This window comes from Callorhinchus milii, unplaced genomic scaffold (genome assembly GCF_018977255.1).
Source record: "Callorhinchus milii isolate IMCB2004 unplaced genomic scaffold, IMCB_Cmil_1.0 Scaffold4, whole genome shotgun sequence".
Classification (NCBI taxonomy): domain Eukaryota; kingdom Metazoa; phylum Chordata; class Chondrichthyes; order Chimaeriformes; family Callorhinchidae; genus Callorhinchus; species Callorhinchus milii.
The window spans coordinates 12,305,372-12,449,550 of NW_024704745.1; the positions used below are offsets into that span (position 1 = coordinate 12,305,372).

Consider the following 144,179-nt stretch of genomic DNA (forward strand, 5'->3'; position numbering starts at 1 on the left):
GGAAAGAGGAGGGGAAATGGCATTAGAGAAGAAATGCCATTTTTCAGTAGGGACTGAGCAAACCACAGACACGATGGACCAAATGGCCTCTTTTGTGCTAAACATGATTGAGTTTGAAACTATAATTCCAGCTTGCAGCCATCGGTACAGCTGTACCATAGCTTGCGCCTTTTTTTCTTGGTTGTTAGCACCCAGAGACCTAAAATAAGATTGGCTCTTCATTAAGGAGTTCAAGTGGAAAATTTCACACAGTCTTTTTTTTTTGCAAAGTGTGCAGTAGGAAATAAAGGGCTTGACGAATACTATGCCGGAACCATTGTTACCACGTAAGAATAAATAGTTGCAAAAGTTGTTTGAATCGCAAAATCGCAGCCAGAAAGTTGACTCCCAGTTTTCAAATGGTTAAGAATCAGAATAATTGAACTTAAAATCTATTTAGGCATATCCATTTCAGAGTTTAGAATTGATATAGATGACAGTGTCGCCTGTGCACATTCCAATGCAACATAATTCAGTGTATTTGGGCAAATCATTTATGGATACAGGAAGAGTAGTGAACTGACTATCAGGCCCCAAGGAAAAAACAACTGGAACAGGCAAAGGGTTGGAACACACAGAGTTTGTTTTAACAACTATTTGCCTGAAGGATAAATAAGAACAAAACCAATTTGTCACCACTGGAGGGAAAGCTGAAGAGATCAATCGTATCTTTAATATATGATGATTAATAGTCTGAAAGACTTTAATATTGTTGTATTAAAAACAAAACCGTTTATAAAAAGACTTTAAAGAGATCAGAAAATATGACACAAATGTCTTGATGATATTGGTGGCTTTCCAATGGTGAATATAACTGTTGCCATCTTTACTGTAAACTAAGCTTCTCTACCTTCCGAAAAACCTGCAAATTTGTGAATTTATATTTACCCATAAATATTTCCTTTTTTTTTCATTGCATCTGTAAAGGATTCAAATTTGATGAATGGGCTAGGAATGGAATTTGACTAAGCGCCTTGGGGAAAGATAAATGATGTCTGCTTGGAGATGAGCTGGCTCCAAGGTGATGAGCTTGTCAACTGAATGTCGGAATTGAGTCAATTCACTGTGGCAATCTTGGTAGTTCAGTTCTGAGCTAAGCGGATATGCAGTACTCCAGGATATTGCTGATGAAAGTCCAGCCAGTTCATCAACAAGACTTCCAAAGGAGACCAGTCAATGCCAGGAGGGACTCTTCCCATTCAGCTCCTGTTAACACTGCAAACCCAAACCCTAATGGGTGGGATAGTCCTAAATGGACAAGCAGTGGAAGCTTGCCAGACATTGCTCTCAATGGCAAACTATATGGTTTTAGCAGGTTACACTCCAGCAGTAGCCCCAACATGCATTCTGGGGTCCCCAATTTGGATTCTTTTGCCAACCTGCCCTTAGTATCCACAGAATTAGGTAAATAGGGTGCATCATTCGGGTGGGGGGTGGAGAGTGCACATTCCATTCTAGACACAGGGGAATTTCCTGTATTTGGAACTATAATTATATTGCTATTATGGTAATGCAGGTGACCAAAACAAAAGACTAACAAATGCGGAACTGGAGTGCTTAGTGTTCAATTTCATAGTTATTTCTGATTTAAAGTAATAGATAAATGCAGGTCCCTTTAAGGAAGTTGCAGTTTTATTTGACATAATCCAGCTTTTAAACTTTGTTCATTCACGCATATAAGCCCCTGTGGACTTTGATCACAAAGACCTTTTGACGCAATCTACAAAGCTCCAACCTGCTGCCATCAAAACCAACTGTTTTTTTTTCTCTCTTCATAAAAGGTGTGCTGCTTTTAGGAATGTTTCAGAGAGGCTCATGGTCTTTGCCTCGTACATTACTGGCCTTTGTGGTGCTTGATGACCCCCTAATTCCCTCTCTGTGCACCAGACTATTAAAGTAGTTGGGTACATATTTAGCTCTGAATAGTGACCAGAACCATTTGTACACTTTTGAAAAAGCATCTCTCAGAGGAGTTTAGCAAATGGTCGAAAGACCTTATCCAAATTGATAATCTTGAGCTTGCAATAGAAAGGGACAGCTGCCACAAACAAAATACAGATGCTGGAAATCATTTTAAGAAAAAAGGTTCTATTGATGGTTCTTTCCAGCTCTTTTTGAATCATTCAAATGGAAAGTGATCTTTGCTTTGTCTTTTACTGTGCGTAATTGTTAGAATTGAACTTATTGTCTTTTTTTTACCCGCTTATTGCAATATATAAAAGAAAAATCAATAAAAATCATCAAATCATCCTGACCTACTCTTAATGTAGTTTTGAGGTGGATCTAGTATGCATGCTTGGTATAGTCTTCTATTGACAATGGCAATGGATTTACAAATATTGTGCTTGACACTCAGGGAGAATTTCCACTGGGTCCAGGTCTATTCTATTTATGTCATATTTCAGAGAGTCCAGAATTTGGCAAATTCTTATATACAGCCTTAATTTTGATGCTGGCTTTCTCTTAAGTTCTTTTAAGAACTGCAGAAAACCAACTAACCAACTTCAAAATTAAGATAGGATTTAATAATTTGCCAATTTCTGGATACTCTGGAATGCTGCATAAACAGAATAAATCTGGACCCAGGAACACTCTTTCCTCAGGAGTCCAGAATGTCACGGCCATAGATGAAGGATAAATAAATGTCATACAGTTTTAAAGAAGCCTAAAATACACATTCCCCCAAATGTAGAACGTGTGATTTAAAAACTTTTCTTGCCAAATGTACATTATCATAAGCATTACGGTTGCGAACCACAGGAAAAAGGATTCACATTCACTCCTAAAAGTTTCCATCGACAGTAGTATTCCCTTGTTGAAATCACGCATAATCTTCATAGCTCAATGCCAGTCCTGTGCATTTGTTATTTTCACCCTCGCATTTGAAAAAGTGGATCTCATTGAGCTGCACATCAGGAAGCAATCAACTGCTTTTATAGTGGTTGGAAAGCAAAATCTTATTTATAGGTGCATCTGCTAGAATTTTTTGATCAGAAAACATTCAGTTCTGCTTTCTGATCAGATGCCCACAGTCACAAGCAGAGGAAGGCCAGTCCAGGTCTTAATCCCCTCCATTTTCATGTTCTGGCACAGTAATAAGTAATAGCTCACTGTTCTGATTGATGAATCTTCAGCAAAGCCTGCAATGACTCACTATTCAACAGGACATCATTTAATGAGAAAAGGTAGTTCAACCCACGAAACTCACTTGTTTCACAGTCAGGCAATATACCCGATCATAGACTGTACACAATTTATTTAGTTCTTTGATATCAATTTTCGCATAAACACTCATTTTCAAAGGCAATGCAGAAAACTACCAGTATGTCTGACACATCATCCACCTGAGAGACCCACGCACCTCCTGTGGTGTATGTATCACTTTCTGTACCATCATTTCATATAACAACTCCATTAAGCTGAGGATTAAGCATTAGGTTGTTCATAAATCCAGAAAAATTCCCATCACCATGAGCTAATTGTGTTTGTTCAGTTCAGTTCAATGCAATGTTATGCTGAAGTGAACATTAATATTACGGTAATTTCTAATATCACCAATATCAGTGGTTTTATTAGTCTGAGGCTAATCCTATACTGGTAAAATATACACTTGAAACACAATTTTCAAGCTATCAAAACACTGTAAATAATTAAATTTTCCTTGCCCTAAGGTCCCATGTTTCCCTATTCATTTCTATTATCTTGTTTTCCTTTTTTTCATATCAACGTTTACCTTGTTGACCTTTCCCGCTGAAAACAATTGGACAGGTATCACTGCATTGGTATCACACTGCATTAGATAGTCTGATTGTGGTGAAATTAAATAGATTAGAGTCAAAATGTCTTTTTAATATGTAAATACAGCTATAGCAAATGATTAAACTGTAGCTCAGTGGAGTCCTGTAGCTCAGTGATTAGAGTACTCGCCTTGGAAGCGAGAGAACTGGGTTTGATTCCCGGCAAGCCGAAATCTTGGGCAAGTTTCCTTACTCCACATGCATGATAATAATCCCTCAAGAATAAAACGCAATAATAAATTGGTCACTTCAATCCACGACTGTTTGTGGGACGCTGCTGTGCGCAATTGGCTGGTGCGTTTTACCCACAAATATGCAGTCAATTCACTTTACTGCATATTCTGTGAAGCGCTTTGAAGACACCTTGAAGACGTGATAAAGTGCTATATCGGTAGCTGAGCCTTCAGTTCCTACATCCCTAACCACTGCAATTCCCTCCCTCTATTACTTTATCTCAGCCCCTCTCTTTCTATCTTTAAATCCTGTCTTGAATCCAACTTCTTTGAATGCACCTATAACCGTCGTTTACTGGCCTCTTCTCTTTCCCTTGCTTGGCATCCTACCCTTTAAAGATGTTACCCAACATGAAGGCGCTATTTGCCTACAAGTACAGAGTTACTATTTTTCACAGTAAAATCCTGTGAAGTGCTTTGAGATGTCTCGATGGCATGATAAGGTGCTATACCAAATGAAGGATCATTTATTCATTATTGTTGTTCCCACATGCCACGGCACTTTTAGTATTCCAAAGGGACCTCAAGCGCCGTGTGAATTTATACTCACCTTAATAGAATTTGACTGAATTCACGCTAGGTGCTAGGTAGATTAAATTCAAAGCAAAACACTGCGTGAAATTTTGGATTAGAATTAAATATTCTATTATGTATCTAATCCTAAATCAATAGATGGCTCTCGGTAAATCATATTTAGAAAGTCCTCTTCACAGTGAATGAATTCAATCAAGGAAAATCAGACTTCAAAGATTATTGTTTAATTAAATAAATACTTTGCTTAAGAACATTGAAATCAACATGCTGAAAGGTCTGATTAAGTTGAAAGTCACTTTTTTTTAATAATTTCAGATATTAAACTCTCAACAAAATGAATGTAAATGGTTGTTTAACATTGGCAGCTTTGGAGCCCCTCCACAAAACTGATTTATCAATGATTCATTTATATTGAAATAAAACATCCCCGTACCAGAGGGACAGAAGTGAGGGCTACCTGATCTGGTTTACTTTTCAATGACTTCAGCTGTAATAGAAGTCCAGAGCTACACAAAGCCGAGGTCTGTCTCATAGCCTATCCAGTGTTCTCTTGATTTACGTCTATTCTGATCTGTTCCAGGAAATGCCATGTTGTGTCCCCATGTGTTGCTAAGCAACTGCAAAAAAGTAATTAAACACAGCCTTGCTGTGTCACATGAGACTGTTATAAAATAACTGGGCTAAAAAGAATACCCTCTTCCCCCCCCCCGTCTTCCACCCTCCGCGATCCCGACACCCAGCTCAGGTCCGAAACACTGATTGTCCAGCGCCTTGGGACGTCCTCCCGACATGAAAAGCGCGATACAAATGTAATTTTGTTGTTGTTGTTGTTGATCAAGAGTGACAGAAGCCAGTGTTTCCTAACCTTTTTTTAAACTAGAGACCAACTCGGTTTTTCCTTAAAATGTGGCAGGCCAGTCACGAATTAGCCTGTCAAGACAATCTAAAACCTGTTCACTCAAAGTAAAGGGATCCCCAGTGTAAGAGGGAAAAGCTATCAGCAACGATTAGACAAGCTTGGGCTCTTCAGTCTTGAGAGAAGATGTCTCAGAGGGGACCTGAGAGAGGTGCATAAAATTTTAAATGGGTTTGAAAATGTAAACCCAGGACAGTACTTTAGAATGTGCTATGATAGTGGAACAAAAGGACACAGGTCTAGAATTGCAAACAAAGGGCAATTTCAGGACAGAAAGCAGGATGTTTTTCTTTACCCGGAGAGTAACTGACAACTGGAATTGCAACAGGAAAGAAGGTTGAAGCCAAGACACTGGACTTGTTTAAAAATAAACTTGATGCTGTGATGGGAGGATGGTAGGGTGGGTATTCTGGAAGGATAAGATGAGACGGGCCGAAAGGCCTTCATCATCAGATCTAATCTTGTGATCTCCGGCAATGAAGTTACCACAGACTGGCACCGATCCACAGACCGGTCATGAAGAAATATTGGCTTATGTAACAGAGAAACGCTAGGTTACAGCAGTGCCCAATAATAAAATAATCACCAGAGCTTCAAACTGACCAGCTGATTAGATTGATCTTAAGTTTCAGAAGTAGATCTTAGCCAAGTGGGCTCTTCTGCAAGTGGTAATGAAAAACACCTGCGGAGCAGTCAGTAAAATAAACATACCAACTTCCTGTGTGTTTCAATGAGGTGTTAAATTAAAACACCGCTGGTTGTAATTTTTACCCCATTATCACTGTATCAGTTAATTGGTACATGCACAAAGCACCAGTGCGCCCCTTGATGGGCGAGGAAAAAGAGAAAGTTGGTGGTGCTCAGAATGCATTATTGAACTGCTAGTGCCTCCACTTTGGTCTTGCAGTCTGCGCCACAGGATGGATAATAAAATAATATAAGGCCAGGTATATTAGAGGCCTTTTGGAGCAAACCTCTCAGTTACATTGAATGCAACAGAGTGATATAATCCTAGCTCCCCAATGTGAATCTATTTCTCATTTCAGCTGCCTTGTAGCGCATCTGTGCGATACTGCCCCATCAGTGCTAAATTACAGAGATTTTTCTGCTGTGCATTTGCTTGCCCAAGGAACTGGGTTGAGGTGGCCTAACCTTGTTGCATTTAAAATCAGTTACGAAGGAGAAGGAGTAGGAGTTCATCCTATCAGTCTGAGCTGGATGATGACCCAGAGGAAAAATGTTAGTTCTAACTCACTATATCAACCAGTCCTTGAGAACTCTAAACTATATTACCACTCGTTAAGCCTAGGCTATAAGTACACGATGGTTCTGTGATTGCCTACAAATACACAGTCTCTACACTTTACAGTGAATCCTGTGATGTTTTGATGATGCAATAAGGCTCTGTATTGACAGCGAGGAATGTTGGTATTATTATTTGGTATAAAACAGGAAGCAGTTGATTTCACCAGCAGTGGAATCTCGTTTTGAAAAGCACGGAAATTCATATGTGCAAAAGAATCAGCAATCCTGTTAATGTAACAATTTATTTTCTGACAAAACTGCTTAGATTAATGGAGCGTAACTACTACTGATGTGAATATCTTGTATCCAATTGTCTCTGCCTTCAGTTAGAAGCAATTGGTAATAGGTCAGTAATCATCTTCAGTTTTTTTCCCCACTTAGTCTTCAGCAACTTGCTTCTAAATCTATGATTTGGAAGTTGACAGTTTCAAAGATATTATTTCTTTCCAGATTTTCAAAAAAGGCGTTTGGCCATTCATGAATAATCAGTAAAAGCGATGGATAAATGCGTGCAATGAGTGAAGTGTATATTGTCTAAATACATTTAGCGCCGTGTAAACGGAATCCGAGCTTACGATAAATTATTTCCCAAACATTTCTTACAACCAGCTTCCTTTCTGCTTTCCTCTGTTTGGTCTGAGTTCTCATTGTGCTTGGGGCTCACATCCTGCTTCATATCCAGCTTTTCTTTATTCGGCACAGTGTGCATAGTAAATTGGACAGCAACCAGAGGCAAGCTGAAGTAGCTTTAAACTTAAAGGAACTGTACACCAAAATAGCATGTACAAAATGCCCTGACTCTGCTAACAACTCTGGAACGTCTTTCAGTCACACAGCACAAATGTGGCCAGAATTTTACTGCAAATTGAACAGGTCTAGTTTAATTCACTCTCGATCCATGGGTGGCTGATATTGTCAGAAATATGATCAATACTAGATATGTCGCAAATTATATGCTGCCTGGTGTTAACCATCTAACAACACACAAGATTTCTGACCATCCCAAACTATTTGACAACTCTGTCTTGCCATTCTGCTCTTTCAGACTGATTCCCCTCTCCCTGAAGTGTCTTCTTCAATGGAATTCTTGAAACATGGTTACACTCTTCTTGGGCTTCCACTGTAAACCCTTCCATATTTTTCAGATGGCATTCCTTCATGTTTACTGGGTGATAGGTGGAAAGTGGGTGATAGGTGGAAAGTCTTCCTAATTATTCCCCTCTCCTTTTCTTTTCCCTTAGCTATTTGGCTTATGTTGGGAAACAGTTTCATTCATTGACGTCAAACTATCTACTTAATCTATTTTAATTCCCAGTTGAAAAGGTATATCATCAGCTTTGCTGCTGAATGTTGCTTTTTGGGATGTCCTCCCAACCTGAAATGTAATTTTGTAATTATACAAATGTGATTTTGTAATGCTGTTTTGTTGTTTTTATTTTGCGCTATTCATTTGCGATTTGTGTAGGCTAAAATCTGAAAAAAAGGATGAGTAGGGCCTATTATAAGTCAATCATTGAAAATCACAGGGTAGACCTTGCAATATTTCTTAATGGATTTCTTACTGAAGAAATCAGAATGGGACTCCTTCCTAGAACTAAAGTACAGCACTTAACTTGTGGAAACCTCACTCCACAAATGGACTGAGTTGGGCAACAGGCATCTGGATTTCTTAATCAAGAAACCTGTTAAAAAATACTGGAAAATCAACCTCAGCTATATTTCCATTGAAGCTTTGTAATGGGATTTCCAATCTAAAAGCCACAATGAAAGCTCCCTACTTTTAATGATTATCATATGTGAGCTTCTGGTTCAGAGGGTGTAGTCGCAGTTACATTATTAGTGAGGTTTGAAAAATAAGTCAAGAAACAGTTCAAAGAACCAAGCCCATGATTTCATGTTTGAGTTTCAATTGAAAACATCTGCTGAACCCAAATGCCAATTAAATAGGATTTATTTTCATTATTGTGCTGTTTTAATTTGTATGTTTAATCATACTGGCAGTGTATAATGTCATGCTATTCATGATGCATTAAAAATGTCCAATTCCAGTAATTAATTCTGAAATGGAATGAAAAGGTGCAATTAAGGAATAAAAATTAATCAGCTGAATGGTAGGTGTGCTATCAATAAAACTGCAGAACCTCAGCTTGACAATTTAAAACGCAGCTAAGACATTTCATTTTTTGCTAAATTGGGTGTTACTTGGGACTATAGACTTCAAAGCAACATGTGTGTAGGTACATTAGATAATGTCCAACTCTCTGAGAATGTTTGCTTTTACTCTTTGAAGCAATATCAAAATTATCTTAAATTACTCTTCCCAAGCTTTTTGTCTGCTAAAATCTTGTAAATTATGTTTCTTACATGTGACCCCATCACACCCACCCTCGCCCGGCTCCACTGTCTCCCATCCCTCAGAGGATCAAGTTCAAAATTCTTGTCGTTACCTTCAAGGCTCTCCGTGGCCTTGCCCTCTCCTACCTCTCCGACCTGCTAACCCCTTATTAACCTAACCACTTCCTCCCTTAGCAGGCTCCTGTCTGCTCCATGTGTCCCGCCTGACCCGCCCCACCATCAATGTTTTGTGCCTCTCTGACTCCATCATCTGGAACTGCATCCCACATTCCCTTTGCCTCGCTCCCTCCCTTGCCTCCTTCAAGACAAGCCTCAAGACCCTCCTCTTCTACCGTGCCTTTGGCCACCCTCCTACCCTCTTTGCCCTACCCCCACCCCAATCCTACCAGCCCCCCCCAACCCCACCACTCTTAAGTCCTAATCCCTGACTGTTCAGCACCTTTGGACGTCCGCCCGACGTGAAAGTTGCTTTACCACTTTTGTATTGTATTGTACATATGAATCATCACAGATTGCAGAACAGGCCCAGGCCTTTAGATCTGATTACCACTGTAGCAGAGCTGGCTTTTTGAGCCCTGTGTGAATTGAACTTGAGGTACTTCCGAAACAAGTGTCTCAGCCTCAGATTGGATCACTCCAGCTTGCTTGATCATGTGCAGTATACAGTAATAAACGTATCAGTAATTCTAATATTAAGCATATCTAAAGTAGAAATAGAGAAATATAAGAACATAAGAAATTCTAGAGGGAAAAAGAGCAAGTTCACCTTCCACCTTCCTGGCGGTCACATGCACATATGTCCCAAACTACCTATGTACTATATCCCATAATGTTATAATAATAATAATAATTCTTGCATTTGATATAGCGCTTTTCATGTCTTCTCGACATCTCAAAGTGCTTCACAGAATAGACTGTAAAGTGAATATTTTTTTGGGCGATGTCCTCACTTTCAAGGCCCTCCGTGGCCTTGCCCTCTCCTACCTCTCCGACCTGCTAACCCCTTATCAACCTGTTCGCTTCCTCCCCTTAGCAGGCTCCGGTCTGCTCCATGTGCATGCACATGTTATTTCCTAAAAGAAAGCTATCTAATCTGTGTTTGAAAGAATCAACACTTCTGGCTTCCACCATCTCCCTTGGGAGACTGTTCCACAAGTTTATTATTCGCTCACTGAAATAGTGTTTGTGTAGGTTCGTTCTGAATTTACCCCCCTTCAATCGCAGACTGTGTCCTCTGTTTTTACTATTCAGGACAAGTTGAAACAGCCTCTCATGATCTATATTGTCTTGCCCCTTTAGAATCTTAAAGACAGCAATCATGTTGCCTCTCAATCTTCTCTTTTCCAGCGTGAACAAGCCCAATTTATTTAGTCAGTCCTCATAATCCAGTCCTTCTATTCCCTCAATCATTTTGGTTGCCCTCCTATGTATCTTCTCGATTTCTCCAATATCGTTTTTGTACTGCGGAGACCAGAATTGTACACAGTACTCTAAGTGTAGTCTTACCAATGATTTATACAGTAGCAGGATTACCCCACTATTTCTGCTTTCTCTTGATCTTTTGATACATGCCAACATCTGGTTTGTTTTACTCACAGCCACAGAGCATTGTTGGGAGAGCTTCAATTTATTGTCAATCAAGACCCCCAGATCCTTTTCATTTTCTATACATATTATTTTCCTTCCGTTCAAATACTAGTCCCTTCCAGGATTTTGTGTCCCCATGTGAAGGACTTTACATTTCTCCACATTGAATTTCATCTGCCAGCGATCTGCCCAATTCCCAAATATGTTCAAATCCTCCTGTAACCTATCTTGTTCAGCTTCGCAATCTACCACCTTCATTAGCTAGGTGTCATCTTAGCCACTGTGCTTGCGACTCCTAGTTCCAGATCATTTATAAAAATATTAAAAAATAGAGGTCCCAAAACATACATTTGTGCAACTCCACTGATAACATTTTTCCAGTCTGATGTCATTCCCTGTACCACCATCCTCTGGGTTCTTCCTGTCAACCAATTGCGTATCTGTTGTAATATACCTCCATTGATTCCCGCTTTCTTTACTTTCAGTACCAGCCTCTCAAGAGGAACTGTATCAAAGGCCTTACTGAAATCCAGATATACAATATCCACAGCCTTACCCTTATCAAGCTCCCTTGTCACATCGTCAAAGAAAACCAGTAAATTAGATTAGCAAGACGTTCCCTTTACCAACCCATATTAGCTATCATTTATGATTTTATTTCTGTCCAGATGCTCCCTAATTTTATCCTTAATAAGTCTCCATAATTTTACCCACAATGGATGTCAAACTTGTGGTCTGTAGTTTCCTGGGTCACTTTTGTTATCTTTCTTAAGAATGGGAGTAACATCTGCCTTTTTCCAGTCCCACGGCATGCTCCAGTATTCGGATACTGAATAGATAATTTGAAAGATAATTTCACGAATCAAATATAACTGTCAAATGGGAATAACTGTAGATCAATCCCACTATATAATAAATAATAATAATTACTTGCATTTGATTTAACATCTTATTACGCCATGAAAATGTCTCAGAGTGCTTCACAGAAATTACTGTAAAGTACAGTGACTGGGTAGTTGTAGGTGAATATGGCAGCCAATTTGCATTTAGTAATGCTCCATAAACAGCCACGAAGAGAGTGACTAATTATATCTGTCAGGATACCAGGTGAAACTCCGGACAGGACTTCAGTTTAACGTTTAATCTGAAGAATGACACTGCCAACAATATGGTGCTCCCCCAGCAATGCATTTACGTTTAAGCCTAGACTGTGAACTCAAAATCCAATCTCTAAGTACCGTATAGAATTTTAAAATGTCTAACCTGGTGGAAAATATTTAATCCAAGAAACTTTTGCCTTTGGATTCAACCGTCTCACGATTTCTTGTAAATAGAAAGTCTTTCTTCCCTTAACATTACTGTTAAAATATAATTAATAAAAGTGCATTTATTTAAATATTCCGTTGAGATTCTAGGTCCTGATTTATATGTTAGCATTAATAAGGTAAGGATAATTAGAATTTCTCTGCTACTTTATACTTGGTCTGGTATGTGAAATTTATAATCATCTGATACGTGTCTCTTTGCTAGTCATTCTTTCTAGTGAACATTGTATAGTGCTCTCTAACTGTCTACAATATTAATAACAAACAGTCCATTCCTGCTTCTCGTACCTCATTGCATAGCGTTAAATGTTCTTGTGTAAAGGACATTAAATATGATCACAGAGGTATCAGAATTTGGTAGCCCACAAAATATGAAGTCAATTCACTTTATACTATTATCTGTGAAGCTCTTTGAGATGTCGCAATGACCTGATAATTTGCTATATCAAATGCAAGGATCATAATAATATAATATTCCTTGCATTTGATATAGCGCTTTTCATGTCTTCTCGACATCTCAAAGCGCTTCACAGAATAGACTGTAAAGTGAATTGACCGTATATTTGTGGGCGAAACGCGGCAGCCAATTGCGCATAGTAGTGTCCCACAAACAGTCGTGGATTGAAGTGACCAATTTATTATTGTTTTTTGTTTTAGAGGGATTATTATTAGGCGTGTGGAGTAAGGAAACTTGCCCATGGTTTCGCCCTGCCTGGAATTGAACCCAGGTGTCTCGCTTGCAAGGCTAGTGCTCTAACCACTGAGCTACATAATATTACTATTATCAATTATTAATTTGGGTTCTTTAATGCCTATTTCATTGATAAATTGTTAATAACAACAATAATAAATCTTGCTTTTGATATAGCGGCTTATCAATAGTCTCAAGGCATTTCAGACGATTTCTACCGTGGAGGGCAGTCACTGTATTTCGTATCCTTTTTTATTCTTTCTTGCTGCAGATTTTTTACTTTTGTACACACAGAAATGCTGCTATCTTCTATAAATCACACTGAACCAATTCTATATTTAAGGTTCTTAGAGAGTTATGATTTCCCGCTGGCTGTTGGCAGCTCATTATTTCGGAAAGTTTTAAAAAATAATTGCAATATTTGTTTTATTGTAAAAAGAAAAACACAGTCTTCTCATAATATTACTGTTAATACACAATTAAAATGTGTGTATTATTTTAAATAGCTGGACGAGACTCTATATCCTTAGTTATCCATTAATAGCATAAACACAAGTAGAATTTCTCTTTTTGATCCAGTGTGTGACAAATTCATAATGTTAATAATTAATTGGACTTAGATTTCACAGACATTATTTGGCCCAAAACATTCAAATTGCTAGTAAGTGATGACGCTTTAGATAGGACTGGCAGGATAGCCCTCTGGGCAATTATTTGATCATCATTGTATTTAATGTCAAAGATTAGTAATGTTGTCACCACAAGAGCAGATTTATTGAGAATTTTTAAAGAATTATCACCACTGGCCCTTACAAAGCAAATTGCTGGAATTCTTTATGGAATTTTGCCATGAATTTGCACCAATGCGTTATCTTCCACTCCAAGATGACTTGCTTTTAGAATTGTGTTTGTTTGAAAGAGAATGAGGACGCTTGGGAAATATGTGCCGTGACCTCTGTACCAACTTATATTGTTGGATCATATATTAGTGATTTACAGTTGGTGTGATTTCCCTAGAAATCTCAAGGGTCAAATTCATAAACACGTGTCCTGGGGTTTGCTGGGGTCCATTTTAGTCATATCCCATTGATTTTCCATGTAATATAAAGAAAGGAAAGATTTAGCTGCTCAGTTTTAGGTAAATTATATGAGATTCCTTCAGTAATTCTGGTACTAATGTTGATCGTAATGATCAGATCACACACCCACAAAAAATGTCACCCCAAGAAACGATGAAGCAAAATAAAGAGGGTTGAGTAGCATTCAAGGGTGCTTTTTATTGCTGACTTACAAACATTTGTGTGATTCAAGAGAGCTGGTGCGGAATCCCCTCATTCCAAATCAATGGGAAAAATACTAACCTCCCTCCCCCCTCTTTCCAGATTAAAATGGAAACGGATTGTGCCTGCACAGTTACCACAGAAACTCTTTCTCAGTTTCCTGCAGTTACTGTACGTCAATTTCCATTCACAGCCTAAATTATTCATAATGGCTTTGGGCCAGTAAGGATCATTCACAATGTTTGAGTCTGTGGGGGAGAGATTGCTAGCGATCCCATAGGTACTGATCAAGACGACATGGAGCACCATAGAGGGTATAAACTGACAATCATGAGAATATAACTTATAGAAGCTATAAACAGACAAACACAAGAATAGAGCTTGTGAACACTCAAGTAACTGAGGAAAATGCTAATAATTTAATAATAGTTTGAGGATTTTAATGTAAAATGTAGCCACTGTGTATTTTGTAGGTGAAATGCAGCAGCGAATTTGCATTCAGCATCGTCCCACAAACAGCTGCGAAGTGAACAACCTAAAAAAGTGAGTTGCAAAGGATTTAAGTCAAATAATGAATGAGATCAAATGTGTTATCTGACTGATATCCCACATTGTATTTTGCTCTCTAACACCTGTGTGGGGAAATTTGTCTGAAAACAAAAATCGGATTTGTACAAGCTTGAGAGCTCCATAGCAAAACATCATAAAACAGGCTCCAATTTTTTTGAACTGTAAAACAGCAAAGCTGCAGTTATACAATACATCATGAGGCTCATGAGTGAGATATGATAAATGACTCCACACATGAGGCTAGCCATTATCCTCTTACAGAGCCATTTATCATGCAAGAACATAGAAGGCATGGAATGAAAAAAAGATCGTTTTCGCCATCATAATGATCCCACCAAGAAATCATTTATGATTTACGCCATCACGACTCTTCCTAATTTATTGCCCCTGACAAAAAGCCCAAGATAAAGTTGAACATTTTCATTCAGTCTTTGCTTCCAAAAGGGGAACCTATATGCTATATTTCCCTTTACCTTCTCTGATTGAGCCTGGTGGTTTTTTTTAAATTGAGGAACCTCAATGAAGGGGCGAGGGCTCAGGCTAGGCCCACACTGCAGGAGACTGTCAGGTTTGAAAAGAGATGGTGAGAAAAAAGAACAAGTCAAGAAACACTGTTTAAGTCATGCTAGGTTTAGAAGTCTTTGTTTCAGTACAGTGAAGGTGCACGCGAACAAAAACAATTGTAATTAAATTGTATTTCATTTAACAATAAAATTGTAGTCAACATTAAAATTGTATTTTATCTATAACAAATCTATATTTCTCTTTGTAAATCTCTCCAATGACTGCTACTTTCCTTCAACTAATAAGACATTAAGCCTCAGCATATGCTGTTCCCTCTCCAGTACCATGTGATGGGAGGCAAAATCCTTTGGGCTAGGACTTGTTTAGCGAATTGTTTCTTCTCCCCTCCCCCTCTTCCAGTAATAGAGAATGCTCTTCTAACATGAGATGCTCTCCGGTCCCCAGCACTTGTGTCTTGCCATCTTTCGCCTACTACTTCACGGAATTAGGTAAGCAGGATGCATCCCTCCACAGAGAGAGCGCATATTCTATCCAACAATCTACCTCTGGAATTTCTGGAATGTGTAGGTGGGATGCATCTCCCAGTTCGGTTTGGATACTCTTAAGCATGATGGTGGGTTTCCTTCTGCGCATGTCAGACACCCGGCTAACCCAAAAAATCAAGAGATGCTCCATGAAATAATCTGCCAACTGGTGGAAGTTATCCACTTTAAACAGGTGCATTCAGATGTTCAACCCGCTGCAAAACATTGGTTTATCAATCCTTGAGCCACCAGACCATATACATTCTTAGAAGATTACAAGTTGAATCCTATTAGTTCAGTTGTTTTATAATACAAGATAGGCAATATAAAATGACAAGTTACAGTTAGTATTCAGCATACTAATGAGCAGAATAAAGTTACTGACTTTAACACTGGGGGAAAATCCTATTAATGTCACATGGAAATTTGAAGACAAGAAGAACTCAACTCCAGAATTAAACTATTCCCCACCACAACATGTAAAGGTGTAATATATTCTTATGACTAGAACATAACATTGTTTATGCTAAAAGCAACAAAGAATGATATGCAATAAAGATTTAACAGAAGCTATTATCATTTTTAATACAGTATTTTTATTTTGAGTATGAGACAGAGGAATTTGCAAGTCACTGCACTTTACAATGTATTCTGAGAAGTGCTTTGAGATGTTCCTCTGAGGTGAAAGGCACAATATGAAATGCAAGAATTATTATTATTATATGCATTTATGTGTGCGTGTCACAAAGAAACTGGAGTTTGTGGGTAAAATGTCACTCTCTGACCCTATTTACGTTACACTTTTTGCATTAAATCATGCAAAAATCACATTGATGAGTCGCAAAAATCTAGAAGATAGGAGTAGAAAGTTAGAGTTTTGGCTATTGTCCTTGGTAAAGTAAAATTCAAAACAATTTAACTTCTAAAACTAGTTGAATGGAAAGTAACATTGAGAAAGGGAAAAAAATGCCCCTGTTCATATTCTTATAGTCTTTAATTATAGTTTGAGATTGTATTTCATGATGAGATGTTTGATGGTATTCTCTAAAGATGCCTCTAACAGGAGTCCCAGTGGGGTATTCTTATTCCTTTTGTAGTGATCATAGGTAATATTTAATTAAAACTGTGTATGTAAAAGCTTTTTGTTTTCTACAGTTCAATTGAACTTGCAAACCTAATTTCATATCAAGTAGAGCATGTTTTACATAATTTCATTCAGCTCAAGATTCCCTCCAATTATTTATCTATAATCTGTGATATCTTGGAGTATAATGAACACGCTGAAAACTAACTGTATCTCTTCTCACAGTTGCCTGAATAAAATAAAAAAGCAATTATTTTCTTCGTTTCACATGTCCATTCGGAGAGGATGGTGCGCCTAAAGGGTGATAATTTGCTGAGATTGGATTTGGAAAGTTCAGTTAAAATGGTCATCCATTATATTAGTTGCTAAATTATTGTCGCTTTTATTACAATTAAGTGTCATATATCCCTGCATTAACATTGCTTCTGCATATGCCACTGGTTAGAATGCTCTGCTCCAACTGCAATATTATTTAATGCTTTAATGCTTTTGTCCCTAATGGAAAATGTCAGCCTTTTTTATTGTGGTGAGTGGACACACAATGTAGAGTGTATGCCGGACGCTGAGTAGGAAGGATAGGGAAGGGAGGAGATGACTGTACGCATAATCAAAGAGGTCATTTTTCAGGAAGTTTTTAAAGACAGGTAAATAATAATAATAATAATTCTTGCATTTGATATAATGCCTTATCATGTTTTCGAGATATCTCAAAGTACTTCATTGAATATAATGTAAAGTGAATTGACTGTATATTTTATGGGCGAAACATTCTTAAAGAAGGAATGAGTTGGAAGAATATAAGGAATGACTTCCTTAATAAGGAATCATGCTATAATTCCTGTCAACCAGTGGACATCCCAATCCAGAGATTCTAATAGAGAAGAATTCTAATGGAGTTGTCAGTCTGAGGAACAGAAAGAGACCAGATTTGTGTGACTTGGATTCCTAATAGGGAATCTTGTTAAGAAATATTGCAAATTAGACCTTGATGAATGCAAACTCAAAACACACACAAGGCACTTCACCTGAAGCGATAACGGTTATGAAAAACAATAGCAAAACGTCCTCAAATATTTTATTTATAATTTCCCCAAACCTTTAACAGAATTCAGCCCAGAACACCTTTTCACACTGAAATAATTCTTGTCGCTTTAGTTGTACCAAATGCAGCTAGGAATTATTTGGACTTAGGTTTGTACTTGGATTTCTTCATCGTGTAGTCAATACAATTTTGGTGGATAAAGATCGCAAGAAACAGATCACTGTTCAGTTTAAGTCTTCCTCCAGCAAATGCTTTTCCAGCCTAGCTCACTCAATACCCAGAAAATCCAGTGAATTTCTTGTAGTCTTACATCATTGTCAACATAAACTTCATGAACACCTCAATGTTTACTTTTAAAAGCAGGAACTAAACTGCACTTTACAATGATGTAGAATTGAAAGTACAAGAAATCTGGCTGTTAAAATTTACACTGTTAGCGTGACTGCTCAAAGTGACCCATAACTGCTTTAGGGAAATTACTTTATCACAATTGCTGAGTCTGAAAATGTTAGAGGGCCCTTCCTTCACAGTAGCTTGAGATCGATTTATTAGACCAGCACATTCCAACTAAATAGAAGTTAATTCTCAAATGATGATTAGTCACACAATACTTGCTGTGTGTTATCATTAGACTGAAATTATAAACCATAAAATTTGAGTCTTACTCAGGTTTCGCCTGAAGTAATTCTATCTGAGCGGATGTCCCGAATCTAGTAGAATTTTTGTAAATTTGTTGATGATTCCAGAGGAAACATCAACAATTTATTGTTGTGACTCACAAATTCAATAAAACCTAATGGTTGACTGCAGTAAAATGAATTATACACAAGCACCCTTTACAAAATTGTATTAGTGAGTTATTAAAACATGGATTGCTTTTACATGAGTGGCTTCTCAGAGCAACATTTAAAAAGGAATCGGATGAATATTTGAAAAGGAAAGATATGGAGAAAGAGCAGGGAAATTGGGGATTAGAGCAGCTGGCTCCACTTGAGGAGCAAGCACTGACACGGGCTTGAATTGGTAAATGGCCTTCTCCTAAGACGTAACTCAATTAAATTTACGAAGAACTAAGCTTTGGGTTTTCCTTGAATGTTTTGGCACAAACACAAAGGGAAAGGTTAGTTTTAAATAAAAGTCTCACTGCTATTTAGGATTATTTAAAGAATGTATTTTGTTGGTTTCGCGAATCCAGGGTTATCTTTAAAAATAATGACTGTGGGGGGGGGAAGGGGGCCGGGGGTGGGTGGGAGGCTCAAGATATTCGTAGCCTTCTGCACTTATAGCCTGATAGAATTCTAATATGGAGAAGTTTCTCCCTGACATCCCATTTCAGTGTTCCAAGACACTACTCCATGTAAAGGTCACGATATAAATGCAAGTTGTTTTTGTTGTAGTTTCCCTTGTGTTTTGTCCAGATGTTTCAGGTTTGGATTATCAAGGACATCGAATTTCTAATTCTATCTGTAATCCAATTTTGAATCTTCCACAAGGAATCAAATGCCATGGCCAAGCAGAGAGGGCAGGCTGCAAGATTGCTGCAATCGGGATAGGTTAGAGTCCTGACAAACATATTTTCGTAGAATGGAGATAAACCCAGCGAAAAAACTGGACCGAACATAATCTGGATTAATATTTCAAATGCTTCACAATAGGATGTCCTCCCAACGTGAAAGGCACTGTACAAATGTAATTGTATTGTTGTTGTTGATGGGTTTCCTGAACCCAGTTAGACAGCAGTCCAGAGGTTATGGAGTAAAAAATGTTTTTTTTAAAATTATAATTGGAAATTTGAAAATGTTACATTTGAACTTTAGACTTCATCTTACTCCTTCCAAGAGTGCTACAGTAACAACATCAACAACAACATCAACAACAACAACAACAACAACAGCATCAACAGCAACATCAACAACAACAATAAATGCATTTATATTTATATTGCGCCTTTCACATCAGGATAACGTCCCAAGGCACTGGATAGTGAAGGATTTTCACCCGAGCTGCGGGTTGGGATCAGAGAGTGGTGGAGGGCAAGGGAATGGAGGAGGGAGGATTACCAAGGCACTGTCGAAAAAGAAGGTCTTGGGATGGGCGTTCAAAGAGGCAAGGGAGGGGGTGTGGTAGAGGGACTTAAGTGCCTGCAGAGCAGAGGGAGTGGACATGTTGGTGAAGTTTTACTAGGTTGCAGAGAGTGGAAACCAGTTTTGAGAGGTTCAAACAGGGAGTTGCTGGAGAGAAAAGAGAGAAGCTGGGGAGCAACGACTCGTTCCTGAACCTTAGGAAGAAAGGGAAGGTTGGAGATGCGTCGGTAGTTTAACAAGAGAGTTGGGTCAAGGGAACACTTAACACTCAGCATCTCGTTAAACTAAGGGATTTTGCACAGGACAAATAAAAATTGATCTGGAATGGAATCAACCATCTTTTGTGCCAGTGAAAGGGGAAAACTGAATCCTGTTCTTTAATAGATATCAACACTTGTTTTCCACTTTCCCATGTTTGTCACAGAATAAATTTGATTCAGTTGTTACAGTATTTCCACCCACCATGAAACAAACCTAAAAAAATCTTTGGAACTAATTACTTCAAAACTCAAATGGCAAAGTAGAATAAAAAAATCAATTATATTGTCTCAAGGGTTTCACTCAATTATTAATGATATAAACCAGCTCCAAGACGGCTCAGCGCATGGTCTGCTGTGAGGGCTATATCCATGGATATTAGACAGGTTTGACCAGTTCATGATTTTTAAACAATTTATTGAGGTAACTAGCAGTTACATTTGCAGTTCGTATCTTCTCCTCATATTCTCCAGCGGAGCCTATCTTCAGTTCCCAATTTTCCCTTTCCTGCAACCCTCAATTGTCAGGATTATCTGACTGTAAGAGGGTGACCAGATAAGTACACAGTATTCCAGATAGGGTTGGACTAGTGCTCCACACACGTTCAGTGTCACTTCTTGCAATTTATATTCAAGCTTTGCAGCAAGATCACACTTGCTTGCTTTACTGCAGCTTGCTATACATTGTGCTGATGTTTTCAAAAGTCCAGCCACCAAATCGTTCACCGTGCAGACGAAGACTACTCACCTTATATTTCTACTGTTTATTTTCCTTTCCCAATCTAACTGCTATTGACACTAGTCATTCTTGATGCCTTAACCTATCCAACCCTGTGTATTTGGCCATCCTATTCCCTAATTATTTACAACTCCTTCAGTTCAATATCATCAGCAAACATAACAAGCTTTATTTCTGTCCTCCAATTTCAAATTATTTATGTAGAGTGTGAATAGATTTAGCCCTAACACTGATCCCGGAAGCACTCTGTTAATTACCTCCTTTCAGCTTCTTGTACAATTAACTATCTAACATTTCCTATAACTTGAGTCAATTTTGGATTAATCTCCTCCCTATCCTAAAACTCAATCAGTCAGTACCTTTCTGAGATACCAGTTGTATTACAAGTTTTGAATCAATGAGAAAAAACACATTGATTTAGTGTTAATAATGTTTCTTAAAAGTGCTATTGCCAGTTCAGCTGAAGAAAGCACATATTGATGCTAAATCTTTTTTCTAATGATGTCTGGTAAGTTTCACAAAATGCCTCAAAATCTGAAAGTGCATATATTGAGTATATAATGAAGTAGGTCCTTTGGACCTGAATTACTCTTTGAATCAGTGTTGAAAAACAACAAGTTCAGACGATACTGGGGACTATTTTGCTCCCAAAATATACAGTCAATTCACTTTACAGTATATTCTGTGAAGTGCTTTGAGACATCTCGAAGACGTGATAAGGTGCTGTGTCAAATGCAATGATTATTATTATTGTTATTACAAACAAACTATTACATTCTTATTGTATTGCATTGAATTGTTTCTTAAGAGAATTATACTGCTGCTAATAATCCTCGGATTTAAGATAGAGCCTTATCATGTCATTGAGAAGTTTCATTGCGCTTCACAGGATATACTGTAAAGTGCAGTGACTATATTTTGTGGGGAAACATGGCAGCCAGTGGCAATGCAATGTCCCACAAACAGCCATGGAGTGAGTGACCAATTTTTTTCTATTTGGGGGATTGTTGGCCAGGAGAAACTTCTTTCTATTTTCGAGTAGTGCCATGGTTTCTTTAACATCCACCTGAACAGGCAGATGGGTCCTCGGCTTAACGTCTCATCTGAAGGATAGCACCTCCGACAATGCAACCCCCTGCCCAGCATTGCTTAGTCTATGTGGGTTCATATCCCAACAAGGGGCTTGTACCCCTCAGAGGTGAGAGTGCTACCACCGGGCCAAGATGACACCAGCAAACCAGATGTTTCCTCCAGCTGTCAATCAAAGATCCTCAATCTATGATGCTTTATCAGACAGCTCTCAAAATCATGTCACAGAAAATGGGTTTTTTAGGGCAAAACGGTTCCACAGAAAGGTTTCAGCAGTTAGATTGAAAGGTATTACTTTTAGACTTGCGCCTCACTATCAACATTGCATCAAGATGACCGACTGAAAAGTTAACCATTTCACAAGAGATTTTCATAATGGCAGAAGCAGCAAGCGTGGAAAATGTGGTTTATCTGATAATCCATCTTCACGTGGAAGATGAGTATTTCAGAAAAACAAGTTGCAGGCAGAGAATATCCTGGGCAGAAAGAAAGCACTACACAGGGATGAATTGTATTCCCTGGTGGTATATCACAGGAGCACTGAAGCACCATGTCTTACAATCCCTTAAGGTACTGTCTTTGCAATTCTCTTGCTGCCAAATGACGATTCAGGACCTATAATACTGTACACTTCTGCATAAAGACTCCAGAGGGGCTTCAGGGAGAAAATAATCTCACAAGATGCAGTGCTCGTACTGTGGCCATTTCTTTCCTGTGGTCAAAGCATAAAGCATTATTTTTTAAGAGTGGAACAGTTAACTGCAGTTTTAAAACGCTGCCCACACGAAGGGATCTATATAAATTCAAGTTGTTGTTGAAGCTAACAGATTCTTAATATAAATAGTATAATTTAATAATAATAATAATAATAATCCTTGCATTTGATATAGCGCTTTTCACGTCGGGAGGACGTCCCAAAGCACTTCACAGAACACACTGTAAAGTGAATTGACTGTATATTTGTGGGCGAACGCGGCAGCCAATTGCTCACAGCAATGTCCCACAAACAGTCGTAGATTGAAAATGACCAATTTATTATTGTTTTTGGTTTTGGAGGGATTATTATTAGGCTCTATGTGGAGTAAGGAAACTTGCCCAAGGTTTCGCCCTCTGCCTGGAATTGAACTCAGGTCTCTCGCTTGCAAAGCGAGTGCTCTAACCACTGAGCTACAGGACTCCAGAGGTGATAAGTGGCTATTCCATTAAATCAGTATGTACAACATTTATAACACAGAGCAGGAAGAATTTGACACACTGAATAACCCCCCCAAAAATTGAATAACTTGCATTCAGTTAAAAGGTATAATAATAATAATAATAATAATCCTTGCATTTGATATAGCTCCTTATCACGTCGTTGAGATGTCTCAATGTGCTTCACAGATTATATTGTAAAGTGGATTGACTGTATTTTGGACAAATGCAACAAACAATACTTTGTGTATTGACACATATGTAACTAACAGAGCAAAAACACTGTTGTGCAAGTATTATCCAGTTGGATATTTTGTATCACCAGTACAGATAAGAAAATAATAGAGGGAATTATGAAGTGGTAAAAATCGACAGTGTTCTTGTGAACCGTAAGTATCAGTATATTGCTCAATCTGTTTATAATTACCATCAGAACCTAAAGTTTGTTGTTCTGATTAGGTTCCTCTGACGTGTCTTATATCTTTTATGATACGTCAGGAATTTGAATTCACATAATCTTGGCTGACCCTTCAATGGAGTGCTGGGGGAGTGCTGTGTTGGAGGTTATTCAGATGAAATGTTAAACCAAGGTCCTATCTGCCTGTTCAGGTGAACATTTAAGATCCCATGACACTACTTGAAAAGAGAAGGGAGCTACTCTCATGAAATGGGGTTTCTCTCTGGCTAATGATTCCCCACATAAAATTGGTAGTCACTTCACACCTGTGTTTGGACATGGCTGTTATTATTATTATACAAATCATCTGCTGTTTTTTCCCACAAAATGCACAGTCACTACACGTTACAGTATATCCTGTGAATAACTTTGAGTCTTCCTTCTGATATGATGCACTACATCAAATGCAAGGATTATTATTATTATTATACAATTCCAATTTTTATTTCGAAAAGTTAAAATTGCTTGTGAATTACTGGGGGCTCAGATGATAGCAATGTGAATAATTCAACAGAATTACTAACTGGAATGGTATCAGTGAGTACTGTTAGGAGTATTGTTAGGTAATCCAGTGCATATCATTCTGATCCAATAAAAGCTCTGCAGGACAAACAATGGAGGCAAGGAATAAATTAAACCTTTCTCAATGCCTAAAGCCTGAAGATGCAACACAAAGCACATTGTTTTCCCAGCACAGTAAGTTGGTGGGGGGAGGTTAGTTTGTGAAATGAACAAGATAAAAATAAGGATGATCTCCCCCCACCCACACACACAAACACAACTTCTCAATGTTAGAAGTGCCGTTGAAAGATCACAAGATCTTGATTCGTTCTCTCTCCCCGAAAAGGTTTGTCAACATTGTTTTGCAAAGCTTGTGCTCATTTTAGGAACAGTAAGACTGATCATAATATTGCTTTGAATGAAGACGACCTTTCAGCCCATTTGATTTCCTCCTTCCTGAATAGTCACCCTCTGTCTTCCCAACACCATGTCAAGCTGTCCACCCTTCCTGGTAATCTGTTCCAGTCATTAATTACATCCTGGATAAAGAAATATTTCCTGGTGCTCAATGTGAAATTGCCCTTTGAAACTTTAAACCTCTGCCCTTTTGTTCTACTGTGTTGGTGCATCCTAAAGTATTGTTTGGGGTTTATTTTTTCAATCCAATTTAAAAGTTTATACATCTCTATAAAATCTCCTCAGAGACATCTTCTCTCAAGACTGAAGAGCCCTAGCTTGTCTAATTATTGCTCGTGAATCATTTCTCTAGCAGTCGGGATCATCCTTGTTGCTGTCCTCTGCATTGCCTCTTGGGTTTGGACAGCCCTTTATGTCAACCAGAACAGTGTGCAGTTAATTGCGTGGACTTTTGTGTGGTAAGAATCATCTTTGGAATAATACCACAATGATCCTACATGCTAACCAAGTTGGAAACGTGTCCTCAATTGAAGTAAGTAAAAATGATAGATCATTACTTGAATATACAACATGAAGCCTAACACGTACATAGCGGCTGAATAGTTAATTCAATTTAATCAGACGTGAAGGTGTCAAGCCATGGAAATGTGAACACATTAAATTTAGTTGAACAAAAGTCATCATCAGTGCATTGACATAATTTGAAAAAGCACTTTAGCAGTTTCCAATTATCAATGAGCTGAATAAAAATGAGAGGGTAAAATCTGTGATATTCTTTATTTAATTCTACCATTGAACAATGTCAGAAAAAAACTGAATGACAGCACGCCCCTCCAGGGAAGTGATTTCTTCCTTTCCACATCCTTGTTCCCGCTATTTTTCTGTATCTGACGCAAGCAAATTTTATTTTGTAAATTTTTGGTTGTTTTCAGGTTAAATAGTTTTTTCTCAGTATTAGCCTGCCAAAGAGGCTAGAAATCTGCACTCTCCTTGGTCCAAAAAATAATCTTTAGTGATGAACCTCGAGACCTTGAAGTTTTGTACTAATTGCTAAAACTAACAAGTTTTACATTATTCATATTTCAATTTACCATTAGAAACAAGCAATGCTATCTTTTAGTGATCTCACCTTTAAAAGCCCTCAATGACTCCACTTACATATGACTAATGTCCACTTTGGTGAGGTATCAAATGGTTATCGTATAGTCATACACAGTCAGTTAATACATTCAGAAGAGAGGAGAAAATCAACAAATTAATGTTTGACCTTCAAAACTATTTTCTTTATAATAATAATCCTTGCATTTGATATAGTGCTTTTCACGTCTTCTTGACATCTCAAAGCGCTTCACAGAATAGACTGTAAAGTGAATTGACTGTATATTTGTGGACGAAACGTGGCAGCCAATTGCACACAGCAGTGTCCCACAAACAGTCGTGGATTAAAAATGACCAATTAATTATTGTTTTATTTTGGAGGGATTATTATTAGGCGTGTGGAGTAAGCAAACTTGCCCAATGTTTCGCCCTGCTTGGAATTGAACTCAGGTGACTCACTTGCAAGGCAAGTGTATCTAACCACTGAGCTACAGGACTCTACATTTATCATTATCAGAGAAGAGTATGTTATTCAATGGGTGAAATTTGTCATATTTTTCCCCAAATGACAAATACTCTTAAAGTTCTGTAGCAGATAAAGTTTACTCCAATTTTAACATTTCTTGATTCCGTAACAGCTAAGTATTCTCCACATGTTTTTATATAGCACCTTTCAAACTGGGTAACGCCTTGGGAGTGCTTTACAGGATGGGGGTTGGACTCTGAGCAAGGGAGAGGGTGTGTGGCCATCTCCAAGACTTTAACAATAAAAATGAGTATAATAATATAATAATCCTTGCATTTGATATAGCACCTTATTACATCAATGAGATGTCTCAAAGCGCTTCACAGGATGTACTGTAAAGTGAATTGACTGTGTATTTTTGTTGGTGAAACGCGACAACCAAAGTATATAATATTCCTTGCTTTTGATATAGCACCTTTCTCTTTGGGATGCTATGGAATCTATTGAATTCAGCAAATGGACGGTAAGGTGCAGACTAAAAACAAGTGCATGCCAGAAAAGTGACAGCTTTCTAAATATTGTGACATTCTGTCTCAGTAGTGAGCATAAAAGTAGTGTCTTTATCCCATCACTGGTACCAATTACAACAGCACCTGCTTGGCCGGTGTGAATGAAGCATTGAGGAAACATTTTGAAGTATTTTTCCAGATCAATTTGAATTTGAATTGAAAAAAAATTCGGATATTCTGGAGAGCGAAAAAAATTAGAATGTTCACCTGTTCTTATTACGAGTTCAACGAGTATACAGTGAGGTAAATTCTTGTACATTGCTCTAAACATGTTTTGCATATGTATGTGCATTTTTTTTAATCACCCGAAAGGAAATCTAAAGAAACTTTATTTTGCGTTATTGGCTTTGCTGATGTGGTTTTGGCAGCTTTAAAGGAGTATCCAAAAGGTTTCTCCATTTTCCTTTCAATTAATTTTATGCTGGTGTCCAGCTGTTCACGAGTTTGAATGGTGACCCAGGAGAAAATTGTCTGTGGAATGACATTCCTTTCAGCTCTGGGGGAAAAAGGGTGACTCTACATTGTGACATCTAACTACCTTGCAGTGAAGCTTCATGCCAGAAAACTGACAACTTAATAAATGTAACGTGTTGTCAGGCTGGAATGTGAGCATAAAATGCAGGATCATTATACTAACCACTGCTACCAATTGTAATACACACCTGGACCCATGGAAGCTAAGTGTGGGGGGAGGGTATTTATACATGTTGCCTGGAAGCAGGAGATGGGAGTATATTCCCTGGTGCTCTGTGAAATTGCTTTCTACTCACAACCAGCATTTTTTTGTTTGAAGCGAGATTATTCCACTGAGCTAATCCTAACCTTTTTGGAGGAGGGAGGAGTTGAATCTGAAGTTAAAGTCATATAAATTTAGTATAAATAAATTAGTTCCCCGTCCACAGTAGATTTTGAGTGACATGCTGACAAAACAGGCCATGAGAGAGAAATGGCCAAGGTTTTTCTGGTTTGTGCACATTATTCAGTTTGCAATGTATTTCATAAAACAAGTTCCAGGGGGAAATGTCTGAGCACCTCTCTAATTGGCTCAGCTTCTCGGATGCATGTCATTACCTAAAGATAGAGCCTGAACAGCCTGCAGCTCTTAGAACTCTGCTGTTTCTGTAACATGGCGGTTTCTTTATTTTTTTCCCCTCGGTTCAGTGCATCCCCCACAGAAACATGGCTTCCTTCTTAATTGAATGAATTATCAAGCGAATTCAGCTCCTGACCTTCATCTGGGCTCTATTCACTGAGAAAGCCTGTTCTTTTTGGGGAAAAAAATTTCTTCCAGACTCCTATTGACTAGCTGTCACCTTCTCTGCTCCAGTAAGTTTCTTCTCCACTAATCTTATGCTCTGTCTTGCTCTCCATGCTCACGTTGCGAGCAGAGAGAGAAAGAACATAACTAGAAGGACATTTATTTTAAATCCTTGTATTTTATGTGCCTACCAATTTCCTTTTGGTCAGTCTGACACATGTGGAAACTCATGGGTTTCCCCAAAATGAGTGCTTATTATTCTCATTTTATCCTTCTGTTCAATTCTTTATTGTATTTCTTCACACAAGTGCTAAAATATCCAAGGCATTAACCGTAACAGTTGTCAACCATGGTTGACCTACTTAACTTCACACTTTGTATGGCCATTACTCTTGTGATAACATAAATTCTCCAATTTAAAATGGTGAGCAGTCTGGAGGAGAGAGTGGTTTGGGTGGTACTGTGGGTTAGCATTCTGTCCTTTTTATTCACCATTTAGTTTCCAATTCAACAAAAAAATGGCATTAAATTGTCAATCTCACTCAGCAAGGCTATGAGGAAGACTTGCATGAGAAGTTACAAGTTATCTGATTTCACTCTTTTGGTAAACTAAACCTACTGCTACCCATTTCAGCATTTCTTAAACGTGACAAGCATCCTGACCTCTACCGCCCTCCTTGGCAGCTCATTACAGCTATTGATTACCCTCTTTGGAAAAAAACCTTCCTGGTATCTTTCCAAAAATTGCTCTTCACAGCCCTAAACTTAGATCCTGGTACTATAATCGAGTGCTGTTTTGTGTTCAATTTCTCCTTATGGACTTCTATGACACCCATCTAATACAGCTCTTTTTAAAGCCAAAAGACCCCAAGCTTTAATTCAGTTGAATCATTTAATTTTATTTGATTGAATCATTCCATATAGCTTATTCCTCTGACACTAACAAACAACTCTGTTCCTCTTCTACTTCCTACTTGTAAGGCATATGTTTGGATTGTCTTATATCACAATAACCGGAACTGTGTGTTGTATTCTAGGTGCAACCTGACCAAGGCATTACACACTCGACATTTTGTTAAACATGATATATGACAACTGGTTTCTCCATTCCTTAATAAACTGATAATTTAGAGAGTTGCAATCTTTTGGGAAGTGATTATTATAAATCAGTAACTTTTTTACTTTGCCTAATGTCCCAAAGTAATTTTCCAAGACCTGATAGACACCTTAATTGCTTTTCAAATATATAAAACAAAATACATTTATGTATTTGGCAGATAGGAGGTTCTAGATCAAAAGGAAGGTGAGGAAAATGTTGATATTGTGAGAGACTTCTTTAGGGAGCAAATGCACTTGTCTTTATTGAAACTGACCAGTGAAGCACAATTAAATCTAAATAATAACTTTCAGGCATACTGAAGTGCAGAACATCATGCAGAAACCCCTGGGGAACTATCACATCCTTCCAACCATTCAAAGTTGGATCCATGTTTGGAAGTAACTATCAAAGATTCTCATTGGGTTAGTAAAGTGTTTGTTTGTAATGACATATGCAAAACAAATAAACTAACTTCAGACACATGAAATGTGAATTGACAATACCTATCAACTTATATTAAATGTTGAGTATATTTATAAATGATAGTAGAAACATTAACAGGACTAAAGGAGGCTATTCAATTTTTATGGTTAAAAATTCCATTGAATTTTACATGTGTTGTCTTTAGACGATGTTAGATCCATAAAGGAGGACTGTTTGCATACAGGTCTTGTATGCTGCAAGCTTGACCTGCATTGGGACTTTGCTGTCATTGAAGAGATGAGTATGATCAGATTGCCATGCAGTCCTTCAGGCCAGTATCCAGGCAGAAGGTGGTGCTCCTCATGACCCTGACGTACTGATAAAAATCAACAATCGGGACTGATGCCTCTCATGTCTTCCAATCTATACACTCGATGTCTTCTCTTGACCTTCGCAGAACCATTATTCTGCTTTCTGAAGCCCATTCTTGCGTCCTTTCCCCAACGCCTTTAACAAACCGAGACACATTAACGTACCACCTACAAAAGGAATTTTCATCACGGACATCCATTGTATAAATATATATACAAGAGGGGATGCGGATTTGCGGAAAGCAAATTACTTGCGGCTTACGCCACAAGTCAGTTAAAGGTGTCATTCCCCACGAAGCACAGGGTATCTTCCATCTTTACCCACTTTCCGGGAGAAAGATCCGAAAATTGGTACCGAACAGCGGCGGCGGCAGCAGCAGGTAGCGCAGTCTCGGCCGCCTCTTCCTTCTCTTGTTATCATTCCCACGAGATCTGCCCACCAAACAAGGCAGACGGCGTGGCAGGAGCAGCCCCCGTCGACGGCTTTGGAGACGTCTCGACCGCCCGATAGTGCGAGGATTATTATTATTATTATTATTATTATTATTATTATCATCATCACTACACTTTCCAAAACATCATAATTCCGATAACCCGCTCTTCGGATTTCCTTGAGCGTTTACCATTGGACACCGGGGACCGACCCCCCCCCACCCCGTCACATCTTTTGAGACGACGACGACGACGACGACAACAACAACAAAACGACGTTCGCCTCAAGAGGCGCTTCGCGGGAAACGCGGCCCACGTCCCGCAAAAGCGCTCCGGAGCCAGTGAGCCAACTTTGACGCGGTTGCCATCGCAACGCCTGGGCGAGGAGGCATCTTCGGACCCGCATGGCGCCGGCACGGGCTCTTTGAAGGGGGGTGGGGGGGGTGGGGGGGGGGAGGGAGGGGTGGAGTGGGGGGGGTGACGGGGGCAGAGCAGCGCTCAGCTTCCCGGGCCGCCACGCGACGGCGAGGCACACGCGCGCGCGCGGCGGGAGGAGCGAGCGGCTGCGGTTTCTCCCGGGGCGCAGGCGCAGACCGCAAGGAGCGAGCAGGCTTCACCCCGCCCCCGCCCCCGACCCCTCCCCTCGCGCCTGCCTCACGACGCACGCGCAGACGGCAGGACCCGGGTCAGCCAACGTTTTTCACACTCTCCACCCCCTCGCCCCTCCCCCCTTCTCTCCCCCCCCCCCCCCCCACCCCACACCACCATCACCGCCGCGCCGCCCGACTCCCACCGCGGAGGCTTCACGGCGCACGCGCACTGGTCCCACACCTGAGCTCCGCGAGCCCCCGACGGCGGTTGGTGGCGGCTCGAGCGAGCGAGCGAGTGAGCCAACGATCGAGCGAGAGAGCGAGCGGGAGGATGCGGGAGTCCCGGCGGCGACCCTGAGGTTTCCCGCGGCTGCCGGGGGCCGGGCGGACCTCCCTTGCCGGCTCGCGAGGAGGCGCGGTTGGGGGCTTATCGATGAGGATGTCGAGCCCGGCGCTCCTACCCGTGTCCAGCCGTCGGCTCGCGGCTCTGAGCCCGAGCTCGTCCGCCTCCTTTTACCCGCATCACAGAGCCACCCTGCGGCTGTCGGAGAAATTTATCCTCCTGCTCATCCTCAGCGCCTTCATCACCCTGTGCTTCGGGGCCATCTTCTTCCTGCCCGACTCGTCCAAGCACAAGCGCTTCGACCCGCTGGGGCTGCACGACGTGCTGATCCCGCACGTCGACCAGGCGGCGAGGCCGGCGGGACGAGACGGCAGCGCCGGGCCACAAGGAGGAGGCGGCGGCGGCGGAGTCATGGTGCATGGAGGCGGGGAGGAGCATCGGCACCGACACAGGTACCGACCGCAGCAGCAGCGGCGGCGGCGGCAGCGGCAGCGGCGGCGGTAGCCCCGTCTCTGCGTGTTGGTGACTGCTCGGGCGGGTTAGCGCCGCAAGTCAGGGCCAGAACAAGGGGAGGGAGATCCGTTCCTCCTGCGAAAAGAGGAAGGAAGGAGAGAGGGAGAGAGATAGGGAGGGAGGGGGGGGTGGGGGGGGCTGCGGGTTTAAAGCAGGAGACCCGGGAAGTGCAAAAGGATTTTTATTTTTATTTCGCCGCAACCCTGAATGAAAGATGAGGCAGTGTCAGAGCTGTGCCCCCGCCGATGGTCCGCGGAACTCGTCGTTGTGGCTGTTTAGTAGCATTAGGGCCCTGAACGCTAACAGCATCGCGCACCAACACACACTCTCACTCACTCACACTCACACTCGCTCACTCTCACTCACTCACACTCTCACTCTCACTCACTCACACACGCTCACTCTCACTCACTCACTCACTCGCACCCACACGCCCTCGGCTCCTGTCGCGGTTATTCAGAGACTTGTCAACGTTTGGGGGGGTGTGGGGTGGGGGGTGGGGGGGAATCGTCAAGGAGTTGACATTTGCGATCAGTGTGAAAGTGACGCGGTTCGCGAAGCTGTTTTCGACTCCGCCAACTGTGCTTCGTGTTCAAGGTCGACGTGTACAGCTGCTTTTTTTTTGTGGTTAAAAAAATAATAACCCCGAATGAGCGATTTGTCGGTGTTGAGCCGGTGACACTCGCCGAGGACGGTTTGTTGTTGCGGTGATGAAATCCCCCCCCCCCCCCCACCCCCACACGCCCCCCGTCATGTTATCCTGGGTTTTTCCTCACCGCAGGTTCACAAGCCTCGTTCATCTTCAAACGTTTAAATGACCAAAGGTTAAGATTATTGGATGCCATACTATCAGTTACACAGTCACTGCCGTCTGTTCCGTGAAGCGCTTTGAGACGTCTGGAAGACGTGCAAAGCGCTGTATCAAATGCAAGGATTATTATTATTATTATTATTATTATTAGTGCCACTGCTGTTTAATTCCCTCCCGTTCCAACAATACCACATCATTTAATTATTCTCCCCGTTGGTTATCCCACACTAAGCGGTAAACTCCTCATTCGGGGCTAATCCACGATCTTGTTTATCAGTTGGGTCAGTTTCCAGTCGTGTGTGGTTTTGGAAAATTCAGGTGAACAGAATTATTCTCAGCCCTAACGCTGTGGCGTGTCCCTTGGTAATCCGGTACAAATTCTCTCAAGTCTGTCTGCACTTTCAATAACCACTAGTTTTGTTGATCAACACATTTGATTGTTAAGCTCCAATAATTGTTGCAGTGGACTCCAGCTAACTGAACCTTATTGGCAATGTAACGCAGTGTAGGAAAAGTAGACGTTATGCTTTTTTTGAGGATTATGTTACATGATGTGAAAATGGCAAAATACCATGACCATTTTTAATCTTTCTGTGGTACGTAATCATTTAATTATTTACCTCGTGATGAAGTGTCTATGCTCTCCTCCATTCATAGATCCTTATAAATTCTTGCTGCTTCAGCCCCATTCCGAGACCGCTATGGTCAATGGCCTTGGTTGACAAGCATAGTTCATGGGCCTTCCTGCTCCCCACTGTTAGAGAGATAAGAAATGAACTATGATGAATGACTAGGTAAGATGAAGAGTTCTTCACCCTTGAAAAGTTGTGTCTCAAAAGAAAACCTTATAGAGGGTATAAAAGATGCTAACTGGGATAGGAAAAAAAACAGAAAATATTTTCCGGTAATCCAAGCCAATCGGAAAATAAGTGGTGTTCAGGGTTTTGAACGGCAAGTTTAGGATAGACACTGGAGATTATTTCTTTAAACAGTTGTATTCAACAGCTGGAATAGGTTACCATGAAGGATGGCTGAGAGCAGGACGCTGGACTCATTTAATATACAACAACAACAAGATTACATTTGTTAGTGCCTTTTACATCGGGAGGACGTGAATATAGTCTGATTCTGTAATACAATGATGGTACGGTTGTTATCCGGGAAGAAGACAAAATGGGCCAAGAAACCTTCTGCATTCAAACTTCTTTAATGATTTTGTGACAGTAGCCTGTGAGGACAAAATTATTTTCAGCCTAAGCTATGACATGCCCATTGGCAATCAGTATCTTTCTCCTGAGGGACACCTCAGACTTGTTTATTTATTTTGTATGTTCCTGTTCACGGGCAATTAAGCAGAGTGAGGGATCGAACTGTCTTCCCACTCTCTGCTATGAACGTAAAAATACACTTCTCAGCACAATAGCTAAGATAAAGCATTGCTGTTAATCTGCGACAAACATAAAATTTGCTTTCTGCGAGTAAATAAACCTATTGTGTATAGGGTGCTACCACCCCATTTACATGGAGTGATTTTGAGATCCCAGGTAGGATTGTTATTGAAACGCGTGTCTCACTGCATCAATTTGAGTAGTTTTAATTTGGGGTGGTGGACTATTTTGTTTTTTAAATGTGTCACTTGGGAGTGAAGGATGATAAAAACTGTTGTGACTAAGTGGGACTTCCTGTCAGTTGTAATATTAAAGTGTCAATGAACACCATGTAAAAAAATCTGCAATTCAGTACTGACTGCTCAAGGAAGGGTGAGGGTTGTTTTCAGCATTAGGGAAGAATGTTTTTGTCATTTTCTCTCTTCCCACAGCAATATGACCAGTTAATTTCAGATGATTAATCTAATATTGGGGGCTTCACAAGTGAGCCCATTCCTCAACTCTAAATTTCCAAACACTTGGAACTTCCAGCATTTAACTGGATAATAATCAGCAGTGGATACCTCTGGTATTGTGTGTCGCCCCACTCCCCCCGGTGAAGCTGGTGCCATTTGCCGAGGATAACAATAACAAATTTCGGAAGCATATTAAAAGTGAGAGGAACAAGGCCAGAGCTCTGTGCCCCAGGTCCTCACCTCTTTACTATTTACATGCTTCCGTTCAGGGATATCATTCTGCCACCCTGCACCTCCACAAAATTCCCCGCCTCCACCATTATCTCTCCCCTTAGGCTCCTGAAACCCTCATCCATACTTTCAATAAGTTTAGGCTTGACTATGCTAACTCCCTGCTCCTGGACCTCCCAACTCTTCCCCGCAAGCTGCAGATTATTCAGAGCTCTGCAGCTCCTGTTCTCTCCAGCATTAGGCTTTGTGAGCCGATCAACCAACGCCTTGGTCCATCTTCCCGACATGAAGGGTGCTATATAAATGGAATTTGCTGTCGTTGTTGTTCCTTCCCCCACCCCCAGAAATACTGAGACCAGTCGTACCACTTCAACTGAGATCACCTTATAAAGCTGAGATGGAACAGGGACCTCCTTCGCTTATCATTCTCAGTGCCATGCCGCGTGGAACATTTCACCCACTGATTCGTCAGAGAAGTGGGATTTTTGAATAAATTCAGCCACAAGTCAGTCTCCTTTCTAGCACTGCCTGATTGCATCTGATGAACTGATTGTTTTTCTGTTGGCATTTATTGTGAGAAGCATACAGTTGAAAGCATTTCCACTTTTTGTGTGTTGACTCATTGTAGGCTGAATGTAAAAGCTAGAAATATTGTTTTTGTTAGATAACCATATGCAAATAACAAACATTGATGGATTTGAGAGCTGTGAAGGCAAACTATTTTGTGATTTTTTTTTCTAAATTAATTTAAAGGTTGAAGTCATCACTGCATTTCTCAGGTCATTTGTAACCTTGAATGGGTAGTTTACTTTTAATGCATCTACAAATTAGTTTTACTTTTAGTATCAGTGAATATTTTAGCATACAGTATTTCGCTTAGCTTGCAGTTTTTCATTTTCTACCAGTATCAACTTGAAGACGGTCTTGAGTACTATTTTTCTTTGGCTAATTACATTTTTGTGTTTCAGTTCAAGAATGTAAAATCATTGGAACATGATTGTGACCTAAATTATAATACAATACGGATGTTCTGGAATGCATTTGAATGCAGCTCTTTGCCAATAAAGTATGGAACCTACCCAATGCAACAACATACACTACACAACCTGTAATCTGTAATAATCCACATGCCTGATAATAATCCAATAAGAAAAAAATCAATAATAATTTGATTACTCAATCCACGACTGTTTGTGGGACACTGCTGTGTGCAATTAGCTGCCGAGTTTCACCCATAAGGTCAATTCACTTTACAGTATATTCTGTGTAGTGCTTTGAGATGCCGAGAAGATGTGAAAAGTGCTATATCAAATGCAATTATTATTGCTATCTATCAGAACAACATTCTTGTTGACTGGCAATTCAGTGTTCACTAGATTTTTTAAAAAACATTGTGCAATCTTTGCTATCTATGAAGACTGCCGGATTTACAGTATGATCTGGAAAATTAACCCTTAAAGTATATATTTGAGGGATTTGCTTTGTTAAAACTAAGCTGCTTTTTAGATCGTATCATTAACTTGTCTCAGGATTGTAGTATAGTGTCACTGAAATATTGGCTACTAAGAGTAATGTATAATTGTATTTTTTTTAAATTGTCCTTACCTGGAGGAATTACTGCACTATAGTATTTGTTGCTTAGGTTTGCCTCTTGCATGGTGGCTTGGTAAACCCTCCCTTATGGATGGCCAAATTTCACTGCAGCCAATATTTTAATATTTAAGTCATTCACTTATCTGTGAAAAGTTGGAAGGTATTTACGGGATAGTCCTTGTGTTGCCCAGCACTTGTGATTTTATATGGCTTTATCCACTGGCTAAATACTCTACCTAGTGGGACTTTGTTCTATCTCCTCCACCATGCCTATTTGGGGAAGTAATCATTTCCACTGATAGATAGCACATACCAATAACACATTGTATATTTTAGGCATAGGAGGGCTAAATATTTTTTGTTGAACAATAATATTTATAAACATAGTATGAGAAATAGTTATGAGGTGAGGATAACTCTCTTGTCCCTTAATTTGTTTTAAAATAAACAAATAAAAAGCAGTGTTATTTACTCATAAGATGCCTTGGATTGTTGTGAAATTGTAGTTATTATTACATTCTCACTTTAATCTTTTCTTGAGGACAATGCCTTTCAACTAAATGTAGCATCCTGCTGCTGATAATTGTAACATTCACCGCTGGGGGAAAAGAAATGTTTTGCAAGGCAATAGGTCAGATTAATTTTGTAGTTTAAAGATACTGCTTCAGATATATGTAAAGTATTTGTATTTTTAAAGCAGTTGGAAACAATAATCTCATCTCCAGGTTTCATTCCCAAGTCTATTTTATATGACTTTGGATATTGCTTGATTGCAGTAACTATTGAGAGAATTGCACTCTCTATTTCGATGTAAAATCTTTCCTGTTCCCCTTGTCATGGTTCTCTGAACAGATATAATTATTGTTTTGGGATTTTCACTGCTACGATAAAGTAGTTATTAAAGCAAAATCCTGGTGATAGTCTTAAACTATCAAATTAACACCATCACTTGTATATTTACTACAAACTTGCATTCTCTTAGATTACTTTATATTTATAACACTTGTGTGAGGAAGTATTAATTGAACTAGATATCTGTATTTTCATGAGTCAGACAATACAGAGTACCTTCCATCAAACTTAATAATCCTTGTGTCTGCATTTGGTACAGTTCCTGTCACATTATAAGGACATCCTAAAGCGCTCCAGGATTTACTGTGAAGTGCAATTACTGTTTGTGGTGCACACTGAAGCCAATTTGCACACAGCAATGTCACACAAACAACAATGAAGTGAATGCCCAATTTGATTTGGGAGATTGTTGGCTAGGACACTGAGAGAATCTCTCTTCTCTTTTCCACCTGAAATGCAAACAGGACCTCAGTCTAATGACTCGTACAAAGGATAGCACCTCCAACAATGCATTGAATTGGAGCTTGGAGTATGATTCCAAGTCATGATATGGGACTTGAACCCACAACCTTCTGACTCGGAGGTGAGAGTGCTACCATTGAGCCAGGCTGACACACCTAGGCCAGAAAATGGTATAGCTTTGGCTGCAAGATGCTGATTTATACAATTATAATAATCCTTGCATTTGATATAGTGCCATATCATGCCATCAAGACATCTCAAATCGTTTCATGGGAAATACAGTAAAATGGTGTAGTGGTCTGTATTTTGCGGAGGAATGTGGTAACCAATTTGCACACAGCAATGTCCCATGAACAGCCATAGAGTGAATGATTTAAAATATTTTCAGCAGGAAACATAGTGCAGCTGTTAGCAGTATATTATGTTGGTGCATTTATCAAATGATGTCTCATCTAGTGTCTTGTCTGGTTATACTTCATTTGGTGTGATACACATTATTTGCATTTGAAGTCACTGCCAGTCAGAAGTATGTTACAGTGCCCCGAGAGAGTGCCTCTTCAATGTGATTACTCCCATATTATGAATTCTCTTTTACTCTTCCACCCACCGCCAAACTACTTTTTTGTTTTTTTGAACACATAGGAATGGTTTATGTTTATGTTACGTTTACCACCTTGCTCTTGACAATAGGGAGATTTGGAATAGGAAGTCTAATTCATACTTATGCCCTGTATTGCAGTGCTCAGACTTTAAACGTTGAAATTAATTAATTTAAGTTGCATGATCAGTTTGTTTTCCGATATTAAAGGCCAAGTTGATTAATACAGTTGTTCCCCTGCTGTCCAAATGATGTAATGACCACACGGAGCAAGCCTAGTGAGATGTTTTGCATCTGCCATGATTATTATACTGTGTGGGTGTGAATCGCACAGCTCTTGAAATTGCCTCCTCTGGGGAAATGTCACGAGCGGTGCTCCAGCACAATTCCCAGTGTCTGAACACTGTTTGTGTTGAATGTTTCATGCCACTTTTCTCAGTTTCACCAACAAATGAACACAGAATTAATATTCACTCAAAACTTTCCTCTATTTAAGGTCAGTGATTAGATTTTTCTTCTTTCTCTGCTCTGCCCAATATGTCGGGTCCTGTAGCTTAGTGGTTAGAGCACTCGCCTCGCAAGCGAAAGTACCTGGGTTTGATTCCCGGGCAGGGTGAAACGTTGGGCAAGATTCCTTATTCTACATGCCTCTGTTTACCTAGCAATAAGTAGGTAATAATTCCTTATAAAAAATAATTTGGTTACTCATTCCATGACTGTTTGTGGGACACTGCTGTGTGCAATTGGCTGCCGTGTTTCGCTCACAAAATATATAATCAATTCACTTTACAATATATTCTGTGAAGCACTTTGAGAAGTCTAGAATAATAATCCTTACATTTGATATAGCGCTTTTCACGTCTTCTAGACGTGTATTATTATTATAATTATTATTATTAGAAGACATTTTAAGACATTATATCAACTGCAAGGATTATTATTATTATCTGTAACTGCTGGTGTAGATCTGAAACGTCTATTGCAGTGTTGTTAGATTTTAAAGATTTTGATCTTAATTGTTTTAATAACTAGAAGAGCTGTGAGCTGACCTGAAATTCTAAATGAAGTCATAAGTGAGTTGCAGTTGGCAGGACAAGTGGGATATAAATTGTCTCCATTGGTTCTTGTATAGCCCTATGTATAGTATTCAGTTTGGCCCAGTATTTAAGTAAAATAAGTTTGCATCAAAATTAAATGTTCCCTGTTGATCGTGGACTGTTCTATCCTTTTAAGATTCTAATGCCACCTCTTTGAAATATGAAGAATATTTTTTGGCGATATTATCATTACATGTGGAATAAAATGCTTGGCAACCAGATGGCTTGGTGCAAAACCTGCCACTTTACTGCAATCTAATAAACAGCAAATTAGAAACAGCCAGCTAAATGTAACTCTGGAATGGTAGGAAAAGTAGTCCCAAAGAATAAAATGTTTACACAGGTTTTATTTTGGAGTTGAATTAGTGCATTTCTGAGTAGACCTTCTGCAGCTTTTATTAATTGAGCACTTTTCATGTGAAAGAACATCTGAGAGTTTGACAAATACAATGCATTGAGCAGAAAAATATAAAAAAACAGGTAGCCCTTTGGAGCACAGGTTCATTTGCTATGAGTTGCCCACCTTGCCTGGCTTCTGGTGCTGACTTGCCAAATTACTGTACTAAAAGGTCATCTCTGAGATCAGGTTCTGCCTTTCCAATGCACAGAAAGAGTACTCATGTCATTTTGTGCCCACTGTGCTTGCGTATTTTTGCATCCTCGCCGCACTGTGTGCAGGAAGTGTTGCTGACCTTCACTTCTAGAGATCCGGCATGAATTTTGACTTCTCCACTAACCATTTGAAACCTCAAACATCGGAGGGTGTATAGGGAGTGTGTGATAGTCTCAGAAGCATGGATGGTATAGGCTGGAAGTTAGGGATGGAAAAGACAACTGAAAGACGATGCTGTAAGAAGGATTTGAAAACCTGGGCAAAGATGTTAAACTTGATTAACTGAGGTGCTGGGAGCCAATGAAGCCCGATGAGGATGGAAGTCATGCTTATGCGAAATAGAGCTTGGTTTTGGAGTTTGGGATTATTTGAAGTTATCGTAGAGTAAAACTAAGGGGCTGTTAAGGAATGCATTGGAAAGTTCTATCCAATTCTAACTAAAAATTGAAGTCTACTTTTGCAATACTAATACGAACTCACTATTACTATTTTGACTGACTCATTACATATTTTTCATTGAATCTTACATTGAAGGGCTGTAATGAGACAATCTTGTATATTCTCAAGGTGAGGTGAGATCAATCTTTGTTTATTTCTACCAGAACACTTTGTCCAGCAGCGATAGTTGGCCCATTACTATGATGTTATCTATTGGTCTTTAGTTCAGTTTTAGCATCTTATTAACATTGAAAATTGTGTTCTGTTCATAATCTGAACATCTCTACACCTAACATTTACATATGTCATGGTCTGATATTGGTCAGTATCAAGCAGCTTGTTTTGACTTGTTCTGGCACGTTGGGCAGAATAGTAAGAATTTAAATTAGTCTGTTTATAGGCAATGCAGTTAATTTAGCATGGACATTCACAAAGAGATTTTACTTCACCAATAGATTGATACATATTTTGTAAAGGGAAGGAGAGTTGTAAATTGTGGCCTTTGAATCTGTTCAAGGAATTATTCAGAATACAGTAGTGTAACTCTTGTTTTCCACTATGCAGGTTTTAACAATCCTATAATAATCCTTGTATTTGATATAGCCCCTTATCACATCTTGACGTCACAAGTGCTTCACAGAAAATACTGTAAAATGGATTGACTGTTATTTTATCGGCGAAACGCAGCAGTCAATTGCGCACAACAATGTCCCACAAGCGGTCGTGGATTGAATGACCAATCTTTTTGAGTGACCAATTTTTTTTGTAGGGATTATTACCCCCGGAAAAGCAATCTGCCAATCGACTAACAACCGTGATTCTATTTATTGCTAGGTAAACAGAGGCGTGTGGAGTAAGGAAACTTGCCCAACATTCACCCTGTCTGGGTGCTCTAACCACTAAGCTACAGGACCCCAAACTATTTTAAGATAGCTGCTGGGAAAAATATTCAAAGTACCACATTTTGGAGTGTTGTTTGCCAGGACAGCAGCAATATTTCAGGGTTGATTAAGTTGTTACTCAAACCTGATTCAATACTGTTCTGTCAAACACTCATGGTGTTTATTTTATTGACTTAATATCGGGGAATCGTGTAGCTTCTATAACATATACTATAATACTAATTGCAATCGAAAATGTTTTAAATGCTTGTTTAATGTGGAATTTGTAGTATCAAAAGTAGTTTCTGAAGTTAAAATAATAAAACGATTGAATCTTTTTAGCATGCTAGTACTGTAATTCTTTACTATATTTTAGGTTGTGTGTTTGCAGCAGTACATCTATATTTCCTTCAGATCTTCCCTTTTCTCTCTGGATTTAATACCTCCTTTGTCACAAATTCTTCCTGGCAAGCCGTAATTAATATGTTCCATCAATTATGGTAAACATTGGTTCATCGAAGCACTGCCAGAAAGGATGGAAAGGAGGAGGAGAAATTGTCATAGAACATTTACTATAAACAAATAATACAGTATTTTTTTTCTCCAGTTGTAAGAATCTTAGCTCTATGGTTCATCGCTATTTATTATAAGTACTTTAGTCATAGGCCAGAGCTGTAGGTTTCTTTATACACATTTTGCAATTTCTTGCTAGAAGAGAGAAAATCAATTTTTTAAAGCAACCAGTCTCACTGATCCTCATGTTATGGAAAATAATCACTTCTAAGAGATTCTTCTTAGATGATATTACCTTAACGTACTTCATAAACCAAGTGTATAACAATGGTAGGGAGTAGTTAATTTAAGTGTATATTGTTTGTCATTTTGTTATGGGAAATTGAGGATCAGGAGTGAAATTCTTGCTCACAGACAGAGAAGCAACATCATAGGATGCATTGTATTTGAGGTTGCAACAGCAGAACACAATGAAACCACTAAGAGAGAAGATAAGAAAATAACCTGGAAAAGATAGAGAGGCAGGCAAACTTATCCCCATATAAAAAGCTAAATGTGCTTTAAAATAAAAAGAGATTTTATGTATGTTTGTTTTTTTTAAAAAAATCTATCTTCGATACTTAAAGTTTGAGATTGAAAGCATTATTCATTTTATATTTAAAATATTTTAACTGTTTGGTGATTTAAAGGCAACAATCATCTTTGTCAGGTTTTTGTTGTCCCAAAACGTCTTGCATTCCATGCTTGAAAAGGCATCATTGTGCGCTGACGCGCTTTGAAGTGCAGTGGAATGCAAGTGGAGCTGACACAACCATAATTAGCAAACCTTCACTATAATGGAGTGCATTAATACAAGATTCTACCGTATTTTAAGTGCAAGTTGTTGATGTACTTAATCATATTAATCTTTTATTGACTGTTCACTGAAGCAATCGCACCCAAATTTTCAAGCATTTACCATTTTGCTCCCCGATATCTTCACCTCCCAGATTGGTTAGCCAGGTGTGGAGGCTGTGAAAATGTCCAGTTAGTTGTGTGTCTGCCCATATGCCCTTTGAAAGTCCAGCATGTATGACTGCAAAGGCTCCAAAAAAGATTAAAATATTTTTTTCAGAATAATGTATCTATTTAATCGACGATCTGTTGGGAAAGTTTAATTCAACATGTCATGAAAAGAATGAATATTCTTGTATATGCCACTTTGGTGAAATTATACTTGAGGGTTCCGATTATTATGTTAGGTACTTTTCCTATTTCTTTTATCTCCCCTCACCCCTCTGAAATTAAATTGTATTTTACTTCCAGATTATTTTGTGGTAAGAGATTGACAATTTCATGGTATTAAGGGTCGTCTTTATTTGATTTTACAGTGGAGTTCTGTGGGTGAAAAGACATAGGTCATTTTTCTCACCCATATCTGGAAGTCCTGGCTAAAAGTGGTACTGCCTTCATGTGAAATTTTAGTAGAAGTGGCCATTTTCAGTTAATCCATAGATATTTAAATTGTATTTCACAATTTGCAATACCTTGGGACGTTCTCTCAACGTGAAAGGTGCTATACAAATGTAAGTTTGCATTTTAGAAAGGAAAGAATGAAAAAAGACCCAGAAGCCTATAAAGTCTGCTCTGAGGAGAATCTCGTTGTTTCCCCCAACACACACCTGTGCGCACAGGTTACTTGGTAGTTTATTAACTATGACGACTGTGTAAGTGCAAATGTAAATTTCAAGTCTTAATCCTTTTTCTACAGGTCGGAAGAGGAGCAACTTAGGAAAATGATCAGAGCAGATCATGAGAGAGCTCTCGAAGAGGCAAAGGAAAAATTGAAAAAGTCCAAAGATGAGATCCGAGCAGAGATTCAGACAGAGAAAAACCGCTTGGCACAGAATATGAAGAAAAAGGAAGGCAAACAGCTGCCAGTTGTACCTATCCCCAAACTGTTGGGAATCAACGATGGGGACCCAGGAGATCCAGACATAAGAGAGAAACGAGAGAAAATCAAAGAGGTATCTACAATGCAGATAAAAACTCAATGTACATACTTGTATTGGAATGTTAAACTTATTTATCCTGTTCACTCTGACCCTAGTATAACTCAATGTTTTGGATCCATGAAATTGGACCCCACATTATACAAGTCTGCAAAATAAAAATGGCTGCCTATCCTGCTTTCTGCAGGGCACTGTAGATGTCACTTCTGGTGTTTCCTGGAGGGCTTTCTGCACATGCACACAGAGTACCGGAAGTTGGAAGTGTACTGCATTTCAAGTATAAAGTGGTTCCACAACCTATAAGTGGACTTACGCTACAATGAGTTGTTATAATGGGGGTTCACTTTTAATTTTTCAGTTCCAGAAAACCTGCTAGCTTTTAGCTATAACTGGTAAAAGTTAAATCTGGGATTTGTATATGAAACAGATGTGCTACTTTTCATTTCAGAATTAAAAGCTCAATGGTGATTTTTTTCAATAACCTGTGCTTTGCAGGCTAGGCAAAACTGTTCCACACATCTTGTATCTTTTATACATTTATCTGAGGGTGTTAGTTAGGACTGCTCTACTGATATAGCACTAGTTTACTCACCCCTGCCCTCTTGACTTCAACTTACTCCAATTTCCTCTGAAATGCAGCACTGTTACACAGATTTTTTTTGGTCATCTGGGTGTCTGACGTATACAAAATACCATCACCATCTTTATGTATATTCAAACAGAGTTCCATATATGCCACCTATATATGGAAATTCCAGTGTCAGGAAATGGAACACGCTCTCTCCACGGAGAGATGATCTTACTTACCTACATCTGGGATGTATTAGGCTCAAGAACCAAGGCTTGGGGACACTAGAGTGTGTGTTGGGATATTGCTAGAATTTAACCAGCTAAAAGCGCATAGCTTGCTATTGAAATGTTGCACTGTCTGGCAAGATTCCTGCTGCTTGTCCTACTAGGACCACAGTACCCATTAGAGCTTTGGCTTATAGCGTTAACAGGACTTGATTGGAAAGAATCCATTTTATCAGTTCTGCCCCTCCAAAGTTCTGCTGATTAGCAGGTGGGATGATCTATCATCTGCAGTGTTGGCTCAGTAATTGGGCTACTAAGACTGCCATTGAGGAATGCACAGACTCTTATATACTGACCATAAATTGTATGTTTCTCTGTACACTTGTAGTGATGCTCCTGAATTGCAGAGGAAATTGAAGCACTGAATGTGCATAAACAGGACTGACTAGCCTTAGGCGTTAGAGTGTCAACTAAGTGGTGAATGGTTTCAGATTTTGAGGTGTACTTGGGCAGATCTGACCTAGCATTACTTCACTACTGATTGTAGCTGAATTAGAGTGAGTTTAGTTGGAATGTGCAGAAATGTTTCATTTCAGACTAGGTTTAGTTGGGGGGGAAAAAAAGCATGGGTAAAAATAACATTCATGTATTCATGTATGATACTGTTCTAATCCCTATTCTTATAAGACCTTCAAAGCAAGGTTGTAGATTCTGTCCACTGATTTTTGTGGAAATGAACACTGCATCAACAATTAGATGAAGCAAGAAGGCAATACTTTCTTTGCTGAAGTTGAACCCATTTTCGAAGAGAGAAGTAGCCAGTTTAATCAACCACTTCACTTTGTGAGGGAAAGCAATCTGTCTAGGATAGATTGTTTTATTCTGGTTTTAGAGCTTCAGACTGTCTGCCAACTAACGAGGCAGGTCAATTGCTAGACAAGAATTTGTGGTAATCTTGGTAGTGCGATACTTAGCAAGGTAGATCTGCAGTATGCCAGGCACTGCTAATAATAGACCAGACAGATGGCTTAATGCCACAACTAGGAGTGGGAATTCTTCCTGGCTCTCGTTCACCCTGCAGGCCAAAGCCCTAATGGGTTGGGTGCACCTATTTGGACAGTTGGCCAGAAGCTTGCGGTCAGTGCTCGCAATGGTAAGCAATGCAGTTTTAGAATTAGGTAGTCGAGGTACATTTCCCCACCCTCCTCCAGACAGAGAAATTTTCATGTGTTGGTATAAATATGTGGAACTCTAGGCCTAGTTTGGATACTTTTAAATATGGCATTTACCTGAAACCCCATTTGCCCAAGTGCTCCGAGACCTTACCTTACATGAAGGACGCAACATGAATGTAAGTTGTTAACCAAAGAAAAAAATGGAAATTGATGAGTGGTTGAGTATCACATGTGCAGGCCTAATTTATGGCCCAAAGATATAAGTTTTGTTATATAGTTTTTCAGCTTTATAATAATTTCAGTAACAGTAACAGTAATCATGTGTATGCATTTATATTCCCATCTAATGAATCTGATTGTATTAAGTTTTTTTCACCAGTTCCTCAAACAACAAATTACAACAACAAATTACATTTGTATAGCCCCTTTCATGTCAGGAGGACATCCCGAGGCACTGGTGTGTACGCATTGCAAACTATTGTGTTAGTTATTTTAAAGTTTTCTCCTTTCCTGTTCCAAAGGCATTGATTCTTGCTCAGGCAGGGTTATGTGGATAACACTGTTTTCCAATTTGTTACATTTTTGCATATGTGAGCCTAGCTAAGTGAATGTTTGCATGTTCGACTATAGTTAAGTCAAATCCTGTCTGTATTGGGCACTTTTGAAGATGGAGGTCATTGAATGAGCAAAGTATCAAACTTTCAAATTTGTTGGCTAAGTATTAAATCAGGCAGTGCTTTTACAAACAAAGGCATAGGGAAGCCTGCTGATTCAGGTTTTAGATTTCTGGAAGAGCTGTCATCCCTTTACTAAATTTCAAAAATATAAATTGTCAGGGAAGGCAAAACCTTTGTTTCAATGTTGTAACACAGCTGGCACAGAAATTAAGTATGTACCACACTACATCATTAACATTAGATTGATCTCAGATTTTCAGAGGAAATCAGATTTTAAGTCATCATTTTCAAGTCGATCAATGCAAATTCGATAGAATTAACTGACCTATTTCTTTGAATTTTTTTTAACCAACCAATTACCATGCATTCTGGCATATCACTAAACCTCAAATGCTGATAAGGGAAAACGTTGATAAAAATGATGGTGTTCAGACTGACATTGCAAAGTACAAAAACTGAGCAAGTGTTAAAATAGTATTCCTCTATAGAGGTGGAAGGCAGTCAGTATTTAAAGGTTCAAAGTTTTTAATTATTTTGGAAGTGGATGGATGAATTACTAAATTGGAATTGCTGCTTTAATAAAAATTCTGAAGAATTGTTTGTTAAATTTGATATTACATTTCTTCAGTAAGGGTGTAATGATGCAAGATAAATTGAAATGTGACTAACCAAAGCTAGATATTACAAAGGTTCAAAGACTTAATTTTATCTGCACATATGATAGATTGAATCAAGTGCTAACTGTTGTTTTTATATAAGTGATCCTCTCCTCCCTCTCACTGAGTTTTTTTTTCTCATCTGTGCTTCTGCGCAGGAACAGTGACTTGGCTCCATTTCCATGTTAACAAATTCTGGCCATTGCCTATAAAAATAATAATAATCTTGCATTTGATATAGTGCCTTATCACATCTTCAAGATGACTCAAGAGCTTCACAAAATATACTGTAAACTGTAGTCACTGTGTATTTTGTGGGCGAAACGCAACAACCAATTGCACACAGCAGTGTCCCACAAACAATCATGGAGTGAGTGACCAAAGTATTATTTTTTTAAAAGAATGATCATTCCTCCTCCTTGACGTTATTTATGGCACGTGATGTTTTGGTGGAAACTGACTAAATCAATAAAGTTATTAGTCAATGCTTTCAATTTAAATGTCTTAACACTGAAAAGTTCCTCTTTTTTCAAATAAAATCATGGGATCCTTAAAACAGGACAGATTAATCTTAGGCTAACTTTTCACTGAAGGATTATATCTTCAACAGTTCATCAGTATGTCATTGGAGTGTCAACCTTGATTACTGACTCCCAATTATATGTAGACAAGATACACTTCCTTAGTTATGTGCCTCTCTTTTTGATATCATTAATGAGCATCCCAATTGTGTTCAGATAATGTCCACCTCAATCGTTTCTTGAACAATATTAAAAAGACCAATTTTAGAGATTTGCGCATGCAAGTAAAAGTACTATTGTTTTGATAAAAGAGCTAAATATAACCATGAAAAAAAGAATAACCACTCTCCCAAAATAGGCCAAATTTCAGATTAAACTTTGTAAAGGTGCCCCAGTCCTTCCCGAGAGAGGCAAAGGAGATCTAAGCAAAATACATTAAAATGCCAGTAAATGGTCAACTGGAGGAGAATGACTAAATACAAGTATAGAAGCATTAAGCTTGGCCAAAGAGCCAATTTCTCCAAATGTTTTCTTTCCCTTTCCTCTTGTTTCCCTGGGGGAAGAAGAGAGCGATTGTAAGAGATACAGAGGGAGCAGTATTTAATTTGTGTTTAAAATGGTCATTTAGTCATTAAGGGATAATATCCCAATCATAAAAGTTTCTGATATTTTAGTATAACTTTTATTAAAGTATAATGTGGTGTCAGAAATGAAATTTGGAGGGAAAATTTCAATTTATTTTGTGAAAAATAAGTGTTATGTCAATTTCCCCAGGAAATGACTAACTTTGTCACAAGAAAGTGAATCTCCAAAGATGTGATTTGACTTGTCAAATGATCGTAGGATGACAGCTGCTGTGTAGTTTAGCAAATAATTGAGTGGATTCTGGAGTTACTAGTCTTTTTCCGGGTTTAATGCTTAGTTGAGATTTTAAATGGCAATTAGTGGAAATGGTGTACATATTCAGTTGGAGACGATCTTTTGATTTCCAAGTTAATGAATAAAACAAAACTGTTCATACAGTCAAAAGTCTTTTGGGAATTTGAATTTTGTTTTTTTATCAAGTATCCATGATAAAAGTTTGAGCTTTTAGTTTCATGTCATCTGAACAGTAAGAAATGGAACATTTTCAAACATAAGGAGCACAAGTCTGCTCGACGAGTTGATGTGCTCTAATGTCTGAGTCATCTTATTAGTTAATGTTTACATGGCCCAACTGTTAAAGTGCATTTGGTAGTTGATAAGCATTCTGAGACACTATCCTTTTTGAAGGGTGATATATAAATGCAAGTTGTTGTTACAAGTGTCTTTTCAGTTATATTTTTCTTGGGAAATCAAACACTACACCCTTCTGTATTGGAAATTGAAATTAACAGGGGTGTTGTATGTTTTCTTGATATAGAGCAAGAACATTAGTCATGGTGGACAGGCATTTGATAAGAAACTTTAAGCATTCATTACTAAACAGTTAACTAATTGGGTAGTACAGTGCATTTTATTTTGTTTGAGCTGATCTTGATCCACCAGAAAGGTGAAATTTGTTTAGTTGTGTTTCACTTTGTGGGCTCATATGCAAAGGGCTTCTGTCATGTACTCGTTTTTGCTTTTACATAGCATTAAGGTTCAAACTGACAAGTGTTTTGTTGCTCCAAGCAGTTGTCAGTGTTCAATCAGTATTTTCACTTCAATTTTTTGTACACCTTTTGTCTAATATATTGTATAGTGGATGCCTATTGAGTTAGGAACTGTGTTAGTGTATTTAGACGTAGTTTTCTTCATTCTTTTGATGTACCTGACTGTCTCGTGACTCATTCTTTGACATGCTGTACTTCGTCCATTCTGATGAAGGGTCGTGGACCCGAAACGTTGACTCACTTTCCTTTCTCCATAGATGCTGCCTGACCTGCTGAGTGATCCCAGCAACTTCTGTTTTGGTTTTTAGATGATACTGTACACAGATTTTATATTTTCTAGGTTCCAAGTAAATGTAAAACCTAATATGGGAAAATATGAATGCTATATATACATGGTAATATCACTATGTGATAGTAAATGACACAGCAGCTACAGATTATGTGCAGAATTGGGTCTATCAAAAGTAAGATGCAATATATAATAGGATATCCACATAGAAAGACAATGACTGATTGCACCCCTGAGGCTTCTGTTATAGCTTCTGTCGTCTGTAATGAAATCTTAAGAAAGTTATTATGAAGATATGTTTGTGGATTGGTAATATGCTGTGACAGTGGTACCCTGGGGAATAACATGTTCCTGCCATTATATTGCAGGACACTTTGCCCAATATAGTTATTTTGAAGAAATAATTAGTTTTGATTTATTTAAAAAGAACTCATATTTTAGTAAGTTCAAATCATGAACCTGTTTAGATGATAATTCAGTTAGCGTTAAATTTTATTTGGCAGTTTATTTAGTCTTGAATACAATTTTGAGCTTTGTAGGATTCTGTGAGCATGAAATGAGATTCAGTTTAGTAAGGCCTTCACAACCTGTTTAGAAACCTTCTATTCAGAATAGCTAAAGAGGGCCACATTTCCATAATTCCCTCAAGTAACTGCTGTTATTCTTTTATTACCATTCTCATTGAAACGTTGTCATTTATAAAAATTGATTTCATGTCAGTAGTCTTGTTCTGGATGAAACTATACACAAATAATTTTAAACAACCAAACCATATAGTAATTTTGATCTTTAACTTTTGTAAATGTCTTAAATTTACTCCTGAATTATTAAAGTGTGCAGTGAGTTGGTAGCTAATGACACTATTCCTTGTATTTGAGATGCTTTGAAATTACTGATGGAACCTATGACACTCTTTTACTAGGCCGGTTTTGTGTGATTTTCACAACAAGAAAGAGGAGGTCCCTGTTCTGAAAATACTTCCTCAGCACTTCTACTTTAAGTTATCAGTTTGAAATATTTCAAGTAGCTATTTTTAAGCATGTTATGTAATCTGAGAACTCCCTATTGTTAGCTGCACAAAGTAAATGCATTGTAGTATTCGAAGGAAAGAGTTTGTGAATATGCCCACAAAATATACAGTAAATTCACTTTACAGTATATTCTGTGAAGCGCTTTGATAGTCTCATTGACGTGATAAGGCGCTATATCAAATGCAAGGATTAATATTAGTATTGTCTTGAACAGTATATTTTTCTTCCTGATGGCTCATTCCTTCTTCCACCCTATTTTTCAGGGCATTTGACTTTTTTCCTTCTACTGTGATATTGTTCCCATGGATACGAGTTACCCACCAGTATCTTGCTGTATAGCAGTATAGCTATTATATTTTAAGCTTGGATCGTAAGTGTTGCCAGGCTGTTTGATTCCGAGTTACCCTAATGCAGACCTGCATCGTCATCTCCATGTGCAACTGACACAGATTCCTTTAGAGAAATCTGGAGTGGGAAACTTGGATGATTTCTTCTTTCTAACTTGGGACATTTGTAATGCTCTTACTGTGACCATTTGTCAGCTCCACTAATTTAACCCAAACAGAATCAATGATGAATATTTTATAAGTTGAAATAACAGCATTTGAAAGATTAATGTACATTTGTATTTTTTTTAGTTCAACACTATGCGATCACATCATTGAGAGATGTTAGTCTATAGCTATTCATCAGCAAATGTTCCATACATTTTGTTATCTAATTTTTTTTGTGAAATGATAAGGTTCTGATCGACAAATGTAGTTCCCATATTCAAGAAGAGTTTCCAAGACACACCTAATAAACGCAGACTCATTAGCCAATTGTAAAATAATTAGAAGAAACATATAAGATGTGTTGTATGCAATTAACCTAATACATGAAAGCCATCGAGGTTTCAAAGCGTTATATCTTGCCTAAGTAGCCATGTTTTGTTTTGAGGTTCAGATCCCAATGAGAATTGACAGTGAGTAGCAGCGTTATATTGTGTAACTGATCTTCAAAAGGCCTTTGAAGTACTAGTTGATGTATCCTTGGCAAACACAAGTCAATGTGTATCAAGGGAAAGATAAAGGCATGAATTTGTAACTAGCTAAAGGGAAGGCTGTAAAAGGTAGTCATAAGCAGGGCTGGGCCAAATGATAGGGACAAACTGTGGGGGTTCTCAGAAGTTTCTATTGGTAGATCTCCTAGTCTATATTCTCAGTAGTTACATTCGTAACAAGATCAAGTTAGGAGATTCTACAAACAGAATTTTATGGGGTATGTACCTGGTGTGATTACTGGTAAATAAAATTTTACTGTAAGAACAGAAAGGTACTGCATCTAAGAAATACAAAGAGAAGGCACATGTACTCAATGGATGGGATAGAACTTGCCAAGAAGGAAAGTGAAAGATCTAGAGATATCAGTTGATTCTGCCTCATCATGTCTACAAATTGTGAGGCAGTAATAACCAAGTGAATAGGATATTGACTGAATTAATATTTTCAGAAGTGATGCTCAAGTTGTGCATTACCACAGTATTGTACATGCATTATCCTGACTGCAAATATTTTGTATGTGCACTGAAATTTCATTATATTGAATTGGAGAAAAATATTGTGAGCCTGTCTGCAAATTTCATATGAAAATCTACTTCATGGAGGTGTGTGTGGAAGGGGGAAGCAGGAAAATGGCTGTTGAATAGAGAAGTGCACAGCAATGGCCTACAAACAACCACAAAGTGAGTGATCAACTTTATCTGGGAATTGTTTGCAGGGAGAAACCGGGAGAAACTCCCTTTTCTTTTCAAATTCCATAGGATTTTTAATGTCCAAGAAGGTTTAATGTCTCATTCAAAGGATTGCACCTCCAGCAATGCACAATGCAGCACCCCCCCAGTATTGCACTGGTGTTTAGATGATAAGTGTTCCAAGTTCTGATGTGGGGCTTGACCCTACAACCTTCTGACTTGTGAGAGAGTACTGAGCCAAGCTGATACACAGTCAATCACTCAATCTAAAACTTCAAATGATAATAATCCTTGCATTTGATGTAGCGCCTTATCACGTCATTGAGACGTCTCAAAGCGCTTAACAGGATATACTGTATAGTGGATTGACTGTATTTTGTGGGCGAAATGCGGCAGCCAGTTGTGCACAGCAATGTCCCACAAACAGCCATGGAGTGAGTGACAAATTTTATTTGTGGGATAGATGGCCAGGACCCAGGGAGAAACTCTCTTCTCTTTTCGAATAGTGCCATGGGATCTTTAATATCCTCCTGAACAGGCAGATGGGACCTCGGTTCAACGACTCATCTGAAGGACAGTTAAAATGAAGCAGTATAGTTATTTGTACACCTCACTTGTTTTCTTCCTCATTTTAATTGTAAAAGGATCACAAAAATAAGTGTAACATTTAATTTTATTTTTTCACAGATGATGAAGCATGCGTGGAGCAACTACAGACAGTATGCATGGGGACACAATGAGTTGAAACCACTCTCCAGAAAGGGCTATTCCCCTAATATATTTGGTAAGAACATTGATATTTTACTGGAAGTGTTTTATTCTTGTGTTCATGCTCTCTTTTGCTTCAGTTCATTACTTGGTTAATGTAACCACATGCCTTTTGGCCAACCTTATTGTATTTAGATACTTTTTGTCAAACATGCCATGTCAGAGAGTTTGTTGTCTCATCAGAAGTATCTGAGGGACATTATGTTCCCATTTTGTTCAGCAGTATTATGCATAAATGTGCTGATCCATGGCCAAGCAAAATGGCCAACATCCAATGATTTGATACCACATCTGGTTTCTACATGGTAGAGCCAATTGCCCAAGAGTGATTTCTTTTAATATATCTCATTTGTCTTTAGATCCCTTTTAGAATTTAAATGCACATGGGAGAATTTCAGTTTTGTCAGCTTGTTTTTTTGGCATGAATCTTTCATAGCTAAATTGTTAGAAAGGTATTGGGTGAGCAGGAGGTTTGAACACTATGTTTTGTCTTTGGAACTTAGATTGAAGTTGAGGACTTGTTTGGAAAGTTCACTCACAAAGGCTATAATGGTACTAAGTGTGGGAAATGGAAATTATTGTATTCTTGCAGGAGGTTTATTGTTCCATTCAATTGAATGACAAAAGCCTAGAGATGGGTGTGGTATTGAGACCAAATTATGGTGGTTTAAAATTCATATACCTGGAGTATAATCAGTTATCTTCTTTGAACATAAATATTCTTATTTGGTATTGAACCAAATGTCTAAAAGTATTAGATATAAAAACTGAAGATTAAAGCAATCCAATTGCCAATCATAAATTTTATACGGTTTCTGCAGCATAGACTACTTGTTTACAAATGGCCATAACATATGTTTTGTACAATAAATTAATTCAGCCATAAATACCATGGAGTGCCGAGTACTAGTTGATAGTACTCTTAAATGATGTATTGGAAGATATAAACCCTAAAGTTTACTGTCATCCTGACATCTTCTGGTAAAAGTTGTGAAAGATGAACCTGCAATAAAGCACAATTGAGTTCCCTAAATTCATAGAATGAAACAAGGTCCAGTGCATTATTGGTCCAATATCTGGACTTGGAGCAATGTTGACGAGTTGCTTACCTACTTACCGCCTATAAAGGTGGGTTGTGTAAAATAGAGACATTTTAAAAATGCTGGGTAGTGGGGAGAAGAAGGGTATAATACAAAAAAAATTGCATTTATATAGTGTATGCCTGAACTCTAATTATTTGGGGAAATTGGGGATATTAATTCAGAGGCCCAAAGTTCTAATGATCCTCGCCTAAAAACTATTGCTTTAAAATTTAAGAATGTGAAGTATTTTTAATTCATAAATTCGCTTTGAATTTCGACATTGATTTTCTGGCATTCTTAAAAAGAGCTCTTTGGAAATCTCTTTCATATCAAGGCTGAGTTCGAGAATATTTTTCAAAATTCCGTGCAATATCAATTTTTAACTCGACTGCCGGCAGGTTAAAATCTATGATGGACAAAAATGGCCATCTTATTAAATTGCCTTTGATATCATTTCCCACTTAAACAAGAAATGATGTTGAGTTGACTTGCCAACCTGGCATTTGGCCATTTTTTCTTTACAACAACAAAATTACATTTATAGAGCGCCTTTCACATCGGGAGGGTGTCTCAAAGCACTCACTCACTCACACATACACTCATAACTGACACACGTTCACACTGACACTCACAACGTACACACACTCACAACGTACACACACTCACAACGTACACACACTCACAACGTACACACACTCACAACGTACACACACTCACAACGTACACACACTCACAACGTACACACACTCACAACGTACACACACGCACAACGTACACACACGCACAACGTACACACACGCACAACGTACACACACGCACAACGTACACACACGCACAACGTACACACACGCACAACGTACACACACGCACAACGTACACACACGCACAACGTACACACACGCACAACGTACACACACGCACAACGTACACACACGCACAACGTACACACACGCACAACGTACACACACGCACAACGTACACACACGCACAACGTACACACACGCACAACGTACACACACGCACAACGTACACACACGCACAACGTACACACACGCACAACGTACACACACGCACAACGTACACACACTCACAACGTACACACTGACACAAACAGTCTCACCCACACTTACACACACACTTTACTACGGAAACAAGCTGGCAAACAGCATGTAATCTGCACCAGCAATGTCACATAGAGCCAGAAGTCCCTGCTTTCCTTTGAAATACTGCTGTGGGATATTTGATGCCCACGTGACCACCAGAACAGGCATTAAGGATCTCAGTTTACTGAAGGGCAGCACTTCACATTGCCATGTTTTTTTCCATATCATGTGGAATATCAGTATAGATTTTAACATCAAGTCCTTAGTGCGGATCTTGAAAAATCTTCTAGCCTGGGGCCAAGTAAGATACCACTGAGCTAAATTGACAAAGTTGCATCTCTACTTTTATTAAGAGGCTTGAATTACACAGCTCCTTTGCCTATATAACTTCATGCCATTTTTCATTGTTATTAATTTAGTTCCGTCAAGGGGATGTTAAGGGACTCCTTTTCTTCCCCACCCCCGACATTTTTAAGGAAAGGAAATTGGAGTTTTTCTCCCTTTTATCATGGCTTATGTTTTTTCCTCATTCAAATCCTTCTTCAAAACTTGAGTGATTGAATACATCATTGCTGGTACAAAGTAACTACTGCATTCGCTGACATAATAATATTCACTTTATTTCTAATTGATCTCATTTTGTAAAGTGGTTTGAGATATTTATTTTCTGTGATAAATTTTTTATAAGTGCAACTGTATAAGTGCATTAAAGGCTTAAATTGCAAGCAGCACTCTTAGACTGAAACTAAAATCTGCTCATTGCTGGACACATGACATCACAGTGAATGTCTTGGAAGTGCTTCTTGACCCCTCTGCTTTCTGAACTGATGTTAGAATCACTTTTTTTGCCATCAAAGCTGGAGTTGGCTGATGTTGATAAGATAACTCTCAACTTGAATGTCAGGATTCCGACGGCAATGCACCTTGCATGTATGAATCATCGAATGAATCACTTAGAGGTGACCCTGCTATTTTGAAATGCTTTCAGTTTCAATGGTGAACAGTAGTCAGCTCCTGTGACGTTTCTTAAGAAAGAGATGTAAGCTTCAATATTGGGTAACTGTTGTCATTTTCTCAAGAAACAATGTATTTTTATGGCATTCCCTCATTTCCTTCTGATTCTCTAGGCGCTGCAAAATCAAAAAAAGAATATAATTGGAATAGCACCATATGAATCCAGGATTTTAAAAAATATTCCGGGGTTAAATAGAGCTTGCTCTCTGAATGAATATACAGTGGAATCCGTTTTTGCCGGACGTCGGGTAAATTAAACAAAACACCCGTTTCGATTCATTTGTATTCTTGCATGTTTTAAATATGTCTGGTAATGTGGAAAATCCAGTTACTCTGGGCAAAATGCAGTGCTGGTCCCCGCTGAATGTGTTCATTCAGGCCTTCTGTCTGTCCCTTCAGCCACGGAGGACACGAGGATGTAGATGGGAGGAGTCAAATTGCGTTTGCAGCAGACGCCAGCCGTTCACAAGCAGCTGGAGTTGCGCTGTCAATCAGTGACGGGGCGGAGGAATGGGGGCAGAACAAGGAAAGGAAATCGCGATTGATTGACAGCTGAGCCGCTTGTGAATGGGTGGATCCCATCCATTCACTAATGGCTTCAGGCTGTCACTCACCTCAGCTGCCGCGAATTGATCCCCTTTCTATCCAATGTGAACATCAGTGGGAGGGAGGAATTGCCGACACTGGAAAAAACTCGCTTCTCGTTTCAAAAAAGTGTAAAAATACTGTCCATCTGAGAGATAGAGGAGACCTCTGTTTGTTTCATCCGAAGGATAGCATCTCTTAGGAGGCAGTACTTCTCCAGCACCACACTGTAGCAGTAGCCTCGACTATGAGCTCAAAGTCTCGCTGTGAGGCTTAAACCCACAACCTTCTTACTTGGAGGTGAGGGTGCTCCCAGCTGAGCCAGGACAATTGGTATTCTTGACCAACATATTTCTAATTCTAATATGCGTTGAGGGTGTTACAAATCATGTTCACCAAAGTGAACGTTCTCTTTCCGATAGCTTCAGTTTGACTGGAGCTTTATGACCTTGCTATTTTGGTTTCCTTTGCGGTTCAGGCTTGCTGTTGTCTGTTTATCACTGTATGCAATTTGTTAAAATATCATTTTCACCTCTCTTCAATCTCACACAATTGCAAGAGTGCTTCAATGCAAATTGTTCTGATCTGGTGAATCCAGTACTAAAGTATGCCCTGATGGATATGAAATATGTATAACTAGTATGTAGTTTCAATCAAATACATTTCAGTGCAGTTAAATCAAATGCAGTATTTCTCTGTGCCAACCTGTTTCAAGTGTGTAACTCCACCAATTGTTTTATGAATTAATCCATGCAAATTGTAAGCAATATAATTGTATCTTAAAAATGATGTTGAATTAACAAAAAGACATGTTTGTATGAATTGAAGATATTTTTGGTTTGGATGTTTGGCACTGATACTTTTCAATAGGTGGAATAGTTTTAAACACTTTATGCAGTAACATTTTATTGTTTTCAAGCGAAACATGTGTAAGAACTTCAGAAGACATGGTGGGGATCATTCTTTGCTTGTTCATCCAGAACTCTGCAGCTCATGTCCTCGCCCGCACCGCACCCTATCACCCCCATCCTCGCCCGGCTCCATTGGCTCCCCATCACTCAGAGGATACGTTTCAAGATCCTGGTCCTCACCTTCAAAGCTCTCTACGGCCTTGCTCCTCCCTTCCTCCGTGACATCCTAACCCCTTACCAACTTGTCCACTCGCACCGTTCAGCAGGCTCCGGCTTGCTTTATGCCCCCACCTTGCCCGCCCCACCATTGGCGGGCTGGCCTTGAACCTCTCTGCCCCCACCCTCTGGAACTCCATCCCACAATCCCTTCGCATCACCTCCTCCTTTGTCTCCTTCAAGACCCTCCTCTTCGACAGTGCCTTTGGTCACCCTCCTATCCCTACCCTCCCTGCCCTCCACTCTTCCTAATCCCAACCACCAGCTTGGGTGCTGATCCCTGACTGTCTAGTGCTTTGGGATGTCCTCCTGATGTGAAAGGTGCTAAACAAATATAATTTGTTGTTGTTGTATGTTTACCTACCATAGCAGTGAATGTGAATTTTCCACTTGTCAGTAAATTTATTGAACTTGGGGAGAGTTTGCTCTTGTCCACTTTTCCTTAGAGAACACTATTATAACCACAACTGTCATGCTTTGTAAGTTTCCCCATAGTGAAAATGATATGGAACAATACATACGCTGTGAAAGTATAGTCTGTTAAGCTTTATAGTTGAATTAATATGGTCAGTAATTGTGAGATTTGTGAGCAACTTGGAAAAAGAGACTCGCTTTCAATCCCACCCGACAAAAATGCATATATAACCACCTGTCCCCAACACAGTCACTGCATTTTTTTTAGTCAGCTGGGTGTCTGACTCATGCACATATCCATCACCACGGTTAAGAAAACCAAACAGAGTTCCCTGGAAATTCCAGAGATATTTCCAGATTTCTCTGGAAATTCCAGAGATATTTGTTAGAATGGAATGCGCACTCTCTCTGTGTAGGGACATCTCCTGCTTACCCAATTCCAGAAAGTATCAGGTGCAGGATGTGACCCCACAGTGTGCATTGGGGAACTGGTATAGTCTTGTGGAGTCCTGTAGTTCAGTGGTTAGAGCACTTGCTTTGCACGTTAGATTCCTGGGTTAGATTCCCGACAGGGGGAAACCTTGGGTAAGTTTCCTTACTCCATAATAATCTCTCAAAAAAAAAAATTGGTCATTTCAATCCATGACTGTTTGTGGGACACTGCTGTGCGCAATTGGCTGCTGCATTTTGCCCACAAATATACAGGCAATTCACTTTACAGTCTATTCTGTGAAGCGCTTTGAGACGTCTAGACGCTTTGTCAAATGCAAGGATTATTATAACCAGCTAAAACCGCATATTTGCCATTGAGACACTGCCTGGCAAGCTTTTCTGTGGCTTGTCCAGCTAAGTCCACCCTACCTGTGAGAGCTTCGGCTTGCAGGGTTAATGAGAGCTGAATAGGAAGACTCCCTGTCCCCAATAACTGGTCTGCCTTTCAAAGTCCTGCTGATGAACTAGCTTAGCAGTGCTGTCATCAGCAGTGCCTTGGAATACTGCAGATCCACCTTACTCAAGAAATTGACTACTGAGACAGTCATGGGGTGGGCTCGATTCTGATATTTTGTTGGCAAATATATAATAATAATCCTTGCATTTATATGTCCTTGGAGCCAGTTAGTCTCCAAGGAGATTCTGCTTACCTAGGCCTACACCCCTCAGCCCCCCAGAGGCTAGTCACTAATTGGCCACTGCATAACCACGTGAACTGATTCTTAGTCACATAAGCAATTATAACTTGTTTTAAGCAAATTTGTTTCATAGTCAATCTCGAAAACTCCAAATCATAAGCCAAACAAATTATTACAAGATGCAGTAAGCAATATTGAAAGAAGAGGCTACTTTCCATTATGACCTTCCATTTACCCATCAAATAGCTAAAGGCAAGTCCTTGGATTCGACAGGCATTAAAATATTTATTTCAGTCTTAGTTTGTGTTTCTGAAAGTAGATGACTGCTCATTCAGGTTGATATTTTTATGTAACCAGCCAGTATTTTGCTGCAGTCTGCTTGACTGTAAGATCAAACTTGGTTAAATTATTAACTTATTTGATATGCAAATTTTTTTTTATTGCAAGTAACTACAACTTCTTAATGGGGTAGCAATTTGCATCTTTTCAAATGGATTTTCCATGTACAAACATTTTAAATTACACCACTTAATAGACTAATATTTGCAAACTATCGCTTTAGTTTAATCATAACTCATAGGACTATTGCACAAAATCAAATCCATCTTTTTTAGCCTTTGCTTAGTTTTATATACCAGTTTCTGTTTTAATGTAGTATTTCGAGCATATAATGGCAACTGTAGGATTAGTTCATTAAGTGGTGCCATCTGATGGATGCACCAAAAAAAATGTTTCCACTATTTTAATTCAACATACTTGTGTTCAGGAGTTGATAATGTATCATGCATATGAACGATGTGTGATTGTAGCGCTTCAGAGGATATACTGTAAATTGTGAGTGTGTATTTTTTGGGCGAATGGGCAGCCAAATTGCACACAGCACTGTCCTGCAAACAGTCATGGAGTCGATGACCAATTTTATTTGTGGGATTTTTGGCCAGGAACCCGGGATAACTCCTCCACACACTACCCCCCCTTTTCAAATAGTGCCATGGGATCTTTAACATCCACCCGGATAGGCAGTCAGTACCTTGGTTTAAAATCTCATTTGACGTTTAGGTGTAATTATGTTTCATGTGTAGAGATGAATTTACAGGTGATCTAAATTATGTGAAGAGATTATTAATTATGTAATTACCTATCCTTTTCATTTGTTATGACATAAGTAAGACCACTTGTAATCTTTTCTATACGCTTGCATTTACACATGGTTTTACATAGCACATAATACAAATGTGTTTACATGTAGCTTATACGTTATATGATATACCTGTATTTACACATGGTTCAACCATAGTACATCAAACAAAGTGCACAGTACTATGGATCCCATTCATAACATTTACTAGGCGTGGATAGTCTTAAAAACCTCAAATTATGAATATCGATCAATTTAGAAATAGTATTCCAAATTAAAAAAAAGTCATTATTCTTTCAAGTTAGTGGCAGTAAAAGCTGTTTACAAATTGATATAGATACATTGCATGATAACCAGTTTGAGCTCATTTACTATGGTATTCTTCCTAGCCAAGTAGAATTGAAGTACAGAAGACATAATGAGAGGAAATGAAATTAATGCAAAGTGTCTTGAAGCATTTTTCATTCTTTGGGCTATTATTGCTGACCTTGAATTTTAATTTTCTGTTTTTAAGCCTTCAGGTTAGGAGCTGATCGTGTAATAAATGTTGGCACTTAATATTTCACTTTATGAATAGGATCTTTCTGAATATAATTTTTTTCCTCTCGGTTCCTCCTGTCATTGGCTTGCAAAAGTCTAAAAGTTAATTGTTGAAGGGTATAAAATAGAATGGGGTTTAAAAGCAGTGACTGCTTTATTGAAGCAAAGATGGTTGAGTTGAGAAATATATCATTAGAACCGTGGCTAAACCCTAGATTGCATTGCTTCGGAATGACTCTTCAATCCATCATCAATCAGGTAAAGCGAGTCATAAAGCACTCGAGAAATGCATCTTCCCAATTCAGTTTGCATTTGAAATGGGATCAAATGTTGTTAGCCGAGCACAACAATCTTTCATTTTACATTGCTGATCGGAATGCTTCTATTTGGAAGCAGGTGTGAGAGAGTACCCTTGTTGTACTAGACTGTTTGACAACTCAACTCACATCTATCACCAACTCATTACTTGATCATATGGTGAGTGGTCAGATCACTTGCCTCGCAAGCGAGAGACCTGGGTTTGATTCCCGGCAGGGTGAAATGTTGGGCAAGTTTCCTTACTTCACACTCCTCTGTTTACCTAGCAGTAAGTAGAAACCAGGTTGTTAGTCGATTGATGAATCGCTTTTCCGGGGGTAATAATTCCTTCAAAAAAAAATAATAAATTGGTCACTTCAATCCACAACTGTTTGTGGGTCACTGCTGTGCGCAATTGGCTGCTGCGTTTTACCTACAAAATATACAGTCAATTCACTTTACAGTATATTCTGAAGCACTTTGAGATGTCTTGAAGACATGATAAGACGCTATATCTGATGCAAGGATTATTATTATTTACCCTGGAATGCGTCTGTACCAGTTTATAAAACGCCAATATATGTGAAAAGACCCACGGTAGCAAAGCAGTACTGTATAAACAAAGTGTATAACTACACCAACATGGAAACACATAAAATATAATGGAGAGAGAAAGGGGATATAACTGCTCCACAATGCATAGTACTTCATATCCATTATTTTTGTGCCTTCTAGCCTAGTGTCGAGGATCAATCTATTTATCTTTGTTATATTCAGTCACATATAATCCAAACAGATGGCCATCTTTAAGATTAATAACACCATGGAAATATAAAGCCTTGATCATGATTAAACCGCTGACAGATGGTTTGAATAATGCTAGTCAGCACCATGGTGCTGCTAAAACTGCAGAGCGCTCTGCTCCGTTCAGCTAAAAGATGAAGCAGATCATTGCTAGAATTTGAAGAGATTGGTCTGAAACCAGTTTTTCACTTCTGAAAAACATTTATCTAAATTGACCTCTAAATTAAGCAAAATATATATAACAAGAAGATTACATTTGTATTGCGCCTTTCATGTCGGGAGGACGTCCCAAGGCGCTGGACAGTGTACAGCATTTTAGCCCTGAGCTGGGGAGAAGGGAGGGGTGGCCGATGGCATGGTTGAAGAGGAGGGCTTTGAGGTGGGACTTGAAGGAGGCTAAGGAGAGGGCGAGGCAGAGTGATTGGGGGATGGAATTCCAGAGGTTGGGGGCAGAGTGGCTGAAGGCTCTCCCGCCAATGGTGGGGTGGGTGGGTCGGGGGACGTGGAGCAGGCCAGAGTCGACTGAGCGGAGGGAGCGGGCGGGTTGGTAGGAGGTCACAGAGGTGAGGTGGGGCGAGGCGGTTTGTAGGTGAGGACCAGGCAATGGAGTCGGGCCAGAATGGGGGAGATAGGGGTCATGAAGTTTGGTGCATGTCTGAAATTGTCATCTACGGGACAAAGTTTTTTTTTAAATTTGTTAAAGAAATCTTTTGGGAAGTCGGTTGCATTGGATAGATGGACAAATCATCTACTCCTGTTGACATGGTGATCAAGAGTATTGAACCCATAGACCTATATCTAATGATAATCCTTATATTTGGTATAGTGCTTTTCATATCAGGATGTCCCACAGTGTTTTACAGGATATACTGTTAAGTGGAATGACTGTATTTTGTGGGCAAACTCGAAAGCACATTTGTACATGCAAACAGCCAGGGATTGAATGACCAATTTTATTGGGGAGTTATTGAACAGGATACTGGGAGAAACTCCCTACTGTTTTTGAATAATGCCATGGAATCTTTAATGTTCACCTGAATGGGCAGATGAGTTTAATGTCTTAGTCGAAGAATGGCACCTTCAATAATGTAGCACCCCAACGCCCCTTTCCTGGCTGCTTCATGTAGTAAGCAAAGCAAATGAACAATATAGCTTAACTCCTTCCAACTATTAGAAACCTATTACAAAAACCTATTATTAAGCTGATTTTTTTGGCTCATGATAATAATAATAATAATAATCCTTGCATTTGATATAGCAGTTTTCACGTCGGGAGGACGTCCCAAAGCGCTTCACAGAACACACTGTAAAGTGAATTGACTGTATATTTGTGGGCGAACGCGGCAGCCAATTGCGCACAGCAATGTCCCACAAACAGTCGTAGATTGAAAATGACCAATTTATTATTGTTTTCGTTTTTTGGAGGGATTATTATTATTATGATGCGTATGATAGAAAGCAGGAGCTGATTGGGTATTCCATCAATTCATATTTGTTACTGTAAATGAGCCATTAGATTTTACTCAACCCTTGAATTCCAATATTTAACTATAATTGCAACAGTGGCAAATTTAATCCAGGTTCATTTTGTATGCAGATAAAAGTTTATTCTGAGGAGAAGGGCTGTTTTATCAAGATCACCAGAAAAATAATGCAGGGAACTCACATTTAATTCAGTAAATCCCCATTTCATAGGACTCTGGTTATCCAGAAATCATACCTCCCTGGCCCGAAGCAGGATTTTTTAAAAACAAAATCCACAGGACGCATGTAGATTCCTGCCTAGTGCGTGCCCTCACCGTCCTTGCTGACATCAGTAGCCAAGGATATCCACTTTGACTCAGTTTGAATCCTGCGAGCAGAAGATAGCTTATTCGCTTATCTTCTGCTTACGGGATTCAAATCATTACACTGCCGATACTGGCATTTTTCAGCACTGATAAAATCCGGTAACTGTGGGTAATGGCATTGTAATTAAGCTTGGCCAGGAATTGCGGCTCGCCTGGCCAGACCTTCCTCCGCATTGGTCTGGGAAGCCAGAGTTTTAGTGTATATGAATGTATTTTTTTTTAAAGTAATCTGGATGGTGGAGCCTTTTTACTCTGGCAATTGTGTTCTGACTAATGTGATGAAAATTCCCAGTAAAAAATTCAAGCAATTCCAGTTCAAGTGGATGCATTTCTGCAGCAAAGAAATGGCTTGAGTTACGCATTATTGGTAGCCTCCCTGAGAAGCTACAAAGGTGGCTTTTGTGGGAAATGGAGATTCATAGTTTGACGGCACCATTGAAAGCAACTCCCGTGTGTTTCTTGTCTTGTGGCATCAACTCCATTTTCTTCTGCAGGCATCTTTTTCACAGGAATATTAGGTGCAATGCTAGAAATAGATCTTTGTGTTCAATGAGCTCGAGGAAGAGCTGTTTGGATTGTAACCTTTTCATTTTCTGCGAAGGTTGAAGAACAAAGCCTGCTACACTGAAAGCAGCTGCTCATTTTTTGTGTGTGATGCAGTCAACTATGCCACAATGTTGGGATAATGAATGTTTCTTTGAAACCGTGTCTGATGGATGTGTTGATGCTAATTGGCACAAATGTAGCAAACTTTTAACTAAACATGTGAAACATTGAATTGGGGGGAAAATAGGAATGATTATCTGGGGAGCTACAGGTCCCAGCTGTAATTAACATGCTCCTGTAGCATCTTTTGTATATTCAATTGCCCATCTGGTTTGCTGTACTAAATCCTGAATTAACCGAGAGTGGACGTTGTAAATGCATTACCAATGCTGGTAGTACAAGTAGCAATCTGGCCAAGTAACAGTTGTTTTAAATGTGAGAAATAATTATTACTCAAATGGAGCGGGTGCAAGGAAATCCAACCTTGATTACTTCTGTAAAAGAAGATAGACAAAGATTTCAGTACATTTCATTCATGTTTTTTGTGAGATTTGGTTGGCATGGATTTTTTTTAGACTTTAAAGGCCATATTGATGGCGTTAATTTGACCAGAATGCTATTTTTGATCTGTTTTTGATCTGGCTATGGATTATAAAATACTGAATTGGTGCACTTTTGTTTGTTGTTTTAATAACCGATAGCACCTTTCATCTATTATCTATCTAGTCAGCCAGTCGATATAATAATAATAATAATAATAATAATAATCCTTGCATTTGATATAGTGCTTTTCACGTCGGGAGGATGTTCCAAAGCGCTTCACAGAACATACTGTAAAGTGAATTGACTGTATATTTGTGGGCGAACGCGGCAGCCAATTGCGCACAGCAATGTCCCACAAAAAGTGGTAGATTGAAAATGACCAATTTATTATTGTTTTGTTTTGGAGGGATTATTATTAGGCTCTGTGTGGAGTAAGGAAACTTGCCCAAGGTTTCGCCCTCTGCCTGGAATTGAACTCAGGTCTCTCGCTTGCAAAGCGAGTGCTCTAACCACTGAGCTACAGGACTCCACAGGGTTTAATAGAATGCACAAATAGTGTCCAGTAACATTTTAATGTGCAACCCAAGTCTGAAGTCCAGTGCCTTCCCTGGAAACATTAGAGTCCTTTATAATATGGCAATTGAGGTCCATAATATACCAACCTATTCTATAATGGGATGTAATTGTCATTTGGTGGTTTCACATTCACTGTACATGTGTGCAGAAACATGAAGTTTGTTGCCTAACCCTAATGAAATAACTTTCCTGGTACCTTTAACTGACCAGGCATGGAAAGACATCAGTTCAGTTTGATATCAGTGAGACATGGGTGTGAAGGGAAGATGTAAACACTTAATTTTTGAAAAATTATAATTTTACCTTTTTTTCTATTTGTCAACTTTTAATTGTTTGCTGTTGGCTCTTTTAGCTTGAAGATTAATTTCAAAGAATAAAATGACAACCTGCCTTCACTTATTTCAGCAGGCGGCCATTTCGTGTAATTTAGTTGTCCCTCAACACTTAATCATGAATCACTCCACTTGGGATCTTACCAAAATAACCAAGTCAAATCTATATACCAGACATCCATCAATAATAACCATGAAACTGCCTGCTTTTACACACCATGTATACACTGTATATTATTTTGCTCATGAGATACATTATTACTGGTATGAAAAGATTTTAGAATCTGTTTTAAGCACTTGGGTGCTTTTTCAGATTATTTGTTTGCTTGACTTCTTTTTCCTATCATAATTGTATTTATCTTAGACATTTTTATGGTCTGTTTTTCAGTGAAATGACTTGGCTTATAATTGTGAGATGGAAGGATAATTTTTAATGGTTATTTTCATAGTGAATAGTGAAGCAGTTTTCACTTTAAAAAGGGAGATAACTGATGGATGCTGTAGATGCTTCATGAAATGAGAATATTGTTTACTCTATGATATTGTCAGAAATCCAACTGAGATAAATAGATGACAATTCAAGGTGCTCATTTGAAGTGATATTCTGTTGTCGTTGGCACTTTAAAATGCTATTTAATTATCAATCTTCAGTTTTCCCCTTAACATTTTGCACTTATTTATGGGTCATTGAAGAAATCATAGAATTTGTTTTGCTGTTTGTTCTACAAGTGAGGTATACTTAAATAAAGATGAGATTTGATTAGGAACATTAGGAACATTTGGCAGCAAATTCGAGCATTTCCACAATTCGAGCAAAGCCAGTCTATAATTTCCAGTCTGCTGGTAGTAATGGCACGACACTATCACTGGGTCAATGGATGGATGCTCAAGTATTGGTTATGTAAGTGATTTAGGGTTTTGTTCTGTCAGATTGCACTCTTGCGGGATAGTTGTGTTTCATAAACTCCAGCTTGTTCATAAAAGCTAGCTCATTTAGAATGGCAGGAAAAAAATTCGGTTCATTTGTCTCCATACGGTGAGTATTTAATCTTGGTTAGGCTTCCAGGAGAGTGTCAAATATAACGAAACAATTGAGAAAACTGGAGAGTGAATTATGTCTGGATCAAGAAAGATTCAAGAAATTAAAAAATATATGTATTTTAGGTTGCTGTGTTCTTGCCAAAACAAATTTAAAACTATAAGTGTATTGATCAGTAGATTTAAATTCATGGATGAATTAGAAGTACATTTTTAACAATGGTGGAAACTAACATTTAATATTATCTGTTTTAGAAGTGTGTGATTAAAAACAAACTTTTAATTTTCGTATTGGTGAGAAAACATAATGAAAATTGAATCGTGAATCCAAACCTTTATATCTTTTTTAAATTCAACACTCTATGTTTTTATATTAAAATTGTGTGCTTGGAGCTCTGAAATGGCTCAATGTTTAAACCTGTTATATTGTACAAGTGGGAAACATTTCAGATTTAATAGCCTGCCTGTTCTGGGTTAGCTGACCTTCGCTAGAGCAGTGGTATGAGTGCTTAGTTGGCCTCAGGATGCCCAGATGAGGGAGGAGAAATATTAAATAAGATTCACATTTCTACTAACTGTCCACTGACCCATGATGGAAAGTCCCATGTGTCACTGTTGGGCAAAGAATAAATTTGGCTTGGCTTCGATACCCCTGACAGCCAATGAGTTGTTGACACAAATACATGATGAATGACCTTTTGAATACGGTACCAGAGGGATGTTTCATATCCATGAACTAGAAGAATGATGGATGTTAATAGCACCTATGTAATGTCATGACCTCTCCAAGCGCTTAATCGTGATATGTGTTACACGCAATGACTCTTGTCAGCAAGTACAGTGGTGTCTCAAAAAATGAATGTTTTATCTGGAGAATTGTTAGACATAACACCTGGATAAACTTCATCAATTGAGAGATCTTTACTGTTCAGCTAAAGACCAATCCAATGGAATCTTGGTTTAGCCTTTTGTCCGAAGGATGAAGCCTCGAACAATACATTACTGCAAAGGAGTGTCACCTTAGACTGAGCTCAAAACCAACTTATGGCTTCAATTTACAACCGCTTGACCCAGAAACAATCGTGCTGCTGACTCAGGTTGACATGTAACCGACCCAAGATGAGGGAGAAGTTTTGAGTTGAAAAGCATTAATAAAATTGCTTATGAATACATATTCCCTACCTGACTACAAAATTTGTGATCTGAATCCATCAAAACAACTTTAACATGTATACTTTGGTAACAACCCTGTAGTCTGAATCCTGCATGAGTTACCTTTTTTTGATTTGGCTAATTTGGGTGTCATATGTAAATTGTGCTACAATTTGTTTTATTTTGTTGTATGTTAAAATCTCTCAGGTTTTGCACCCTGAGGGTTTGTAACTTATTAATAGCAACTTTGATAACTGTACAGAGATAATTAAACTACATGTTTTAATTAAGATAGTGAATCAGAAATATTTTCTTCATATTGTGCAGTAGTGTAGCTTCAACTGTCATTCAGTTGACTCATTATTTTAGTATAAAGTATTGAGATTTCTGCTATTTAAGTAACTGTATAGTAATTTTTAATTGATGTAACTTTTTAGACAGCATTTTTACATTTTTTAAAGTGAGAATCAGGTGCAAAGCAGATCTACTTTGAACTAATTGACTCTAAAAAATGATTGAGAATTGATGATTTATTTAAATTGCTGGTTGCAGATTATGTGGGGGAGAGAGAAAGACAAGAGCATCAGGCTAGTGGACTGTATTTGCAAGCTATCATTTACGTGAACAGCGTATTAATCAAGCACTGTGAGTTGTGATCAGGTGTTAGGATGTTGCTGTTTATTACAATTATGCCACAGAAAAAGTGAATCTTAGTTTAGCCAAACTGGAATTCCCTGTATTATTACGATGAAAATAAATTACCTAGCTGTTAAGTACAGTACTATGCTTATACTCTATTAGTATATTATTCATATGTGGATATTGGATCAATTATTTCAGCAATATGTACTTGGCTATAGAAGGAAATGTATGTTTCATGATGTGCACAGTAAACACAATTGAAAGCATGGACATGCTGTTCATTGGCACATTGAAGGATTAGCTTTATGCTCAATTCTGCCTTTCTAATGATCTTGCGCAGTGTAACAATTAATTTGAGAGGAGACTAGTGTTTGAAACACATTAGGTTGTACACTAGAGAAGATGCACAACTAGCTAATTGTTTCAGGTGGATCATCTGTCAAATCTATGTACTATATATTGTATTTAGTCAGCCATCATGTAAAGAATTGAATGTTTTTGTATTTTTAGGAAATTCTCAGATGGGTGCTACCATAGTGGATGCATTAGATACTCTCTACATCATGGGTCTTTTTGATGAGTTTCGAGATGGGAAAGAATGGATTGAGAAGAATCTAGATTTCAGTATGGTAAGTCATAATGGTTCTGTTTGTATCTTTACATCTACTGATTTTTGTTCAACATAGAATTGTTATCTGGAAATATTTTATCTGAGCTGCTAGTGAGGTGGCTTATTTAATACTATTTGAATTTAATGCTATTTGAGTGTTTTCCATGTTGGTTACCAGTTATTTGGAAAATAGAGAAGTGCAAGGTTGCAGAAGGACACATTGAAAGAGGTTTTATAGTTACTGGGTGTTAAAGTAACAAATGGGCTGCTGAGATATCAATTTTGAGTGTGTCTAGTGGACAGATGTTGGGAAGATACATTTCAGAATTTTTCATCCACTAGAATTTATATCCCCCTTTCAAGTTGATTTATTGAAGTAGCTTTGTGCAGAAGTATGAACAGGGAGCAATACTCTACACTGACAATATGTGAGAGGGGAAAAGAGAAGAGGAGCTCTGCTCATATAAATATCCAGAAACTGATTTATGCCATTTCCTGAACTTCCTTTGATTCTAAAATACTTTTCTGTTAGAAGAAAATAGAGAAATAATACAGCAGACATTGATGGTTTTACAAATTGCCCATTTAACCACATGATATTGTGCTTTACGTTTGACCCTAATTTTATGAGAGTAGTTAATGAGAATTTCCAGAATTGTGACGAGCATTTTGTCACACATATGGTATGCTCTTTCTCTTTACTGATCAGAATAATTCATAAATTTGTTAATTTAATGATTTATCAAATGTAATGATCCAGTGAAATTGTGTGTGTGTCTGACTTGTTTACATCTGTTTATAAGCTGGAATGCTAGTCATTTATTCATTTTTGAGTTGGTGTCCAAACAGAAATCTTCTGCTTAACAAATGTACTCATGGAACATGTGGACTCGTTTTCTAATAAGATATTGCCAGTTGAAGTTTTGTTTCAACTCTGGTTACCTCAACATTTATGAACATTCTCCAACTCTACTGTTATTTTGATTTATAGTGAAAGCTAGTTAGGAATCTGCTTGGCAAAATTAAACTGTATTAATGTGCTGAAACTGGTGAACAACAAGCTTGTGCAAACCCTTCATGTAAAGAAGAGTATTGTGATTAGTCATCATAATATGGGTTAAGAAAACTATAATACTGTATTTCCATTTTTTAGAGGTGCTTAAATGCATCTGCTCAATTCACTTTGTTTCCCTCTCCTAGAATGCAGAAGTCTCGGTCTTTGAAGTGAATATTAGGTTTATCGGAGGCCTGCTTGCTGCTTACTATCTCTCGGGAGAAGAGGTACAGTTAAACATTTTTTATTTTTCCTTTTTTAAATGAACTACCTTCCCCTTTAATCCTGCAGTTCTATCTACACTGTTCTGTCTTAACACAAGTTCATCAGGATAAGTAACCTCTGTGCAGTAACACACAATCTTCATTGTTTTGCCACTACATGACTATCAGGATAAGTAATCCCTATAAAGTAACTCCCATAGGGAGAGAGATGAACATTAAAATGTTTTAAGGAAAACCCAGGAAGTAGCACTGAGCAAAAATGGAACAAAACTATAAAAAGATAAATCACTATGAAAAGGAAAGCACATTTGGAAGGTATTCGTAATCAACAAGGTATTTTTAAAAAAAGTTGTAGTAAAGGAATTGTAACTGAATTGTATGATGATACATTGGTTTGCTGTCTGTTTTGAGTTTTAGATTGATTTTGGTCAGGATCCGATCTTTTGTCTTTCGAGAGAGGCTGTGGTAAAGCTGTCATTTTTCTTCGGAAAAAAAGGCTGAAATTCAGAGATGTAGTTTTAAAAATAGATGAGGTGAAAACAGTAAGATAATGTTGCAAACATGTTTACAAAATGAGAGCTATATTGTTAAAGTAACTTAAGAAAAATATGTAATTGTAATAGTTAATTGAAAATGTAATCCCAACATTCTTAAAGTGCCTTTCACATCGGGAGGATGTCCCAAGGCTCTGAACAGTCAGGGATTAGGACCCGAGTGGGCGGGGAGGGGATTGGGATCAGGGAAGGTGGAGGGCAGAGAGGGTAGGAGGGTGGCCGAAGGTATACAGTCAAAGAGGAGGGCCTTGAGGCGTGTCTTGAAGGAGGCAAGGGATCGAGTGAGGTGAAGGGAAGGTAGGATGGAGTACCAGAGGGTGGGTGCAGAGAGGCTGACCGCTGATGGTGCGACAGGCCGGGTGGAGGACATGGGGCAGGCAGGCCGGAGCCCACTGAACAGAGGAGGCGGATAGGTTGATAAGGGGTTAGCAGGTTGGAGAGGTAGGAAGGGGCAAGGTCATGGAGGGCCTTGTTGGTGAGGATGAGAATTTTGAACTCCATCCTCAGGGGTGGGGAGTCAGTGGAGCTGGGTAAATAAATGATGGAATATAGAAATAGACCCTTCGTGTATAAGAATTTAAATAGTTTTAGCGACTTATGTCAAAGTGATTACTGTGAAGAAGTTGCAATAAATCCATGGAAAATAATAGGGAAGTTTGGACAAAGGAGGATCAGGCCGTTTCCTAAATACGTAAACCGTCCTGTCCTCTTTTGTGAAACTCACTGACTTTTCCCAACAATTTTCTATGGAGCCATGTACCATTCCCCTGTACTCTTGGATTGATTGCAAGAAAATGCTTGTCTGATTATTCTAACCTCTTTCTTGCATCTATCCTCTTTGTCTCTATTTTATCAACACAACTGACAAACTTGCAATCCAGAACTAATTTCCTGCTCCCACTTTTTTGTTGCACACCCCACCTTGCTAAGCCAGTCCGGAACCTTGGGGCCTTGTTTGACTTCAACTATCCTTTCTACCCCACATCTGAGCCATGACCCACTCTGTCTTCCCCCACCTCTGCAAAGTCGCCCGGCTCTAACACTGTCTCACACTGCAGGCTGCCGAAACCCTCATACATGCCTTCATTACATCATCGAGGCTCGACTATGCAAACTCACTGCTTGTCAGCCTTCCAACTCCTCCCTCCACAGGCTGTAGATCATCCAGAACTCTGCACTAGGTTTGTTGTTGTTGTTGTTGCATTTGATATTGTGCTATATCATGTCTTCGAGATGTCTCAAAGAGCTTTACAGAATATACTGTAAAGTGAATTGACTGTATATAAGAACATAAGAACATAAGAATTAGAAGCAGGAATAGGCCATTCGGCCCCTTGAGCCTGCCCCACCATTTGATAAGATCATGGCTGATCTTCAGACCTAACTCTAATTACCTGCTCTATCCCCATATCCCCTAATCCCTCTATTTTTAAAAAATCTATCAGTCTCAGCCTTGAAGATGTTCAAGGACTGAGCCTTCTGGGGTAGTGAATTCCATAAATTCACTGCCCTCTGAGCGAAGAAATGTTTCCTCAACTCTGTTCTAAAAGGCTGACCCTTAATTTTAAGACAGACCCCTGGTTATAGATTCTCCTACCAGGGGAAACAGACCCTCAGTGTCTACTTTATCCAGCCCTTTAAGAATCTTATGTTTCAATAAGATCTCCCCTAATTCTTCTGTACTCTAGCGAATATAGCCCTAGTTTATTCAGCCTATCCTCATAGGTCAGTCCCCTCATCCCAGGAACTAACCGAGTGAATCTATGCTGCACCCCCTCTAGGGCAAGTATGTCCTTTTTTAAATAAGGAGACCAAAACTGCACACGATACTCTAGGTGCGGTCTCACCAAGGCCTTATACAGTTGCAGCAAGACTTCCCTTTTGTGAATGAAATGCAGCAGCCAATTGCACACAGCAAGGTCCCACAAACAGTCGTGGGCTGAAGTGACCAATTCATTATTATTTTTTTGAAGGAATTATTACTCCCGGAAAAGTCATCCGCCAATCGACTAACAACCCGGTTCCTACTTATTGCTAGGTAGACAGAGGGTTGCGGAGTAAGGAAACTTGCCTAACGTTTCGCCCTGCCGGGAATCAAACCCAAGTCTTTTGTTTGCAAGGCAGTGCCCTAACCACTGAGCCACAGGACTCCACGAAAGCAGCAATAAAACAGTGTATATAGACTTATGTTGCATTTGCTACAGCCAGAAAACAATGTTTATGTAGCGCGTACACTGCTTCCAAGAATGGCTTGCATTTTCTATATCAAATAACTAACTTATAGCAGCTTGTGAACATGACTTTTAATTCATTCATTAAAAGTCAGATCAAGCAGCTATGAAGTTATATCCCTCAGGTACCATTCTTGTGTTCCATGGTTCTCTTTTAAAAACATTTAATAATTCTGTACATTTTAAAAATGAAATGCTATGGCTTTGTAGGCTAGAGGCATGTGTGTGTCAAAATAATTGCTTTGTCTATGTTTATACATTCAATTGATGAGACATTTCTCACATGAAAAGTTGTGGAAACATTTGGTTTCTAGAATTTTATTAATTTTGGTGGAAGTTGATCTTGTAAAGTCTGAGTTAATGAAGTTTGATTTATAGTGGGCGAGGAGGAAAATGAGTCCAATGTACCAATTTACTTGCCCTATAATAATGTAATAACACTCATGCCATTGTAAATGCTTATAGGAAAGTTGGAGTGCTTTATTTCCATTCTAAGATGCAGTAGAAGGTCCTCATAAATCAATAAGAATGTCTGCCTCCAGCTGGAAAACTGCACAGCGACTTGAACCCACAGTGACCTTACTTTGAGTATTTCTTTTTTTAAAAAATAGCTCACGTATTATTAAAAACAAGAGGCGGCTGACAATTTTGCTTCATTTTGAAGATAGAACTGAAATGATGCCTTTTATATAACCTAAGCTTTTAGCATCAATTGCCGCTGCTAATAAAAGGAAATGAGGAACAATGAATGGTGTGCTCCGAGGTTAGACAAATGAGTCCTGCTTTGTTAATGGAGTTGAGCTTGATTTCTAGTAAGGATTTCTTTTCTAGTAAGGATTTCCAATGTAGTTGAGAAAATAAATTTATATCTTGTTGTTGATAAAAATGTATTTAAAGCAAAACTTTTTTTATTGACATTTTTAGAAGCTATTTTAAAACGGGCCAAAAACATTAATTACGTACTTGTATTCTGCAATGCTTGGAATATGACCAATAAGCAAAGACATGTTCTACTAGAGTGATGAATTTCTGTTACAATAAAATCACATCAAAATATACCCCTTTTAATGTTTGATTTCTTATGACCTAAGGACATAAGAAATGCTAGTCAAAAAAAGACTAAGGTCCATCTAATTCGCCTTCCACCTTCCTGGTGGTCGCATGTGAACCCACACTCTACTTTGATTCATGGCTTCACTCAAGTTAAGAAATGGCTGACTTCTGTGACATTAGTTTACCAGCGACATCACTTCCTATACAGGCAACGGAAAGGACTTCAGCAAACTGATGGCTCACAAGTCGGTCAATTTCACTTCTCACAGGCCAGCTGGTTTCCAAAGTATGAGAAAAAATGGCCAACTTCTAGGTCATCAAGTTGCTGCCAATGGCGTATCCTGAATGCTGCAGGAAATGTCTCCCGAGGACTTATTGGGGAGGAACAGAATACATCCCGCACAGACAGACTCTAATTGCTTTCCAGCGTGCTGGAAGAGCATCCCTTTTTGATGGAATGATCCAAGTCCTGCCCACTGCAAAGATCAGTTGAAGGATCTTAAAGGGATTGGGAAATCATTGTGAGTAAGAACATTGAATCTTCAGTAGAAGACTTGGATTAAGTACACGTCTATCAAATTGGCCTGCCCAATAACATTTTTACTAAACATTTTGATCATAATCTTAAAAGCTTTGATCTTTGATCCTAAACATGTCTTCACAGCTTTCGTTTCCACATATCTCTAAAATTGCCAGAATAACTTTGCTGCAAAGAGGGGAAACATGAAGCACAAATATTGGATACACACAACCTGTCATTCATAAATGTGTAATCTTTGTTTCAGAATGGATAACTAGCCGTAGGCCGTTATATTCAACTTAATATGGATCAACCCATTCTAATTTTCAGTATACTGTTATTTTTTGTGTTGCCATAGCTTCTATATATTGTGTGTTTCCAAGTATCGAACAACAGGATAATACCCAGAATTGCTTCTCTACTAATTTTGTGGCACAGTACCAAATCTGGTCTTGTGACACAGAATTGAAAGCAGAATGTCTGGCAAGGCATCTCTGAGGGGGCAGAAATAATACAAAGCCATCGTGCATCTAAAGATGCATAATTTATATGTAGAATAACCGTGCTAGATTGTGTTATATGTAGTAACCTAGCTTGAACTTCAGATATTGATGAAAAAGTACTCCGGTTTCCGTCTTGCAGATTGATTGCCTTGAAGTTTTACAATACAATTCAGGATTGTAAAGCACTCTAGGCAATGTCTATTTCTCAAAACTTGAATTCAGTTCCTATCCAAGCAAGATGTAAATTATAAAAGATTATCGTGTAGGATGCAAGCTTGATTTTAATTGGGGTAATTCCTGATTTTGGAAGTGAGAGGCCTGTTTTCATTGCATTTCTCTTTCACTAACTCTCCCACACACAATGGAGTGATTGATTACTTAAATTCATCTGCGTGGACAAGATTGTAACATCATCCACAAAGGATGAGAAATAGTTCTTTTGTTAAGGAGTATTCTTATTCTTTTGCAGGTCTTTAAGCAGAAAGCCGCACAGCTCGCTGAGAAGCTACTGCCCTCGTTCAATACTCCCACAGGCATTCCTTGGGCAATGGTAAATCTGAAGAGGTGAGCTGATGTATCAATATTTACATATTGCATTGATGGAAATGGGAGAGAAAAAGTAGGATTCCGAATAGGAACATCTTTCAAAATATTCCAAGAATAGTAAGGTATTTACTACCAATACCTTGAAATATACATGAATTATTTACACTGGAACTTCTGGAGACTATAAAGGTTATTATCTTCATATTTTTAGCCATTACATTCATGTTTTTTCCAGTAGATCCTAGATATGTTCCAAGTATTCACACTTATTTAACATCCATTATTTTATAGTATGTTTCCGTCCCATTATGGTAGATGATCAAGGTTCCACTGTATTCTAGTTTATTACAAGAATGTGCTGAATTATGAATAATCTCATGTTCTGTACATTGCTCTAATTGTACTTAGAATATGTACGAGACTATTACCTTTTCAGATGAATGAAATCAAAAATAACTAATTTGATACATCAAAACGGTATTTTCAAGATGTTAAATTGTTTTAAAAAGGTTAATTCAAGTGTAGCAGTCTTATTAAAACTAGATTTTATCAATGTGGAGTCCTCCTGATTATAATTCAACTTGTGTGGAAGTGGGTGGACATTATATTCAAATGTCTGCTAAACAGTGCTGACTCTGAAACACTTAGTGTAAAGTGGATTGAGTTAAAAATCCTCATATTCGCTTTCAAAACCCTGCAAGGCCTTGCTTCTCCCTACCTCTGTGACCTGCTAACTCCGGACCGATCTGTCCACTCCTTCTGCTTAGCCCGCCCTATTATTGGCAGTAGGGCCTTCAGCCTTTCTGTCCCACCCTTTGGAACTCTATACCACAGTCCCTTTGACTCAACCCCTCCCTTGCTTCGATCAAGGCTTGTCTCAAGACCTTTCTCTTTGACCCCACCTTTGGTCACCCTTACTGCTCTCCATCCTCCTGATCCCATCCCCCAGCTCGGGTGAAAATCCTTGATTGTCCATTGTCTTGGGACATCCTCCAGGCATGAAAGACCTATACAAATGTGATTTGTTGTTGTTGAGTTGGCTCCAAGATGATGTGCATACTTACGCATGGTAATAGAATGTCGGAATTCAGTAAACCCTTGGTAGCGGTCTTGGTCGTCTGCTTCCTGAATCGGATAGGTCTGCAATACTACAACACACTGATGATGACAGACTAGCTAGCTTTGTTCATCAGGAATACTTAGAGGGTCAGATCAGTAACTGGGTGCAGGAATTCCTCCCACTCAGCTCCTGCTAATTCCGCAAGATGCAGCCCTAATGGGTAGGGTGATCCTTTTTGGATAAGCACTGAGAAGCTTTCCAGACAATGGCAAGCAATGTAGTTTTATCTGGTATTTTTCCAGCAATACCACAACGCACACTATGGGGAGGGCCTGAAGCCTTGGCTCTTGCATAGCTGAAGCATAGCATGTAAATAGTAAAATTCCTGGGAATTGATTGTGGAGCATTTTTAAGGATTGCAGTAAAAGGCTCCACTGTATCTTTAGCAATTTGGTGCACTCTTTGTCAAATCTTTTAATAATAAAATCTGGCTATCTGTTTTAGGGTGTTTGTCTCCCCCTCCACTTTGTAATTACAGTATGTTGCCCACGTATTAGATGCAAAACTTGAGCTGACGATGCATGCTGTAAATCCTGACCATGGTGGAATATAACTGCCTTCTACTCCCACCCCTTTTCTTCTAGCAGACGCTACTGCTTTTTTTTAGAAAAAAAGAATGCTCTGAGTTGCTGCCAATTGTGTAGGATTTGATGTCTAATTTTGCATGTATGCAGAGTGATATGCAGAGTGCTAAGCAACTATTGCTGAAGCTTTGCAATATTGTTCCATGTATTGGACTTTCTGGAGGATTGTACCAATGAACTTGCACGTGCTGTTGCTCACTATACTGAACGATATAATGAGTGAGACCTCAAAGTTGCATTTGGTAGTTGTTTGATGGCTAATTGTAATTATTCTCTTGTGTATGTGGCATACATATGTGGAACTTTTGTTTGGATGTTCTTAAGCATGGAGAGAATCAGGGCCCCTTTTGGAGGCGAGTTGACTCCATTGTGCCTCACCTGGCAAAGCGGGAATGGAAGAGATATTCTCTGTGAGTGGCTTGGTGATCTAATATCTGAGCCAGGTTGCACCATTCAGCCTGACTCTTTAGTGGACTTAAAAGGGTAGACATATGACTAGGAGACATTGGTTCTTTCAACTGAACTTTAAACCTGCATACTATAATAATTGACCTAATCTGATTACTTAACATTACATATTGATTGCAATTAAGGTTATTGTAAGGATGACACCCTAATTCTTGGCGTAGTAAAGATGAACTCTCAGTAACAAAATATTATCACATTCAGTTGTTTTCACTAGTTACTTAACTCAATGCTGAAGGTGAAATTCCTTTTTTTACAATATTTGCTTCCTGTCTAATTTTTATATGCTTCACTCTGCCCTATATTGTTATAAAGTTATAGTTAAAAGTTAACAACAACAACAAGATTCCATTTATAGAGCGCCTTTCACGTCGGGAGGACGTCCCAAGGCGCTGTACAGTTGGGTCAGGACCCGAGCAGGGGGGAAATGGTCAGGGTGAGGGGAGGGAAGGGAGGGAGCGAGGAGGGGGTAGAGAGTCGAGAGGGGAGCTGAAGGCTCGGTCAAAGAGAAAGGTCTTGAGACCGAGCTTGAAGGAGGAAAGGGAGGAGGCGGCGAAGGCACTGGGGGATAGAGTTCCAGAGCCTCGGGGCTGAGAGGCTGAAGGCCCGGCCACCGATGGTAGGGCGGTTGGGGCGGGGGACGTGGAGCAGACCAGAGCCAGAGGAATGGAGGATACGGGCAGCTAAGTAGGGGGATAGTAGGTTGGAGAGGTAGGAGGGAGCAAGGCCGTGAATGGCCTTGTAGGTGAGGATGAGGATCTTGAATTCGATCCTCACCAGTGGAGGCGAGCGAGGGTGGGAGTGATGTGGTCCCGAAGCCTGGTGCGGGACAGTACACGAGCTGCAGAGTTCTGAATGATCTGCAGCTTGTGGAGGGAGGTGCTGGAAGGCCGGCGAGGAAAGTGTTACCAAAGTCATCTTATCAAAGAATTTAGAAATGTCTGTGGCTACAATTCTGACTTGATGAGGTGCTTGAGAGAATCTTTTTCTGGACCAGGTCATCAGATATGTCTGCTTTGCTTTAAAAGCAAATTGCTGACAAGTTATCAAAGAGGTGTTCCAACAGCTTTTGATTTGCTGGGATTCTGGGATCTTCAATATGATATCTGTTTCATTTTTCCTTGTGTTGGTTTGAATCTTTTGGAAAGTGAGCAGCTGCTGCCTACTCAATTATCAGACCCTATAGCTGGACATTAGGATTAGAGTTGTGCCCAATGTGCATGGTAATGTTGTGCCCAATTGCAATTATGTACTGGGACTGCAATGGCCTTATACATTCTTATGTTCCCCTTCATCACAGTAGTGCAGGTATCGGTAGCTGGAGGAAGCAATTTGCAATTGGGGTTGTGTTTTATTCTCTTGCTATGCTATTTTAAGCATAGCTATTCAGCTTGGGTTTGATTATAGTTTAGTGAGATGAGATAAATATTACCTTTTCTTTTTAGATGTTCGTTGTTGGGAAAGTGAGTATGAGCTAAGTCAACCACATCTCTGATCCCACAAGAAATTGGGCAGAGAAAGGAACGTTTAAAACTGTTTGAATTGATGTTTTTGTTTCCCCAGTGGGATAGATTGCAATCTGCATGGGCCTCGCAGAAAGCGAGCATTCTTTCCGAGTTTGGCTCTCTTCATTTGGAGTTTCTCCAAATTTCTCGTTTATGGAGGAAGAAAAAGTAAATCTATGCCTTCATGTTTAGGAACAGGTGTGGCACTAAACTGCATTGCATGATGCTGACTGAGTGACTGAGTGGCTCTCGTTAAATGTTTCTGCTGCTCCTGTTGGGAGTGTTATTTTTCTATATAACTTGACTCATGGGTTATTGCTCATAAAAAATGTTTCCTTGACCCAAGTGGGATAACCTAGCACTGTACTTTTTACAAATCAATAACTCATTGAAGTGGGGAGAAGATCATGGTAATGTATATTGTACAACACGTTATACTGGATATACTTGAGTAGTGAAGAGTGACATGTAAAATTGACCCATTTAAATCGCAGGATTAAGTTGAAATCAGGAGGTATGGGCTGCACTAAGTTTCCTAGCATGCAAAGGATAGCAACATTATTGTATGGTGCGCGGTGATGTTACTTGCAGAAATATCACATTTTTAAAAATGATGCTGTGCCAAGAATGATAATTAAGTGTCAGTGCTACCACTTTGTTGCTTTCTGCTCCAACAGTAGGCAGACTGAAACCCAACATAAATCTGAGCAACCTGTAAGATAATTTGTCAGCTTCTGCCAAGCTGTAGGTGCAGTAATGAATAATAGTAGGACACAAAATATATTTTCAACTATATCACTGCTGCACAGAATTGAAAACTGATTAGTGGTTGGTAATGTTAGGGTATAAATATCAGGTTTGAAATGATGCAGTATTTTCCAGGTAGAACAGTAGTAAGAGGCAACATGTTAAAAAAAACAATGTTGGATATAATGAGGGGGCGGGAGGGGAGAGGAAATAAGACTCTTTGAGAATTGACTGATATTAGACTTGTGCTTCTTTTGTTTCCCTTCCTTCTCCTGTTCCTAAACCTTGATTTCTCCTTGCTTTGAATCCCTTTTGTGTCTTGAGTTATTGCCTTCTTTTCTGTGTCTAATCCATTTGAATAATTAAAACCCACTAACAGTCAGCGGATTTTATTTATTCAAAATGGTTGAAAGTGTCAGTGCTTTTGAGTTGGTAAATGGAAGACACACAGCTCCTTTTTTTCCGTCCCACCTCCATCAACCTAAAAGCAACAGGGCGTCCGTTAGTGACAATAAATCCAATTTTGCTGAGAGTACAGTAGTTGGTTACTATTTTAAAGAAAATTGGATGGTGTGGACAGCCTGTCTCTCTCCACAACAATCGATTACTGCCATCAGCATGTGGAAAACATTCACTACAAAGGTGGCTTTATTGGGTAGATTAAATGAGCAAATGAACTGGGAATGGGAATTCTAAGTATTAGATGTGTTGATTGACATTTCACTTTAATCATATCTCTGGCAAAGATGCATTGAAGGAGGAGCAATAGTGCAGTATTTCACTCACTGGCTGGAATGAACAGATTGTAAAACACTGTATTAGCTGGCATTCTACCAGTGGAAGTAATCTGCTCTCTGTTACACACTATAAGCTACTATTGAACAGGGATAGCTTTTTATTATCAATCTAAACGGCCCTCCAAAAGTTGGTTACCTGCACCTATGCCGCAGGCATTTAGGTGTTGCAGGAGAACGGAGCAACAACAACAAATTACATTTGTAAAATGCCTTTCATGGCGGGAGGATGTCCTGAGGTGAGAGACAGTCAGCAACCTCAATCTTGATGATTAAAATCTTGAGGGTTGTTCAAAATGATTTGGTCAGAAGGTGGATGTGAAGAATTTAATTGATCTCGTTAACTCTTTGAAAAGATCAATGCAACAGGCTGCGATTTTTAAACTGATGTACCAAGGAGATTGAATGTTGGCCCTTTTTCCCAACCCCCTGAAAAGGTGAATATTAAAAATGGAAATGTAATAATCTATTCGACATATTGGGATTTTCAGAGCTCCCAGTGTGGCTTTTGTTTAAAATTTGATTTGGTTTATGGGCTACTATTACCAGATCCGAAGTAACCTTCATTTGCTAACTAGCCAGCAAAGAAAATTCAAAGCAGACAAGATAGAAATTACAGTGTGTAGATTTAATAGCAACTGAAGGTATTGGTAAATATGATGCCAGGTGTTTATTTTGGGAGGTTGCTCCCCCCCAAAAAAGAATCATATTGCCCTTGAGGAAACACTACAAACTGTGTGCTTGCAGTTTTGGATGTTATACTAACCTGCTAACTTGCTTTGCTCTTCTGTTTGTGCTTTTTTTTTGTCTTTTGCTGCGTTCTTGCACCTTCAGTGGTGTTGGACGGAATTGGGGCTGGGCATCTGCTGGGAGTAGCATTTTGTCTGAATTTGGAACTCTGCATTTGGAATTTGTGCATCTAAGCTACTTGACCGGGGACTCCGTCTACTACAACAAAGTAAGTGTGTGCAATCGCATGTTATATAAAACAATACACTATCCTTTTTGAAATGTAAGAATACTGACCATTACCACTCCCTTTTTTAAGATTATATTTCATCCTGTGTCACAGAAAACTTACTGCAACACACAAAATGCTAGACTTCTGAGGGACTGTTTTACCATGAGATTTTTTTCTGTAGATGTTCAAGAATGTATTACCATATTTTTTACAAATGAAAAGTGCATAAAATTCAGACCTGAACTGTGATTTGAATTATCATGTTTATTTTTGCAAGTGAAGTGGAACTCAATATAAACAGACTAATTGTAATTTTTAGAAATTGCTTCTCCTTGAAAAACATTGCTCTGATGCTGGCATTTTCTTACCTTTGAAAATCTCATTGAAAAGTTTTCCCTGATGCATTAATAGGTAGAGATACAGCAACGGGCAGTACAAACCAGAAGGTTGCAAATTCTGATCTTTATGCTGAGATAGCTCGTGCCACCGTGGTAATCACTTGAGGAGTTGCAGTTTGCCTTTGTGCCCGTGAGTTAGGAAAAGGACAAATAGGACAAGATTCTTGCTACTCATTGTCATCTAGATGGCAATTTCCTAATAGAATTTATGTTTTTGTGGACATTGGATGAGGACAGGATTGGGATTGATTGTTGAGTAGCACACTTGGATCGCTTTGTCCTTTCATCTGAAGAATATGTCTGGGGGAGGGGGAAAGGGAAGAATTAAGAGATTATTTGTGAAAATAGAATAGTAAAGTAAGGATTAATTCAACACAGATAATTGAGGAGAAATAATGAATGAAACTCATGATTGAAACTAATTGCAGGTGTTGCATATTCGGAAGCTGTTGCAGAAGATGGATAGACCTAATGGCTTGTACCCCAACTACCTTAATCCAAGGACTGGGCGGTGGGGCCAACGTGAGTACCATTTTGTCTATTTGTCACATTAATCAGGATGACAGCTGTCACAGTATAATCCACTTAATCAATTTGCTCAGGTCCAAATCCCTGACTGTCCAGTGCCCTGGAACGTAAAAGGCGCTATAAAATTTAATTTTGTATTGCATTTTTAGTGCTTTTCTATTTTTAGTAGACTGTGTGGCTCTTGAATGTATTTAAAAATATATATAGTTTTAGTGTCTGATGTAAATTGCATGATGCTGTTTCCTTAAAATCCAGATGTTTATTTTCTGATTTCCACCTTTGTCTAAGCAGCCCCTCAGCACAAAACAAATCCTGTTTTACATTTACAGAATAATACAGGGAGATTTGGATTTGGTCTGAATCGTGCTTTTGTCAGTATGATCAGTATGATTCAGACAGAAGTTGAAGGAACCTAAAAAGATTAATATTCTGGTTTATAAGGCAGACTAAGTACATCTCTGAAACAGCTCAACCTAGTGGTCATGTGGAGAAGGGAATGTTCAGTAAATCTAAAATCTATTTTCAATATACAGACGTATTAAGCAATGTGGCAAAAATATCACATATCAGTTTCAAGATGCCCATCTAAGGTTTAAATTTATATACAGGGAATTAAGTTCAGAATCTACCTCAACTGATTTGATTGTAAACTGTTTGACAAAATTGAAATTGATCATCAAAGGCACAGAATTAAGTTTATTTGCTCTAATCCCATTCTCTTGCTTTTTCTCAATGACTTGTAGTATTTTTCCTCAAGTGTAATTCAGTTTCCTTTTTATTGTTATATACATTTTTTCAACAGCATTTGTAGTAAGACATTTCACATTCGAACAACCCTCTGTGAAAGAATGTCTTTTATAACCTCTCCCTTGTTTCTCATCATTTTCAATTTATGCCTATTTATTAGTTTCATTTATCATGGGAAATAGTCTCTTTATTTACTCTATCAAAACTATGCATAATTTTATTAATCTCCAGTGGATTTCCCTTTATTGTTCTCTGCTAGAGCGAAAAAGTTCCAACTTTTCAAGATCATCCATAAAACTAACTTTTCACACATGGTATGATTCTCCACTCTTTCCATGGCTGTGATTTTTTCATATACAATAGGAATGTAGCAAAACAAGAACACAACGAGGGTTTCAGCCCATCAAGCATGCTCCACCAGTTTATTAGATCTTGTCAGTTTTTTTTAATTTCTAATGCCTCGGCCATTTGCCATATCCCTTAGTATCTCTACTACTCAATAATTTATCTCTACAGTTGAGAATCAGTGGGTTTTGTTTAAAATAAAGTATACAACCCCTTTCTAATCAGCCTCTCATCACACCTTAGCCCCTTCAATGTATGTATTAATCAAGCTGGACACCCTTCAAGACTATTATATCCTTGGGCGCTTTTGAAGCTAAGGCCATAACAGCTTTACAAAGGAAACTGGATAACACTTGAGGAACAAGTATTCGAGGGTATGAGGAAATAGTAGGAGAATAGGGTGACAGCATATAGCTAACTATTATAAAGATTGTATTCTAAAATCTGACCACAGTAATCTAAATGAGGTCTGTCCAAAGTTCTATATAACTAGTTGTAATTGTGTAACTCTATACAACTATGTAATGAGGTGCCAAAAACTGGATGTGGAGCACTCAACTGTAACCTACCTTGTACAAATTTAGTGTTACCTCCTTGCACTTGCTGTTCTCCATCGAGTAACAAAATCTCAATATTCATATTGCGACCTACATATAAAATCTAGAAGCTGAAGGAGCTTAAAGAAAGAAAATTAATATTGTGCTCAAAGAGCTAGAATTAGTGCTGCATTTGTATGTGGCTTTGTAAAGCCACAAAGTGAAGAGTGGCAGATATATATGCAATATGAATGTGAAGCGCTTTGAGACGTGTTAAAGACAAGATAAGGCGCTATATCATATACAAGTATTATATATCTACAATGGTTATATGCTGTAATCCTATTCTACTAGTTCCTCATACTTTCCATTGCTTGTTCCTCAAGTGTTATCCAATTTCCTTTTGAATACAGGATTACCATCAGGTCATCTTAATGCTTTTCTTACTTGTGTTTTTCCCCCTTTTCTGTCTTCCAATATTACATGAAAGCTGCTTTATAAATGCAAGTATTCATTCTTAAAATAAGGCCAAAGTGTTGCATTTTTATTGCAGCAAATAGATTACCACAGAATTGTCACTAGAAGGTGGTTTGAGGTTTCAAAGATATAACATTCAAAAGGAAGATGCATTCTGGCTTCTTAGACAGTAGTAAAATCTTAAATATTCATATCAGTATCAAATTTATACTGCAGTTGGGAAAAGAAAATTTTCCAAATCATTTTAGAGAACACAAATCATTAAACAGATTCTAGCTATTATCAATGAAAGGTATCATTTTCAGCTGAAAGTCAACAATTATTTGAAGATGCTTAGCATCTAGGTCTGGAACAAAGCTGTAATTTTTTTTGGTTCTTTGTTAAGCTTAGCTTCAATACTCCTACTAATTGCTACATTTTCAACTTCATTTACTGCCCCAATTCCTTCTTTCTAACAGAATTTTTGTGCATTATGATTTTGATAGTGGAATACTTTTCAAGATTTGGATTAATCTTGAGATATAAAATGTGTGATTGTGAAGCAGAGAAAACATAATAATAACACTAGGTTTGTAGACCAGGGCACCAGTAAACTGGAACATCTGAATAGCCCAAGCGATTGCATAGTTTACAATTTAAGGCTATTGAAATATATGAATGACAAAACTTAGTGTAAACTTACCAAACACTTTTTTGATTGTTACACTCTTTTCCCATTTGAAGTCATGATTGGCATTGCTTTTAATTTATCTGAAACAGTATTGTGACATTTCATTGACAATTTGTGACAATTAGCTGAAGAGATTGCAGTGCAGAAATTGTTTCCTTTTTGAGTGAAAGAAAATGGTATCTTGCCCTTCTTGGCAATCACAACACCAGCCAAACAGACCATCATACACGATTGAATGCCAAAATGGTGTTAGACCCTTTTGGGAGTATGAGTTGGGAATTTGTGGATGCCTTTCACAAGATTGGTCTGGATCAAGAAGGCCATTCAACCCATCCTTTTTCATCCCCCCAGCACACTACTGTTCTCCATCTATCACTGCATCTGCTGCTTTTTAAATGAATCTGGTAACCTGGCTTCTACCTTTTCTGGCAGCTTGCTCCAGTCACTGATTACCTTATGCATAAACATTTGGCAGTCACCAAGTAAATCTTATATAGACATTGTATACATTAAGTGTACAGGAGCGATTTGTCATTCAGGTATTGCAGTAAACATTTGAGGTATTTAAAAGGTAGCATTGTCTCCTTGCTTGTGAGTCTCCCCAACTCCTCCCTCCACAAACAGCAAATCATCCAGAACTCTGCAGTCCGTTTCCTTTCCTGGATCAGGCTCCTGGACCCTATCACCCCCATCCTTGCTCGGCTCCATTTGCTCCCCATCACTCAGCGTATATAGTTCAGCGTATATAGTTCAAGCGTATATAGGTCCTCGGCTTCAAAGCCCTCCACGGCTTTGCTCTTTCCTATTCTGTAATCTCCTAACCCCCTACCAACCTGTCCGCTCCCTCCGTTCAGTGGGCTCTGGCTTGCTTCACGTCCCCCGCCTTGCCCACCCCACTATTGGCAGGCGAGCCTTCAGCATCTCTGCCTCCACCCTCTGGAACTCTATCCCACAGTCCCTCCGCCTCGTCCCCTCCCTTGCCTCCTTCAGGACCAGTCTCAAGACCCTCTTCTTTGATTGTGCCTTCGGTGACCCTCCTATCCCTACCCTCACCGCCCTCCACCCCTCCTGATCCCAACCACCAGCTTGGGGGCGGATCCCTGACTGCCCAGCACTTTGGGACCTATTCCTGATGTGAAAGGCACTATACAAAATGTAATTTGTTGTTGTTATTGTCTCCATCTGTACCTACTTTATTGTGCTTTCTGGCCTTAAACAGTGTGTTGTAGTTGGTGTGCAAGCCTCCTCCTCAGTCAACAGCTTATGTGTGCAAGATTTCTATTTGATATGAACAATACCAGATGAGACTTTCATCTACAGTTGAACTGAGCGTAGAATTTTGCTGCAACATTCCTTTCTCTTGGTTTAATTGACTGGTTAGTTATTTTGTAGAATTCAGTAGAACGTATTTAATGATGTTTATACTGCTGAAAGCTTTCTGCAGTAGAGCAAAATACTGTAATAGGAAGACTGACTTATACTTCCTGTTGACATTGAGTTGGTTGAACTGGCCCTATATGTTTTTACAAAAAACATACTTGCACCCAGTTTCAGAGTTCTGCATATTTGCAACCATGGAGCAAGCAGAGTGTCAGTCTTTTAAAAATTAAAAAAGTAATCACTTTAAAGTTTTTGAGCTGTCCAGTAGCCAACTGGAAATTGAACTGCTCCTGGAATAACCCCCTCTAGGGTCCAATTAATACTGGCTCATGCCTGATTTATGGTGCAGTTTTTGTTTTAAAAAAAATCAGTATCACACTCGCAGCGCTTTGGCAGAAAATGTGCAATATAATTGCCACTTAGCTTTGAAACTGAATACATTTGTTCACCCTCTCACAAATATGAAAATATATATCTTGGAAAATTAATACATTACCTGAAGCTTCTATTGTAGTTGCTTCTTCTGGACACAAACCTTCGCACTAAATTTAAGGATAAAGGGTATCTGATGTACTTTGGTGCCCAAGACAATCGAAGACTTCTTTTAGACCTAAGGTTTACCAGGACTGCCGGTCATTTATTCAATTGCCTTATTTATGCGACAGGCCTTGCTTAAATCTAGCTGCATGTTACTTGATAATAAAATGCCACTGATTAAATTGTGTAAAGGCTCAGCACCTAGTCGGTTCCTGGGGTTGGAAGAAGAAGAATGAATGTTAAATGGAATGCCTTATTGCATGTATTCTGTCCATTTATATTGGGGTTGGGAAAAGTGCGCAAGAGAGAGTGACAATTTCTTCACATATGTACTTTCTTATCAATTTCTGGGACATTGTGGGCTACATTGTGGGCAACATCTGTAGAGGTGCTAGCAACCAAGGTTATCCTTCCTTAGCCGAGGGAAGATGTAGTGTACAACTAAAGAGGAAAAACGAAATCACAAGCAAATTTTTGTACGATTTAGTTTTATTTGTATCTTTAAAAATTCTTCAGTTCTACGTTCATGGCTTACCAGAGCCTTAATAGGTGAACAAATCGTTTCTAATAGTGTCTTAATGCAATGTATCATACCACACCTTTTGTCTCTTCCTTTGAATATACTTGTAGTTTTGATTTTTTTTATTTTATCATTTTGTTCTGTGCAGCATATTCCTTAGCTGGACCTGAATTATGTAAGTGTATAAAGACTATCTGATTTGCTAGATAGGAGCCAGTTACATAGAGCATTCCGTGTTGTTCTCTGCATTCCCAGTACCCCCTCTGCATAGATTTAGCAAACCCACTCAGCTACAATTTCATTGTCCTCCCCAGAATGCTGGAAGTGTTGTTTTAAAAAGAAAAGTATTGCTGTAAAACATTTTGCTCTGTAAAATTGCTGTTTGTTAGAGAATGTCTGCACACATACAGTATGTATAAATATATACTATCAAATTATTTTACTAGAGAAACAGTGAATTCATTTGTAAATTTCTGGAAATTAGGAATCACCTACAGTTTAATAATAATAAATAAAAATGAGTATAAATGAATAAACCTTTGAAAAGCTGGCATCAAAGCTAAACATCTGAACAACAAGATTAACTTGGTCCTTTCAAATACCACCTGGATATGTTACATTTTTTAATATTTGGAGGAAGAATTTTATGTTTTTCACTCTGATTTTTTTTAACTGGATCTCTGTTTGGAAGCTTGATGCCACTGCACACTATTTATGATTACATTTATACTGAAGAATTAAAGGAAATATTTCAGGAATTACAAAAGATTATATTGGAAACATAATGTAACCGGGTTGTCTTAGAATACTTTAATTCTATGGGCGTGTTTCTGGTGTAGCTTCTCTTTAAAAAAATTTCCTGTGAGGAAAACAGATGTGTCAATTCACCCCGCATGGTAAAGCTGAACATGATTAGTGGAAGATCCATCATGATCCCAATGAATCATTTTTCACTCTTGTTTGTTGATTTCCCTGTCAATAGGGAAAGGTCTTTGGTGAGCTGGATCAGTGTGCAAGATTATTGCTCCTTGAAATCACAGGTTAACCTGTCCAAAATGGATTTTAAAAAAACTGTTCAAATTTGAAGTTCAAGACTGCTTTCTGGTGCTGTACTTTGGATTACACCGTGATTAAATTAGTGTTACATCTGGCTGGGTTTGGACCCTGCATTCCACCCATTATACCTTATTCAAAGCTCCTATTCTTGGAATGGCATGATTTGAATTTAATGGTAAAGCACAGATTCTTACCACCAAGAGAAACAGAATTTCAATCTTGCTCCATTTAGTTCCTAATCCAAGCAACAATAGAAGGTGAGGGCTGAGGTCTTGGTTACAGGGGGTACCATCTCAGGAGTAGGGCAGTTGTCTTTCATTTGCCCATGGACAGGTTCAGATAGTAAATGGTGATTGTCTATTCAATTATGAAGAGCATTGGAGTCCAATCTTGTCTACATGCGTGCTGTGCAGCAACAATCACGGGATAATCATTAGAAGCCTCTGTTACTCAAATTTGCTCTTAACGCATGGCTCAATTGCTGCCTCTCTGGCCTTTTGTCGCCTTGTTGACAGATACACAGTCACTAAACTACACAGGACCCTCTGAGGTGCATTGAAAATACAGCAACAAAACATATTATTTGTAGATGAACACACTGCATAATGTTTTAAAGTGTATTTTTTTCCATGTCTGTGTAGATCATACCTCCGTTGGTGGACTGGGAGACAGCTTTTACGAATATTTACTGAAAGCCTGGTTGGTGTCAGATAAGACTGATACCGAGGCAAGGAAGATGTATGACGATGCCATTCAGGTAATGTAAACACTATTTTACTGCACTGACACAATTAAACATTTCGAATTCAAATTCAGAAGCTCTGTAAGATAGCAGGAAATAATTATATTAATTCACTTCTATTATACATTTATTCTGCTCCTGATACTCAACTCAGTTTACCAGTTTTAAGTTTGGTTATTTGTCAAGAATTTTTGAATTTAAGTATCAATTTGTAGAGTTTTGTTTGGACATCTGTCCTTTGGTCATTTCTTCAGTGGCTGACTGCGATGGTTAAAAGAAATTGAATGATGTCAGATATTTTTCTAATCCATATGTTACATATCCAACAGGCTATTGAAAAGCATCTGATCAGAAAGTCAAACAGTGGTTTGACTTTCATTGGTGAGTGGAAGAACGGTCACCTGGAGAGAAAGATGGGGCATCTAACATGTTTTGCTGGGGGGATGTTTGCTTTAGGAGCAGACGGGTCCCCAGATGATAAAGCTGGTCACTATCTGCAGCTCGGTGCTGAAATTGCCCACACCTGTCATCAGTCATATGATAGAACAGGTAAGAGGTAGTTACCTGAAAGATGTTTATGATCACATAATAGGACAATATAGAATTTCAGAGAGGGAATTCATTTGCATGTTAATTAGTATTTTATGCTGATTGCACGTTTCTGCCCATTAACTGAACACTTGAGGATTTTGATTATCTGAATTTAACATTAATTAGCACAATGCCCTATCAACTTTAAGACCTGGTCCAAATTTTGCTCTGGGCACTGAGGATGAATCTCTTCTTTGTCAAATGGGGTAATGCTTATTGAAGTAGACATGTACAAAGGTTTAAGTCAAAGTCTAACAAATGGGTTCAATGTCTCCTCTGTTAAGCTTTTCCTTGGTTGATTTGTACCACGTTGCTGGGAATATTGTCCTTGCTGGAGCTGTGATCTCAATTCCCTTTCCCATAGTGAGTAGGGCAGAAATGAATCTTTTGTTCCCAGTTGACTAGAGTTTTGCGTCTAAAGTAGCACATCAAGCGCTTGGTGTTATTGACAAAGCGGGTGTTTAATCGCCTCTGGGAGTGGAATGGAATAGAATGAAATTCTAGCAATTCTTTGAGCATTAAATTCATCAAAACCAGTTTTGAAAACAGCACAATACAAAAAAAAACATTTCTGTACAATATAACAAAACAAAATCAAAAGCCGTGTTTCCTTTGTGAAGTTCTTCACCATAATGGGAATGACGTCATGCCTATTTTCAGCTACACATTGACAGAGGTTTAAGAATTGGAGGCAAATAGGTCAAAATCTTGAAGCTTGGGAGTGTCTATTTGCTTTAATACTGTTTTGAATATTTCTTTCCCTCATCTTCTTTTCCACAGTGCTGAAGCTGGGTCCTGAGGCATTTAAACTTGATGGTGGGACAGAAGCAGTGGCGCTGAGACAAAATGAGAAGTACTACATCCTCCGGCCAGAAGTGATAGAGACCTACTGGTATATGTGGAGGTTCACGCACGATCCCAAATATAGGCAATGGGGCTGGGAGGCAGCCCAGGTAAGGAATATTGAGAAAAATTATAGCCAGAACTGCAGAGCTTGTCATTGTGTGCACTGGCTCGCAAGCTTTCCGCTGCTAATCCAGCCAGACCCATCCTCGTTTAGGGCTTTGACTTGCAGAGTGAAAAATACCTAAGTGTAAAGAATCCCTGCTTCCAGTATCTGCCCTCCAACTCCGATTAGCCAGACAGGCTGGTCTGTCAACAGCAGTATTTTGGAATACAGTACACCTATGTGGCTCAGTAACTACATGACTGAGACCACTACAGCAGTAACCTTGAACTTAATGCGAAAGCTGGCAGGTGGCAAGCAGGCCAGCAACACACAAATGGTGAATGGGTATAATGGAGATAATCCCATTCTACGGGCTACAATTTAACATTTTAAAAAATTGTAACAGTATTTTATACCAAAATATAAACGGAATAGTATAGTATTCCAATAGTTACTATGTTCATAACAATGCTCGGATTTTCTTGTGTTTGCTGCAGTTGCTTTCTGGTTTTTAATGAGAGCTCTACCAACTCTGATTTACTATGACATTTTTGGATTATAAGAAATTAATACATTACCAAAGGGCGGTTTTCACATTTGGAAAGATTGGAAAAGATATCGATACATATTGACTATTTAACACTAGATTTTTTTTAAAACAAAAAGCTATTTACGTTACAAATCAAGTGAAGCTCTTAACTGAATGATACCATCAACACGATTATTCGTGGTGTCCTGTAGCTCAGTGGTTAGAGCACTCGCTTTGCAAGTGAGAGACCTGGGTTCAATTCCAGACAGGACGAAACCTTGGGCAAGTTTCCTTACTCCACACAGAGCCTATAATAATAATAATAATAATAATCCTTGCATTTGATATAGCGCTTTTCACGTCGGGAGGACGTCCCAAAGCGCTTCACAGAACACACTGTAAAGTGAATTGACTGTATATTTGTGGGCGAACGCGGCAGCCAATTGCGCACAGCAATGTCCCACAAAGTGTCGTAGATTGAAAATGACCAATTTATTATTGTTTTTGTTTTGGAGGGACTATTATTAATAATAATAATAATAAGCCTAACAATAATCCCTCAAAAAAAACAATAATAAAGTGGTCACTTTCAATCCATGACTGTTTGTGGGACATTGCTGTGCGCAATTGGCTGCCACGTTCGCCCACAAATAATACAGTCAATTCACTTTACAGTATATTCTGTGAAGCGCTTTGGGACGTCTAGAAGATGTGAAAAGCGCTATATCAAATGCAAGGATTATTATTATTATCATTCATGTCCTGCTTTACAAAAGACTGCTGACGAATTCTGAAATGAAGATCAATTTTGTTAGACAGTTGGAATGTGCTGTCTGAGAAATGTAAACCTATTGCTGAAGAATGCTCAGATTATATGAATGATAATTAATGCAAAATAATTTGTGCAAACCCACATTGACAAAGAGGTAAGCAAAAAGAGTTTGCAACTCCAAATTGAAACCTGATCACGTGATTCATCTCATCAACAAGAAATGGTATTTGGATCAGTGCTTCATTTAAATTCCCTGCACATAGGCTTTGTTCATTTCAGGATTGCTGATATGGCTGTCTACCTCTGACCTTTTCTGAGAGATATGAGTTTTGAGATGCACATTTTTGCCTCTTCATTCATTTGAAACCTTTTTATATCAGTCTGCTGTCTTTGTTATAGACAGTTTTCAACCTTTGCAGAAATAAACCATGAACTGCTCGATTTTATTTTTGCAGAAAAGCCAAACTCTTTCCCTATGCCAACCCTTTCTAGTTCCCAGATTTATTTTAAGCAGAACAATACATCTGCAGAGGGAAAAGAATCCAAATACACATCTGAAACTCATTGGTCCACCATAACCTCACTCTACACAGAATAACAAGCCTAGCTATTTCAGTTTATAGACTTGTTTATTATAGAATTACAGAATAGTTAGCTTTTTGAACAGGCAATACAGTTCTGTATCAGAATTAAGTTTTTTTTTCCCTATTTTTCCCCCTTGAGCCTTTGCAAAAACTGGTAACTAATTTTTTTGTGAAATTCAGCATCAGGAAATGAGTTAAAGTAAGCTGGTTTTAATGGCAATCTTTCTACTGTAATGAAAAGTAACTTCCTGGATTCCATCTGTATGAATTCTAATATATCCATCATTTACTCAAAGCTCCAGGATCACCTTAAATGTTACACTAGTAACCTTCAAATATATCCCCAAAGATCTTTAACAGTCACTGTCACCGCTGGCTGTTTGCAGCCCATATTCTGAGTTCATTTTCTGGTTATGGTCCAAAGTAAGCCTGTCATGTCCGTCCCCCCCCCCTCCCTCCACACGCACACACACAAACTCTAATGGCAGAAACTTGTCAAAATCTGCAAAAGAGAAAGCTGTGAAAAAAGCCTTACTGTGCAGGTAAATGTTTAAAAACAAATATATGGAGAGATTTATATATTCAGAACTCAAAAAGAGGAATTTCTAGTAGAATTGTTTGCAGCTAGTAAACAGGTGAATTTTAAGATGAAAGGAAAACATTTTTATTTTTAAAGGCCTTAAGGGGTATGACAGGATACCAAGGAAAAACTACTTTCTTAAGTTAGGGAATCACCCACAAAATATATAATAATAATAATCCTTTCATTTGATATAGTGCTTTTCATGGCTTCTAGACATCTCAAAGCACTTCACAGAATATACTGTAAAGTGAATTGACTGTATATTTATGGGTGAAACGCGGCAGCTAATTGCGCACAGCAGTGTCCCACAAACAGTCGTGGATTGAAGTGACCAAATTACTATTGTTTTTTTTTCTTGAGGGATTATTATCAGGCGTGTGGAGTAAGGAAACTTGCCTAAGATTTCACCCTGCTGGGAATCGAACCCAGGTATCTCGTTTGCGAGGCGAGTGCTCCAACCACTGAGCTACAGGACTCCACAATATAGTCAATTCACTTCATAGTATATTCTGTAAAGGACTTTGAGACATCTCAAAGACGTGATATGGTGCTATATCAAATGCAAGGATTATTATTAATCAAGATAATAAAATTCCTTGCATTTGATATAGTGGCTTATCACTTCGTTGAGATGTTGCGAAGTTCTTCAGGGAATATATTGTAAAGTGAATTAACTGTATTTTGTGGGTGAAACACAGCAACTAATTGTGCACAACAGTGACCCACAAACAGTTGTAAATTGAATGACCCAATTTTTTTTTTAAGGATTATTACCCTGGAAAGGGATCCGCCAATCGGCTAACAACCGGGTTCTTACTTACTGCTAAGTAAACAGAAGTGTGTGAAGTAAAGAAACTTGCCTAAGATTTCGCCCTGGGTGCGCTAATCACTGTGCTATGGGACTCCACAAGGGAGTATAGTTTTAGGATTATTAGAAAAATAGAGGAAAGGCCGGGACCAATTTTTCATTCGGATGGTTGTTCAGGTTTGGAATTCATTACCACAAGTGGCTATTATTATTGAGGCTGGATCAATACAAATCATTCAAAGGGGAATTGATTGGTTAGGTACCTGATATGTAAATGAATTCAGGAATAGATATGGGGAAATAATAAAACGAGAGAGATTTAGAAAAAAAATTGGTTGTAAAAATTAAAAGGGGCACATATTTGATGGGTCCAGTGGCATTTTCTGTACATAAAATGTTTGTTTTTATGGAATAGTATTGGTGAAAACAACTTTTAAAATCAATGGTGGGAAGATTGAGGGGAAAAAAATCTGAAAACGACAGATTTTTTTACAAATTTGATCCTGGTAGGTTACCTACAAGAAAAACTTGGAAAACAATGTCTTTGAATACAACTGTTCAAATTAGCAATTTTTCATAACCTTAGGAGTGCTCCAGCAATGCCAATCACTGTTACCTCATATGTTTACATTCTACATATAAGGGGAAAAACGTACAGAGAGCAGCACTTACAGAGTGTGGCAAGATTCCATGGGCAGAAACTGAGTGTGAAGCTTCCCAGTTGATATTTGAAGTTTGCTTTTGAATTGATGCAGAATGTTTTCCAGTTAGAGCTGCTCTACGTGTACTCAAGGGATGTGTATGGAGGCCTAACTTAAGTGTTCCACCATTTGTGATACTCCTTTGCAGAGGACTAACAGCCAACTTACATCTCTCCAGTGTTAGCAGATGGATTCAGACATGGAGAGTAGTACATTGCTCTTCCAATTTAATGACTTTGGGTTTGGAATGTTTTGGCTGCAGGAGAGGAAATGCATTTCATATGTAGTTTTTCAAACAATATCTGCACAGTATTCCTTCACTGCAGATATAGACTTTATAAAACTCCTAATGGTGTTCAGTGGGATCAAGTTTTCTTGAGATGATGTGATTGAAGTATCAAAGAGTATTGTCAGTCTTTTAAACTGCCTTTTATCATTTAACCCAGGATGGTCCAAGTCTCTCTGTTCTCTCTCCGTTTCTTCAGCTTCCCCCTTTCCCTTGTGCTTTCTCGCTCACTCTCAATCACTCTCCCTCTCCTTTCTCTCACACACTCTCCCTCTCTCACACATTCTCATTTATTCTCTCTCTTACTCCCCAACTCTCACTCACTCTCACTGTGGTGTCCTATAGCTCAGTGGTTAGAGCACTCGCCTTGCAAGCGAGAGACCTGAGTTCAATTCCAGGCAGAGGGCGAAACCTTGGGCAAGTTTCCTTACTCCACACGCCTAATGATAATCCCTCCAAAACAAAAAACAACAATAAATTGGTAATTTTCAATCCACGACTGTTTGTGGGACACTGCTGTGAGCAATTGGCTGCCGCGTTTCACCCACAAATATACAGTTAATTCACTTTACAGTCTATCTCTCCAGTAAAAAGCGCTATATCAAATGCAAGAATTATTATATTATTATTATACTCTCAAACTTTCACACACTCTCCCTCTGTCACACGCTCTCTCTCATCTTCTCTCATTCTATCTCTCGTGGCTCACTATCCGGTTGCTGGAAAGGCCACATGTGCGGGCGGCTCACTATCTGGAAGCAGCAGGAGCCAGCAGTTGGGAGGACGAGGTTGGTAAGGAGACCCGCTTGCCTTCCCCTCAGTGCATTGAGCTGCACGGAGTGGAAATAATGCTGCTCATTGCTGCAGTGTGTCTTACACGCGGGTCTTGTTACCTACTGAGTCATCCCAACTGCTGGCTCCTGCAGCTGCTATGAGAGTCAGTTCACAAGGGAGGCAGGGAGGGATGAATTTGAAAGTTGTTCGCGGCCCAGGCGTGGCCCTTGTCACGCCAGTTGGACCACCCTGGTTTAACCCGTCCCAGCAGTTTGGATGTAATTATTAAGTCAAAAAGCCAAATGTTTGTAAATGAAGCAAACTTGCAATGAAAAGATAAATGGGCAGTTTTGTGTCAGTTGATGATCCTGTCTCTTAGCACTGAAGGTGGCACATCATTTGTCAGCTCATTCCACCTTCACCTGCATGCAGTGATTTCCTTTCTGCTCATCTTTCAAATCTTTGTATAGGGTGATTCCAACGGCAAAGAAAATATCACCTTTTATCTAACTGCAGGCTCGTTTGATGATGATAAAGTGAATGTGCAGTTTTTGCCAGAAGAAGACTAATGCTTATTGCAAACTAATAATTGGATATTGGGACTCGATAAAACACAGTAATATCTCTTTATGAAGTCTCAGATATGCTGAAACTTTGGATAAAATGCTCATTGTTTATTGGAAGGTCTTGCACTTTTCAAGTTGTTTTTTATTTGGGGCTTCTGAATTTGAATTAAATTCAGTGTGAGGCAACTGGTTGGTATTTTTCAGGTCCGAACATCAAAACAGATCCATAAACCCAAACTTTGTGTTTACACAGCACAGAATAGTATTTCACCTGTAGCATTTTCTTCCATATTGTGTGTTTCCATCTTGTGTGCATTAACTTATAAGAATTAAAAGAATTAAAAAAACAGAGCAAGCATTGTTATCTTGGACTGCAAGAAGTTTGATCATGTGAGATGGTGAAATCCAGTTGGCTGTTTGAAAAAAATTATAGAAATGGACAATACACTAGAGGGCAAGATAATAATAATCCTTGCGTTTATTATAGCACCTTATTATGTCTTTGAGACGCCTATATTCACACAATATACTGTAAAAAGGATTGACTGTATATTTTGTGGACGAAACATGGGTGTATTTACTGTTTACTTTAAGGCATTTATTGTATTTAAAATACCAACTGCGAGGCGATGCTGGACTTCCTCGAATCCAAAATCGAGGTAATCCGCTCAGCTGCCTCTGCCACTCCATCTCCAACCTCCCCTTCCTCTCCAAGGTCCTGGAACGAGTTGTTGCTTCTCAGCTTCGCTCCTTCCTCTCCCCACACTCCCTTCTCAAACCCCTCCAATCTGGTTTCCGTGCCACCACAGCACAGAAACAGCCCTGGTCAAAGTGACAAATGATATTCTGTTCATCTGCGACCAGGGCTTCCTCTGCCTTCTCGTCCTCCTTGACCTCTTTGCTACTTTCAACACCGTCGACCACTCTATCCTCCATCTCCTCTCACCTCAACCTCCATCGTTCTGTCCTTGACTGGTTCAGTTCGTACCTCTCACACCACCTGCACTTCATCTCCTCAAATGCTGTCTCTAGCACGCGCACTGTCTCGTGCGGAGTTCCTCGGGATTCTGTCCTTGGTCCCCTCCTCTTCAATATCTATATGCTCCCTCTTGGTGATATCATCCACAGACATGGGGTCAACTTCCACATGTATGCGGAAGATACCCAACTCTACCTCTCTGCCTCCACCCTTGACTCCAGGACCACTGTTGTGCTGACAGAATGTCTGTCAGACATCAAGTCCTGGATGAGAATTAACTTTCTTCAGTTGAACGTCAGCAAGACTGAGGCTCTCCTGATTGGCTGCCCTTTGAGACGTCTTGAAGATGTGGTAAGGTGCTATACCAAATGCAAGGTTTATTATTATAATGAACCAAAAGGTCTATACAATTCCAGGCAAATGTGTTATGGCAGTCCTTAAAATGATGCGCAACAATTTTATTAGGTGCACATTTTACACTTTATACTAATTTGATACAGGATAGCTTCTTGCTATTGGCATTAAATATTGTGCCTGATTTCTACTTGTTATAATGCTGTGTAAATATCTATTGCACTGCTTCTGCATCGTCAGAGTAATGGGCATTCTTTAGACTTGGAGGCTAAAGCACCATTCTAGTGGTATCACAGATATCCACTTGATCCAACACCAGTGACTCACAGTTAAGACACCAGTACTACAGTTTATCCCCTTCTCTCCCAAACAGGTGCTGAGGTACCACAATCTCCTGCAGGACCTCACACACATGTAGCTGTTGTGCACCTGTGAGATTATCACCAGTGTGAATGCTTGCTGGAGCGTATAACAGAATTGCATGGTGAGAAATGAGAGGCAGTGTGTCCCTACTGACACGAGTTTTGGCCTCGACTGTTACAGCTCACCTCATAGGTTATATGTCAAAAAGCACCTCCTCCCCTAATTTATTACCAGCCGAATGGGGTGTGCTTCCTGGTTCATTATCAACAGACAGGGTGTGCAATGGTTTATCACCTACTAGTATGGGATGTATAGGAGTCCTGTAGCTCAGTGGTTAGAGACCTGGGTTCAATTCCCGGCAGGGCGAAACCTTAGGCAAATTTCCTTACTCCACATGCCTGATAATAATCCCTCAAGAAAAAAAATAATAAATTGGTCACTTTAATCCACGACTGTTTGTGGGACACTGTTGTGCGCAACTTGCTGCTGTGTTTTGCCTACACATATACAGTCAATTCACTTTACGGTATATTCTGTGAAGCGCTTTGAGACATCTCGAAGATGTGAAAAACACTATATCAAATGCAAGGATTATTACTACCATAGCCATTCTGATACACAGGCATCCTATGAGACTCCTCCTGACGTAAAAGCACTGTGGCAAGTATAAGAATTATTATTATGGTAGATCAGGATTTTGCAGATTTTTTTTAACTGAAATAACTCCAGGAATTAATTCCAAGGAACATCAATTATTGTATTGCATGTTTACTAATCATTTAAATTGTTTGCTCAGATACTATGTATGTCTGTGTTTGTGTATGTATATAAAAAGATCTATTATACATACATTACAGTAGATAACCCTGTACTTTATGGATTTCTTGTAATAATTAGTATAATATAGGATGCTTATAAGACCATCAATCTTTACAAGGGTAATTTTAATGTGTTTATAAAAGGAAACAAATGAATTTATGGTAATTGTTAAAAAGGTTGCTCAACATCTCAGGCGAATATTCAGTTTTTGTTAATATCAACATAATGTGCCCAATTCCTAGAATTGTATATATTGGAGCATTTGTTAAAGTGAAATGCTAAGATCCTGTACCATTCCTGACATTTAACATCTCAATTTTAAAGATTTTCATGTCGGACCTCATTTAAATCCTTAACTGAAGCAGGTTCATGCAATTGAGGTGAATAGCTTCCTGACCTAGAAATATTTCCTTCACCTTATTTCATGATGCCCCAAAGGTATTGTCCTATTTGCATCTCAAGGAATTAAAATACATTGTCAAAAGAGAGAAATTCAAGATGTTATCACAACTGCAAATAATTCAAGCAATGTCTGGGAGACTTGACTGCAATAGATCTCAAGAAGAAATACTTCCATATGGCAATTTTGTCATATTATTACATTTTAGGTTCCAATGCATTTTGTAGATGAGTAAAATGCTTCAGGAAAGTACTTGCCAACCTCAAAGTTCTTCTTGCAACCACTGTGTGTCCACCACAAACAGTTAGTGCTCTAACCTTATTTAGAATCGGGTGCAAACCTTGCCTACAATTTCCCCTATGACAAAATACCTCCAATTCCAAATATTTTGCATAGAACACTATCATTTACCAATTGTCATTCTGTAATGAATCTTGTACGTATGTTTTTGATGGAATTGTGAGTTAACTACATTGGAATGTTTTATTTAGCAGGCGCTGCATGCTGACACTTGTAGTAACAATTTATAATAGCTCTTAAAATTGTCACTTCAGTAATGTTTTTAATGTGTTCTATTATTAGGCAATTGACAAATATTGCCGGGTGATCGGGGGATTTTCAGGTGTTAAAGATGTTTACTCTTCGACTCCAGCTTACGATGATGTCCAGCAAAGTTTCTTCTTAGCTGAAACACTAAAGTGAGTAAAATAACAAATACAATACAAATTCACATCTATATAGTGCCTTTCACGTTGGGAGGACATCCCAAGCCTAGCTGGATTTCTTTAATTACTGCTTAAAAGATATCTTGTATCAGCTTCCAAATTCAAATCTTTCACCAGTAGTTGGATTTCAGTTTTTGATCCTTTGGAAAATAATTGTCCTGGAGGCTTTTAGTTTTAACGTGCAATAATGATTATTATTACTTATCCCATGTTACAAACTGTATTAGAAATATTTGCTGATGGTGGGACAGTGAATCCACATGCCAAGTTGTACCTTCAGCATGAGCAAAATGGGGGTGGGAGGTGGAGAAGAGGAGGTATAGCAAAATTTTGAAAATTAAACTTTCTTTTATTTCCACCCTCCCTCCCCCCCCCCAAATCCAGGTACCTGTATCTCCTGTTTTCTAGTGACGACCTCTTGCCCTTGGACTACTGGGTTTTCAACACGGAAGCCCACCCTCTCCCTGTTTTGCGTTCAAAGAATACTACACATTTCTAGAAATGTGACATTTCGATGAGGACTCCCAGGGAGCAAGAGCAGGAGATGAACTCGCTGTTTGTCGTAGTGATAGCAGGACAAGTGCAGCCATTCCACTGGAATCAAAGAATCCTTCCCAACAGAACTCAAATCATTTGAGATTAAACTGCAGGAATGATGTGGACAGTAGAGGCCAACTGGGATAATGCATCTTTCACAGCAGAGCAACTACGAATGTATAGTTTCAGAATGGTACAGTTGGTAAATTGGTACATTGCTAATGCTATACTTTATGACTGATGCTCCAAATAAGTTTAACAGGACTAGCTGTATCAGAGTAGTACAGTGTTCTGCACTGCCTGCGGGTGTTGTGGGGCCTCGGTCAGAGTGCATTTGTCTCAGTTTTTAAAGAAACAGTATCCCTTTTCAATATTGTAAGATGGTTATCCACCCATACTTGGTTCTTTCTAGCCTTCCAGTTTTGTAGGAAGAACCTTGGTGAAGGGTATCTCCTTGCTGAGGAAATCTGAGGGTCGTTTTCCAGCTCTGACTTTACATAATATGAATGCGGATGTCTTGGATTTGCTGGGATTTTGCTAGTTATAAGTGTGCTTGTGAGATTTCTGCACTTTTGCAAAATGTCTTTACCCACAAAGAAGCCTTTAAAGTGATTTAAAGAAAATAATTTTAAAAATGTGAAAGCCCAATAGACCACCAGGCTTGATTTGCTTAGGGAGAATATTGCATTCCCATGTAGTGTATGTTTCTGTATTGTAGAAAGCTATACTTTTCCCAGGAAATTTCTATTCATTCCAATGTTCACACAAAATCCATAATATTTGCCAGTGGTTCTGAAACGAGAGTGGTGTAGCTAAGAATGCTTTGTTATCATCTTGAAGGTGAGAAGCTAATAAATAATGTAAAGTATTCTTTCTGCCACTGGATGCTGTTGGTGACTTTGAAATTCTCAGCAACATTAGTCTATTATACAACTCATGGAAGAAAATTGGCTCTTCCGTTAAAGCTGCAACATTTAATTACAATAAAATATCTCCAAATATTGCTAATTTTGGTTCTCCCCTGGCATTCTGCTGATGTAAGGGTAACCAGTCTGTTCTTCAGCACCAGTTGTTGAAGATCCTCACAGTTGATCAAATATCCTGGAAGAGGTACAAGTCTTTTTATAGTATTGAAGAGGAGGTGACCATCCAACATTGCGAGAATCACTTAATTAAGTTCTGTAATTGTTTTTTTTAAAAAAACTTGCAAAATTATAGCTTCTCAAGCTTCACACAAAATTCTCTTGCACTCATCTCCTGTTCATGTGATTTAAAAGAATATATATAAATATAAAAATATATATACTTTAACAAAACAGATATCCCAAAAAGATGGCACATGTTTGTGGCTTGCAACGATTAATGACTACAAGCTCTCATGTCTCTTGGAGGATAAGTTTGTCATATCTAGTTATTGTTTCTGATTGCAAGCTTTTTATAAAAGTTTTTAAAAAAAATGGTTTACAAGCTGCTCCTAAAATCAGGAGCTTGAGAAGGGAAGAAAAACAAAAAAAACCTCTTCCCTCAAACATTGTTAGCGAGAGTGGTTAGCTGGTATATTACCAGACCTCTGCCAATCATGTAACTAGCACTAGGGAATGGACTGCTATTGGCCCAAATGTTTGACTTATTAATCATTTGATTTTCTTCCTCTTTCCCCTGTTCCCATGTACTCTCTGGAAAAACACTTCACCATGCTTAGAACATGCTGTGGCAAAGATCCTGCACTATCATAATCTCAAGTGCATTCATGCCATACTGTCTCTGAATTATCTTATTGTAAGATGGTTATCCATCTGATGAAAGCTAATATCATAGTCTGGATGAATTCTGTATATTATTTAAATTATTTAACAATTGAATATCTTTTCATTGTATTCATCTGTTTGCTGAACTGAGAGAGTGGGTATTTTGATGTGTGTTTCTAATCAATAAATTGTGCTAATGGATTAACTTGATAACAAATAGAGAAGTAAGTAGACGTTAAATGGAGTTCATGAAAGTTAAATACCCCAATCTAAATATTCCCAATAAGAAAACGCTGTGCCTAATTTGAGGAGCAGCTCAGAAACAAAAAATATTAACCGGACAGAGAGAAGGAAATTATTCTACACTAGTCAAAGAAAATATTCAGAAACAATGCAGAGTATCTACTCTGGTTCCACTCTCAGTGGAAACCCGAGTATCTTGGGTATTCTCCTTGCATGGGATTGACAGTACAGCTCCTTGAGATGCCTCAACAACATAATAAGCTGCTATAGTAAATGCGAGGATTATTATTACAGAGAGTCTGATCACATCCGAAGTGAATAATTTCTTTAGTGTAGATGACACCTACTGGGCACATAATAATCATGTGAAATGAATACATTTTCTTGATTGTCCATATCCATGTTTGGCAAATACTCCATGAGTGTTACTTGAAACAGGATATCCTTTTACCCCATGAAATAGAATTCTCCAGTTAATGACCTGGCTTGCAAATGATAAAATTTACCCAAAAGACAAGTTCAACTAACAGACCTGCACTCATTTTCTACTGCCTTTTAGTTCCAAGGCAATAGCCTAAATGTGACTTGAAATGTAATGTAACAGTGGAACAGGTGCAAGAGGGTCTTGTGTACATAAGTATTTTCTTAATGAATGCGTCCCATTTAATTTAATTCAGAAATCCAAGTGGAATAGTACTTTCTCTGCATCTATATATCATAAAAATAAGACTCTAATCCACTAGGATTAATTTAGTCTGTTCCTGTCAAAAAGTTGCTGAATTTAAATCTCTAGTTGTAACAGAGCACTCTGCCTCACAAGGCGACTTGCATTGCTAGCAAACCTCCTATAGGCCAAATGCAGGCAGGCTGTCATCAATGGTATTTATGAAGAGGATGGCCATGACCTGGGTTGTTTTGTTGTATGATCTGAAATGTCAAGATGCCCACATTGTGAAAAAAGTTGGTGTGGGAATTAAAATAATTTTTAAAAAATATTCTTCACCTTGTTGATGTCAATGAAAGGGTTACCATATCATCTCTATGTCTCCCAGCAGGCTTTCCTGCTGAATGGATTTGCTTCATTGACTGAAGCTGTTAATGTTTGCCTATGCATGAAGGACATATTATGCAGAAGCTTTAGAATCTCATATCTTTTATTCGATTCACTGTTCCACCTGACTGATGCACAGACCTGAGTGGAATGACTCACTCCAAATAATGGACTCCTGCACAAACCAAGGGTGAATGGAAAAAAGTATTATGTTAGTCCACAACTGTAAACACTTAACATTAATACCAATTGAATCATGCAGTTTAATTGCTTGCTGGACAAGGTCCTGTCCCTCATCAGTATTTATTGTTTTATTTCCAGCATTTACTTGTGTGTTAACATCTTTCATAATTGCTTTCAAGGTTTACAGTTGAATGCTTTATTTCACAATATTAGAACCATATAACATGCTGAAATAAACTTAACAGCTTTATTTCAGCTATAAGTCAACAAACAGCCTATTGCTGTGATTTTGCTCAGGAAATTGAGAACTATATCATAATCTAGGCCCACATTTGCACATTTCACTTTAGCTATCTTTTCAGTGCGCAAATCCCATAAGGATCAGGATGTAACGTGAATTGCAGTTTGTTTATTTTCGTGACGATTATTTGGAATGTGTCATCGACTTTGCTGTCAAAATACTTGACTTCCAAGTTAACACTGCCAAAAGATTTACCCTCTGGTTGAACATTTGATTAAAGTATAGGATTAGACTTGTCCTTCAAGGACAATTCCCTATGGTCAGCAAGTATCTGTGATATGCTGTGTTGAGTTCTGCTTGTATTTGCGAAATAACTGTGTAGTCTTTATTGCAGACACGTGGGAAGACTGCAGAATTGATTAATATGTTAGCTCCAAATAGATAGAAAAAGTATACATTAATAGAATCGGTTAAAAATGTATGATTTGCTGATGGGAGTCAGTGGTTAGAGCACTCAACTCATAAGCGAGAGACCTGGGTTTGATTCCCGGCAGGGGGAAACCTTGGGCAAGTTTCCTTACTCCACACGCCTGATAATAATGCCTCAAGGAAAAATAATAATAAATTGGGTCACTCAATCCACGACTGTTTGTGACTGTATTTGCATTATGTTTGGAGGAAGGAAACTTGCCAAAAGAGGTGCTGCTATCTTGTAAGCTTCAGAACAGTATATACGCTCGTAGTCAGACTGCCACTGTAAAGCGCTTCCAGATGCTACCCTGCATGAAGGATGCTATATAAATGCAAATTGTTGTTGATAGTGTGTTGTAATTCTCAATCTTCCTTTCAGAGGAGGGATCCAAATTTAGTTCACAGGCGGGACAAAGGTTACCTCTCTTACTGAACTGATATGTCAATGTAATGGAAAGCTCAGTTCACCCTTGAAGCCTAGGTTGGAAATGGTGACTTTTGAGTTTCTGGTAAATTATCAGAAGAAGAAATGTTGCCCTTTTAATTCTGAATTAATTTCAATTGTAAAATCAATGCAGAGGTCAAAATTAATTAGAAATCCCATTGAGAAATATTGTTGATTAGACATTCGTAAAAGGAAAGCATGACATTGTTTGACCATATTTGTCGTAGGAGTGTAACAGAATTTAAAATTCTTACCTCTAAAGCTTTTATTACAAATGCAGAGAAAATATTTCCAACAGTTAAAATTATGCACTAACTGCTCAGTAATTATGCAACTTGGGCAGTTTCTAATCAAATGATAAAAGGCCATTATACCGGTACAATGAAAAGAGATTTCATATGGAACATAATTGTGATTTTATCATTGAATTATGGTATAATTCATCGAGTCCTGTAGCTCAGTGGGTAGACCACTCGCCTTGCAAGCGAAAGATCTGGGTTCGATTCCCGGCAGGGCGAAACGTTGAGCAAGTTTCCTTGCTCCACATGACTCTGTTTATCTAGCAGTAAGTAGGAAGCCGGTTATTAAGTCGATTGGCAGTTCGCTTTTGCGGGGATAATAATTCCCTAAAAAAAATCATAATAATTTGGCCACTCAATCCATGACTGTTTGTGGGACACTGTTGTGTGCAATTGGCTGCTGCGTTTCGCCTGCAAAATACCAAAATACAGTCAATTCACTATGCAGTATATTCTGTGAAGTGCTTTGAGACGTCATGAAGACGTGATCAGGAGCTATAATCAAATGCAAGAATTATTATAGATTCAAAACCTACTAGATCTGATTATTACATTATTTCTTCACCACCATCATCCACATACATGGGTGAGGCAAGTTATTCAACTGGCAAATCACAGTGGTATCAAAAACTTTGAGACTATAGCTTCAAAGTAAATTTCAATGTCTTCACTCTTAAAAGGTTGCCCCCTGCTCTTACTGGTTCTTTTATTTTCTGTTTTTGTTGCATTTATCACTTGTAGCACTATTTTGACAAGTGGAAGAAAACATGCAATTTTCAGCCTGTTACCCGAATAATTTGTTTTGGGTTTAAAGTTTTTTTTTAAAAAATCCAGATTTGTTTCATTTTAAAAATGCAGCACCAGGTCGTGTTACGTGTTGCTGTTATAATTTGGCCATTCCTGTAGTTCATCCTTAGTGTTTATCATTGTAGCCTGTGGCATACCACAACTCTATATTCCAATTTCCTATAAACGCTTCGCAAAACAGGGTGAAAGAAAGCAATATGGTGGGACAAGACTCCTTCCAGCGCAATAGACCAAGAATCTCCCTCATCTAATAGGCAAGCCCACAAATTAATCTTTGTGTCAATCCATATCCTAAGGATCTACATTGACATCCTCAACACTAACATTGATTCCTAATAACCTTGGGTAAATAATATAAAGCTCAATTCAACAGTAATTTTCTTTTGACTTTCATGTCAGGATAGCACAAATACTCGAGATGCCAATTACTGTATCCTCTGGAGCAGGGCCTCAAGAATGCCCTTCTAATTGTCTTATGAGATGTGCTCGAAGTAAATAGAAATATCTTTCAGAGAGGTCGGTCTCTTTTTATTCCCTGTTTAATTCCTTATTTCATCTTAGAGGATAATTTAATTAAAATTATGGATTGCAATAGCATAGTGTATCTCCAGAATTAAATGAATGACCAATTAAAGTCAGGGGTATGTGGAATTGATATTGGAAAAGCATTTTGTTTATTTCCACTTGGATTTTCAGACCATCCAGAAGTTGTCAATTTAAAAAAAAAACGTTTCCACATTTTGTGGACTTGTGCATTTGTTTCAATTTAAGTTAGTTATCTTGTACATGTAGAGCCTTGTACAATTGTTTGACCTTTTTCTCCTCAATGTTTTTGTCCTATTCATAACATCTGTCCAAATCAGTAAATATTGGGTATTTAAATTAAGTGCAATTGACTGAATTGTAAAGTGACTGAAAGTCTCATCATTTTCAAATCTTTAAGAGATGTTTGATCCTATCACCCCCACCCTCACCTGATTTCACTGGCTCCCCATCCCCCAGAGAATAGAGTTCAACATCCTCATCCTTGCCTCCAAGGCCCTCCACAGCCTTGCTTCTCCCTACCTCTGTGACCTGCTAAACCCATAATCATCCTGTCTGCTCCCTCCGCTCAGCAGGTGGCGGCCTGCTCCACCTCCCCTCGTCCAGCCCGCTCCACCATTGGCGGTCAGGCCTTCATCCTCTCTGCCCCCAGCCTTTAGAACTCCATCCCACATTCGCTTAGACTCGCTCCCTCCTTTGCCTTCTTCAAGACTCTCCTCTTTGACTGAGCCTTTGGCCACCCCCTACCCTCCCTGATCCCAATCCCCCTGCTCGGGTCCAAGTCCCTGACTGTCTACCGCCTTGGGACGTCCTCCTGATGTGAAAGGTGCTATACAAATGTAATTTTGTTTTTGTTGTTTATTCTATCACTGTTTAGTAAATTAGGTATTTGATGCACTAATTTACTTACATTTGCTCCCACTTTTCTGAAGATACTTGCTAAAGGTATACGCAACAAATTGTACAATATTGTCTGAAATATGATTCCGCAAGTCAAAATACATATAAGACTTACATTTAAAGAATGGTTTCGATGTCATAGATGGAACATAATGTCTAAAGAATGAAGAATGCTTCTACTACTGCATTATGAAGTATCATGGTTTGCTATTAGATAAATATGGTGAGGCATAATTGTTAATGAGTTGCTAAAATGGCAAGTGGGTGGTTCCAGTTTACATTCTTGAACATATTGGCATAATAATATTGTTCATTCTTTGACATGCAGAATAAGTTCATTTTCCTATTGTGACTCACCTAATTGTTTGAAATACAAAAGTGAAAAGGGAAGTCATTTTATTGTTTGGAAGGAATGACCGAAACTTGACGTTAAGTAGCTCACAGAGGTTCAGCTGTTTTAGGATTGCATATCTGAAATGAATGTTCTCCAAGAGTATATGAATACATGATTTTATTTTACTCTTAAATCAAGATATATTGTCTGAAATATGCTTCTGCAAGTCAAAATATACATCAGAGTTGTATACTGTGTCATAGATGGAACATTATGCTCTTACTAGTTTTCTTTTAGGAAATAACATTATGGGATATAGTACATAGGTAGTTTGGGACATTTGTACATTCGACTTCCAGGAAGGTGGAAGGCGAACTAGATGGACCTTGGTCTTTTTTTGTCTAGCATTTCTTATATGTTCTGATATCATTTCCCACTGTTCCTAAAGCTCTATCTCTCTGCCCCCATTGTCCTAATTTTTGTTTTCCTATCTCCAATCGGGAGAAGGGGTGTATTTTTTCCCTGCCCTCTGTCCGTATGTTGATGCAAGTTGTCATTGTCAGTATTGGCTCTATCATGCCATATCTTAGTTTCAGATTCTCCTCTCCTCTCCCCCCCCCCCCCCCCCCACCCCGGGCATCACAGGTCAGGAATTCAACACGAGATGCACTTTCAAGGGAAATCTTACATGCAAAGCTGCGATATATATTTTTGATGCAGAACATTGGTAATCCACCTGCCTGTATACCTGTACACTTTCTCGCTGCACAGAATTAAACTGCTACCTGGTTAAATGCGTATTCTGTATCATGCACTCGGTTGCTGTGCTAAACTGATAGAAGTTAATTTGATTAAGACCTTCAACGACTACATCTTTGCTGCTCAACTAACACACTAAAGACTTAAATACATTTTAGTGTTTGGTTTATTATTGAAACTGTCTGCAATTTAAAACAGACATACAAATGTATCAAACTGACACTGCACAACACGTTGCTCAATTCTTTGTCAATTTATAATAAATTCAATTCAGTTATTGGGTCTTTGTGTAATGTTTGTTTAATGATTTTGAAACCCATATTGAATGAATTCGATTCATCTCACCAAATACCAAGAGAGGTGATGTTTTAATAAAAAGCATGACTATAGTTACAAATTATTAAAAGGAAACCCTGTACTGTGTACTGTTATTAAACAACAATTTATTGTACTTTGGTTATTGTGCTTTGATAAGAGTCCTTTTCCCTTGTACTTTGTTCTGAATCTTCATGTGATGTTGGAACTGTTTTTCATATAATCAACAAGTGCACCGATCAGAATTCACCTTTGACTGCATGTGTGGAGTCCTGTAGCTCAGTGGTTAGAGCACTCGCTTTGCAAGCGAGAGATCTGAGTTCAATTCCCGGCAGGGCGAAACCTTGGGCAAGTTTCCTTACTCCACACGCCTAATAATAATCCCTCCAAAACCAAAAACAATAATAAAAAAAANTTGGTCATTTTCAATCTACGACTGTCTGTGGGACATTGCTGTGCGCAATTGGCTGCCGCGTTCACCCACAAATATACAGTCAATTCACTTTACAGTGTGTTCTGTGAAGCGCTTTGGGACGTCCTCCCGACGTGAAAAGCGCTATATCAAATGCAAGGATTATTATTATTATTATTATTATGTATGAGTCTCTGCCAGCATTTGATCCCATCACCAACTTTTGGAATGATAATCATATTTAATATTGCGCTTGTCATCTTGCAACGTTTTGAGATTCTTCACCGGTGATTCTATCACTTGTAACTAAGGCCAAATATGGCAGGCATTTTTCCACAGAGTACCACAAAAGCAATTATGTGAATAACTTTATTTGGAGGATTGTTAGCCAAGATACTAGGCAAAGCTTCAGTTTCTTTGAAGGGTGTAATGGGGGTCTGTACCATCCCACGGGAGAAGTGGCAGAACTTTTATTTGGTACCTTATCCAGAGGATGGCATCTCTAACAATGTTGTGCTCCCCGGTACTGCCCTGAGGGGTCTGCTACAACCTTTTGATGCAGCCATAAAATTGATACCAACTAAGCCAAAGCTAAGTACAATCAGGATCTCTGAGCTCTTCCAAATCAAAATGACATCCTTTCTTGTTGACGATTTACTATTAAAAATAAAAATCTAAGCACCCTATTTGAGAGATGATCTTTTGCTATAATAATCAATAGTTCAAATATGTAACTGGTGCAAAAAGCTCCAAATCAACCTTTCGAACTAATACTTTTACTTGGATGCAGTCGGCTGTAATCACCAATTTCTAGATCAAAACGTGACTTCTCATACAAGTTCAACAACAACAAGATTCCATTTATAGAGCGCTTTTCACGTCGGGAGGACGTCCCAAGGCGCTGTACAGTTGGGTCAGGACCCGAGCAGGGGGGAAATGGTCAGGGTGAGGGGAGGGAAGGGAGGGAGCGAGGAGGGGGTAGAGAGTCGAGAGGGGAGCTGAAGGCACGGTCAAAGAGAAAGGTCTTGAGACCGGCCTTGAAGGAGGAAAGAGGAGGCAAGGCGAAGGCACTGGGAGATAGTTCTTCTGCAAATGGAATGCTAAAACTTAATCCCAGCAACAAGGTACACCTGTATAGCACCTTTTACATAGGGAATGCTCCGAAATGCTGCAGAGACATCAGAAAGGTCCAAGCAAAATCTCTGTGAATTCCATGTTCACGTATTCACCGCTCCATGTAAATCAAATCTGAACTGGCTGATCAACTTCATCCTCCTGAGCTTGAGTAATGTCCCCTTATTGCAGTTTGACTTTTAAATGTCATTGGGCTTTTGTTTACCTTTTAAGATCATGAATCTTTAAATAAGATCACTCCTACCTTTCAACGCTGTTACCGTTCTCAATTCTGTATAAACCACTCTTTGTAATTCAAATGCTATAAATTCAGCTATCCCTTTGTTGTATACTTTCCAATGTCACACTATACAATTGAGTGAAATAATGCAAGAAGGATTGTACTCAATGCTCCAACTTGGGCAGATTCAGGACCCTGTACAGGTTTGGGTATCACTGCCTTTACCTATTGCTATACATCAAAGAACTACATGTCTACGTGGAAATGTACATTCTGGTTTATACTTAGATGAAGGATAAATATTTAGTTCTTTCAAAGTTTGAATGTTATCCCCCCACCACCACCACCACCATCACAGGGTGGAGCAGCCAGGTGTGTAACAAGAGTTTACAAACGATATACTCATATTGAGTAGAATATTAAAACGGATGTGCTTGCGAAGACTCCTTCTCAACACTGCTCTCAATATCTTTGAAGCCAAGTAATTGGTTTGACATCTGGCTCGCAGATTGCAGCAAATGCTGGTTTGCAAGAATGTGGTGTTTTATTAAACAAAAAAATTAAGATTGAAGCTTCAATCTTACTAATTGCCAATCAAATACCCATTGTCAATAATAATGATTTGGGGAATGGGGACTGCTTCCAGGACATCTGGATAATTGCTAATGGGTACGTTACACATTTCTAAATGTAAATTTATGCTCCATTATATCCAAGTACGCATGATAAAAAATGTTAACATTCAACAGGTACTGTAGTTCAACTGTTGAAATCTATTCATCAGCATAAATTATTATTATTTGCTTTTTCAGTGAATGTTCCTGAATGTGGTTTCTCTGTTCAAAGAGGCAAAGGAATGTTTTTCTCCCCTAACATCTGACCGCAAAGAATCTGATTTGTCTGCGGTTTAAACCAATTCCTTTCAATGCCAAATGTGACTTTGTGCTGGTGTCAAAAGGAAGAAAAACTAGCCAATGATATGAATCAGTTGAAACATTCATGTGTTTTTGCTGAGAATGCAAAACAGAGAAGACACTTTGTAAATAAGAAATAAGACTGATGTGATTTCTTATTTATTAAAATTTTATTTTACTTAATTGAATTTAACTCCTTTTTGATTTGTATTAGGTGGCCATTTCCTTTTTTTGGGGCAACTCTTGACATGAACAACTATTGAAACCTGTTTGACTTAGATCCATAACAAACTGTAGTTAATACAAATTAGGATATTCACTCAATTTCTAATGAATCTCATTCTGTAAAGCACCATGAGACATTTGGTTTATGTAAAATACACTATGAATAATTTTAGTAATCAAAATGTTTTCTAAACAAAAGTAAATGAAAAAGAAAGAAAGATATTTCACCATACAGAGTACTCCATCTGAATCATCCTATAGAATTTTCACTGCTAGACATTTGGTAACCATTATTCACCTACAACTGCACATTTTATTGATTTCACAATGAAAGATAGTATTGATGAAAACCCGTAAACTGGTTGGTTTAGACGGATCTATATCCTGTGGATTGTGCATTTCACAGGCAGTGGGTGGCACTGTTTCTCAATGAAAGTAGCATGTTTTTATTACTTGAAAAATGGTCGGTGAGGGAAAGAGGTATATATTGTCTAAAGCTGTGATAATGTCTCTTATAAGTATTGAATCTAGATTTCTTAACTTTTAAACACTATTTCAGTGACAGAGTGAGAGAGAGATTGTTTTGGGATGAACAATGCTCGATTCCACCCCAAGGTTGTGTTTTAAGGTGTTTTGATGTAAATGCTTGAAGTATTTTTCATTTAAGTTGACCTGAATCCAGCACCATATTTTGGCCTTGCACCATCCATGTTTATTCCACAACTACATTCAATTGGGAGCAAAACTAATCCAGTTGAGAACAATTTCAGTCGTATCAAAACACAGGCTTCCATTTCCAAGCAAAACATATTTCATCTTCATTTAATAAACCTTTTAGTCTTTTGCATTCAGTGACAATTCAACTTGATCCCATGCACGTTTTAATATAAAAATCAGCTTATTAGTGGTTTTAATTGTTGCTTATTGTGCAAAATGATGTGCTTTGAGGGATTAAGAATAGAGGTTTCATTGAAGATTGCTATCCATGATATCCATTCAGGGAGTCCTGTAGTTCAGTGGTTAGAGCTCTTGCCTCACAAGCGAGAGGACCTGGGTTTGATTCCCCGCAGGGTGGAACGTTGGGCAAGTTTCCTTACTCCACCGCCTCTGCTTACCGAGCAGTAAGTTGGAACCCAGTAGTTAGTCGATTGGCGGATTGCTTTTCTGGGGATAATCCTTCAAAAACAATGTCTTAAGATAATTTAGTCACTCAATCTACAACTGTTTGTGGGACACTGCTGTGCGCAATTGGCTGCCGCGTTTTGCCCACAAAATATAATCAGTTTACTTTACAGTATATTCTGTGAAGTGCTTTGAGATGTCTCAAGGACATGCTAAAGTGCTACATCAAATGCAAGGATTATTCATTATTATAATCTTCTCTTCAACCAGTGGAATTGTATGCCATTTATTAGATGTTTTATTTATTAAATGAAGAAACACATTCTCAAAGAGCAGTTCTGAGGAAATCTTTACTTTTAAAATATTCTTTAGATCTAATTTTTTCAAATGTATTTTTTTCATTTTGATTGGTGCTGTTGTGTAAATTAGATTAATGCAGATTAGATATGTTTTCCAAAACAATTTTCTCCATTTAACTGGTGTTAATGTTGAACCCATTAAGATATCCTTTTCTGATGATTCTCATTTTGTTTAGTAGTGGCCTCTTCCCTCCACACATTTTTCTTGGGCCAGCTTTCTACACAGAATATCTGTTATTTTATCAGTCAGGTCATCTGGGCTACATTAGTGGTGCAAGATGAATTAAATATTAGCATTGGGCTAGAACACATAAATTAAATCAATGGTGTTTGTTGCTCCTTCATCTTGATCATGATCATTAAAGGAATAGGGCTAGTCGCAAAGGGTTTTGGACTATTAACTTTTCATTTTTATTTGCCCTTTATAGTTCTCATCCACTTATACATTTCTGCCACAAAACAAATACCTGCTTTAAATTCAACAGAAACTCAAACTGGAGTCCCAACGTGCAACATTGGATCATTTTTAAAAAAAAACTGAATTCACAGATCATTCAATCGTGTTTTTTTTAAAAATGCAGCGTTTTTTCTTTCACTGATCCCAAATGTTGCAGACTAAACAGTAACGGTGGTTGCAAATATTGAGTTTGAAAACTGGAAAGGATATTATATTTTTGAGAGCTGTTCAAGGTTAAATTACGGGGTGCTCTTATTTACTCTTGCATAAACAGCTCCCAATAAACTAAATTTTTCTTTTCTTGCTACAAACTCTTAACTCAGAGTTTAAATTTTCTAGATTTTTCTCCCCACTGAATCCACATTGTCATTATAAACAAAAATCTTTAGACCATAGATCTCCTTGTCTTTCTGGCTTGCTTTCCTGCTACAATCTTGGCATTAACTAATTACTTCTTGACTTCTTTCTCTGCAACTCATTTCAATCCAGTTGGTAAACTGCACATAAATTTATATAGACTGATCAGCACGGAAGCGGGTCATTTGGCCCAAATAGATTGTGCTGGTGTTTACACTGGGCCAATGGGCCTTAGATCTTGACCTAGATTCTCAAGTTTCATTAATAAATACCAGTCACATTGAGGTTGATTTGAAGAATTATTAGTAAACTTGATTTTTTTTATATACTGGAAACCTAAAAGTAAACATGTTACTGGATGAATTAAAGTTGGATTCAGCAATTACACTGTCCATAACTGCACATAGTTCTTATTGAATAGTCCTCTACATCTTTACGAGATGGAAATTTTGCTCTTAATTTCTTTCGTAAATGTCTGCTAGTCATTTATTCACCATACCGGCTGTGACAGTAAATGACCAAATTATTTTTCTTGGAATCAGCATGTCATTATGACACCAAAAAACAATCAACAATTCTATGAAGTAACTATTCAGAAAAAGAATGAATACGTTTGTTGCAATGATTCGTTGGGTTTCCTTCCAATTTTCTCTCTTAAAGATGGCGATGCACGTTGGATAAAACTCCACTGATGTTAAAAGCCTTTCAGTACCTCGTCTAAATGGCCCTTAATGAGAGAGTTGAGACAATGGACAATTTGACTATTGAAAGCATTGCAACTGATCCCTAATTAACTAACTATAAAGGATGTAGATACTTGTGAAATAAGAATATTAATGGATGTGAGGAAATGCGATAAAAAGATCTACCATGTCCAAATAAAATCGGAGAACAGGGTGAGTGGACTGAAAAGTCTACTCCCATTTTTCTATAACAGCAGGAACCACTAGACAGTGATCAAGAATAGTAAAAAAAATGTAACTTCCCTGGCTAGCTTAGCTTGTTGAAACCAATTGTACCACTGTTCACTGCTGCCTTGGTTGAGATCAGATAACTTGGCACAGAGGATGGGTCAATCCTGGAATCTTTCTGGTCTGCGACTCAGTGCCTTGCTGGGCATAAACCATTTATGGCCCTCAAACTTTGAGTCCAGTCCACAAAATAACTCTTCTGCTCCATTCATCAACATTGTGCGCAACAGTCAATTCACTTTACAGTATATTCTGTGAAGTGCTTTGAGACGTCTTGAAGATGTGATAAGGAACTATATCAAATGCAAGGATTTTATTAATATTAGTGTAATGCTTCCACCTAGTTACCCTTTATTTACATATATAAAATCTAGCTGTACACGTTGATGAAAATTTGCAGAATTACATGGTCCTTGCTAATTTTCATTTTATCTTTTTTTGCTTTGCTCTGTCACATATTTATACTTTGGATATGAAAATAAATATACTTTAGTTTTTTGGTCTGCCCATAACATGAATGGTAATTCAATGAGAATCATTTATACCTGGCTGTACTGTGCTATTTGCTGTTTCAAGCGACTTATGGAATTTTTAATTATTAGATTTCAGTTGGGGTTTAAATTTACCATAAAATGTCGCAGTGTTTTATTTCAGTCTTTTTAGCTTTCCTAATACCACTGATAATTAAATGCCAAACATGCGAGCGGTTTTGTGTTGCTGATTCAAGTATAGTGGAGTTGTGATTTCTTAAGTTCATCTTAGTTAGGACCCTTGCACTTGGATGAGAGTGCAACCAGTTTGGGATGGATCTAAGCTCATCTGGCAGAGGTGGATGGACAGTGTTCCAATCCATTCCTTAGTTTGTGGACCAAGCACCATCTCACTATGCTTCAAGCTGCTCCCTTCCATCATCCCCCAGTTCTGATGAAAGATCATTGACCTGAAACGTTAACTCATTTTCCTCTCTCCATGGATGCTGCCTGACCTGCTGCGTATTCCCAGCGACTTCTGTGTTTATACCTTAGTTTGTGGATCTCAGTTTTACATCTTTCAAACCTGAGATTCTCTACAATATACTCTGCTACTGTGGGCCTGGCTCATTCAGTATCCTTCTTGCCTCTGAGTCAGAAGATTGTTATTATTATGCGTTCAAGCCCTGCATCAGCACTTTGAGTTTATAGTTTATACTGACATTCAAATACTAGGGAAGTGCTGCATTGTCAGCTGTGTTGTCCTTCAGATGAAATGTTAAACACAGGACCTGTTCAGGTAGACGTTAAAGATCCCACGGAACTATTCAAAAAGAGCAGGGAGCTTCTCTCGATGTTCTGGCCAACAATCTTGCATATAAAAATCAGTCATTCACTTCATGACCATTTGTGGGACTTTGCTGTGTGCTAATTGGGCACATTTGCCTACAAAATACAGTCACTACACATTAGAGTAATTCCTATGAAGTGTTTTGAGACATCCTACAGAGGTGAAAGGCACTGTATCAAATGAAAAATTATTATTGCACTTTACAATATATTCTGTGAAGCATCTCGAAGATGTGAAAAAGTGCTATATCAAATGCAAGGATCATTATTATTATTATTATCATCAACATCACTCTGTGTGTTTTTGAGAACCTGATGCCAGTGATGGTATTTACAGACCTGGGTTTAAAGTTTCAGTTATTTTTCCATTGATCAATTAAGGTAGTTTGCATCTGTTATCTACAGCAAGCAGTTAGAAGCCTGTCATTTAATTCATGTGATTCCAATGTAAATTGGTGACGGTTGTGTTTAAGAATAATTGGTTCTGCGATGTTCTCACCCCTAAATGTATGCCCGCGTTATGACAAAGCGCACTGTGTACTAGGTGCCTCTGTGTAGATCCTTCTCTGAGTAGTGTAAGTTCCCTCTTTAAGTGAAATTCCACTAAATGAGAATTAACACAACCACAGGTAATCCCAGTGCCTTATAACACAACAATGGGATGCTTCAGTCAGCATCCCTTGCACTACCAGACAGCTGACTTCCTCTGCAACCTATTTGTGTCTCTCCCTCCCTCCTTGAATTTAACAGACTCGAGATGCACTGTCTAAAAAACTCAATGGTTTGGTCCTTAAAACCCTCTGCTTCACTTACACTGCTAAATGGTCGCAACGTTAAGAAATAGGAAAATCCTGATACTATAACTATGACACCAGCAGCTTTACGTAAAGTTAGTAGACAAAGAAAGAACAATTTTGATCTGGAGGCAAGGCTCTCAGATCAGCCACTTATCTCCTTAATCACACTAAGGCCGAAGAGCGACCCTGAGTTCAACAAACCCCCTTTTTTTAATATATTTTTCTACCTCCTCCCCTTTCCAATGTATTCCACTGATACTTTTCCCCTCCATTTCCAATCTCCTCCCCTTCCAATGTATCTCTTGGTTCCCACTCCAGGACTTGAGTGACCCTTTCTCGCTTTTTCTGTTGCAACACTCCCCCAGGTAACAGACCTCGTGTTGTCAAGGCTGTACCGTTTTAAAATTACATTCTGGACCCTAGACAATAATTGCGCCTAAAGCGAAAGCGTCTTATTTTACACAAATTCTATGCACTCAGACTATCTACACCAAATATTTATAAGAAAGAGGTAGAGCATTAATTAAAAAGAAGAGGCCGTGACATTTCTCCTATTGTTCATCAAGTAATTACCATCTGACAGAAGAAGGGCTGATGAATGGACAATTGGCACCCTGCCTGGTTCTGAGAGTTGCATGACCCAGAACCATTACTGCGTTGCTTTGCTTCACTCTTCTATCAAAATCTGGAAGTAAATTAAGAAGAATATTATTGTCCATGATAATACCAAGACGACATCCCTCTGTGACGCAGAGTAGTATAATATAACATAATTTTCCAATTCACATTCAGAGATCTCACTATTTTCCTCTAGCTGTTTCTTATGCTATAAATGTCGGACTCATCCATAAACCTCCAACAACCTCTGCGTAGGTGGCTTGTTTTGTAACATTTCCAGCAAATGCTGACTCATAAAGGACACAGTCTTATCATTAAGAAGAATCTTTTTCTTGCACGACTAAAGATGATTTAAAAATGATTGTTTAAGAAAGCTACGCAATATTTTCCTCTATGAAACCCACATTCTTACAAGTAAAAGGTAGGAATGAAACCTCAGCCTTTGAAATAGTGTGTGCAGGGGTTAAATCTCTAATGTTAGGTGAATTCACATTCAGGCGTTTAAAAAGAGAAAACAAAAGGAAATAAAGAAATAAACACAATGGAATGTAACACTTGGGCTCTGGTTTGCTTTAATTGGAGATAATCTGCTGTCTGAAGCCACAGTTGAAATATATGGTAACCAGGTGCCGTCTCTGACTGCTCCAGGCCCATATTATTACTTTTTAAACTGGATTTGATTCCTGGGCAGGGCGAAACATTGGGCAAGTTTCCTTACCATACATGCCTCTGTTTACCGAACAGTAAGTAGGAATCCGGTTGTTAGTCGATTGGCGGATCACTTTTCTGAGGGTTATAATCGCTTAAAAAAAACTAAAAAATAATACTAAATTGATGAACATCAGGTTCCTGTAAAATGGACATGATGGAAGCCATCCCACTTGGTTCCTACCGATGCCTCATGCTCTGATTTCCTGCTTCTGGCTAACTCAGAACTCAGTTTGATTTACATTTGTTTATCTTCACATCCTATCTTGATCAAGAGTGTGTCTCCCTATTTTACCCCCAAGACAGTTGAAACCCTTCATCATCAAACTTGATGTTTCAAATGCCCTCCTTGCCGAGCTACCAGCAGGTCCTCGCCCACAGATCCCTTTGACATCATCCACAACCCTCTCCACTTGGCATGTGTAAAGCTCACCTTATTAAATGTTGCAAGATGTTGGGAATAGACATTGTCAGTATTTGCATTCATGCTGTGGCTGTTTGTTGTCACTGTACTTCAATCATGTGAAGCACTATGGAATGCAAGGATGATTATTCACAATTCAGCCTCGTCAGTAAATAAAATGTGTTAGGTCTACCTACTTTATTCAGTGAATTTATTTCTAATCAGTCGAGTCCAAAGCAGGAATGCAGGCCACTCTGAGATTGAACTGGAAAAGATATGCCCAGTGTTTGGAACTGATAAAGTGGAAGGCAAGGAGGTATGTGGAAGCTTTTGGAGGTTTTATTAAACAAACAATCGTGCTTTAAAATGTATTAACTATCCTGTTCAGTGTGTGGGTTTACTGGGAGAAAATAGTGCATTTCTTAAATGCCGTGATTGTCATCATTTGCTAGGGCTTACTTTCCAAATTGATCTTTTTGCATCCTTATTGCAGATTTTTAACCAAAGCACCAAGTTCCTGGATTCCCATTGTACAAAGGTGAGTACTCAATTTTCCTTTGTGTAGTAACTTGATGTTTCAGCTTAGCATAGACAAGACATCAAAATGTGCACACAGAGCAGAACAATTATGTGAAAGCAAGGAAACCGTCATCAATCTCAGCTGCAACACATTCTAGGTAGAGATGATGAAGATGCAAAATTTGTATCCATTTTTTTCATATCGGAATTCATCTTTGAGTGATTTAAAGCAGGTTTCTATGGCCATTCCTTTTTTTGGCAGTCCAAATGAGGCAACACTGAACGAGCTTTACCTGCCTTCTATATAACAGGACCTCATCTAAAAATAGCATGCTGGCATTTTAGGAAGTGATAATAACCCATGAAATCAGCTGGCCTTATGTGAATACCAAACTTGTCAAGTGCTTTGAGAGGATTTGATGTGACAACGTCCTATAAAAGTATAAGTTCTTTCTTTTCTTTCTTAATTATATCAGAGAACAGATATGCATTTTTTATTCTTCAATGATTAAAAACAGGCAGAGAAAATGGCAAATCCCAAGCACGCGATATGCACCTTGTTAAACGTTCCCTTTTAGTCTTTACTGACAGACGGTATCAGTCCTAGCCAGATGGCTTAGAATGTCCTCTGAATTCCATATGCGGTTATTGAAATGTCTTATTTGAGTAATGTGCTTTTTCTAACAATGAACAAGGGGCTGGGATCTGTGCTGGAAATCCATAGATAAGAGATGTATACATTGAATTATTGTAAGGACTTGTGCTAAACTTTGTTCTCTCTTATATTCTTTACCCTTTGCTCCCCTTTGTTTCATGTTGTGGTCTATACTATTGACTCAAAATACATCCTGCAGATTATGTCCAACAACAGCAACTTGCATTTATTTAGCGCCCTTCACGTGGGGGGCGTGAAGGGCCGCCAGAAAAGTAATCCGCCAATAGACTAACAACCGGGTTCCTACTTACTGATAGGTGAACAGAGATGCCTGGGAATTGAAATCAGGTCCTCTCACGAGGCGAGAGCTCTAACTATCAAGCAACAGGACTGCACTAGGAAGAGAAAGCTTCTTGTGATATTGTAAAATGTTCTGGTATTGCAGTTATGCACCCTGATATTTGGTGTAAGCAATATAAATAGCCTGAAAAACAATCTGAACCAAATTGAATGGATCACATTTGAGTTCATTTGAATTCTTATAAACCTAAAACATTATTGATATAAGATGAAATAGATTTTATTTCTGTAGCTCGATGGATGACAAAAAATCTATTCAACGTTCAAAGGAATATTATCTGTTTAGCTGTTCAGCATAATTCAGTACCTTCAAATAAATTGACAAATTATTTTAAATGATGGAATTTGACGGAAAGCATTACATTTGAGAGAGACCAAAATTCAGTTGCTCTCATGCCTTAAACAATTCACACTTACCAGTTAATTAACAACAATCTCTTGAAACCTCCATTTAAATGACTCAATTTAATTTGATTAATTTAATTCGCTCATTGCATGGGAGAAGTTGTTTTTCTTGTCTACTTGGCTGCACTCTATGTCTGGCAGGAAGACCTGCATTCTTGAGGACCGTGCTTGTCAGGAGATTTACATACTGATCCTATTATAAAATCAACAAACGTCAGGTCCAAGTGGAACTGCAGACTTTCTTCTCATAGAAAGACACACGTCAAAAGTTTCACTTCTTCTGAAGCCTAAGTAATTCAATGCTAGCAAAGATAAAATTATTGCCATTTACATAAATGTTTGTGAAATATTGGTACTTTTGACTCCCAATTATCTTCCAAACTATTAACCAGCTAAAACATTGCCTTGAAGGCACACTCTGGCAAGCTTTCCCACTACTTGTCCAACTAGGATTACCCTACCTTTTAGGGATTTGACTTGCAAGGTAAACAGGAGCTAAGTGGAAAGAGTCCATGCCCCCAGTGACTGGTCTGCCCTGTCAAGTCCTGTTGATGAGAAAACCAATCAAGGTGGAGTCCATGGATGGTAGAATAAAATATCTGGTGAGTTAAAGGCTGAAAGTATTAGTTCTTTAAAGACCAAATGAATCTTTAGCATCCATCACTTTAGTCTATCTCACCCAAAGAATGGCATCACCTAAATATGAAACTCTCCAGCACTTCACTGGAATGCCCAGACTGTGAGATCAAAGCCCCAATGTGGATCTTCAACAACAACCACAACAACTTGCTTATATAGCACCCTCCACGCAGGGCAGCTTCTCAGAGCATTTCAACCCACAACCTTTGAACTGAGCCAGGCTGACATCCCTTCCGGATTGTGACTGTGAGGTTATTTGAGTTGTTTTGACATTATACAGACACTACAAATTACATTATTTATGTGTTCAGAGTATACAATTTGGATAGCCTGTCAACCCCATTAAGTCTGAGACATTTTAGCCAAATTTATGTGTTTTCAGTCAATATAAATTCCACTAGCTCCATTACTGTAACACGTTAATTCCTGATTTTCCTTGCTCTATTGCAACAATTTAACTTGGAATACATTTCTTCTCCATTTTCTACTTTTATTGTTCATTTTTCCCCTTCACCTTGAATTATAACATATTCCATTGATGACCCAAAGGCTCAGTCTGCCCTTCCAAAGCATTCATACTTCTTCCAAAATTAGTTTAAATGAAATCCATTTGCTGTGTTTTTTACATGCCAATAGCTTATCTGTCATCAAGTTACGGATAGATCTCATGGAGTGCATGAGCTTCAACATTGTGTTTTTTCTGATAATTGTACAGATCATTCCATTTTGATTATGATGATAATGATCTGAAATACTGCAGATGCTGCAAATCTGAAATAATAACAGAAGTCCCTGGGAACACCCAGCAGGTCAGGCAGCACCTATGGAAAGAGAAAAGTGAATTCATGTTTCGGTCAATGACCTAACAACAGAACTTCTTTCCTCTCTGAGTGCTCCCAGTGACTTCCATTTAAATATTGCATTTTATATAGTGCCTTTCATGTTCCAAGGATGCCTCCAAGCTCTTTACAGGATTTATTGTAAAGTGTAGTGGCTACTGCAGGTGAATGTGGCTGTCAATTTGTGCTCAGCAATGTCCCACAAAACTCTAGGATTGCCCTCACTCACATGTTTTTGTATCTTAAGCAAAGGCAATTTGTTTCTGATGCACGAACCAAAAGTGAGAGACCAGTACTAAACTATTGTTAACCACAGATACAGCAAGATTTACAAAATTTAATTTTTACTGGGTGGAATTTACATTTTGTTATATTCCTTCATTGTTTGCCATTGCTTGTGTATAGTTTGTGCTCACTGAACATCAAAATCGTTAATTTGCAGTTGAGGCATAGATAACAGTCGAATTTAGTGCACAATTGCATTGCAGTTTAGTTGCAAAAATAGATCCTCTGCATCAGGTTCAGTGGGGACAATTCCAGCAAGAGATCGTCACACAAAGCGAACTTGGAACGAAAAGCATTGGTTCGATTCCAGATGCTAAATCGGCTAATGTGGTGAGCAGACGTAACCTCACTCAATAAAAAAGAACCCCAGTGAGGGATAGATTCAATTTAAAGCCAATGGAAAATAATATACGCCGGAATATTAATACAAAAATACATTGTTGATCATTATTTATGGTTCAACAAAGTATTTCAAAGAGCCAGAAAAAATTGGAGCCAGAGAAAAATTAATTTGTTTTCGTTTACAAAAATTAAAGGACTGAAATTATAGTATTGTATAACAAAAGGTGACTCGGGGATATTTGTATGATGATATTGATGAACTGAAATATAAATGTATTAAAGAATATCAACTCAGAGTAGTATCTGAGAATAATCATAATGTATTCAGGAATTGCAGTTTTTGCATGTAGCACATCATAAATACACTGTCATTACACTTTACGGTAAAATCCCGTGAAACACTTTTGAGATGCCATCCCGTCCATTTAAGAAAGTGTAGTGACTCTGTATTTGTAACTTCCTTTAATAAGTTTAAGATTAGGAGACAATGATAGTAGCATGTAATTTGCCCTCTGTTCAACATAATCTCAAATAAATCGCAGTGGGAATCTGAATAACATCTTTCCAAGAGGGTAGCACGGACACAATGGCCGTCCTCTGTGCTGTATATTTCTATGGTTTTGTCATAAATTGTTACTGAATTGTCAATCTGGATGACTTGTATATTATCATACACCAAATAATAAATAATGCTCCAAATTTAAACCATTCATTTAATTCTTTCCAAGAAAATATTGACAATAATAATAATCCTTGCATTTGGTATAGCCCTTATCACGTTGTTGTGAGTTCTCAAAGCACTCGCAGAACATATTGTAATGTGAATTGACTGTGTATTTTGTGGGCGAAATGTGGCAGCCAATTGCACAAAACAGTGTCCCACAAACAGTCGTGGATTGAGCGACCTTTTTTTTTTGGAGGGAATATTACCCCCTGCTTTCTGGGTAATAATTTCTTGCAAAAAAAGGAAAAAAAATGGAATGACACATCAGCTAACTTCTACTTGTTTGTACATTAGAAACTATTGTTGCACAGCAAGTTAGTGTACACTGACTGCCCAATCGCGCAATAACTGCAGCAAAATTGCCCCGGGTTATGACATTCCCTGTCCTCAGTTATGTTGTTCTAATTGAAATGATCTTTTTTAATCCCCTTTTGTTGAATGTCAGGTCCCTGTCACAAGTCTGTTCAATCAGGGAGATGATCCAGCTTTCAACCAGGAGCTCTCATATTTACTTTCTGGTACATTATATACATTGTTTATGATATAAATAGTACTTTGGTTAAGAAAGTCCCAGTGCTCACAAGGTCATGTTAGACAGAAGTGCTTGGTTACCCCAGTTGTGCACTATCCAGAGACTGTGTGGTTCTCATAAAGAGTCCTTGGCTCCAAACCAAACAACTACAATATGATCACAAGTCATATTATTTCTGAGGCATAAAATCTTTTCTTTCTGAACACACTGCTCGCCCTGTGTTGTTTTGTAATTGCCGACTGATATTCCTCTTCACACCCCAAATAATCTTTTAGTTATGAATAGTAAGTTCTTAAGAATATTTCAGTTGGACATAGTTAGTTCAAAGTTATTACCCAAGACAATAAAAGGTGATCTTTTCCATGGCTAGGATATTGGGTTCTGGGTTTCTGGTAATCCAAAGCCTGTACAATGTTGAGTTTGGCAATTTTTTGAAGGGAAATAATGGGCAAGCTATATTTCATAATTAAGTCCGTATTATGAATTTCTGATGTAAGAAATTCAGAAACATCATTTGTACAATTCCTCTGAAAAGAGCCATGAGATCTGTAAGTGTTTAATTTTGTTCACAAAGCTACCCCTGCCCCACCACCTTTCATGATCATTTAGCTATACTGTATCTTCCATTCGGAACTCGGATCTGCAGTATTCCAGGGCACTACTGATGACACTGCACTCATCCTGGCTCACAGCAGGATATGGAGGGACCAGGGATTTTTTCCCACTCAGCTCCTGTTAACTCTGCAAGCAAAAGCCTAAGTGGGTAGGGTGATCCTAGTTGTACTAGCAGTGGAAAGCATTTCAGACAGTGATTTCAATGACAACCTATGTAATTTTAACTGGTTAACTCCAGCAGTACCTCGACATACACTCTGGGGTCTCCAAGCCTTGGCTCTTGCCAACCTGCAGCTAATACTTTCTGGAATTAGGTAAGCAGGGTGCATTCCTTCCAGGCATAGAGCGCACCTTCCATTCCATTCACAGACATTTCCAGGTGAAAGTGGTATGAATGTGTGGAACTCTTAAGCATGGTGATGGGTGTTCTGCATTTGTTGGACATCTGTCTGAACAAATAAAAGTCTGGACTGAGAAGGAACTAAATCATAATTAAATCATTTTCAAAAATCTTTTAAATAATCTTCAAAGGAGAAACATATGTCATGCTGTACTGGGTAGCTTAAAGGTCTGCATTTACTGCTTTCCAATGGGTGTTTTTTTTGACTTTCAGGATGGCCGCATGTTGCAGTTTGGCAACTGGTATAAAATCACATGTTCACATATAACTCTAAACTTGGTTCCCAAATTGCCTGCCCATGTTGGTAATGATCTGGGAGTGACTTCGCTGTTTGGAGCTGCGGTGTGGAAGATGTGTTCTCTGGTAGATTGAGCAGAAAACACAAATCCATTTTAGATTGTTCATGTATTTCTCTAAATTTTCCTGATTTTTTTTCCATCCAATTGTTGCCGCAGATTTTCTCCCATTGTTTGATCTGAAAAACAGAACCCCAAAATACAATACCTCAGAAAATGTTAGGCAAGTGTAAACCTCAGTTGCTAGCACTCTTGCTTCTGAGTCAGAAGATTGTGGGTTCAAGCTCCATGTTGAGACTCTGAACTCGCAGTCCAGGCGGACATTTCATTACATGACATTGATTCAAATCCCATGGCACTATTCAGAAAGAAAAGGGAGTTTCTCCTGAGCAACAATCCCCCAAATAAAATGATTCATTCACTTCATCACTGTTTGTGAGACATTCCTGTGCAAATTGACTGCAACGTTTGCTAAAAAGATACACAGTCACTACACTTTACAGTAGATTCCATGAAACACTCAGTGATGTCTTGGTAATGGGATAAGATACTGTATCAAATACAAGGATTATTATTGTAATAAAAATCAACTTCAACAGTTCTGCTGTATATAGGATTCAAGTCAAAAGTTCCCCCCATCTTTACATGTCGTTTCATCTATATTTCAGACTAATCACATGACAGATTCAAAAATACTTTCTTTAGCAGAGGAGAACTATTGCTTCAGTAGATTTGAAAATGGTCTTGTCTCTTCATACTAGTTTGAAATTTAGGCCAGGTAAATGGAAGAATATGTTCTTCCAGCTGACAGCTCTTATTTGTTGAAGTAAAATACCTTTAGGTATAAGATGCAGTTCACTTTCTAAAAGATTGTTATCCATAGCAAAAGTTCACAATGACTCATCATTAAAATGGGTATTACCCTACTATTGATGGGCATTTGGTGTGGAAAATGGAACTATAAAGCGGTGAGGAATAATATTTTTTTAATTTGAAGTTGTACTAAAAGGTGATATATATCAAGAAGAATGTATGAACAGCTGTGAATTATATCTCCCTTGTGCAAAAATCTGAGGCAGGAGTGTTCAATTCTATTATTGATGGCCCATTGGATTAAACTAAGACATTAAGGTTCTGTCTGTCTTTTCCGATGGAAGTTAAAAAAGGCATTGGCCTTTGAAAAGAAAAGGAAGTTTCTCCTCGTGTCCTTGCCAATAATCCTTCAGATAAATTGGTCATTCACATCCTTGCCTGTAGGACAAATTGGCTACCGTGTTTGCCCATAAAAACACAGTCATGACAATTCCAGAAGGAGTTCCAGAGTGTTGGATGACGTCTTAGCCACCAAAGGTGGAATGGGGGACATGCAGCAGGCATGGATTGCCCGAGTATATGGAAGTGAGAAGAGTAATAATAATAATAATCCTTGCATTTGATATAGCGCTTTTCACATCTTCTAGACATCTCAAAGCGCTTCACAGAATACACTGTAAAGTGAATTGACTGTATATTTTGTGGGCCAATTGCGCACAGCAGTGTCCCACAAACAGTCATGGATTGAGTGAGCAAATTATTATTATTTTTTCTTGAGGGATTATTATCAGGCGTGTGAAGTAAGGAAACTTGCCCAAGGTTTCACCTGGGTAAGTTTCCTTACTCCACACGCCTGATAATAATCGTCTGAACAAGGCTAGACAAGATCACATCAGTAGGGAGGTACAAAGGAGGAAAAGGACTTGTAAGTGAAGGTGAAGATCGTGTATTCGATCTGCTGAGAGACAGGATGCCCATGGAGCCCTGGGAAGAAAAAGAACATTTAAAAGTACAAATTCTGCTTTTAAAACCACAATAATGTCTCCCTCATTGAGACAGTCACATGTAGATTTACTTTGATTTCTGGCATGGATCTGTGCTCATCCTTGTCTGAGGCCAGGCTTGTGAAACCTTGTTTGCCATACCAGTTAACGTCACCTTGCCGATGCTTAATGACAAACAACATTTGCTAGAAATGTGTTTCTCAGTACCCGGGCAGAACTTGTTTATCAATTTAATGTTTTTTATATCCCAGCATAGAAGTCTGATTCAAATTGTCCCTTTGTGCAGAGAAAGGTCAGTGAACATTGGCAAAGACTGAATATAATTAGTGAAAAACCTTAAAATATCATGTCACCAATTCTCCGATTCTGGGAAATGACAGCCTCAGGGAATTTGATTCTGAGATCAGGCTCACGTGCTGTTTGTCAGTGGATTTCTCTATACGAAACAGTTCTATCTCACCAGGATTTTACAGCCGCCTTATTATCAATCTCAATTTTACATCTAAATTCATGAGATTTACCAGGAAGCAACAAGAGTGTATTTAGGAAGTTTACGAAAACACAAGCAAAAGATTATAAGCAGAAATTAAAAGAAACATGAAGAACAAATATAACAAGAAGAAGATTACATTTGTATAGCACCTTTCACGTCAGGAGGACGTCCCAAGGCGCTGGACAGAGTACAGAATTTCAGACCTGAGCTGGGGTCGGGAGGTAGAAGGGAGGGGAGGGGAAGGGGGGTGGCCGATGGCATGGTTGAAGAGGAGGGTCTTGAGGCGGGACTTGAAGGAGGCTAAGGAGGGGACGAGGCGGAGTGACTGGGGGATGGAATTCCAGAGGTTGGGGGCAGAGTGTCTGAAGGCTCTCCCGCCAATGGTGGGGCGGGTGGGGAGGGGAATATAAATATGAATATAAATTCATGAAAATGATAAGCATACTAGATGTGATTCTTGAACAATTCACTTCTTAGATAAAGACATACATTTGGGGTTTTTTTTTTATTTTTCACATTTTTTTTTCATTTATTTTTTAAAATCCATTTTTCAAGACCTGGGCATATCAAACATTTATTTTTTCAGTTTATTTTTTTTATTTTTTTTTTTTTTTCATTTTTGGACCAGTGGATATACCTTGTAATTTCTGTCTTTGCCCACTTTACTTTCACTAATCTGAGACTTCCATGTATTGACTTGTCCTCATGAGTTTGTGCAAGCATGTGCCTGAAAACATCACTTTTGACAGCACCCTTCACGTGAATACCTGGAGTGTTCACAAAGACAGGGGGGGGGGGGGGAGGGGGGATCGCAGCGGTTAGCTGGCGTAAGGAGCAGGTGGGGGGGGGGGGGGGGGGGGGGGGCTGATAGATCCATAGATTGACATACCCATAACAACAAAAAAACACTGATTGCGCCCACTCGGAAAGACAAACTGAAACATGGTTTCTGATAGCCTGGAGAAAAGAGAAGCGGTTACTGGAATCAATGCACAAATTGATCAGAAGCATTCGTAGCAAAAAAAAATCAAAAGCTCACAAGCAAATTCATGACAATCTGCACAAAGCCTGAGATCAGGTGGCAATAACAACAGGTGGGAAACCTCCCACAGTTAATGAAAGGGCGGCTGCACATCTAAAACCGATTACAGTAACATATCACAATCATTACCACTTCATGATTCTCGGATACATGTTTCATAGTGTTATGTATGAATGAAGAGTATGTGCATGTATATGTGTATGTAAACTAAGAAGTACCAGCAGCAGACAAGTAGTCCTCAATGTTATACACAGACGCACTCTTAGATGACAACATGTTGATCTTTGCAACAACTGAATGACATTGGTATTCTGGACAGGAGAAAACAGAAGTTTAGTTAAGATCATTAATATTAAGGTCATTGGGTCATTAATTCTTAGTACATAAACATTTACTGGACCATCTGTGACCTGCGTTTATTATCCTGTCACTGGATGTCATTGATACAGTTTTGTATCTGTTATGAATTAGAACTGCAAAATTCGCTCGCCAGAAAACATCAGACTTTGGCCCTTGTACTTCAAATAATATTTGTAGAAAATAATGCTGCCAAGCATTTGCTAAAGTTTCCATGCCTTTGTACGTGTGTATTTGTCAAGGCAAAGATGTTCGCCTGGGAAATGGAACACTTCTCTAGTTTCAACTGGTGGGAATAAGAAAGAAATTGCACTTTTGTAGCACTTTGTTACATTGAAGCATCTTAAAACACTTCGCAGATAATTACCCGATCCAATAGAAAAGTGCAGAAATATTTGCCAAAAATTGATGGGAAATTTGGCAAATTTTACGGAAAATTGCAGGGAGTTGATTGGTGTTCTTGAGGCACATTTTTGTGGCAACCTACAATTTTTCGCTTTGTGGATTAAAAGTAAACTTGAGGAAATAACACATTGTTGCAAAAAAAAGATTAATTTCTTATCTAACAAAAACCGTATGGCCCATTTTGGTGGTGGAGACACCAGCCCAGGCCCAAAGGACCTGGAAATCTGCAAAAAACAGACACTCAGGACCATTGTCCTGACTGTGGGGCTACAGGAGCTCACCACCTCTTGCCTCTCAGGGCCCAGCACTACACACAGAGACTACACACTCACAGACACAGAGAGACACACACACTCACAGACACAGAAAGACACACACACTCACAGACACAGAAAGACACACACACTCACAGACACAGAGACACACACACACTCACAGACACAGAGAGACACACACACTCGCAGACACAGAGATACAGACACAGAGAGACACACACACTCACAGACACAGAGAGAGATACACACACATAGACACAGAGACACAGAGAGAGGTACACACACACTCACAGACACAGAGAGACACACACACATTCACAGGCATAGAGAAACACAAACACAGAGACACGGAGAGGCACGTACTCACAGATACAGAGACACAGAAAGGAACACACAATCGCAAACACACAGAGACGCTCATAAACACACACAAAAGAAATGTTTAAAAAATTGTGAAAATCTACACATTAGAAACACACTAGGTGTCTACTTTTGTCAGAGCTGAACAATCAGGGATCATACGTCAAGTGTTTCCTATCTTTCCTTGCTGTTTATTTCCAGTGTTTTGTGGTTTTGTCTTAGATTTTCAACATTCATGTTATTTTTCTTATTAAATCTGCTTCTTTAAGGATACAAACAACCTGTAAAGCCCATTTGACTGCCCACAAAACCACATCACTCCACGTTACAGTATCTCTTATGAAGTGCTTTGAAGATATTCTCCTGACATGAAAGGCACAATACCAATTGCATGGATTATTATTATTGTATTATACCATAAAAGTTAAAAAAGCAAAAAATTGCAGAAAATTCTTAAATTCTGACTGAATTTAGGAGCCGGTTTTCCGCAGTTCTTAAAAAAAAACTGCCAGTTTGAGACTGGATTTGAGAATTTTCCACAATTCTTAAATTTTCAGACAAAATGTACAGACGAAGACTAAGACTAAGGCGGAATTACTGGTATAACATTGACCAAAATTTAAGTCTAACAATATGGAACGCTGGCAAACAGATGATAAGGCTAGCAATTATTTTTACACTGTCACTCAGTTAATAGAAGACAGACATATGTAGTTATTGGTGAATGATTGAAGTAATTGCCATGTCTCAGTCCGTGCTTTTGTTGAACAATTGCAGCTGTTTGTACTTGAAATAGCAGTGATTATTGGATGTCCCATGATACAAGGTTAAACGTTTCGTTTTGTTGGACAGTAGTTAATATTTTGTATTTGGCAAGAGACGTAGCCTGATAATCTGCATTTCAGTTGCACCAACGGCCATCTTAATTTAGGAGATTTTAGATATTATGAGCCTGTTTTTTCTCAGTTCTGGCTGTATTTTACAGCTCTGAGTGAGTACACACTCCATTCCAACAATCTATCTCCTCAAGTATAAAATCAAGGGGATTTGCTCTTCCACCTCTAGCCCCTCAACGGCACCCCGTCCCCACCTTCCACTCCCCTTCCAGCTCCCCACCCCCATCCCTCCCTCCACACTATTGACCCTCTTTGCTCACCTCCATCATTTCCCGTATGAAACCCACCACCTGCTCCCTTGACCCCATCCCTATCCGTCTCCTCACCTCCCAGCTCCACTTCATTGCCTCCCTCTCCCTTGTTAATCTCTCCCTATCCACTGGAACCATACCCATCCCCCTAAAGACAGCCGTTATCATACCTACCCTCAAAAAAAACCTTCCCTTGTCCCTTCTCTGCTCTCCAACTACCGCCCCATTTCGAACCTTCCTTTTTTATCAAAGGTCATGGAACGAGTCGTCATTTTCCAGCTGCACTCTTTCCTCTCCCAGCATTCCCTCCATGAGCCCCTCCAATATGGGTTTCTTGCTGCCCACAGCACAGAGACAGCCCTTATCAAAGTGACAAATGACATTCTGTCCACCTGTAACCAGGACTCTCTCTGTCTCCTCGTCCTTTCGTCCGCTTTCAATACTGTTGACCACTCTATGCTTCTCCACCGGCTCTCCTCTCACCTCCACCTCAATGGCTCTGTTCCTGCCTGGTTCGATCCTACCTTTATCACCGTCTGCACATTGTGGCCACCAATGGCTTCTCCTCTAGCCCCCGCACTGTCACGTGTGGCATCCTCAGAGCTCTGTCCTCGGTCCCCTCCTCTTCAATCTATACTTGCTCCCACTTGGTAATGCCATCCGCAGGCATGGGGTCAATTTCCACTTGTATGCGGATAACACCCAACTCTATCTCGCCACCTACACGTCTGACATCAAGTACTGGATGAGTCCAGCTCAATGTTGTCAAGTCAGAGACCTTCCTGCTTGGCTCCCGGGGGTGGCTCCTCACCTCAGCCGCTGACACTGTCACCATTCATGGCTACACTCTTCACCTCACCTCACCGAGCCAATCCGAAACACTGGTGACCTTTTTAACCTTCAGCTATCATTCAAACCTCACATTCGTGCCATGGCCCATTCTGCCTTTCCACACCTCCTCAACATTGCCTGCCTCTGCCACTGCCTCTCACTGCAGGCCACCGAGACCCTGATCCACACTTTCATTACGTCCCGGCTTGACTAAGCCAACTGCCTGCCCACTGGGCTTCCCAACTCTTCCCTCCACAAGCTGCAGATTATTCAGAACTCTGCAGCTCATGTCCTCTCCTACACCAGGCTCCAGGAACCTATCACCCCCATTCTTGTCCGGCTTCACTGGCTCCCCATTCCTCAGAGAATCGAGTACAAAACCCTTTCTCTTTCCTTCAAGGCTCTTTACGGTCTTGCTCCCCCCACCTCTCCAACCTCATAACCCCATATCAGCCTGTTGGCTCCCTTCGCTCGGCAGACACTGGCCTGCTTCAGGTCCCCCGCACTTTCTGCCCCACCATTGGTGGTCGGGCATTCAGTACCACTGCCCCCACACTCTGGAACTCTGCAATCCCTCTGCCTCACTCCTTCTCTTGCCTCCTTCACGTCCTGTCTGAAGACCTTCCTCTTCAGTGGTGCCTTTGGCCACCTTCCCACCCCCATCCCTCCTGCTCTCCTTCCCTTCTGATTAAACTCGCAGCTCGGGTCCAAAACCCCTGATTGTCCAGCGCCTTGTGTCGTCTTTCTGATGTGAAGGACGCTATACAAGTGTCATTTGTTGTTGTTGTTGCTTCTTACCTAATGCCGGAGAGTGTTAGGAATAGCTTGGCAGATAGCAATACTTGGAGAGTTGCCGGAATTCAACTAGCTTGTTGCAGATAAGAACATAAGACTATAAGAATTGCTGGACAAAATAAGACAAAGATCCATCCAGATTGCTCTCCACCATCCTGGCAGTCACAAATATATCTCACGTCCCAAACTATATACAGTATCCCAAGATCAGAACATAAAGATCATCACAGCAGCACCACTAACACAATATCCTGTACGTTGCTTGGGGGGCATGGAGGTGTGAGGGAGTGAGGCCATTGCACAACTCTGCCTGTTCCCTGTGAATGAACAACCAAGGGGTTCCACTCTACATCTGGGTGCCAAGAAGAGGGAAGACACAACAGCTGCATCAACTCTAATGTGGAAAGCAAATTAATAGAGATTAGTGTCAATGGCGTAGCTAGGAATGGAAATTTGGGTGGGTACCAATTTAATTAAGGTAGACAGGCAATGAATGTTTAATATCTTGGAATACGGTATATAGTTTGGGACATAACATGTGCATGCGACTGCCAGGATGGTAGGAGGTGAATTGGATGGACCTTGGTCTTCTTTTAATTTGCAATTCTTATGTTCTTATGTTTTTATATGTTGTGCAACCTTGTGAGAGGCAGCGTGGAGAGTGACAGGCAACAATGCAATTCAAACAAAATGCATTTGAACAGCAAACTGATCAATTCATTCCTTTTAAAAAATTGTTACATTCCTAGCATTATTTAGTTTTTAAAGCAATCTGAAGCTGTCCTGTATTTTCATTTTTAAAAATGTTAAAGTATTTTGTGGCGTTTTTGAGTGGCATTTGTGAACTTTGCAGTTGAAAACTGGAAGGATGGAATTACCACCAGTAAATAGATTTGAATAAGCCTTTCTTGGAGTGTGAGTTCTGGAGTGTGCTTCACAGGATATACTGTGTATTGACTGTGTATTTTGTGGGTGAAACACAGCAGCCAATTGCGCACAGCAGTGTCTCATAAACAGTCGTGGATTGAGTAACAAAATCATTATTATTTTAGTATTTTAATATTATATATCAGTAATAATAATATTATATTAGTATTATATTAGTATTTTAATTTCTGGCAAAAAAACATTAAATTACATTTTTTTAATAATAATAGGCACCACCCAAAAGCCTATTTTTTNACATGCACAACACACAAAAAAGGGGTTTACGGTCATGTCCTCACCAAATAACACAAGACCAGTAATAATTGTTCAGATCCCCCCACTTCCTACCCCACTATCGGTAGTCGGGCACTCAGCATCTTTGCCCCCACACCCCGGGACTCCATCCTATAATCCCTCTGCCTCACTTCCTCTTCTGCCTCCTCCAAGACCTTCCTCTTCGACCATGCCTTCAGCCACCATCCCATCCCACCCCCACTGCCCTCCACCTTTCCTGACCCCAACCCCCAGCCCTGATCCAAAAATGACCGACTATCCAGCACCCTGGAGTGTCTTTCCGACGCGAAGGGGACTATACAAGTGTAATTTGTTGTAATATTAATAGTAATAATAATCCTTACATTTGAGATGTCGCCTTTCACATCAGGATTGGTGAATGTTAAGAATAGCAATGTTGCTATGTCTTGTCTTGCTTTACAGTGTTGTAACTTCAAAGAGCTTTGTGTGGTTATGTTCAATAGCTCTTTAATCCACTGCGGGGTTTATCACTTGCTATTTGCTAACACTATGTAATCTTGTTGTTGCAGTGAATCTTTTGTTCTGCACTTATAAGAAGATTTCACATTGCAAAGCAGGGAGCGAAACATTGACAATTGTTAGTGAACAGGGCCTGTATGTATCTGAACATAAGGTAACATTCACAAAAAGGACAGAGAGTGGAAAAAAGATGCAGACATTCCCATCAATGAAATGGAAGGAACACTTCACGTATCAAATATCATTGATTGCAACCGTAAAGATAGAAATGTTTGCCGCTTGCTTCATTTTGCAATGGTAACCATGGGGATGAAATTCCTCTCTTCATTAAAAAGAAACAGTCATAAAGTCCTTTTAATGAAGTTCCCAAAGGACTAGTTAATGAAATCAGGTGAGTGCTCAACATTCTTCCATGTCGGTTATGAGAAATATGAGTTTGTTAACAGAATCCTAAAAGCCAAATAAGGCGGTGTCTTAAATAATGCATCGCTCACAATTTTTAAATATTTTAAAGAGGTAATTGACTGTGTAACAGTGACATGTGCCCTAATACGGCTCTGGTATGTTGCAGGCATTTATTACGTCGCAGGCAATAGACCAACAGCAACACTGTACAGATTAGGAGAAAATAAGGAAACTCCATGTGCCAAAAGGCAAATTGACCACCTTCCCCCCACCCCGGGCAGGTGGCTCGGTAAAATCCAAATCTCTTTCTAATGAAATCCTTTTTGCTGTAAATATTTGTTAAATACAGTGGAATCCGAATGCCAGTTAACCCCGGTCGGCAGGTAAATCGAACAAAACGCCCGACCCATTTGTATTCTTACCTGTTTTAAATATGACAGTAGATTTGGACAAAAATCTAGTTAATCCGGTCAAGATACAGGAGCACTTATATAGCGTCCTCCACGTAGGGTAGCGTCTCAGAATGCTTAACAGTGGTGGAGCCTGATTCTGAGCCAGGGTGGGGGGAGGTAATGGTAAGCACAGTTGAAAAGGAAAGTTTTCAGGCGGTACTTGAAAAACGGGAGAGAGGGGGCAAGGAGGAGGGATTGAGGGAGAATGTTCCAGAGTTTTGGGGCACAGTGGCTGAATGCGCGAGCTCCAATGGTGGAGTGGAGGGCGTGAGGGACAAGTAGGAGGCTGGTGCCAGTCGAGCAGCAATTACTGCAAATTAGACCCTTTTATGCCAATGTGCAGGCCACACTGTGAGAAGGAATGGATATTTACATTATTTCTATGAACCTTTATGTCTCTTTGCACTGGTTTAATTGAGAAACTTCCCCAACCGATTTGCTCAGTTTGATAAGGATGTAGATAATTATTTGGGGAGGACAAGTTTGCAGTGCTATAGGGAGAGAGAGCGGGAGAATGGGATTGATTTGGATAGCCCTTTTCAAATAGCCGGCATGGACACAATGGGCCGAAAGGCCTCCTTCGGTGCTGTATAATTTTATGATTCTATGATGTGTGTCCATTACGGGACTTTACTGTGCACAAATATGGCTGCTGGCCACTGAAAAAAAGCTGTCCACTCGATAAGAGCGGTAGCTTTAATGATGTTATAAATATCATATCACGTATCGCATTTTTCACCCCAAAATGTGACAGAGCCGAAATCTAAAATTCCACAGGATTCCGACGAAAGATAAAGGAGGTTTTAAATGCACACAATTGTTTTATACCTAATTATAATGGAGCTCTCTATGGAGTTGCCTAACATGTTTGGAATTTCTTCAAGTTTGATTGAAGTGCAATGCAACCAGACGAACCAAGCATTCCGATTGCCAGCATTTTGTTTTATATTATTTTAAGATTTAATTGTTTGTAGGTTTTTTAATTTCTATCTTGGAAATCTTATTGTTAGCCCCAGCCTCTGCCAATTGGCACAGACCTTGTCCCCCCTGAGCTTATCTACTGAGCATTGGGCTGGTTTCACGGTGCCTCCTATGCAATGCCTGTGCTCCAGTTCATTGTGATCTTTATCAAGATTTCCTTGAACTGAGAAATGAGCACATCACAAACTAAAAGCTTTCAACATTTTTGTAAAGCAGCAGCAGCTGTTTGTTATTTTATTGTGCGATACTAATCTTGCTTTAAACTAAACCACAATTATTCGGACATTTTATGTATTCTTTTAAGTTGCCTATGTTTGTTGTCAGGTCAATTGGTTATTTCTTGGGAATTAAGTTTGAGGTTTACATCTTCCCCCTTCCCATCTGACTTCCCCGACTGAGTAGCTTGTAAATTGTTTGATCAGTTCACCAAATCAATATGTTCTTTGACATTTTATGTCTTTTTTTCAAAGGTCAACGATTCAGATTAACTGATCATTCTGATACGAGTCCCCAGGGTGGGTGATTTGTTGAAATGCACTGAGGCAGTCTACACGTTTCAACAATATCACCGGATTATCCAAACAAATGTCTGAAATACCTCAGGGACGATGTGTTAGCTCCCAATTTTCTGCTGTAAAGACTCAATGGACTGCTTCAGAAAGCGAGGAGACATGCCAGAATGGTTCAACTCTCATGCAGGCAGATCGCACGCCAGATGGATCTCAACCGTATGAGATGGAAAAAATGTCTAGTGGAAACTGGAATGTAATCCAGGTAAAATATGCACCTCAATTTCTATGTCCTATTACTAATATTTAAACTCATGATTCGAGCTTCACATCCACCTCCACGACTTCTATATATGTCCACGCAATGCAAATCAACGATCCAATAGAAATCCACATGAACCAAAAGATTTGAATGCTTTAGGGCAACCCACTCCATTATTATTCATTGCACCTTTTACAGAATCAAAGAATCATAGAACCTTACAAGACGGAAGGAGATTATTTGGCCTATTGTGCCTGTCATCAAATAGATTTTTAAATATATATATACATATAAAAAATATATATTTCAAATATTGTGAATATTTTGTGCTTGTCCAGGCAAGGTATCAACACTGGGGGATAAACTACTCTTCAATTTCAAGGAGTTAGCTAGGTTAGCTGGTGTTTTAACAGGTCATACATTAACTAATACTCTCTCAGTGCTCTACAAGCACTAAGTGTCATTTTCCAGATCAATAATACTTACAGCTGCTGCATCAAATTGCCAATGTAGTGCCTATTAGGAGCAATTCAATGAGATGTATGTTTCTGTGGTGTTAGACCCATAGTGGGCAGGAGGTGAGACTCACTATATTATAGAACAGATTTTATCCCATTTGTGTCCACTGGATTTGAACCCAGACGCAAGAATCGAAAGAACACTGATCTAATGAATGAATTGAATTCCCAGCATACGGAACCTCTTGAAGAATACCCCAAATTGGATGCCAATAACTCGCTCAGAAAACATTAAAGCGTAACATTCATGGCTCAACAGGGGTCTAACATATGGTGCTCAGTAAAAATTAAGATTACTTCTGGGAAATCTTTAAAAGAGGATTACTGTGTAAAGACTTAGCAAATGGATTGCTGCTTCTGACAATCACAGCACGTTAGCACCAGTATCTCTCTATGAGTTATAGTGCACCGACATGTGTTGCATGCACCCCTTTTAATGCACAGTAAAAATGCAATACTAGAAATCTGACCTAAAAGTAGAAATATTGAAACCCAAATTGTTATCCTATTTATCATTCATTTTGTTGTTGGAGTGACTTGCTATCCATTTCCAACGTCCTCTGCTGGGTTTTTTCTCTTTAATGTACATCAACATGTTGTCAGCCTGGCTTAGCTGGTAGCATGTTTGCTTCCGTTTGCTTTCGAATCAGAAGATTGGGGTTTCAGGCCCCGGCTGACATTCCAATGCAGTGCTGGAGGAGCGCTGCCTTGATGGAGGCGCCATCCTTCAGGTAAGACATCAAACTGAGATCCCACCTGCCGGTTCAGGTGGACGTTAAAGATCCCGTGGCACGACTTGAAAACAGAGGAGAGTTTCTCCTGATGTCCTGGCCGATCTCTCAGATAGAAATTGATCTTTCAATTCATGAATGTTTGTGACAAATTTCTGCGCGCAAATTGACTGCTGTGTTTACCTACTAAATACCAAAGTCACTACACTTCACAGTAAGTAGTTTGGTACAGGCTCCTGATGTAAAAGGTGCAATAGCAAACACAAGGTATATTATCAGGGCTAATTGTAGAATTTTCAGAAAATCTGTTATGCATTTAACAAAACACCATTGTGCACAAACATCTAAGTTCAATTAACTGAGTGTCGAACCTCTAATTTTTTCTAATTTGCCCTCCATCCTGGGAGTGCACTAAATACTAAAGAGTCAAATGAAAGCCTGCAACTTTTTTTTTAAGCTAATTGTCTGGAATCTGCATTAATGCGAATTACATGGAGACACAAAGTTAATGGCTAATATCACGGAAACTGAGTGGAGGGACAATATAAATCATAATCACTTCATTAGTGTTTCAGTCAAAACGTGACCTCCTGTTTTAAATTGTCTCCATTGCAATGCAAGAAAATCGAAAGCATTTTAATCTCTGGCCTAATGAAACCTTTTGGACAATTAAGTATCCAAAAACTGGGATTGATTTTGGGAGCTGAGAAATGTCATCACTATACTTCATTGGTCCCCAGGGAAGTAGCATCCAGCAGCTAAATGTAACTAGAGGAAATATGAATATTTTCAGTATTATAAAGACTGATTTATGAAGATGTTGTACTGTAGGACTTCAAGGCCATAGAGAGGTAGCAGAAGAGATTCCTGAGATTGATACCAGAGATGAAAGGTTTTATTTATGAGGAGAGACAGGAGAAACTGGTGCTGTTTTTTTCCTAGAATAGGGAAAGTTTTACAGAAACCGGATAGCGAGTTTTCAGATTTTGAGGGGGCTTTGGCAATGTAAAATTGGGAGAAATAATTTCCACTGGTTGGTGGGTCAGTATCCAGAGGGCACAAATTTAAGGTAATTTCCAAAAAAAGAAAGTGAGAGATCAGGGGAATAATTTTTTTACACATATACACAGAAGGTCACAGGATGTGGAAAATCCTTCCTGGAAATGTGGTTGAATATATTAGCTTTAAAAAAAGGCATTAGATAAATAGATGAAAAGGAGAGATATAAAATGGTACTCAATCCACGACTGTTTGTGGAATGTTGCTGTGTACAATTGGCCGCCACGTTTTGCCCATAAAATGCACAGTCACTACACTTTACAGTATATTCAGTCTCACTGATGTGATAAGGTGCTATATCAAATGCAAGGATTATTATTATTATAACAGATCCTTAAGAGAGCCAGCACAGGTACAATGTACTAAATGTCTTCTTCAGCTCTGTAAATTTCTATGTCTTCATGGTTCCTTGCATTACGTACAGTTACAGACTTTATTTTAGTCCCTTGACAAGGATAGGTTTGTGTCTTTTAGACTTATATCCATTCAGGAGTTATCTTTACTATGGGCTTCCACATACTCCTCGACAAAGTCTCTGTTCCATTTAATGCCTGAGCCAGTTCCCTTTGTCGCTCTATAATAATAATAATGAAAATCCTTGCATTTGATATTGCGCCTTATCACATCTTCTAGATGTCTCAAAGCACTTCACAGAATATACTATAAAGTGAATTGACTGCATACTTTGTGGGCAAAACGTGGCAGTCAATTGCGCATAGCAGTGTCCCACAAACAGTGACCAAATTATTGTTATTTTTAAATATATAAAGTATATTTTTGAAGGGATTATTACCCCCGGAAAAGCCATCTGCCAATCAACTAACAACCAGGTTGCTACTTACTGCTGGGTATGTATAACCTTTGTATGTAAGTCAGTACTGAGAGAAGCTAATGTACGCAATTCAATAAATGACAAGTTGTTGGTTGCAGTGAATCTTTTTTAAAAAAAGAAAGAGAATGAAAGAGTGAACTCCTGTGGTGGACACGCAGAGCCTGGAGGTGCTTATCCAAAGGTGCTTATTTTACTACCTCAAGTTAATGGTGTTGCAAACTCCACGTGCAATTAAACATATTTCCCAATTTAGCATCAGGCCATTTTATTGTTGGGAAATGAGATTTTTTACATTGGAACAAGAAGAATTACCTAACTCTTCTAACTCTTATACTTACACACAGACAAGAAGAACAGGAACATCAGCATAGACTTGCAACACACTAAACAGTACATTCTCTATTTTATCGGGTAAGTGCTTAACAGCACCCTTTAGTGGCAGGGATTATATTGCAACCTATGTATAAATACAGTGAAATGCTGTGAGATGACCACCGTATTCACCAATATTAAGAATATTGCATAATTTAAGCAGAATATTTATAAATTGACATCCTTTCTGCTTCCTGAAAATATTGTAATGTTCAGCGTTTTTCTTATTATCAGGCCACTCTTTTTTTGGAACTTGTGGGGTAAAAATGCAGAAGTTTCAAAACAGATTCCATATGACTATTATCACATTGAATCCATCATGATATGTCATAATTTTTACCCCTGCATTGGTTAGGCAACACGGAAGAGAGCTAGGAACCCTTAATCCTGATGATTTATTTTTATTTGATTATTATTCAAGATGATTGGAAATAAGGAATTTGCCTGCTCACAACCCCCACCCCCCCACCACCTCCCTCCACACACACAAACACACACAGAAATGAGTTGCTTTCAAGATGTCTTATTAACCATTTACTGTGATCAAATTTGTGTTCCTTAGTGTGTTCATAGTGATATTTTGCTGCCATACTGAGGACATTATAGGCTCAAAAAATGGATTTCACTTACATAATTGTTCCAGTGATTTTATCTATTTTGTGGTCTACTATGGCAGGAAGCCATAGTATTCATCTATTTGAAACCGCAAAGAGAAAATAATTGTGGAGACTCTTCTGCAAGGTATCCAATACTTCCAATTGGGCCCATTGACAAATATGCCTTTGGAACTCCAAAATTCTAGACTCGGAATAATTAGAAACATTCCCAAGTCAAGACATCCTTTCAGAACACTAGACTGATTGATTACTTGTTAATTATTGTGCATGAGCTGGTAGTCAATGTAGAAGGTCTGTTTTGTGATGAAATCGTAACTGCTCGAAACTGGATTAAGATTTTCCAAAGCATTGTCTCATCATTCACCAAGAAAAGGACTAAAATAAATAAATTCTCTCAATTATGGGACCTTTAGAGTTCAGGGTCCACACATCCATTACAAGAATCCCAGGATCCTTGTGGATTCTTAACCTGACCTTCACATTCCTCATCTGAAGGATTGCATCTCCAACAATGCGAAGCTTGAATATGTAACCTTCTAATTTAAAAGCATAGAGGGGAGAGTGCTACCAACTGAGCCAGACTGACTCCATTTGAAACATTGAGTGATACATACAAGAGAACACAGTGTAAAAAGCAATAAAAAGAAAAATATTTTCTTTTATGTAGTTGCGCTTATGAGGTTTTCAATTTTTGGAATAGAAAATGATTATCTGTGGAGTTGAGTTTCAGTTTAGACTTTCACAATTCGGCTCCGTTGATCGTAAAGTTTTTTGCATCTTTTAAGTTCCGCCAGTTTATTATAATCTAGATATCGAATCACCTCAATATTACTGAAGAGAATTGGTCTCTCTCTTTACTCTTATCATTGAGCCAAGTGTGCATCATTATACTGCTCATGTGTGTGAGTTTATGAATACTTGAATAAGGTCTGTTCTCGACAATAAACTGGGAGTTGTTCAATAGAACCACATATTCATGGATGTTAATGTAAATGTAAGATTGTACACATTCCAACAAGAAACAGCCACCATGTGAATTAAATAAAAAGGATGTCTGTGATAATATTTTAGAATATAAAAGACATAACAAGCCGCTATTACAATATTGTTTACCAAATTTCTCACACCCTCCTGTTAATCTGCTAGAGCTTTAAGATGTTCCATGATCATTGTCCCAACGACAGTAGACATTTTTTTTCACACCTTGGATGGAAGCAGTCTTTTGAAGCATCTCCAATGACACTTAAATCAAAGAGTTTTGCATTATATCAAAAAGGCCAAAACTGGTTATCTGAGGGAGAACAACAAGGATACAACAGGAGGTTATAGAATCATACAGCTCAGAAGGAGGCTGTTCGGCCCATCGTGCCTGTGCCAGCTCTTTAAAAGAGCTACCAACTCGTCCCACTCCCTCACTCCTACCCCATAGCCCTGCATTTTTTTCCTTTTTAAGTACCTATCCAAATCCCTTATGGAAGCTATTATCTAATCTGTTTCCACCACCTTTTCAGGCGGTGCATTCCAGTAACAATTCTCTGGGTAAAAATGTTTCTCCTTGTTTCCCCTTTGGTTCTTTTTCCAATTATCTTAAATCTATGTCCCCTAATTACTGGCCCCCACTGCCAGTGGAAACAGTTTCTTCCTATCTACTCTATCAAAACCCCTCAACCTTGTCGGCTCTAAGGAGAACAATCCCAGCCTCTC

General features: G+C 38.8%; 1 protein-coding gene across 1 annotated transcript; it reads left to right on the plus strand.

Moving 5' to 3' along the window:
* The first annotated feature begins 31,250 nt into the window (after window positions 1-31,250).
* On the plus strand, window positions 31,251-102,425 carry man1a2 (mannosidase, alpha, class 1A, member 2). Its single transcript, XM_007895860.2, has 13 exons — window positions 31,251-31,646; window positions 43,390-43,645; window positions 52,828-52,924; window positions 69,332-69,450; window positions 70,632-70,712; window positions 76,040-76,134; window positions 82,166-82,289; window positions 83,119-83,212; window positions 90,128-90,243; window positions 90,558-90,777; window positions 91,600-91,772; window positions 100,869-100,984; window positions 101,396-102,425. The coding sequence occupies exons 1-13, from the start codon at window positions 31,285-31,287 to the stop codon at window positions 101,508-101,510; spliced, it is 1,968 nt and encodes a 655-aa protein (XP_007894051.2). The 5' UTR covers window positions 31,251-31,284; the 3' UTR covers window positions 101,511-102,425.
* Window positions 102,426-144,179: the final 41,754 nt, after the last annotated feature.

Excerpts from the sequence above, each read along its gene's own strand:
- man1a2 (XM_007895860.2), top strand. The coding sequence starts at position 31,285 with ATGAGGATGTCGAGCCCGGCGCTCCTACCCGTGTCCAGCCGTCGGCTC. Across the intron at positions 76,135-82,165 it reads GCAATGGTAAATCTGAAGAG|TGGTGTTGGACGGAATTGGG; the intron begins GTGAGCTGATGT and ends TTGCACCTTCAG. Across the intron at positions 90,778-91,599 it reads TCAGTCATATGATAGAACAG|TGCTGAAGCTGGGTCCTGAG; the intron begins GTAAGAGGTAGT and ends TCTTTTCCACAG.